This window comes from Lytechinus pictus, chromosome 13 (assembly GCF_037042905.1).
Source record: "Lytechinus pictus isolate F3 Inbred chromosome 13, Lp3.0, whole genome shotgun sequence".
Classification (NCBI taxonomy): Eukaryota; Metazoa; Echinodermata; class Echinoidea; order Temnopleuroida; family Toxopneustidae; genus Lytechinus; species Lytechinus pictus.
The window spans coordinates 5,252,276-5,396,454 of record NC_087257.1 but is presented as its reverse complement, the minus strand read 5'-3'; the positions used below and the strand labels follow the sequence as shown (position 1 = coordinate 5,396,454).

Genomic DNA, 144,179 nt, shown 5'->3' with positions numbered 1-144,179 from the left:
GGGGGAACATATCGTTTTGCCCCCCTCCCAATAATTCTGCATGTGCAACTAAAAATAAAATAAGATTGTAATGCTACACTGAAACCAGCAAGCGAGATTAAGATACCAACTCGATTTTGATCTAAAATCGTGCTCAAAATGTCTGCTTTTCAGATCGGAATATAAAATTTTTCAGCTCGCGCTTCGCGCTCGCATCATTTCTTTACCAAAACCCCATACTTTTCATGATTAAATAGGTGAATAGAATGTCCCGTTTTCAGTTCTATACCTCAAAAGAACTCCCGCTTCGATTTGCAATAATATTTTGTTGGATATATATCTTGTTCTTTATTAAAAGCGTCCATTAAATTGTCTTTTTGTCCAGATCGAAATATTAAAATTTTCAGCTGACGCTTTGCGCTCGCATCTATTGTTCTTCTAGATACCCATCTTAATCATTGGTACCAAAAGTGCTTAGAATATCAAGCTTTCACGTCAGAATATAAAGAAATTTTAGCTCGCTCTCTAGTGAGATACATGTATCTATGCTCCTCATGAGTTACTACAAGCAAACCTAAACAGGTACATTTTTCCTGTTTTCATGTCATACTAAAAATTTTCAGCTCGCGCTTTGCGCTCGCATTGTTGGTGAGGTTGAGATATGTGTCTCTTTCTCATGATTCATATATATATATATATATAATATAGGCCTATGTGTGGGGGTGTAGGGGTGTGTGGGTGAGTTTGTTCGTTTTATATGATCGAGCGTCTTTGGAACGTTGATTCATGATTTTGCCCCCCCCCCCCCAATCTGAAAAATGGATCGATGCCCCTGTGTATACATCATGCTCAATCAACAGATCACTATGTACATGTTCCAGATAATTTTTGTCATTTTTTCTTTCGTATGAGTTTAGAATAGGCTTACTTGTAACACAAATTGAATTTTAAAAAAAATTATATAAGTACAGTACACTACAACAATGAAGGAATTTCCAAGAACACCATTCATATCAATCACTCGAAAATGTCCTAACTTGTGATTTTAGTGGGGGTAATGTTGAAAGATCCCCATCCACAAGAACTTTTGTGTCATCATCCCCCCCAACCAAGAATACTGATCGACACCCATGGAAATGTATATACAGTTTAAGAACCTTAGCGATGAAGACAAATTTATATTTGATAATGAAAACATAATTGATAATTTTTGTAAGTTCTTCAAAGCGATTATAAATAAGAGGGGTGAGTTTTAACATCAAGTACATTTTTTCTTTTTAAATTTCATTCAAAATATCTAAAATCCACCAAAGCCACCATTACCAAAGATATATCTCTAACGTTATACATTTATTTACTTCCTGATTTGTATTCGATAATATTAGATAACTTATGTATATTGCATTATGCTACACCTTCTTTATGTTTAATTTCAATTCGTCATTTCTCTTTGTATATAGCCTAGATGTATATCTTTATAATAATTGGAAATCTATGTATTGATGTATTGCTGATTTATACCACATACATGTACAGTTATGAATGTTTTTGTTTATGTTATCATTGTAGGCCTATATATTTTAAAACAAAATATTCATGCCATATGAATGAAGTTTGTTAATAAATTCAAATTCAAAATTAATGTACGGAACCGTACATCATGTATAATTATTATAGGTCCATGATCATACCATGGAGGTAGACCAGTAACATAACATAACAAAAGTGTCAAACAATACACTGTAAACGCACCCTCACACACACCGTGGACCTATATGTTCAGCAAACACACACACACACACTGGACGACGGCGCCCCTGTCCAGCCTATCTATACCCTATGCCCACGGCCACACGATAGTACGCGTGCAAGAAGCTTGATTTCGCAATCGATCGCACGTGTGTTTTGTTTGTACACAAAGCTGACGCTAGGCGCGTGTGTTATTGTATCACACTGCACTGCTTAATAATTGCATCTCGAAATCTAAGCTGTTCACTCGTAAATCCAAGGAGATAGAGTGATATCTCCTTGGTAAAATCTAAGTACTTTTCATTCAGCACACATTTGCAATGTGGACTAAATTTAAACGAAGAAGAATATACGATGGCGACGAAGCGCGACATCTTTTCGAAGCTCTCTATTTTACAGAAGACGAAAATGCTGCAACAAGTGAAGAGGCCACCAGTTTACGGGCCGGAGTACGGCTTAGGCGGGGACGACTCCCAGGCCAGGCCCAGTCTGATTATTGAGTCGAGTTTTGGCGATTTGACATCAGCTACGGGTTTGAAGATTGCAACAAGCAACGACGTTGTTCGAGCAGATCCCGTTGGCGAAGAGAGAGGTAAGGCGCGCCTATTAAAGGCTAAGCCTAGTACTTAAGTTACTTAACCTAGCCTAAGCCTTTTAATATAGGCTTTATTTTTAGTTTATTTAGTACTACTTTACTGGGGATATACTAGACTAAACTAAAGTCTAGACCTTCTTTAGGCTATCCTCGAGGGACAGCCCGACCACCGGACAGCCCGACCCTGGACAGCCCGACCCGCTACCCTGGACAACTCGTCCCGGTCGAGTTGTCCAGGGTTGGCTCTGAATCGGACAACTCGACCACTTGAATTCTTCTTCAACATTTCATGAAATAATATTTCAAACTTTACTTCAAAAGTATTCCCCCGCATAATCCATGTTTCTACAATACATTCTCGACAAAAAATTTGACATTTCAGTGCATTTTGAGCTATTTTGAAAGAAAATAAAGCGAGTTCCCTTGCAACGAGATTACCGGTATCTTGATAAATTGATAATCCGATACCGCCGGCGAGCTGTGTTCAAGGTCTGCAAATTTGAGTTGATTTTTCCGTCACTTGACATATTTTAATGGTGAGGGTGTGCTAATTTGTATTTTCATATTCCATTTTCACATTTCTTCTACTTATTTAAAGTTATTGCATTTCACAAAACTGATACTTAATGCAAACTTTTTGAGATAGTTCACCTGGAAAGGACACCCGATGCGGTGCTTCGCCTCGCCGGCCAGCTGGGCGACCGGCTGTGCTGTGATTGTGACTGAGTGTGGCACTCGGCTCAACTAGCTATGCGAGGTCGAACTTACTTATTTTAGTAAAATTTTCCGTCTCTTGACATATTCCAATGGCGAGAGTGTGCTATTTTTGTATTTTCACACTTCTTCCACTTATTAAAAAGTTTTTTTTATGTCGCTAAGCTGATCATAGGACAATGACTGCGTGGTCGGAATGCGCTTCCCAAAACCATCCTTGACGCCCCTTTTATTTTGGAGGCCTTCAAGTTCAGGCCAGGGGGGTGCTTCCAACCAACATCTGATCTAAACCAATTATGGAAATAGATTTGAAAATGTTTCAGTATGTAAGTTATGAAGTTTACAATATGGAATAGTTTATTGAAAAAAGAAATATATTTTTTATTTCTACCGTAATTGAAAAACTTAACTTTTTTATAAAAATCTAAAACTTGCCTTTCGTTATCGAAAAACATGTGTCTCATATTTTACCTGTCAGTTTATACTGTCACAACTTTTTTTAATGCAACTTCCATTGAAAACAACGGGTCTTCAGGAGGATACCAGCACTTGGGCTGGTACCAACCACCTACACCCGGGATGAGGAGAAGAGGTTTCATACTCGACATGCGATGGCCTTTCCATTTCTTTCACGAGCAGAAATAATACTGAGTTCCAATGACTTGGGCATCAGAGCGGCAGTCCCTTGATCGATGAGGTAAATACAGCTTCTTAGATACAATAAATCAATTTTTGTGCACTTCATGCAGGCAAATCAAAGTTCAATTTTTTTTTTTTTCTTCAAATTCTTTAAAAGAAAAAAAGGACAATTTAACAATAAATTTACTTATTTTTTCTTTTATACATTGTTTCAATTGAACAAAAATTTAACTTATTTTTTCTTTTATACATTGTTTCAATTGAACAAAAATTTAACTTATTTTTTCTTATTTTATTAATAAAAATTCAAAATTTCTTCTTGAAAATGTGAGTAACCACTACATTTTTAGGTTTAGTAGAAGTAACATTCTAAATTAATTTTGGGTATGTAGAGGTTATGCTTAATTCATGTGGAACATTTATGTTATATACATCTTCTAGATGATACCAAGTATCGTTCAAGTGAGTTTGAAGGGGAAGTTCACCCTGACAAAAATTTTATTGTAAAAACAGCAGAAATAATTAAAAATATTGCCGAAGGTTTGAGGAAAATCCATCAAAGAATTGAAAAGTTATTAGAATTTCAATTATTTGATTTGTGATGTCATATGCGAGCAGCATTTCTACATAATGAATGGTAAAAAATCAATTGTCATTTTCTCAGAAAATGGTTTTACTATACCTTTTGTATATCAAAAGACAAAACATTTCACACCCAAACATGAAAAGAAAACAAAAATAAGTCATCAGGAACCATTAAAAAAAATTCAATTCATGCACTTTACATTACATAATATATTTGGCAGCTGCTCGTTTATGACGCCACGAATCCAAACTTAAATTGAATAACATTTTTAATCTTCCTCAAACATTCACCAATATTTTTTTATTATTTTTCTGCTATTTTTACAACAAACTTTTCTTCAGAGTGAACTTTCCCTTTAAGATTGAATTAGTTGCAATTAACTTAACTTTAATATATTTTAAAAATGTATTTGCTCCTAAATTAAAGGTTGAAATGGTTTGATTTGTTTCAGTAGCAAAAGAGGTGCAGAGCATCAAATAGTTGAAATTACTATATCGTCAATACTTTATTTTATTTCTATCTTTCCAGCTCTTTGAGACCACCTGAATTGCAAACTCTGTATGGCCAGTTTTTGTATGACAAAAAAAAGATGAGGGAGGGTTGAAAATCCCTCTAGCTAAGTTAGGGATCATTTAATTGCCATGGAAACCAAATATAATAATGTATAACAGGTTGTATATTCCTGATAGTGCAATTGTTAATGTTAATTTATATTGGCACTAATGTAATTTTAAGATTGTCCTTATTGTTAGCTTTACATAAACACCAAAAGCAGAGGATGTTGTTCCCAACTGGAATTGTGATGATAAATAAGACTATGCTATAGTCATATTTATCATCATAATAACATATTTGGTAATGTAATAATATTTGAAATTTTGAACCAGTATTTAATCTATGTGGGATATAATATATTTTATATACACTGAAGTTCAATATGTGTTACTATGTAATTTTACATCTGATCAAGTTTACCTTAATGTTACTTAATAAAACCCACTTAACTCCAAAAAAGTATTTTGAATATTTGGTTCTTTCACTATTGTGTATCCTTTTTCTCGCTGAATATTTACCTTTTAATGAGAGCTGTGGTGACAGGTTCCATGACATTTGCTCTGGCAACAATTGCTCCGCTGTAAATTCCACACCGTAATCTTATGAACAGCTTCAACCAGTAAGGCCTAAACCTAACCTAAAACTCTATTGCAACCCTAAAACCTCTATCTTAAGGGGCTTTCACAATTGCTTGTGCGATCGTTTGCGATTACTTGGTCACAATATATGTTGCACAGAATTGCAACAGTGAACGGTCGTAAGCAGTCGCACCACCAATTGCGAAAGGGACAAAATTAAGCCCGGGGCAATTGTCGCAGGAGCAAATGTTGTGTCACATGGTAATCAGATTGAGATAATTGGAGAGATGAAGAGGGGGGAGGATGGAGATGATGAAAGGTGGGATGGCCATGATAAGGAGTGATGGAGTTGATGAGAGGGGTGTGGATGATGAGAGGACGGATGGGGATGATGTTGGGAGGGATGGAGATGATAAGGTTTAGAGATGAGATGGTGAGGAGTGGTGGAGATGATGTGGAAGGGTTGACATGAGTTGGGGTGGAGATGAGAGGAGGGATTGAGATGAAACAGGGATGGAGATGCAAAAATGGTTGATGATTTTCTTAAACTTTGGTCTGCAGGACTATCCCCATAACATATTTATCTTGGTGCCCCCTACAAAAGTTCAAGGCCCCCAGTGCCCCCAAAGCTGAATAAACCCAGCTACGCCACTGATGAGATCGAGTCAAATTGCCTTCGGGATTGCATCATTTCCAAGAGGTTCTCAGTAATATTCCTGAGATGATGAAAAGGATGTTGGTGGCGATGATGTTTGTGATGATGATAATGACGAACATTGGTGATGACGGTGACGATGATGTTGGTGATGATGATGCTTGCTGATGATGGTGATTATAGTGGTGATACGATGATAATGATGACAATAATGATGGATGATGTTGTGATGATGATGGTGGCGATGATGGTGATGTGATGATGAAGATAATGGTGATGGTTATGATGGCGATTATGAGGGTGATGATAGTGGTGATGGCGATGATGATAAGGACTGGATGAGAATGATGCTGGTAGTGATGTTGGTGTGATGATGATGGTGGTGATGGCAATGATTGTGATATTGATGGTGGCGATGATGTTGAATGGTAATGTGATGATGGTGATTAAGATAATGATGGCAATGATAATAGCGATAGTGATTATGGTGATGATAAGTGATGATAATGATGGCGATGAATATAGCGATAGCGATGATAATTAAGATAATGGTGATGATAATGATGGCGATAGTGATTATAGAGATGGTGGTGATGGCACTGATTGTGACGATCGTGATGGTGGCGATGATAGAGATGATGTTGGTGGTGATGTTTCTAAAAGGGATGGTCCGGGCTGAAAATATTTATATCTTAATACATAGAGTAGAATTCACTGGATAACAAAATTATTGAAGTTTAAAGTTTAGCAATATTTTGTGAAAACAGTCATGAATATTCATTAGGTGGGCTGATGATGTCACATCCCACTTTCCGTTTTCTTATGTTATTACTTAAAATCATTTTTTCATTATTTCATTGTCTCCCTTATAATGTAATAAGTTGCAGCAATACATTTCTAGTTCTTGGAGGAAAAAAATTGAATAAACCTTACTTCATATAATAAAATACAAAAGAACAAGTGGGGATGTGACATCATCAGCCCACCTAATGAATATGCATGACGACTGTTTTCGCAAAATATTGCTAAACTTTAAACTTCAATAACTTTGTTATCCGATTTGATGGAATTTTCGGCATTTTGCTTTGTGAATTCTACTCTATTTATCAAGCTATAATTATTTTCAACTCGGACCATCCGTTTAAGATCATTCTTTCATTTCCATTCCTCCTCTCCATCCCCTCATCTCAATTCCTCTAATCTCCATCGCCTCCTCAACTCATCTCTATCCCTCTCATCTCCATCCTTCCTCTCATAATTTCCATCCCTCTCATCATCTGTTCCTCTCATCTCCGTCCTTTCATCTCCATGCCTCCTCTCATCATCTCTATCCCTCTCATCTCCATCCTTCCTTTCATCTCCATGTCTCCTGTCATCTCTATCCCTCTCATCTCCATGCCTCCTCTCATCTCTATCCCTCTCATCTCCATCCTTCCTCTCATAATTTTCATCCCTCTCTATTCCTCTCATCTCCATCCTTCCTCTCATAATTTCCATCCCTCTCATCTATTCCTCTCATCTCCATCCTTCCTTTCATCTCCATGCCTCCTCTCATCTCCATCCCCTCATCATCTCCATCCTTCCTCTCATCATCTCCAACCCACTTTTCATAACCATCCTTTTCATATCATCGTCTCCATCCCTCCAATTTCAACTTCATCTCTTCCAAAATGATCAGCACTTAAAGGTAAAATGTTCAGCAGAAAAAAAAATTCACAAGTAATAGAACCCAATATTCACAATACTTTTTTTTTTAGTAAAGTAGACTGTTTATTTTCTATGTAACAATATGATAAACTTGATCACAACTAAAATTAATAAGTAGCACATAATTTTCTGTTATATCTTACAAACAGTATAGCAACACATAACAAAACACGTTCTTGCTATGCTGTAAAAAAACACACATAAAGAAAATCAAATAGTGCACCATTCCTGGTATATTTGTTTACTATTTACATATTCACAAATTCATGTGTGCCCAGTCATATTTTTGCCTCTTAGTATAATTAGCAATTGCCAGTCCAACTTCAGACAAATAATTCCTGCTATACTTCCTTAAAGCCTGGTATATTTGTATATTATTTGTACATATCAACAAATTCATGTGTGCCCATATAGTTATATTTGTTATCGTAACTCCAATTGAGAACAATATCCTCTGCTTTGGGTGTCGATGTAACAATATGGACAATCTTAAAACTACAATAGTAACCATACAAATTAAGATGCATTAATTAATTGCCCCTTTGGTTTAAGAATATACAACATTTCAAAATGTATTGCCTATTTGATTACCATGACAACTAACTTAACCCTAACTTACGTGGATGGCTCTTTCAAGGACAAGTCCACCCCAGGAAAATGCTGACTTAAATAAATAGAGAAAAATCAAAATAGCATAGTGCTGAAAATTTCATCAAAATCGGATGTAAAATAAGAAAGTTATGACATTTTAAATTTTCGTTTATTTTTCACAAAACAGTGATATGCACAAATAGGTGAGTCAGTCGATGATGTCCATCACTCACTATTTCTTTTGTTTTTATTGTTGGAATTATACAATATTTCATTTTTTATAGATTTGACAATAAGGAAGGACCAACTTGACTGAACCATATTAGTATTAAACAATAATTCCACATGTTCAAGGAGGAATTAATTGTTGTATCACTTGACAATGAGAATTAGAATATTTCATATAATAAAATACAAAAGAAATAGTGTGTGGATAACGTCTCAGTCTCATCATTTGCATACCAGTCAGGATGTGCATATAACTGTTTTGTGAAATTAAGCAAAACTTTAAAATGTCATAACTTTCCTATTTAACATCTGATTTTAATGAAATTTTCAGTGTTATGCTTATTGGATTTTTCTCTTTTTATTCAAATCAACTTTTTGTTGGAGTGGACTTGTCTTTTCAGCACTTCCTTATAATTTTGTTTTATAAATAAAAACAAGCTAAGTACAGTTTGCAATCCATGTTGTCTCAACTAAGTCAAACAGTTGGAAAGATAAAATGAAGTATAAAATGAATTATTGACAAAATTAATATTTGAAGTTCTGCAGTCTGCACCTCTTCTGATAAAGCAAATCAGACCATTTTCAATCTTCACCTTGTCTTCAATTTAGAAGCAAATACATTTTTGAATATATCAAACTTAAGTTAATTTGCTAAACCCACTAGAACCATATATGGTATCTTCTGGAAAATTTACATTTATAACATAAAGGATCCACATGAATTAAGCATTACCATACCACCAAATTAATTTGAAATGTTACAACTTCTACTAAACCTAAAAATGTAGTGTTTTCAAGAAGAAGCAATTTTGAATTTTTATTAATACAATGTATATAAGAAAAAATAAGTAAAATTTTTGTTCAATTCAAACAATGTATAAAAGAAAAAAAAGTGAATTTATTGTTGAATTCAATTGCCCTTTCTTTCTTTTAAGGAATTTGAAGAAATAAAAATTGAACTTTGATATGCCTGCATGAAGTGCACAAAAATTGATTTATTGTATCTAAAAAGCTGTATACCTCATCGATCAAGGGACTGCCGCTCTGATGCCCAAGTCATTGGAACTCGGTATTATTTCTGCTCGTGAAAGAAATGGAAAGACCATCGCATGTCGAGTATGAAACCTCTTCTCATCCCGGGTGTAGGTGGTTGGTACCAGCCCAAGTGCTGGTATCCTCCAGAAGACCCGTTGTTTCCAATGGAAGTTGCATTAAAAAAAGTTGTGACAGTACAAACCGACAGGTAAAAAATGAGACACATGTTTTTCGATAACGAAAGGCAAGTTTTAGATTTTGATTAAAATTTTTTAAGTTTTTGAATTTCGGCAGAATGCATTTCTTTTTTCAATAAACTATTCCGTTTTGATATCAAAACTAAGTTTTTCAATTTTGATAATTATAATTACCCAATCTATGTCAGTTGTGCACCCCCATTCTGCTCCTCTAAAATTAGAAAACAATAAAAATTTGTAATACCGCGGTAGTTATTTAAAGGACAAGTCCACCCCAACAAAAACTTGATTTGAATAAAAAGAGAAAAATTCAACAAGCATAACACTGAAAATTTCATCAAAATCGGATGTAAAATAAGAAAGTTATGACATTTTCAAGTTTTGCTTCATTTCACAAAACAGTTATATGCACACCTCGGTCGGTATGCAAATGAGGGAACTGATGACATCACTCACTCACTATTTCTTTTGTATTTTATTATATGAAATATGAAATATTTTGATTTTCTCGTCATTGTCATGTGAAATGAAGTTTCATTCCTCCCTGAACGCGTGGAATTCCATTATTTTAACATTTTGTGCTTCAGGCAAGGAGGTCCTAATGGTCAAATTCGTAAAAATTGAAATATTGTATAATTCAAACAATAAAAAACAAAAGAAATAGTGAGTGAGTGACATCATCGACTCTCTCATTTGGATGTAACTGGCTCGTTCATATAACTATTTTGTTAAAAATAAGCGAAACTTTGAAATGTCATAACTTTCTTATTTTACATCCGATTTTGATGAAATTTTCAGCATTGTGCTAGTCTGATTTTTCTCTGTTGATTCAAATCAACATTTTTCTGAGGTGGACTTGACCTTTAAGAACAAAAATAAACAATAAAGAGTAAAAAAGACACTTTCCTACAAAAAATTGTAAACTTCATAACTTACATACTGACACATTTTCAAATCTATTTCCTTAATTTGTTTATATGTTGGTTGGAAGCACCCCCCTGGCCTGAAGGCCTCCAAAAAGGGGCGTCAGGGATGGTTTTGGGAAGCACATTCCGACCACGCATTCACTGTCCTATACTCCTATAATCAGCTTAGTGACATATAAAAAAAAAACTTTTTAATAAGTGGAAGAAGTGTGAAAATACAAAAATAGCACTCTCGCCATTGGAATATGTCAAGAGACGGAAAAATTTACTAAAATAAAATAAGTTTGACTAATTCGCATAGCTAGTTGAGCCGAGTGCCACACTCAGTCACAATCACAGCACAGCCGGTCGCCCAGCAGGCCTGCGAGGCGAAGCACCGCATCGGGTGTCCTTTCCAGGTGAACTATCTCAAAAGTTTGCATTAAGTATCAGTTTTGTGAAATGCAATAACTTTAAATAAGTAGAGGAAATGTGAAAATGGAATATGAAAATACAAAATAGCACACCCTCATCATTAAAATATGTCAAGTGACGGAAAAATCAACTCAAATTTGCAGAATTTGAACACAGCTCGCCGGCGGTATCGGATTATCAATTTATCAAGATACCGGTAATCTCGTTGCAAGGGAACTCGCTTTATTTTCTTTCAAAATAGCTCAAAATGCACTGAAATGTCAAATTTTTTGTCGAGAATGTATTGTAGAAACATGGATTATGCGGGGGAATACTTTTGAAGTAAAGTTTGAAATATTATTTCATGAAATGTTGAAGAAGAATTCAAGTGGTCGAGTTGTCCGATTCAGAGCCAACCCTGGACAACTCGACCGGGACGAGTTGTCCAGGGTAGCGGGTCGGGCTGTCCAGGGTCGGGCTGTCCGGTGGTCGGGCTGTCCGGACCCCCCTCGAGTCTAGTCTAGGCTACCTGCATCATTGTACATGTATGAATTGTAGTATAGAGCAATTGCTTTGGTCTCTGTTAAATTGGTTGTTCCGCCACCGAAGACTGTTTAGTGTTGGCTCGATCCACCTACCAATTACAGAGAAATTAAAAAAAATATTTAGTAACTCCTTGAGACAGACGGCACCCAGCTGTCTAGATCTACAATGTAGATGTAGCATGACTAGACCAAAAGATTTTGGTCTCTGTTATGTTGGTTGTTCCGCTGAACTCCGTTGGCTCCACTCACCAAATACAGAGACCGAAGTTGTACTTGTAGCTCGATCTGTACAGACTACAGGGACTCAATGGCCATATGTTACTTTACATGTAGGCCTATGTATTAAGTTCAGATCAACCTGGAAAGTGGGAGTTGCACGACAGCCGAAGTAAGTCACTGTTTTCCCCCCTTTTAACTTTTTTCCCGATTTGGTGCATTTCAGACCAAAACGGAATAATAATCTTTATTTTGGTACAGTTCATTTATATATTTTTATGAAATAAAGACAAAAATCAATGAGCCCCATCGGGGGAATTTTGCATTGTTAACCCCCTAATGGTGGCTGCACGATAGCGAGCCGTCTGTGTACGAGGAGAAATAAGATGAAAATAAAATTGTTAAAAAACTCCTCGAAACAGACGGCTGCCAGCTGTCTATAGCATGACTAGCTTATTTTCTCTCGTTCTTAGAAACAAATGCTTGATAATAACTAGGACTAAAAAGTCGATAGATAAATCTGAAGTGAACGAACGAGAAGTCTAAATACTTGTTATTTTTGGTGTAGGTGCATAGCCATAGGCATGGGCGTCAATCGGGGGGGACGTGTCCCCCCATGATTTTTTCAGGGGGGGGACACAATATCAAATGTCCCCCCCCCATGTTTTTGTCACAAAAGAAGTGTGACCATCTGGGGGGGGGGGGAATATGTGCATACCTTCTCAAAGAAATGAGAGTTGATTCCCCTTAAAAAATATAAAGAAAAAAAACAACTGTCATGTAACTTTTCGATGCAATTAACGGTGGGTAAATTCGCATTCAAAAGCAGCGCAGCTAGCCGTCTATGAGCCGTTCCTGTACGTACGACGCCGGGGTACACGCGAGCACCCACATGGAGACCCGCACGTGCGTGTGGGTTTTTTTTTTCATGTGGGTATGCACGGCATGACAGCATAGGCGGATCCAGGGGGGCGAGGGACCCGCCCCCCCCCCCCCCTATTGGCGGAGCAAAAAAAGGAAAAAAAGGGAAGGAAAGAAAAAAAGAGAAGAAGAAGGGAAAAGAGAGGAGAAAAAAAGAAAGGGAAACATATAAGGAGGAAGACGAGTGAATAAGATAAGGGGAAGACTTGGAAAGTAATAATAAAAAATCTTTCATGCCGGGATATAAAATTTTTGCTCGCGCTTCGCGCTCGCATCGCCTTTTAGGTGATTTACATATCTTGCTCAATATGGAGCTTAAATATCAAATCTTGAAGTCAATACACCAAACATATTTTAGCTCGAAAATTTAACTTTCATTATTTTGTTTGATTTGCAAATTTGATTTTTTTAAAGTGTTCTGTAAAAATATTTGTTTTATGGTCTGAATATTAACATTTTCTGCTTGCGCTGCGCGCTCGCAAAATTTGATTTGTTAGGTACCTATTATTTTCCTGTATTCCATAAAGTTATCAAAATATCCCTATTCAGGTCAGATTGTGAAAACGTATCAGCTAGCGCTGCATGCTCGCATTTTGATTGGTGAGTTATGTTTATCTCAATATTAATTCTAAAACAAACTACTTAAAATCCCCATTTGATCACATGCAGTTTATCAGAAATTTCGGCTCGCGATTTCCGCTCGCATTGATTGTTGAAATATATTAACTCATGCATCTTATTCATAATTACAAAAATTCTTTAAATGTCCAGTTTTCAGGCCATAATATTAAGAGATTTCGCGCTCTCATGCTTAGGAAGAGAAATAGGAAGATAGTCATCATTTTCATAATGTCCCGGTCCTATGTCAAAACTCAAAGTAATAATAATGAAACTTATCAGCTCTTTTTAACTGTGATCCATATCCACCTCACAATTTTCCCACAAAGTGCTTGAAAAACAGAGCTTAAATTGACCCTTTTCAGAGCGGAATATCACATATTTTTAGCTCGCGCTTTGCGCTCGCTTTATTGATTTTCATGATAAGAAATGTATATAAATTACCCTAATTCTACATGTTCTAGGTCGGAATCTGAAACACGCGTTTATTTAGATATGCAGCTTATTCTCTATTTAAATCATTATCCAGTTTCAGATCACAATATAAAAAATTGTCTGCTCGCGCTTTGCGCTCGCATTATTAATGTAGGAAAATTTCCAATTACTCATTTTCATGATTTACAAATCATGAATAGAGTGTCCAGAATTTTTTACGCTCGCGCTTCGCGCTCGCATCAATTGTTTAGTTATATACTTATCCTTTTCACGATTACAAAAAGTGCTTAGAATTTCCATTCTTGAGGTAGAAATGTCAAAATTTCCAGCTCGCGCTTCACGCTCGCATTATTTGGTTGTTAAAATATGTAACGTCATCATGGCTAACACGCAGCCGTTAACAGATCAGATCAAAGCGTATATTAAAAATAAATAAAATAATTTGTGCTCGCGCTTTGCGCTCGTATTATTAATGTAAGAAGCCGATTTCCAATTACTCATCATTTTCATGATTTACAAAATATGAATAGAGTGTCCAATTTTTAGGTTTGAATCTCGAATTTTTCAGCTCGCGCTTCGCGCTCGCATTAATTATTTAGTTATATACTTAATTACCTTTTTCATTCTTCAGGTAAAAATGTCAAAATTTTCAGCTCGCGCTTCGCATTATTTGATAGTTGAAATATGTAACGTCTTCATGGCTAACAAGCTGCCGGTAACAGATCCTTTTTTATCACATGAAAACGTATATTAAAAAATTCTGCTCGCGCTTCGCGCTCGCAATTATTTAGTTAGATACACATCTCGTTTAGGATCATAAACATTGCCCAAAATATTTGAATTTTAAAACAAAATACATAAAATAAACAAAAAGCTCACACTTTTTAAATAAGGCTTATGATATTATATATATAAATATATTACCCCTTCAAAGAAACAAACAAAAATTAACTTCGAGCGGCCGATCGGGGAAAATGTGGGTGAAAAAAAATTCCGGGCCCCCCCCCCCTATTGACGAAGGCTGGATCTGCCCCTGTGACATACGGTACATGTAGCGGTGGAGTATGACGAAAGTGTAATGGATTTGGAAAGTATACCTATAAAAGTGACATGCTTGCATGTTGCTATTGTGTCCCCCCCACGCTCAAGTTTGGATTGACGCCCATGGCCATAGGGAACTCTTTCAATTTTTTATTTCAAAAGTGATATTTTAAAGAATGAAAAAAATTGTCATGCAATTGATCTACATAGGATTTGAACAGAGAGAGGGCCTAAACTATACTGATTAAAAATTTCATCAAGGTTGGACGAGGAATAACAAAATTGTAATATAATATTATCAAGCTTTTCAGTATATTTTCATTTTTATAAACGGAGTTTTATACCGGTGAAACAGTTTTAGGCCTAGAGGGATCTATTTACTCTATGTTTTAATTCTATGACTATGTGTGTCGTAATGAATGAAATAGATTTGTGCAATGGAAAAGTCAAGCAATCAATGTAAAATTAGCAAATTTATCAAATAACATTCAAACAATTTTTTTAGATTATATCCGACCTTTACACCACAACCATTTTTGGGGCATGTAATCTATTAATGATATGAAATGGGGTCTAAAGACATTCCCCTTCGGGGAGATAAACCAAGCTGAAGATAAGCTTTACATGCTTTTCCTTTGTTTATCATATTTAAAAAGTTACACATTACATGTACAGGTTTTAATTACCTACCACATGCATGCAAAAGTGACTACATGGTTAGAATTACATTTACTACATCCCAGGTAAATGAGGTCATTATCGCCCTATATTAACTGGAATGAACCTACATGTATATAGCCTGAATATTTGCATACTTTTTGTCTCACCTGCATAGCAGAGTGAGACTATAGGCGCCGCTTTTCCGACGGCGACGGCGACGGCGGCGGCGGCGTCAACACCAAATCTTAACCTGAGGTTAAGTTTTTGAAATGACAGCATAACTTAGAAAGTATATGGACCTAGTTCATGAAACTTGGCCATAAGGTTAATCAAGTATTACTGAACATCCTGCCTGAGTTTCATGTCACATGACCAAGGTCAAAGGTCATTTAGGGTCAATGAACTTAGACCATGTTGGGGGAATCAACATCAAAATCTTAACCTAAGGTTAAGTTTTTGAAATGTCATCATAACTTAGAAAATATATGGACCTAGTTCATGAAACTTATACATAAGGTTAATCAAGTATCACTGAACATCTTGCATGAGTTTCACATCACATGACCAAGGTCAAAGGTCATTTAGGGTCAATGAACTTTGGCCGAATTGGGGGTATCTGTTGAATTACCATCATAACTTTGAAAGTTTATGGATCTGATTCATGAAACTTGGACATAATAGTAATCAAGTATTACTGAATATCCTGTGCAAGTTTCAGGTTACATGATCAAGGTCAAAGGTCATTTAGGGTCAATGAACTTTGGCCAAATTGGGGTATTTGTTGAATTACAGCCATAAATTTGAAAGTGTGTTGGTCTAGTTCATAAAACTTGGACATAATAGTAATCAAGTATCACTGCACATCCTGTGCGAGTTTCAGGTCACATGATCAAGGTCAAAGGTCATGTAAGGTCAAAGAACTTTGGCCACGTTGGGGGTATTTGTTGAATTGCCATCATATCTCTATAAGTGTATTGGTCTAGTTCATAAAACGTGGAAATAAGAGTAACCAAGTATCACTGAACATCTTGTGCGAGTTATAGTAGTTTTCAAAATCAGCACTGCTGCTATATTGAATCGCGTGATGCAGGTGAGACGGCCAGAGGCATTCCACTTGTATAAAATATACAGTTAAGCATAGTATTACAAGAAAGAAGGTTAGCCTAGGTCCTACCTACATTGTATGATGTAATTATCATTCTAATTTTCCTTTCTTAAAGGACAAGTCCACCCCAACAAAAAGTTGATTTGAATAAAAAGAGAAAAATCCAACAAGCATAACACTGAAAATTTCATCAAAATCGAATGTAAAATAAGAAAGTTATGACATTTTAAAGTTTCGCTTAATTTCACAAAACAGTTATATGCACATCCTGGCTAGTATGCAAATGAGGAGACTATGACGTCATCCACTCACTATTTCTTTTGTATTTTATTATATGAGATATGAAATATTCTAATTTTCTCCTCATTGTCAAGTGATACAACGATTAATTCCACCCTGAACATGTGGAATTAGCATTGTTTAATACTATATGGTTCAGTCAAGTTGGTCCTTATTACAAATCTTTAATAAAAATGAAATTTTGTATAATTCAAACAATAAAAAACAAAAGAAATAGTGAGTGATGGACATCATCGACTGACTCACCTAGTTGTGCGTATCACTGTTTTGTGAAAAATAAGCGAAACTTTAAAATGTCATAACTTTCTTATTTTACATCCGATTTTGATGAAATTTTCAGCACTATGCTAGTTTGATTTTTCTCTATTTATTCAAGTCAGCATTTTCCTGGGGTGGACTTGACCTTTAAAGGTAAATGCTAGTTTTGGTAACGATATCAAAATGAGTTCGTACAGAATCCAATGAAATGACCACCAAAGTGTCTGTTTGTATAAATAAAACGCATGTGCCAAAGGATTCTGGAAGAAATTGTGTAATTGCTGAGAAATCAGCAAATAAGCACAGGATTCGGGTAGAGCGTCGGGCCCGACGCTCAAAGCAATAATTATACACTGTCCCACGTGCGCTTATCTGTGTTGGGGAAGTTCAGTCATAACATTATTCAGCGTAGATTTCAAGATTTCACAAAGTTCAGTTTATGTAACTACCAGATCTAGATCCTCGATGATATACTGACAATTAAGCCTGGTTTTATAGACTTTCTCATGAAATCAGTGTTTACTGCAACTACTGGAATTTCTCTTTAAGTCTGGATTTTTAAAATCTTTTGCCAGGTGGAACTTGAAGTGTTCAGTGAAAGCAGTGTTGTTCAAAGAGAGAAGGTACATCCATGTACACTGCAAGATGAACTCCAAGCAAGTGAAGTTGAGCTTCAAGTAGGTATATTGAATATGTTATGAGTAATGTTTACAAATTCATATTCATATAAGATTGCCTCATGAAATGTGGCATCAAGGGCAAGCAAACTCAAACAAAAATTGATTTTAAAAAGACGGGGGGGGGGGGGGGGTGATATTAGGTAGGCCTAATGTTAACATGTTGGAGATATTATTGTTTTTATGGAAGCAATTCAATTGTTTTTATAAGGACTTAAGTGAAGTTGAAGGATTTAGATGATTTCTTTTCTCCTTTAAGCTTTTATTAAACAAAAGGTGCTGATGCAATTATTTGCATATTCTAGAGCCCTCTCTGATTTATTTTCTTTATGATGTTCCACCTCTTTAAAATTCTGCTAACATTTATTGTTGGACTTATCTCTAAATGAATGATGGGTGAAAGGTTTGATCTAAAATGATTGAATTTGTTGTTTTATTTTTTGTTCTTTAAACATGCCTACAGGTGGCTACTCCACAGAAGTAAATTTCCCTTTCAGAAAGTCAGATTGTTAGATTTCTGAAGTCGATATAAACTTTAATTCACCAGGTGAGTCTTTAAAAACTTTGTCTTGAAGATCGATACAAAGTACATTTGCGTATACATGCAGTATACGCAAATATATGTGTATGAATTGGTATCTCATTTTGGGAGCCTGCCAATTTCCTGAAGACTCTTGTAAACATGAGTTTCTCCCATTGGTACCCACCACTAGCTTCAGGGAAAAGCAGGGAAAAAATTAGTTGCCGGATTTTTTTTGAAAAAATTTAAAATTATATATTTAAAGGAAAGGTTATTGTATAAGAATTCAGAATAATAAAATTTCCATTTGCACTGTGACCTATATGGCCGTCATCTAGGATTTTTCAAAATGGCCGCCAAAAACAAAGTTTTCAACTATATCTCAGCTTCTGAGTAACCTAGAATCATGATTTTGACACCAAATTCACCTTTTATGAGGTCAAGAAATATATTCGTATAAAAATAATCAACTTTATTCAAGAAAGAAAATAATTTTCATGATATTTTCTGTCTTTTTCTACATATTTCCAGACTAGAATTCACATTAAAGTCCAAATTAAAAACAAACACTTAACATTGGTTAAGATTTCAAGTTGATACCCTGGCCGACAAGGCCAAAGTTCATTTACCCTAAGTGACCTATGACCTTATTATGTGACCTAACACTCGATAAATGATTAGTAAAAACATGTATTACACACTGGTTTAACATTTCCCTTACTAAAGGTATGTTCACATCACTTAATTTGCAACACTTCATTTGGCTTTTAATGGGAGTTTGAGTCTGGAAATACGTAGAAAAACACGTGGAATGAAATTGATTATTTTTATAGGCCTACCATGGATTCCTTGACCTATTAAAGAAACTGTGGTTTCGGTGCCGAAATCGTGATTCTATTTTACTCAGAAGCTGCGATATTGTTGAAAACACAGTTTTTGGTGGCCATTTTCTAAAAAACCAAGATGGCGGCCATATAGGTATCGGTGCAAATGGAAACATTGCTATTCTGATTTCTTATACAATAACCTGTCCAAAAATGTATAATTTTCATTTCCTAAAAAAATTGGTCAAAATTGCATAGTGAAACTGACTATATACAGTAAAAAAAAAATGCAACTTGGGAATTTGAAACTGTGCTCCTCGCTATCCTCTAGGCTTGTTCATGTGTGGAGTGTGGAGTTTGGATGATTTTTGAATGACAAGGAGAACTCAGATTAGGTACTAGGGGGCCGCTGAGTTTTCATCGCTCAGCAATAACTTTTGGGGCGACTTCCAGATTTTATGTCACCCCTGAAAGCATGATTTTAGGTGATTATGAGGGTGACTTCAAGCATTTCCAGGGTGAATTGGCCGCCGCCCCCGTGTATTTTTTCCCTGGGCCAGTGAATTGGTCTTCTTATTTTGGATATAGAAGTACAGTATTATTTAGAAGGGAAAAAAATATTGACGCTTGTATTAACTGTTGATATTATTATTGAGACTAAGTGTTTTATAACATTTGATTTTTTTATAGATAAAAATTTTGCCGGTGCAGGAACACCCTTAGCACCACACAGTTGCGTACCGTGGGTCACCAGCAAAAATTTTGAGTCACTTTATAATGAGCGCGCTTCGCGTCCTCAGTTGGCAGGTATATTGACCTAATACACACATTTTAAAGGACAAGTCCACCCCAACAAGAAGTTGATTTGAAAAAAAAGAGAAAAATCTAACAAGCAAAACATTGAAAATTTCATCGAAATCGGATGTAAAATAAGAAAGTTACAACATTTTAAAGTTTTGCTTAATTTCACAAAACAGTTATACGCACATCTTGGTCGGTATGCAAATTGGCAGACTGATGACGTCACCCACTCACTATTTCTTTTGTATTTTATTATATGAAATATGAAATATTCTAATTTTCTCCTCCTTGTCAAGTGAAACAAAGTTTTATTTCTCCCTGAACATGTGGAATTACCATTATTTTAACAGTTTATGGTTAAATTAAGTTGGTCCTTACTATCAAATGTGTAAAAATTGAAATATTGTATTATTCAAACAATAAAAAACAAAAGAAATAGTGAGTGATGGACATCATCGTCTCTCTCATTTGCATATCGCTGAGTTGTGCATTTAACTGTTTTGTGAAAAATAAGCTAACTTAAAAATGTCATAACTTTCTTATTTTACATCCGATTTCGATGAAATTTGCAGCGTTATGTTTGTTTGATTTTTCTCTATCGATTCAAATCAACAATTTTCTGGGGTGGACTTGACCTTTAAGGACAGTGCCGTATGTTTCTCACAGATCAAATGATGCGAGCGCGAAGCGCGAGCTGAAAATTTTTGATATTCAGATCTACAGTAGAAAGGGATATTATAAGCAAATTTTTGTTATGTTACGTACCTGTCTCACCATATTACGTACATTACGTAGATAGCTCACCATATTCATCTAATGCGAGTGCCAAATGCTTGCTGATTTTGTTAGAATTATATCTAAACACAGGAAGCACTTGTAGTCATTATAACCATGATTAACATACACATCTCACTATTGCAAGCGCGAAGCGCGAGCTGAAAATTTAGGAAATTCAGACCTGAAGAGGGGCATTCTAAGGCTTGTTTGTAGGAATGCACTAAGACCATACGTATTTCACTAATCAAATGATGCGAGTGCGAAGCGCGAGCTGAAATTTTTTGATATTCAAATCAGAAAAAGGGACATCTTAAGGAATATTTTTAAAGAATCCATTAAGAGTATACATATCTTACCATAGTCAACTAATGTGAATGCCAAGCACTTGCTGATTTGGTTAGAATTACATCTAAACACATGAAGCACTTTTGGTAGTCATTGTAATCATGATTATCACATGCATCTCACTATTTATCAAATATTGTGAGCGCGAACAGAAAATAAAGGAAATTCAGACCTGAAGAGGGGCATTCTAAGGCTTGTTTGTAGGAATTTACTAAGACCATATGTATTTCACTTACTAAATGATGTGAGTGCGAAGCGCGAGCTGAAATTTTTTTATATTCAAATCAGAAAAAGGGACATTTTAAGGACTGATTTTAGGAATTCATGAAGAGCAGATATCTCACCAATCCTTTAATGCGAATGTAAGCACGGACAGGAAATGTTTTATATTAAGACCTTAGAATGGGCCGATCACTTTCAGTAGTCATGAAAAAGAAGCATATGTCACTACATATTAAAATGATAATAGCTCGAAGTGCGAGGAAATGTATTTGGTGTATATTAACTTGATTTGACAACATCATGTCTCTCAAATATACTTGAAAACTATAGTATTCCGAAAAAAATATTTGATCTATTATATCTCGTTAAACAGACAATGCAAGCACACCAGGAACAATGAAGACATGAGCCCTGAGCAAATCATGTTTCATAAAGTTATGAAAAAAGTGTTTTTATGCAAAAACGTGATTATGTGTACAAAGTCAATGCAAATTGACATACATAAATGTATGATTATTTTTACTTTGGTTGGTTAAGATAGATTTATTTTATCGAAAAAAAACAATAATAAAAACAAAGGTTTGAAAAAACAAAGAAATACATAAGAATAAAAAAACCAATAAGATACATAATAAATTGATTATTTTTCTTCAATTTTGTTTAGATTATTGGTAGAAATGTAAAAAATTAGAATTCTACTAGCTTTATAAATTGAGTTAAAGGCAAGAACATACACAAAAACGCCTAATTAGGGCAAACTTCATACGTTTATTTGCATAATTAATTGATTTAAAAAATGTAAGCAATTTCGGAAAATTTTACTATACGGTCTTGTAGTTTACATCCGGCTCTAAGCACATGCAAATTTATGCGGCAATTGCGCAATCAACCGCCGAGATCTGAGGGGGGAGGCCAAATTGACCCTCCCCCCAGTATATGTTGGTCTGATAAAGCCCAGTTAAGATAAGGTTAAGGGTATTTATCTCACTGATTTTAACAGAGATAAAATATTTTGTTTTATCTGAGATGAAATGGATCTCAGAATACCACCCCGACCCCCCCCCCCCCAAGTAGTGAATCTTATTATGATGACATTTATTGAATTCACTCAATCTGAGTACACTTGCAATGTAGATTTTGCAAACATTGCATTGGAAATTTCATTATTACTAAGTTTCCATAATTTTTGTTGTATATTGCTTAATAACATGGATAGAATTATTAATAGTAATGTTCACTAAGGAATGCACCATTCAAAGAAAAATATCAAAAGAGTTCTTTCTTATATAGGTACTTTGAAATAGTTCTTCATGCAAAAAAAATAACATAGAGGCCACCCACAATATTGACAAATAAAATTAATTGCTGGCTTTTATTTATTCTGATGTATTACTTTGCTATTGCATTGATTACTTTTCCTTGTTTTTAGCTTATTTCGCGGCGTTGCATCCGTCGTCTGTCGTCCGTCCACAATTTCAAAATGCTTTGTCATTTCAAGTCCGATTTCAATTCTGTTTGCTTTATATGATAGCACTAGGTGGGGGATTCAAAACTTCTACACAGAATTTTAAAACTCATTAAATATGCTAATTTATGCGCATTTTTTTCAAAATTCACAAAAAATGCTTCTTTATTTATTGAAATTGATTTTTTGCTTCCACCTGGTAGAGCTTTATGAAGTTCACCAAACTTCAACACAGAATTTTGAAATTTTGACTAGAAAATTTTTTATGCTAATTCAAGCGAAATTTTTTAATGCATATTTTTCAAAATTCACATAAAATTAGGAGTGGGCTATAAATGGGTGATTTTTGGTTTTACTGTGGGAACAGTTTTTTTGTGTTCCTTTTACCTTATCTCAACATGAAATGACAATATTTTTTGTCTCGGGTCCGAGAAAAAAGTGTGCCGGGCCAAAATCCAAAATGGCCGCCAAAACCCCCCAAAATCACAGTTTTGGCCACAACTTTTTTATTTGGTGGTCAATTTCTCTGGTTTTGGTGTCTATTCATATGTTTTGGGGGGCAGGCAATTTGTTTTTCCTATAATTAGTACTTTTAAACCATTATTTGTAGAGTTAAAAGGTAATTATACCTAAATTTTCCCATTTTTGTAGCCTTTTTTCAGCCAAAAAGTGGGTTTTATCATCCTGGGGTTCTGGGATATTAGATGGTAGGAGGTCAACAATAGCAAGCAGCTTCATATAGCTATATTGCTTTTATTCCTCCACTTTGGGTTTTTAAGGATATTTGTGAAATATATCTCATCAAATAAAAGAAAATGTCATTTATCCATATGGGCTATACGGTGTACAATGCACTGTACATACTACACTGCATATATCCATGCATTGACCACCATGGCATATGTCGAGGCCTGTATATAAACTATAGTGTCATAGAAATGAGCTTCAAAGGTTTAGAATTAGATTGTGAATTTGATTCCTTGTCAGCTGATGTACATGATGAAACCAGCAACGTAAACTGCACTTAAATATCACATACATGTATATATCGTATAGGTACATCACATTTTTAGCCATATCTTCTTCATTAGGAGGCTTTTTTTTACCTGGTTCTGGTGTCTAACTGGCCTATAGATGTTTATGGGGTCAGGTAACTAGTATCATGGTAACGCTGATCAACAGCAAATCAGAATCAAAGATTGCATGCAAGTTACCATTAAGTTAAGTTAACATAATGGTAAATTTTTTATGCAATGGGGCCCAGTGTAAATTACCTCTCTCCGCCCCCTGAATAAGCATATTTGACAAAACATGTCCTCAATTTCTGAGACAAAACATATCTTCAATTTCTGAGGCATCTAATTCTAAACCTGAGAGCTCATTTCTATGACACTATAGTTTATACAAGCCTTGTTATCTGTCATGGTGGCCAATGCATTTATGCAGTGCAGTACATGTATGTAAGTACAGTACATTGTATACTGTATAGCCCCAATGGATAATTGACATTTTTTCTATTTAATAAGATATATTTCACAAATATCCGTAAAACCCAAAATGGAGGAATAAAAGCAATATAGCTATATGAAGCTACTTGCTATTGTTGACCTTATACCATCTAATATCCCAGAACCCCAGGATGATAAAACCCACTTTTTGGCTGAAAAATGGCTACAAAAATGGGAAAATTTAGGTATAATTACCTTTTAACTCTACAAATAATGGTTTAAAAGTACTAATCATAGGAAAAACAAATTGCCTGCCCCCCAAAACATATGAATATACACCAAAACCAGAGAAAATGACCACCAAATAAAAAAGTTGTGGCCAAAACTGTGATTTGGGGGGGTTTTGGCGGCCATTTTGTATTTTGGCCCGGCACACTTTTTTCTCGGACTCGAGACAAAAAATATTGTCATTTCCTGTTGAGATACATAACAAGGAATAAAAAAAAACTGTTGTCATATTGAAATTACAAAAAAAGTATTTTTTACCCATGTATAGCCCACTCCTAATAAAATGCTTCTTTATTTGTTGACTGATTTGATTTTTTTTCTTCTTCCATCTGGTATAGCTTCATGAGGTTCACCAAACTTCTACATAGAATTTTGAAATTTTGACTAGAAAATCTTTTATTCTAATTTATGCGAAATCTTTGCTAATTTATGCAAAATTTATTCATAAATCACAGAAAATGCCTCTTCATTTGTTGACCAATTTTGATTATTTTTTCTTCCATCTGGTTGAGCTGCATGAGGTTCACAAACTTCAACAAATAATTTTGACTAGAAAATTACTTATGCTAATTTATGCAAAATGTATTCATAATCACAAATAAATGCTTTATTAGTTGGTCAATTTTGATTTTTTTTTCCTCCATCTGGTGGAGCTACATGAGGGTCACCAAACTTCCACACAGAATTTTAAAATGTTGACTAGAAAATTATGCTAATTTGTGATATTTATGCAAAATTTATCAATAAATCACAAAAAATGCTTATTTCTCCTTCATTTGTCAATTTCAATTTTGTTTGCTTTATATGATAGCTCTAGGTGGGGGATACAAAATTAGAAACTCATTAAATATGCTGCATGTATTTCATGCATATTGAAAACTCACAATAAATGCTTCTTATTTATTTGTTAACCGATTTTGATTTTTTTTGTTCCATCTGAGAGCTACATGGGGTTCACCAAGGTTTTACACAGAATTAAGAAATTTTGACTAGAAAATTATTTTTGCTTATACAATTTTTTTTCATAAATCACAAAAAAGCTTCTCTCATTTATTCATCAATTTCAATTCTGTTTCCTCAATTTATGTCACCAATATAATTCACTACATTGTCAACTGGGCTGAAATTAAAAATTGTGTTCAATTTCTTTGTGAGTTGCCAGATGAGCTCCACATCATTGATGTGCTAGTATTGTATTAATTTACCTTTTTAAAGTCAATGATTAAGCCCATCAGTAGCTGAAGTAACCTTATTTTATGATTTGGCCCGATAACTTGTAATGTAACTACATGTACTACTACTTCTAGCATCATTAGTGTATGAAAAGTAGGAATGGATTTTTTTTTTTTTTTTTTAAGTGAATAGTCTTGTGTATCATGTGACAGAAACTCAGATTCATTAAGTTGTATGTGGTAATATAAAGAATGACCATGTGCCATCCATTGACCACCCATTAACAAAATGGATGTACCAAACAAACCCATATTGATGTTCTGAAAGTATTATTTAGACTGAGATATTTTGTCTCTAAATTATTTTGGAATTTGTTCTTCCTAAAATGCAAAACAAGAGTATTTTCCTAATTTTGAATTCCAGTAAATTTAAAACTTGATGAAACCTTTCATTGATACTTCTCTGCAATCAAGACAGGAAGTGCCTAATTACTGTGTCAAAGTTGCTCTAGGTTGATTTGAATGAGTTCTAATCCTCTTTTTGTCACCTTGTACAATAGTGTGAGGGTAAGCGTGCTTCAATAGACTTGCCAAATTTAATCCCTCTTTTGTCAAAAGTAAACATCTGTGGGAGTCAAAGTTCTTCTCTTGGTAATAAGGGTTATAACATCCAGTGGCGTAGCTAGGATTTTTTCCTGGGGGGCACTGGGGGGGTCCTTGCTTTTTCAGGGGGGGGGGACATTTTTTTCTGTGTGTGTGTATATACTATGTCACAAGGGCAGATCCGACTGGGGGTGGAGCCCGAAATTATCTTCACCTATATTTTCCCCGATCAGTCACTTCTATAAAACAACCTAAATATGAAATAATCTCATAAGCCCTATATAAAAAAAGTGCGAGCGCAAAGCGCGAGCGATTTTTTTTATCTTTCATTTATTTTGTCCTGAAAATTGAACATTCTGGGCACAGTTTAATCCTGAACAAGATGTGTATGTAACTAGATATAATTACTGCAAACGCGAAGCACGAGCAGAAATTTTTAATAAATGATCGGAAACAGACCTGTTAAGGACTGTTTACAGCTACCCACGAATATTGTACATATATCAATAATGGGAGCGTGAAGCGGCCTAAATAATTGACATTCTAAGCACTTTTTGTAATCATAAATGGGATAGGTACATGTATGTAACTAAACAATTTGGAAGAAAATTAAGATTTTAGACCTAAAAGCGGGACACTCTATTCATATTTTGTATATTATGAATAGGATATGGTTAATTGGGTATCATTGATAATTATTGATATTCTGATCTGAAACTGGATAAGCCTATTTTAAATAAAGAACATGCAGGCTATCTCAATAAACACGCGTGCGCATATTTTAGATTTAGACCTAGAATCTTGGCATTCTGAATACATTTTTATAATCATGAAGATCAATAATGCAAGCGCGAGCTGAAAACATTTGATATTACGATCTGAAGAGGGTCAATTTAAAAAACTATTTCAAGTACTGTGTAGGAAAACTGTGAAGTGGATGTGGATCACACTTTATAATGAAAGATTTGTTTATCTAACATGCGTAATGACAACGTGGAAGTTTTTGTTTTTAAGGCTTGACAACTAGAAATAAAAAAATAGGCCTACGTTTTGACAGTCACATCTGAAAATTGATATTTTGAGAACTTTATGGAATACACGAAGACAAGGAACTTGGCAATCAAATAATGCGACCACGCAGCGTGAGCTTAAAATGTTGATAATTATGTAGACCATATTAACGGACATTTTACAGAGTGTATTAAATTTGTTTAAAAAAAAAATAATAATGAAAGCTCGATGTCCGAGATGAAATATGTTTTGTATATTGACTTCAAAACTTGACATTTTAAGCTCCATATCAGCCTATTGAGCAAGATATGAATCTCATCGAACAGGAAATTCGAGCGTGAAGAGCGAGCGAAAATTTTATTTAGTAACATGAAAGATTTTTTGTTTTGCAAGTCTCACTCGTCTTCCTCCTCTTATTTTCCTCTTCTTTTTTCCTTCTGTCTTTCCCCTTCTCTTTTCTTTCTCTTTTTTTTTTTGCTCCGCCAATTTTTTCAGGGGGGGCAGCCGGGGTGGGGGGCATATGCCCCCCTGCCCCCCCCCCCCTGTAGCTACGCCACTGTTAACATCCAATACTCATGCATGAATTATATATCATTATGAAGCTAAGATTCCCCTATTTCTGTTGGCATATTCAACTGAAAATTAATTTCTGGTGACTTTTGTGGGGTAATGTAGCAATGTCAAAATCAATATTTCCCCAAATATTACCATTTCACTAAGCTACATAAATTTAAAGAGAGTTTAAGGATATTACTTAATTTCATACACTTATTTGTATGATTAAGTTACATTTCTCCATTTTATAGCACCTTCCAGAATACCAGGGGTGCTGCCTATGGAGAATAATAAATGAATCACCCCAAGGCAAATCTATCACCTCTGCTTCCCAGGGCCATGGCATCACCTAATGTTTTGTTGTTCAGTAGAGAGGTTTGAAGGCAAGCGGGTTAAGATCAGTGCAAATACAAATGGAAATCTATCCTGAAACTGTTTAAGGCAAGTTTTAAGAATGCTTAGTTGATAGGTTACCAAAACCTTGTTGATATCATGGATCTCTGAATGAATGATTAAGCCCACCAAACCATACAGTAGATCTGAAACTTAGGCAATAATTTTGTTAGACTTCTTGCAACAGTTCTGAGATCTACTGAAGTATTAATAAGTCATTTTAATTTGTATTTTATCTATTCAAGATCAACCCTCCCAATGAAGAAAACGTCTGATGGTTTATTTTGCTGACAGAGAGACAGAGTCTGACTCCTCTCATTGCTCTGAAGCTGTATCACGTACGTGTAGAAGGAACTTCAGCAAAAGTAAGCTATTTTTAAGTTAAAATTTTACATAATGATAATTTTATGTTACATTTTGCACTTTGTTTTACCTGTACAAACCACAATGTAACTTGTAAGATAATGATGATAATAGCAGGGCCCGCTGGGAGATCAGGTTTTGGAACTGCATGAGTGGCTACCTAGTTATTAAATGAGCTACTATGGGCTAAGGAACGAATGAGAGCATTTGTCGTTTGATAAATCAATTGGAATCTTAATTTGTAACTGTCAATCTAGATCTAACTGATTAGACTGACAAGAGTAATCTTGATTTGGTAGTCATTGCATTTTCATATGTCTGTTGTCACAACATTTGGGAAATTAATTTGAAACTATTTCCATGTCACAATATCACAATTAAAGGTCATTTCAGGTTAACTCGCATTAAACGGGGGGAGGCTGGGAGGGGGTCCCCAACAAATTTTTTCACTATGCAGCTGCGCGAATATTTTTTTTTTCCGCGCTGCTCCCTGACTTTTACTTTTAAATATTGCACATCTTTTGAAACCAAATTTGTGATGCCTGGGTATGCGGTTGAGAAATAACAACATTTTTTAAAGCACATGTACATGTACATGTAAGACCTGCAATTGCTCCAAAATGTGATTCTGTATACAATGCAAACTCTGTTTCTCAACCAAAAATCATAAATGTATGCACATTTTATTTTTGTTTATGTTTTGTGCTATTATTGATTGCGAAAGGGTCAGGGTTGGCTGATTTAAATCACGTTGATTTAAATCACTTCCATTGAAACGTGTACTAATTATTGAATTTTTTTTTATTTGTGGCTAATTTATTTTTAATCAAAATTGAAAGATTTTATCAACTTTATATCATCAAAACATGAATAAATACTTCATATCTACTCTCCAAACAATTGAAATCATGTCATTAAAAATCAGGATGATATTGCATTATAGCCTATAAAGTGGTGAACACTCGCCCCCTACTCCACTTGCACTATGATTTTAAAAAATCATTGATTTTAAATAACTTACATTGAAACATGTACAAATGATTGACATGTGGCAGTAATATTTTTTTTTACTCAAAACAGAAAGATTTTATCAACGTTATATCATCAAAACAAAATCCTTCATATCTACTCAAAACAATTGAAATCATATGTTTAAGACAGGTTGATCTTGCAATGTAGCCTATATCGGTTAACACTTTATACGCAGCTGTACACCCACAGCAATAATGGTACTCCAGAACAAAAAAAATATGTTTAAAAAAAGGAATTCAAAGAGTAAAAACTGAATTTATACTATCATAGGCCTGAATTTAGCCAAGGCCTGTTCATACTTTCTGTACAATTGTGCTCATTCAGCAGGTACACTGAGAAAGGTTCAATAATGCACAGAAAATTGAGTGCAATAATACACAAAATCTGCATTGTCCCTGGTTTTATCCCATTAGTACGTGTATTTAAAGCTGTAGAACCAGGTGTTCTTATTCCTAGCAAAACTGCTAAGAACTGCCAAATTAATATTTCAGGTTTATTGTACTAGAAACCTCCCACTTCCCCGATTGTACGAAAAGAAATAATTAAAATAAACTTGCAACTTTTTCCCAGTAAGTCACAGCTTTGCAAACAATGCTTTGAACAGTAAAAAATTCCAATTGTGGCTCAAATAACAAAGGATGTTTAACAAATAAAAAAAATTGTAGTTTTCTTTAACACATTATTTTCTGTTCTTGGCATGAAAATCGAGAATGTTTCTCTTTGGAGAATGTGAGTTTCTGAGTCATGGAATTCTTCCAAAGAAACTGATCCTCGTTTCATGTTTGAATAGGAATACGGTACTAACTTTGCTGTACCAAGACCCAAACCATTCAGTAGGAGCTAAATACCTTATACGAGAGGATGCAGAAAACAGCCACGTCATCATGTCTTTCAATACGGTACTCAATATAAATTCTATTTTGACTGGAGTTTATTATCATGAAACTGAATAGAACTTAATAATAATTTTAGTTTCAAAATGTATGATTTTGATTATGACTTCAGTGTAAGGGTTATATTTTTGGTGTTTCCACTCTGTTTGAGAAATTTTTGTAAAAAAGAAAAATCAAATAAATCTGATTTAGATAAAAAAAATCTGATTTAAATAAAATAAATCTGATTTTTTTAATCTAAAAAAAATTCTTAAAAAATCGCCAACCCTGGAAACAAATTCCAACAAATTTCATGTAAAATAATAATGATGATTTGAATAAAACAAAGACATACATACACTATATAAAAAAAATAAAAGGCATACAAATTAATTATGTTTTGGCATTTTTTTTTGGGGGGGGATATTTGTTAGAAATGAAGAATTTGATATTTTCACCAAAAATTAATATTTCACTATTTACATGTACATAAAGTGAGAGTTAACGAAAAGGCAAAAACCTTAAAGATTTACAGAAAATTTCATACTTATTTGCACAATTAATTACTAGTAATAAAAAATTAAAAAAAATAAAAATTTAAAAAAAGCTTAACTATACAACTGTCTTGTGGTTTACATATGGCTCGAGGTGCATGCAAATTTCTGTGGTGATCTTGCAATCAGCGGCCAAGATCTGAAGGGGGGGGGGATCATTCGACCCCCCAGTAATTCATGGTCTGAAATAACCTAGTTAAATTAGGGTTAAGAGATTTTTGTCTCACCTGCATAGCAGAGTGAGACTATAGGTGCCGCTTTTTCCGACGTCGGCGTCAACACCAAATCTTAACCGAAGGTTAAGTTTTTGAAATGACAGCATAACTTAAAAAGTATATGGACCTCGTTCATGAAACTTGGCCAAAAGGTGAATCAAGTATTACTGAACATCCTGGTACATTCATGCCCTGATGTTTTTGTTTTTGATGACTTTACAGAGCGAAATGCAGCCTGTCTGGAATTAGCGGCAATACTGAGGATGAAATGCTGCAGAAGTTATTGTCTTCATAAGATATTTGAAGAATAGATGCAAGCAAGGCCCGCAGAAGATTTCAGAACAATACTCTAGCAGATCAGAGGCTATGGATTTTGCAGTACCTTATTGAACATCACAACTTTGTAAACATGGGTGGAGACTCATCCTTGGGATTACTAGGACCCGCTTATGGAAGATGGAGTCAGGATTAGCAGGTAAATGGTTCAAGAGGTATCCTTTAACATGACTAGTACCATTCTTGTAAAATTAAATCATGATCAGGATCTGGTTCTGCTATAATCATTGGTGCAGGAGCTAAACCCAGCAAGCTTATAAAGGACAATTCTTTGGTTCACTTGATAGTCACAGATGTCTTTTCCCAAACATTACAATTATTCAAGCACAAATTCCATGTGAAAATGGGTCTCTGTGCTTATTTAGGAGATGGGGAAGGGGAGTCTGCTTGTTTTAATCTCAAACAAGTCTTTAACATATTGTTATATGTGCATGCTGGAGAGAAAGATACATGTAATGAAGAGGAGTGCTGATATGATAAGACAACTGCAGGAGGCTTGATTGTAGGGATAGAGTAAAGAAAGTCAAAATCCTCCTTACAATTAATATCAAATTTTTTCGACGAATACTGGTCTAAAAAATGGACTTAAAAGCATTAAAATTGGACATATATAAGACCTTGGATATCAAAATTTAGTACACCCAAAATTTCACCAGCAGAAATGTGGTTGTCACCTATCTCTTTACTCAGTCTTTCCATTGCTTGGCTTGGAATTTAGAACGTAGATAATTCACCCAAATAGAATTTCAAAGGGTAAAAAATTACCAAGTACATGTACAAGGGTTACCAAGTTCAAATATTTGGAGGCAGGATATGATTTAAGGATCAAAGGTAATCAGAATTAATTGATAACATTTTAAAGTGATCACAATTTTAAAGCGATAGCAATTGTTGTACATGTGACCAGTGTAAATTAAGCTCAGGGAACAATATGAAAATTTTCTATTGATAATAATATTGTAGAAGATACATGTTTATAGTTTCTTTTGCTTTAAATGTACCACCTCGGTATTCATTTAACCTCCAGAAGGATTGGTGACATCTCGTCCATCAAATCACCATCATAAAGGACTTTTTTGTCTGTGATGACGTCAATGGTGTGGCTTAGTAAATTTGTCGATAAGTTTGGAGAGAAACTGCCAACCAACAACAAAATCCATCTTCCATCATGCCTTACACGTGGAAATGTGTATTGGATTATGAAGGAGGAAGTAGAAGAGCAAGGAGGTTCTGTTTGTAGTCAGCAATACTTCTTCCGCAAATGGAGACATGAAATGTCTCATGTTACCATTCCAAAGGTAGGTGATTCTCATGAGTATTTGCACTGTATATTTACAAAACTATTATACCTTTAACCATAAAAAAAACTGGGCTATTTTGATACCTGAGAAGACTGGGGCGGGGCTGATTCAGCCCCTCCCCCCATATGATCTTGGCCATTGATCGCGATGAAAATCTGCACTCGCATTACACATGGCATAATCTACAAAATGGTAAAATCAATTTTCAAAAATATTACATTGCTAATTAATTATGCCAATGTATTATGCTAATTTATGCATTAAAAAAACCTTTCCTCTATCTAAATAAGGCCCTTTTTGTTAAAAATAATTCAATATCGCAATTATTATTTTTATATATATCATTATTTCTAGAATTCTGATTGATTTCTTTGTTTTTTATTGATTTTTTTTATGGAAATCATTGTTACTCTGACCATAGACAACATAATATTTATTATGTTTAATCAGTGAAAGGAGAAAAGGTAATACATTTATGAACTTAGGCTAAAAACACTATTTGCATCGGATTTGAACAAAAATTCATGTTTTGGGGCAATTTGGGGTCTGTATGCACTAACAAAATATTGGGTAATTTTGGAACCATGTATTCAGGGGTCGCAAGTTTATTCTCAAAAGTTGTGTGAGACTTTAAAATGAAAATTTAGTCAATGGCGCAGTCAGACAATTTCGCACGGTAGATATATCACAAAAAATGTTGAGGGGAAATCTGAATCATAGGGTTAATTATAAAACCAGAGATTTTGCATTTTGTTGAAAAATTTGAAATAACTTCCTATTTCTATCACATTTCATGAAGCTGTTTTGAAACTAAGTAGATTTGATATACTTGACTATGTATTCCCCAACATAAACACAGGTCTTTAGGTGATCTACAATAATATAGCATACTTTGCTGGCTTTAGCAGTGCAGCTGCTACAATGGTATAGCACCCAACTATGATGATGTTTACTACTATTCCTTGAAAAATTTAGAAAATATAAATCGTGTAATTCTCACTTTATTTGTTCATTCCAGGTGAACCGGTTTTCGAAATGGGACATATGCACCAAACTGAAACCTTGCCTAGAGAAGACAACTGGCAGAGAAGAGAGACAAACTTTACTGCAAGAAAGAGAGTCACACCTTTTCCAGCAAAAGTAAGTTTCAATGAAATATTTGAATAATTTGATAGTGTATATGTACATGTATTTAGATTTAATTATCACAGTCTTCCAGGATAAGTATCATTTATATGTCATGGATGTCAGCCCGAAAGACTAGCCTCCACAATTATCAATCTTTATTCACTTGCCATCTTTCTTCCCTCTTCTTTTGTTTAAATGTGGTATTTTCAAAGTATATGCAGAGATACAATGTTGAGGGCTTGAGGCAATTTAAATTCACATTTCAGTGGTACGCGAGAGTTGCAGGGATAAGAACACTCAACACCACATGTAATCCTGGATGTCCATCATGTAATCTAACAGAATGTATTATAGAATTTGCAATTACTTCCTATTTCTATCAGAAATTTCATGAAGCTTTTTTATTTTACTAAGTAGAGACAACCGCGTAGCCAGGATTTCATTTTGGAGGGGGCGGTAAATGCACGCAAAGCGTGCCAACACTTACAAAGCGCGAAGCGCGCTCCCTAGGGGGTGGGTGCAGGAGGGGGAGTTTCCCCCTCCCGTGCGAAGCTTTCGGTGTTTCTTAAATTAAAATGAAAAGGAGCCGTCTCTCTTGTCTCTAGTACCTATATCAGCTCCAATTAAGTTGACTATATTTTGATTTTCAACCTTGTTTTTAAAAGTGATTGTGAACGCACAAAAAGGGATAAAATGGAGGAAATTACAATAATATTTACCCAGCGCGAAAGCTAAAGCGTTTTATCAAGTTTTTTCTAAAGAAAAGGGTCCTGAGATAAGGGTATTCCCTAAGTTATACTGAATGCTTCCCTTGGAAAGATCAGATATGATTACAAACAATTTAGCGGCAGTGCATATCTTTAACTCGCAAAACAAGAAGGGTATATGCCGGGAGGAGAGCAATAAAACTCTGAAATTTTAAAGGGCGGACGTTTCATCAAATGCAGATATCTCTACCCCATCGGCTCTAATTCAATCGATTTTCTAAGATTATTGAACTTCATTACAAGGAAAATAGTGCGCAAAAAGTTGAAACTTCTGTGATTTATTGAAATTATGTAAAAAAGGATGATGTATAATTTATTTGATTTATCCTTAATCGCTTAATTTTGAATGATAAAGAAACTTAAGTGTCATTCAAAATTTCAAACTGAGGGCGCAAAACAGTACAGGAGATGAATGTGCAGGGAAATTTTAATAGAATTTGATTTTTTTATTAAATACAAATTTTATACCTTCCTCTTTTATAATTAGGATCCTGTTTGCCCCCAAATTATGGTTGTTTAGTAATGAGCTGAAAAGCAGGAGAAGTTGCCTATATATGGAGGTGACGGCAGAAATTGATATAAAGATTTTACCCGCCCGGAGTCGACCCGACCAGAAGTTGCGCGATCAATTTGAAAAAAAAAAGATAACTTCATATACTTCGGCCTAACCTTACTCTTATTCCATGCCCTAATGTATACATTTAACTTTAACTGGCAAGATACACATAGCTGAGGTCGAAAAACAGGGTTAGAGAAAGGGTTAGGGAAACAAAGGAGAACGGCAAATATTGTAATTTAACTGCGTGCAGCGCGGAAACAAAATTCATATATATAAATTTAGAGCAAGAGTGAAGAAGTTTCTCTTCTGAGAAAAAAATGAAGAATAAAAAGAAAAACCCACAAAGCTACCTTTCTTCCCTTTCCTCCCTTCGCTTTTCCTTTTCTCCTCTCTTTTTTTTTTCTTTTTGGGGACGTTTGGGGGGGGGGGCGACCGCCCCCCCCCCGCCCCCCCTGGCTACGCGCCTGAGTAGAGAATGATTATCTTCTTTTCTAATTTCGAAAACAAATACAGTTTGGAAGCAACATTGCATAGAGAACCATGTGATCTATGTATTAGTATTGTGCAGGATAAACAGAAAAAAGTCATACGGTCACAGTGAAAGCAACTTTCCTTTCTTTCCAGTCATTGTTGTAGCTAGAAAATTGGTACTGTAAACAGCGAAGGGTATATTAACAGGCAAAGAGTAATTAGCTGAAAATTGATATTAAATTTTTTTTTCTGATGTCTGTTTTTTAATTTATTGTGTTTTCAACTTTTTGTTTTGCATTTTCGATGGACATCATCTGCAACTTTATTCAGAATATAAAGAAAATATTATCACTTGATTTTAATCATTAAATGTAGAAATGGTGATATATTTATGAATTTGGCATTACATCACAATTTGCATTGGATCTGTAGAGGAAATTTTTTGGAGCAGTTTTGGGCCTGATGCACACTTTACAAATGTGTACTGACTGAGGGGTCGCAAATTTGGTTTCGACAGTTTTGCGAGACTTGAAAAAAAGTCTTAGAATGAGTCAGCACCAGCTTTTCATGTTACAGATATGATGTAAAATTGTCTGGAAAGTCCCCCCCCCCCTTTTAGGATTAAGTTTTTGCATTTTCAATACACAAAAAGTGTACATTCTTATTCCATGAATTTTAGAAAAACAAATAGTTATCAAGTATCACTGAAAATATGACATGAATTTCAGGTCAATATTTTTCTCAATATTGGGCTATTCTTTTACAATGTTCCATTTAATTATGTTTATTATCTTAACCCTATTTCGCCTGGGCTAATTTAGAATGGCATAGCCCGGGGAGACGTACCTGTTGTTTTTGCTTTCCCCCTTCAAACCTCGGATGTTCATTCCGCTTGATCGCGACAAAAATTTTCATGCACACACCCAAGACGTAATCTCCACAATTCGATTGTCAATTGTACTAAACTTATTCAAATTTATGTTTAATCAATTAAATATGTTACCGTAATTTATACATTAAATCATAAGTTGGCTGTGAATCTTTAAAAATACCCCCAAAACTGCTAGATTTTGATCTGGACAGTCTAGACAGGATTATTATGAAATGTTTTAAAAATGTCAATTTTTAAAACTTATGTTTTTCATTGTTTTTCGTTGGAAATCAACGGCAAATTTTTTCAGTCATAACTAACATGAATTCTATTGCTTTTAATCAGTAAAAATAAAAATCATGATACATTTATGAATTTTAGCTGCATGCAGAATTTGCATTTGATTTGTACATGAAATCAAAATTTTAAGCAAATTTTGTTCTTACATGCACTTAATGTTTACGTAACATCGGAATTTGGTCTTAAAAGTTGCATGAGGCTTAATAAAGGAAATAAGTCATGAAACGTCGCAGCACAATATTTTCTTGTTACAGATTTATCATGAAAGATGTTGAGAGGGCAAAAACAGCCCCCCCTGGCTGGATAGGGTTAAGCTCTGAACAGATATTTAATTTATCATTTCGCAGAACAATGTGTATCCCGGGAAAGTGTTATAAAATAATCTACCATAATTTTATTTGTTATATTCTTTTTCTTATCATTTTCAATGCAGGTAAAGGTAGGATTTTTAATGAAGGGCCACGCACACGAGGACATTGACCAGCTATTCACCCGGGTTTCAACATGCATAACAACGGCAAAACATACCAACACTTTCATCTCTGCTTCATCATATCCCACTCTCTTATCGAAAACCAAATACCACATCGGAAAGACTCAACGCCGTCAACAATGTGAGAGACTGGCTCAAACCTTGCCTGAACAAGATGTCACTGCACAGCTTTCCACATCAATTTAGAATCACAAAACACAATGGAAAAGCTGTGAACATTACACACCAAGAAGTGGAGCAACAGCAGTGAATGGCAGGCTACAACTGGATGGGATAACATCATCACACATCACCCTCCAGGCCAACCATCCATTGTCCCTAAAGTACATGATGCTATTACACTTACCAACCTCCAACGGGATATGCCAAAGTATGCCCCTACTTTAGTATTGAAGAAAGACAGGAATGGGAGAATCTGCTAGCTAGCATGGAGGAAGGTGGTAAGTACAGTAGATCATCTTCATGTCTTTGTATTGGCTTTGTTTGTAAGAGGGAGGGCAAGGTTGCTGAAATGGCCGATAAATTTTTTAATTTGATGTGGCTTCCATTATGAACTTCAATAGTCCTAGGTATATGAGGAAGTAATTTTCCGCATTAATTTTGTTGACAGGTGTTGCAAAAGCTTTTTAAAAAGTATTGATGGACAAAATTTACAAAGAAGAAGAATTTCCTGTGGAAATAATAAAAAGTTTGTCACTCAATACTGGCATCTCCTTTATACGTACACCCTTAAAATTAAAAGTATTAAAAGGATGAAAGCATTTATTTATTCACATGTCTAAACAGGTTCATAGGATCAAAGATATAATGACTGTTTTGCATCTTAGTCCTGTTGTATGAAAATAGTAATTATTATATCCTACATAAATTAAATCCTGTATGCTGATTGGTTTAAATAGCATCATGTGACCAAACATATTCTCATTATTTTGCGGTGATGTCGAAAATGAAAGCCCATGGAAGAAAATGTGCTATTCCGTTATCACTGACGTCACTCGCAAGCACTAATACGCGCACTGAGCGCGTAGCTAAGCACTTCAGGAAAAGCAGGTCAGTCACTGAGTCAGCAGGGCTGGTTTGGTTCAGAAAAAAAAAAAAAGGATGCGCAAGAACTAGATTATCAAGATCTATTGCTCTAACATATTAAAGTAGGATATAAAAAACAAATATACCAGGCCATTATTTGGAAAACTATAGAGGGAATTATTCATCCTCGGTTGTACTGGCAAAATCATTATTTTTCCCTCGGGGCTTCGCCCCTCGGGGAAAAATAGTAATGCCAGTCCAACCTCGTATGAATAATTCCCGCTATACTCACTCAAAGCCTGGTATATTTTATACTATAATAAGGTATGATTAATATCAATAGGGGATAAGGGTTGGAACTTCCAATCATTTATGCAAGCACTTATAGTTTGAAATTTGGGTCGGATTTATCTTACCACTTGTGCATATACTTCTTTTCATTCTATTGGGGATTTTTTTTAGGAATAGAAGACTCTGGTAAATGGCCACTGGTGGATATATTGATGGATAAAGAGTATCAGAATACACCACAAAGACATCTTGATCCAACTTCGGAATTCTCAAATGATGTACAGTAACCTATTCAAGCGGTAAGTAAATGTGTAAAAGTAGCCAAATTAATCCTGCCAGTACCCGCTTTCCTCACTTGGGTTGATTGCAGCACAATGTGGTTCAATTTCTTGCTGAAGAAAGTTAACCCATAGCTGGGATTCCAAACACTCAGAATTAATTACTTGTGCCCCATAATATGTTCATGTGCACTATAACACTGTTAACTTGTATTGCCTTTGTAATAAATATTTAGATTTTTCTCATTGCAATATTTCAGGTCCATCTAGGAACTAAGCAGAAAAGGCCTCAACAGAAGAGTTCAGTAATGAGTGGCCGCGAGTGAGCAAAGTGTTGGAAATGACTTGAGACAGTGTGAAGCTGCATTGGTACTCAGGATCAGAAACGTCCACGTGGATATCACCTACCACATCAGTTCAAGGACAGGTCAGCTGTACACAGGAGAAGTCTCTCTTCAAGAAGTCATTTCTTTCCCCTACAGTCTCACTAAAACAAACAAATTACCATAGGATATCCAGTGTCACTTGAAGGAAAAACGTGAAGAATACTTTGCATATTAGGTCTGTATGAACATACACTGTATTCATACCAATTTGGAATGAGTTTGTTTGTCCAGGAATCAAAAGCTGTATGTCTATATGGAAGCCACTTGAATTATGTATTTTTGTGATATTACAATGTACCTATATGTTTCCACATTGGATATGGTGCCCGGGGGGGCCACTTACATTGACGAGTGGATACCATGCGCGACCAAAAAATTATGTAAAAAGGATGTCTTATTCAAGATTGGGCACGTTACGTACGTAACAAGGGTGTCAAAAACACAAAAATAATGGAAAAAGGGTATCTATTTCGCTAGGAAAGTTACGTGTTTAGGGTCAAATTTGCGGGAATGATGAAACAAAATTAAAATGTTTTATAAAGGATGTCCTCTTTGCCCCAACACTACGTGTTTAGAGTCCGATTTGCGCGAGGTGTGGAAGGTGGGGCCGTGCACCAAATGGTGTGTAAAGGTAAAACCGACGACCGACGGACCCGTGACATAACATATAGCTGTACTTGTTTAGGGGTTCATTTCAGGGAATACTTGCCAAGAGTGTTGATTTGTTACCAATACTTGTTAAGGGTAGGGTTTCAGACGCCAATACTTGTTAAGGGGTGCATTTTCGGAATATGGAAAATACTTGTTTAGGGTGCTTTTCGAGACCCCATGGTCGCGCATGGTATCCACTCGTCAATGGAAGTGGCCCCCCTGGGATATGGTGATAATTTCCAGGGTTTATCTTCACATAATTTTGATCACCTACATGTATCTACATTTAGAAGAGATAAATGCACAATGATTGATAGAGAGTTGGTACCTGAAGTAGGTAATGAATTGAGTTCCACTGCCAATGGAAAGTTTACCCTCTCAGTGCTCAAGAGGTAAGCTCCTTACCATGGAACTCATTATGCAACATTTGCGTATACTGAACAGGCACAAATAACGATTTTCTGTAATGGCACATGTCAGTTGTCTCTCAAACAACAATTTTAAGTCAGACTATGTGAGAAAGAAATTATACATCAACTGGAACCATCTGAAGACCTTTCATTGATTGCATAGTGCAATATAGTTGAATGAGTTTTATTGTCTTGCCTGCCTAGCTGAGTGAGACAATAGGGGTCACTTTTCCGACAGCGGCAGTGTCGTCAACATTGAAATCTTAACCAAGTGGTAATTCCATAAAATATGTAGTCCGATGTGGGACTTTCATGAAATTTTCTGTCTCTGATTTCTGGTTCTCTTGACAGTCTGTAATGTTCTATAACGTCCATGATTCGGTCAGTTTATGAAGTTGAAGTAAGAATTTAGAAAAATGGGGGTCGGATGTACAAAAAGGCTTATCATTTTATGGAATTTCCCCAAGGTTAAGTTTTTGTCTCGCCTGCATAGCAGAGTGAGACTATAGGCGCCGCTTTTTCGACGGTGGGCGTCGTCAACATTGAAATCTTAACCAAGGTTAAGTTTTTCAAATGTCATCATAACTTAGAAAGTATATGGGCCTAGTTCATGAAACTTGAACAAGGGTAATCAAGTATGACTAAACATCCTGCTTGAGTTTCAGGTCACATGACCAAGGTCAAAGGTCATTTAGGGTCAATGAACTTATACCATGTTGGGGGAATCAATATCGAAATTTTAACCAAGGTCCAGTTTTTGTCTCACCTGCATAGCAGAGTGAGACTATAGGCGCCGCTTTTCCGACGGCGACGGCGGCGGCGTCAACACCAAATCTTAACCTGAGGTTAAGTTTTTGAAATGACAGCATAACTTAGAAAGTATATGGACCTAGTTCATGAAACTTGGCCATAAGGTTAATCAAGTATTACTGAACATCCTGCCTGAGTTTCATGTCACATGACCAAGGTCAAAGGTCATTTAGGGTCAATGAACTTAGACCATGTTGGGGGAATCAACATCAAAATCTTAACCTAAGGTTAAGTTTTTGAAATGTCATCATAACTTAGAAAATATATGGACCTAGTTCATGAAACTTATACATAAGGTTAATCAAGTATCACTGAACATCCTGCATGAGTTTCACATCACATGACCAAGGTCAAAGGTCATTTAGGGTCAATGAACTTTGGCCGAATTGGGAGTATCTGTTGAATTACCATCATAACTTTGAAAGTTAATGGATCTGATTCATGAAACTTGGACATAATAGTAATCAAGTATTACTGAACATCCTGTGCAAGTTTCAGGTCACATGATCAAGGTCAAAGGTCATTTAGGGTCAATGAACTTTGGCCAAATTGGGGTATTTGTTGAATTACAGCCATAAATTTGAAAGTGTGTTGGTCTAGTTCATAAAACTTGGACATAATAGTAATCAAGTATCACTGAACATCCTGTGCGAGTTTCAGGTCACATGATCAAGGTCAAAGGTCATGTAAGGTCAAAGAACTTTGGCCACGTTGGGGGTATTTGTTGAATTGCCATCATATCTCTATAAGTGTATTGGTCTAGTTCATAAAACGTGGAAATAAGAGTAACCAAGTATCACTGAACATCTTGTGCGAGTTATAGTAGTTTTCAAAATAAGCACTGCTGCTATATTGAATCGCGTGATGCAGGTGAGACGGCCAGAGGCATTCCACTTGTTTGAAATGTTGTCATAACTTTGAAAGTATATGGACCTAGTTCATAAAACTTAGACATAAGGGTAATAGTGTATCACTAAAGATCCTGCTTGAGTTTCAGGTCACATGATTAAGGTCAAAGGTCACTTAGGGTCAAACTATGGCCATGTTGGGGTTATTTGAGGAATTATCATCATAACTTTAAAACTTTATGGATCTAGTTCATGAAACTTGGACATAAGAGCAACCATGTGTCCCTGAATATCATGTGTGAGTTTAGGTCACATGACTAATGTCAAAGGTCACTTAGGGTCAACGAACTTTGGCCATATTGGGGGTATAGGAGGAATTGTCAACATCCTAAGAATACTGGGGGGGGGCTGAATCAATTCAGCCCCCCCCCAGTATTCTTAGGATGATGACAATTCCTCCTATACCTCGACATTTTTCACGATAAATCCGCCGCTCGAAATTTTTTGACCACGTCGTTCACTGACTTTTTACTTTCAAGTCTCGCGCAATTTTTGAGACCAAAATTGTGACCCCCGGGTACGCGGTTCGGAAATTACGCAACATTTCATAAGTGCATGCAGACCCAAAATTACTCAAAAACGTGAATTTGTGTGCAAATCCAATGCAAATAATGTTTTTAGCCAAAATTCATAAAATGTATCATTATTTTGCCTTTTACTGCTTAAAATCAATTAATTTTATCTTGCTTATGGTCAAAATAAAGTCCTCGACAATTTCCATTGAAAAAACAATAGAAAACAAAAAGTCAAAAAACAAGGAAATACATAAGAAATTTAGAAAACAATAGAATACATAAGAAAATAAATGTGATGTTGAAATTTTGGAAAAATAAATTTGATCAGATGCCTATCTTGAGTCTGTGAAACAAAAATTAGAATTTTAGGGGCATTATTTTATTAATTAGAGCAAACTTATGATTTTACACATAAATTAGCATAATTAATGAGCAATGAGATTTTTCGCAAAATTTGATATTATAGTTTTGTAGATAATGCCATGGGTAAGGGGCGTGCCAATTTTCGTTGTGATCGTGCGATCGACGGCCGAGATCATAAGGAGGGGCTGAATCAGCCCCCCCCCCCCCCCCCCCGAGTCTTCTTAGGCGTCGAAATAGCCCAGTCTATTTAGGGTTAAAAGTCTATGGATCTAGTTCATGAAACTTTTACATAAGAGCAGCAATGTATCCCTGAATACCCTGTGTGCGTTTTAGGAACATGGCCAAGATCAAAGGTCATTTAAAGGTCAATGAACTCTGGCCATGTTGGGAGTATGTGTTGAATTGGCATCATAACTTAGGAAGTTTATGGATCTAGCTCATGAAACATCGACAGAAGGGTAATCAAATATGAATGATTGTTTTGCACATGTCTTAGGTTACATGATCATGGTCAAATGTCATTTTGGGTCAATGGACATAGTATTTTATTTTCGTATATACGTATTAGTGTTTTCTTCTGTGAATAATTATTCATTAGCTGTTTTCAAAGGAAGCACTGCTGCTATATCGAATTGCGTAATGCAGGCGAGACTGCCAGAGGGGTTCCACTTGTTGAAATGTCATCATAACTTACAAAGTGTATAGACCCAGTTCATGAAACTTATGAGGGAAATCAATTATTACTGAGCATCCTGCCTGAGTTTCAGGTCACATGACCAGGGTCAAAGGTCATTTAGGGTCAATGAACTAAGACCATGTTGGGAGAATGAATATCTAAATCTTAGCCTCGAGTATATATATTTATTTCTGTTTTTCATTGTTGTTGATGTAGTAGTTAATGTAATGGTGTAGCTTTGAAATTAAGATAAATTTATCCTCGTGTGGCCTTGAAATTAAGATAAATTTATCCTCGTGTAGCTTTGAAATTAGGATAAATTTATCCTCATGTAGCCTTGAAATTAGGATAAATTTATCCTCATGCATCCTTGAAATTAAGATAAATTTATCCTCGTGTAGCTTTGAAATTAAGATAAATTTATCCTCGTGTAGCCATGAAATTAGGATAAATTTATCCTCGTGTAACTTTGAAATTAAGATAAATTTATCCTCGTGTAGCCTTGAAATTAAGATAAATTTATCCTCGTGTAGCTTTGAAATTAGGATAAATTTATCCTCATGTAGCCTTGAAATTAGGATAAATTTATCCTCGTGTAGCCTTGAAATTAGGATAAATTTATCCTCGTGTAGCTTTGAAATTAAGATAAATTTATCCTCATGTAGCCTTGAAATTAGGATAAATTTATCCTCGTGTAGCCTTGAAATTAGGATAAATTTATCCTCGTGTAGCTTTGAAATTAAGATAAATTTATCCTCATGTAGCCTTGAAATTAGGATAAATTTATCCTCATGAAGCCTTGAAATTAAGATAAATTTATCCTCGTGTAGCCATCAAATTAGGATAAATTTATCCTCGTGTAGCTTTGAAATTAAGATAAATTTATCCTCATGTAGCTTTGAAATTAAGATAAATTTATCCTCATGTAGCCTTGAAATTAGGATTAATGTATCCTCATGTAGCCTTGAAGTTAGGATAAATTTATCCTCATGTAGTCTTGAAATTAGGATAAATTTATCCTTGTGTAGCTTTGAAATTAAGATAAATTTATCCTCATGTAGCTTTGAAATTAAGATAAATTTATCCTCATGTAGCCTTGAAATTAGGATAAATTTATCCTCGTGTAGCTTTGAAATTAGGATAAATTTATCCTCGTGTAGCCTTGAAATTAGGATAAATTTATCCTCATGTAGCCTTGAAATTAGGATAAATTTATCCTCATGAAGCCTTGAAATTAAGATAAATTTATCCTCGTGTAGCCATGAAATTAGGATAAATGTATCCTCGTGTAGATTTGAAATTAAGATAAATTTATCCTCATGTAGCTTTGAAATTAGGATAAATTTATCCTCGTGTATTCTTGAAATTAGGATGAATTTATCCTCATGAAGCCTTGAAATTAAGATAAATTTATCCTCGTGTATCCTTGAAATTAAGATAAATTTATCCTCATGTAGCTTTGAAATTAAGATAAATTTATCCTCGTGTAGCTTTGAAATTAAGATAAATTTATCCTCATGTAGCCTTGAAATTAAGATAAATTTATCCTTGTGTAGCCATGAAATTAGGATAAATTTATCCTCGTGTAGCTTTGAAATTAAGATAAATTTATCCTCGTGTAGCCTTGAAATTAAGATAAATTTATCCTCATGTAGCTTTGAAATAAGGATAAATTTATCCTCATGTAGCCTTGAAATTAGGATAAATTTATCCTCTTGTAGCCTTGAAATTAGGATAAATTTATCCTTGTGTAGCTTTGAAATTAAGATAAATTTATCCTCATGTAGCTTTGAAATTAAGATAAATTTATCCTCATGTAGCCTTGAAATTAGGATAAATTTATCCTCGTGTAGCCTTGAAATTAGGATAAATTTATCCTCGTGCAGCTTTGAAATTAAGATAAATTTATCCTCATGTAGCCTTGAAATTAAGATGAATTTATCCTCATGTAGCCATGAAATTAGGATAAATTTATCCTCGTGTAGCTTTGAAAATAAGATAAATTTATCCTCGTGTAGCCTTGAAATTAAGATAAATTTATCCTTGTGTAGCTTTGAAATTAGGATAAATTTATCCTCATGTAGCCTTGAAATTAGGATAAATTTATCCTCTTGTAGCCTTGAAATTAGGATAAATTTATCCTCTTGTAGCCTTGAAATTAGGATAAATTTATCCTTGTGTAGCTTTGTAATTAAGATAAATTTATCCTCATGTAGCTTTGAAATTAAGATAAATTAACCCTAATGTAGCCTTGAAATTAGGATAAATTTTATCCTCGTGTAGCCTTGAAATTAGGATAAATTTATCCTCGTGCAGCTTTGAAATTAAGATAAATTTATCCTCATGTAGCCTTGAAATTAAGATAAATTTATCCTCGTGTAGCCATGAAATTAGGATAAATTTATCCTCTTGTAGCCTTGAAATTAGGATAAATTTATCCTCATGTAGCCCTGAAATTAGGATAAATTTATCCTCATGTAGCTTTGAAATTAGGATAAATTTATCCTCATGTAGCCTTGAAATTAGGATAAATTTATCCTCGTGTAGCTTTGAAATTAAGATAAATTTATCCTCATGTAGCTTTGAAGTTAGGATAAATTTATCCTCATGTAGCCTTGAAATTAAGATAAATTTATCCTCATGTAGCCTTGAAGTTAGGATAAATTTATCCTCATGTAGACTGAAATTAAGATAAATTTATCCTCGTGTAGCCTTGAAATTAGGATAAATTTATCCTCGTGTAGCCTTGAAATTAGGATAAATTTATCCTCATGTAGCCTTGAAATTAAGATAAATTTATCCTCGTGTAGCTTTGAAATTAAGATAAATTTATCCTCGCGTAGCCTTGAAATTAGGATAAATTTATCCTCGTGAAGCTTTGAAATTAAGATAAATTTATCCTCGTGTAGCTTTGAAATGAAGATAAATTTATCCTCATGTAGCTTTGAAATTAGGATAAATTTATCCTCGTGTATTCTTGAAATTAGGATGAATTTATCCTCATGAAGCCTTGAAATTAAGATAAATTTATCCTCGTGTATCCTTGAAATTAAGATAAATTCATCCTCATGTAGCTTTGAAATTAAGATAAATTTATCCTCATGTAGCCTTGAAATTAGGATAAATTTATCCACGTGTAGCCTTGAAATTAGGATAAATTTATCCTCGTGTAGCCTTGAAATTAGGATAAATTTATGCTCGTGTAGCTTTGAAATTAAGATAAATTTATCCTCATGTAGCTTTGAAATTAAGATAAATTTATCCTTGCGTAGCATTGAAATTAGGATAAATTTATCCTCATGTAGCCTTGAAATTAAGATAAATTTATCCTGCTGTAGTATTAACAGGATGAACTAATCCTTATAATTGTAATAGATTTGTATGATATATTTATTTGATCTGTTATTCCTATTAAATGGTTGTATTAATTGAAATGCTGTTCCCGTTTGTTTCTTTTATTGTTAGAGACTTGCAAACATACATTGAATTGCCAATAGTCATTAAAGTCATTAGAGTGATTGGAGAGAATGTGTAGAAAAGAGAACAAGTGATACAAGTGGTTGTTAAGTGCAAAAATGTGAAATAAATATTATGGAATGAATATGATGAACATTTGAAGAAAAATGAACAAAGATTCATTCATTTTGAAAAGATTTACTGTTCACGGTCATCTGATCCTGGCATTCTAAACGTATGTTTTTTTGCTATCGTTCTTTAGAGTTAGCTATGTTTAAAGTATGAAAATTGTTTGTCAAAATTGCAGTCAGATGTCAAATTTATTCTTGTCATCAAAGCATTATTATCTTGATCATGATCATTATCATTTACTGTCATTATCATCATTAGTCATGATTACAACACATTACCAATACATAATGCTATTTTTCATAACTGATGTATTCTGTGTTTGAAAATTCTTGATAATGGTGACAATTACAATTGATGACACTGCTAGTACACTTACTACTGCTGCTGCTAATGTTACTGGTGACTGGTAGTATTGACCATTAGTGTCATTAAATATAAAAAACAATTGAAACATTTATAATTACTTATTTAAAACAAATGAAAGTACAAAATACAAAATGCCTAGAAAAGGCCTTGAAAATGCCTTGAAATTCCAAGGCTCAAAATCCTCAAGGCCAAGGCTTGAATGTTCAAGGCCAAGGCTTTGAAAAAGTAGGCATTAAGGCGCCTCAAGGCCAAGGCCTGTTACAACCGATAATGTCGCAGCGACGCATAATGTCGCAATTGCGACATTATGCGTTGATTGTGACATTACGCTTTGGATGATTTTGGCATAATGTCACAGTCAACGCATAATGTCGTAGCTTAAATTACTAACGCATAACGTCGCAAGTCTTAACGCATAGTGTCGCATCGGTATTTTATTCAGGATTCGATATAAGATATGTTTTCACTCAGTAATTTGTTCAAGCTCTGTCATTTGAACATTTTAGTAAGTGTGTTTCGTGGGACAGGCGCGAAAACAGGGGGGGGGGGGCATTATTGAATTCATTATGATGAAAAGTGGTCACTTTTTAAAGAATTAATATTTTATCGTTGTTCATGACATTTTAGAAAGAAATTATATTTCGTATTGTAACTCGGAATGTACCGTATGGCAATAATTTTATAAGCGATAGGTCCTATACCAATTTCCTCCGGGGGAGAGGGGAGCACGTGATAAATTAAAAACGCGTTGGTAAGTAGCGTGAGGGGCAGAATTAATGCCCATCCCCGGAAAAAGTGAAAACCTTTCTTTCTTACTGAAGAGTTTCACAAAATTTAATAAAATGTGCACGAAATCATTAAATATCACTTAAGATTCGTCTTTCACACTCCTCCTCACAGAATAAAATATGCGTATGTATTTCTTAAAAAAAAACCGGGCATTACAATGTTTTACATGCATTGAAAACCTATTTTCGTTTCTCTTTTAAATAACAAGAGCCCCCGAGCAGTGGCGGCACCATGATCTTAAAACTGGTGGGTACGTGGCAAAGGAAAAGAGGGGGGGGGGGACAAAATTTATTTAGCATGTTTCACAAAATGGAGTGTGAAGCGCGAGCTTAGTGACTAGGGCGCTGGATCCAACTAGTGGGTCCCTGCTGGAGTCCAGGGGCAGAGCACGCATACATACGTGTTTCTAATACAGTATATATATATACAGCGGGATTTCGCCAAAAGGGGGTGAGGCGCAGAATGTTTTCATTCATGTTTTCCCGATCGTCCGCCGCAAGCCATTTCTTGCTGTTGGTTTATAGATCGAGAGAGTAGTCCCAACTAAAGACTGAAGTCTTAAGTACACTTAATTAGCTTTATTCTTACAAACAAGATAGGCTATCTCACATTGCCTAAATAGATAATGAGAGCGCGAAGCGCGAGCTCAACTTTTTGGATATTTGATGCATTTAGACCAAAGCAATGAACATTCTGAGCAGTTTTTGGCAGTATAAGATATGCGAGCGAGAATCGCGCGCTAAATTTGTTAAATATTGATCGCACATTCCGAGTAACTAACAATGCAAAATATAATTTCTTTATTAAAATGTCAAAAACAACATTGAAATGTAATTAAAGTTAGATTTAATTTTCAGTTAGATGACTTTACTCTCTTGTAAAATAAGTTAAATTGCATGTATAGCGATATGCACAGATGATTGGTGGTATGCGTATACTTGCGTTTCACTATAGTCCACACATTAAAATTTTTCAAAGTCCACCCCCTTCTCCTGACAATGATTTCGATACTGACCCCCTCCCCTGCATCCACACCTGCCCCACCAAACACGCTCTTAAAAAACGTTCAGATGACAGAGCTTGCACAAATAATCAGTGAAAAAATATTTATGTCTTATATTTAACTCGAGTGCTGAAGCGAATACCGCTGCGACATTATGCGTTAAGACTTGCGACGTTATGCGTTAGTAGAAAAGCTACGACATTATGCGTTGACTGCGACATTATGCGTTGGACGCTTTTGGCATAATGTCGCAATCTGCGACATTATGCGTTGGTGTGACATTATGCGTTGCTGCGACATTATCGGTTGTAACAAGGCCGAGCATCAAGGCACTACAACACTGATTAGTACTAGGCATTTGACAGGTCCAGATTTGAGGTAAAGTTAATGCGCTAGCCTAAGCGAGCCCTAGCCTAGCACATGTCTTGCCATTAATGGCAGCTAGTTTGATAAGTGTTTAAGAATTGGATATATATATATATATATATATATATAGATCTAAGCCTGTAAGGCCTATGTAATATGTAAGGGTACCGGGAATTTGACGATGCTAATAACTCATACTGAGCCATAGAGATATATACTAATAGACAAATGAACGTGAATGCTTATGACCGGCACTGGTCGAGGCGAAGTCCACGCGCATGCGTACTCTTAAACCGAAGACGCAAGTCATGAATATTCATATGTTGGTCCAGAACTCGGTGGGAAAAATAATTTCGCATCCGGGAACCACATATGATTATATAAAAATCATACACATATGATTATATAAAAACAAGTATGAGGTCGCATAAGTTGGGTATACATGCAAAAAGGGTGGCGGATGAACAATTTTCCTCACGGTGCCATGGATTAATTATTGTTGCTACATCACATATAGGCCTATGCTAAATATATTACTACAAATTAGATCAATACAATATCAGGAAAAGAAACAATAGCACATTTTGTGTTGGTATCCCATATTAAAAGACTCCCTTCCAACTTCTGCATTATTACTATTATACAATTCTTTCATGTTGTCACATCTTAATTATTGTGTTGTTGTTTGGGGCAATTGCAGTCGAACGAAATTAGACAAATTATTTAAATTGCAGAAAAAAGCCCTTCGCATCATATGACTGTATGGGATGTCATTATCAAGCCCATTCTGCCCCACTGTTTCGAAAAATAAAGTCTCTTAATATTTATGATTTGTATTATTTTTCTATTGCATTAATTGGTTTCTTTTATTTCCAGAATAAACTACCTCTTAATATCCATAAAATGTTTACCCTTAATCACCGGATACATAATCACAATACTCGTTTTAAAGATTCATTCCACCTATGGCCAGTTAAAACTAATAACGTAATGAAATGTGTAAGACATAATTTCCCTGTAATTTCGAACTCCACCCCTAGGAATGTAATTGAAAGCAAGTCTGTTAGGTCATTCAAAAAAAGATTGAAGCAGTTCCTATATCTTAAATATGTATATTTTTGTCGTGTTTTTTTTCAATGTATTTTTTTCTTGTTTATATATCATTTTTAATTCTTTATCTTATTGTGTCTCAATATACCATGTAATGTTATTAATGTTTTGGGAACTGCGCTTACACAATACCACTTGGCTTTATTTATGCAGTTCCCCATTTCATTTTCATTTTTACTCTTGCTTGTAAATATATTGTTTCCCATACCTTGCTTTATAATTGTTTTTATCGAGAATGAAATAAATGCAAATTGAATTGAATTGAATTAAGTTTGAAGTAACAGGGGTGATGGTGGAGCCGGGTGGATGCGGTACTTGCTGAGAATGTTAATTGTACTTGATATGTAATACTGTCAGCCTCGTTTTTCTATATAGGCAGTTCAAAAGCAGGGAACAACTAAATGTTATAAAAATTTGACAAATTTTGAAGACATGCAGGAATGAAAAAGACATGACGTCCCTTACAAAAATGTCCTGTGGTAATACCATATAATTACCATAGGACTTTACCACACAATTACCACATATATTGTTGTGTGGTAATGCTATGTCTTAATGTCCTGTGGTATTGTGTGGTAATGTGTGGTAATGTCGTGTGGTATTGTCCTGTGGTAAATTGGAACATTTACCACACAACATTACCACAGGAATACCACATGAATGGATTAATATACGGTAACATTTACCACACAAGGGATTAATTTATGGTAACAATTTTTACCACATACCGGTTACCACACACCAGTTACCACATGCCTTACCACACACCATTTACCACATAGATTACCACACACCATTTACCACATAGATTACCACACGACAGTTACCACACCATTTACCACACACCAGTTACCACATGCATTACCACACACCATTTACCACACAAATTACCTCACATTTTACCACACACCAGTTACCACACGCGTTACCACACATCATTTACCACACGAATTGCCTCACATTTTACCACACGCCTTACCACACAAATTACGTCACATTTTACCACACACCGGTTACCACATGCATTACTACACACGATTTACCACACGCGTTACCACATACACTACCACACACCAGTTACGTAACTGGTGTGTGGTAATGCATGTGGTAACTGGTGTGTGGTAAAATATGAGGTAATTCGTGTGGTAAATGGTGTGTAGTAAACACTCACCAGTTACCACATGCATTACAATTACCACACACGTTACCACACATATTGTACATACTACACATAATACCATGCATCAGAGTCATTACCCAAAATGTTTGTGGTAACTAGTGTGATGGTATGTGTGATAACTGATGCATGATAATGTATGTAGCAACTGGTGTGTTGTAATGTGTGTGGTAACTGGTTAGATACATCACAGATCATGGGTATGAATTTGGTAGCAGTAGAATGTGTTCATGACCCTATGGACTTTTATAAGATTAAGAAAATACAACACCTTCAATGAACAAATAACAAATGATTTTACAAGTGATATAGAAAGTACTGGTATTTAGCTCATAGATTCATCAATTTACAATACTGGTTTACATTTGCTATTGACAAAAAATGTATAACAGCTGCTTTACTGTACAAACAGTGTAACATAACAGTAACTATCAAAGAAATTACAGTGCATATAAATACTTAAAAAAAATACATTTCTTCTAAATACTTAAAAAAGTTACCTCAAAGGCTATCAGGCTTTTCAGCAAACCAAATTAACGACCATTGTAGTTTTTTTTTGCAGGTTACACATACAGAATGGACTGATTACTCTTTGTTTTATGCTTAAAGACAAAAATGATTAAACTCTTAATCGTTTTTAAGAAAATGAACAAAACATAAGGATGTGTCTACAATAGTTAATATCATATAAGTAGCTGCGTCAAAGTGCACTGTACTCAAAATTGCGTATAACAAAATGCATAATTATCCCAAGTTTACTTCAAGGCCGAAGGGCAAGTAGAAATAGACGAGAGATGATAATATGTATTTGGAGTCCACTCAGTTTAGAATAGTGTTCAAAGGAACGAATAATTTGATCAATTTACGCACCAAAAATGAAAACTAGGACAATACCCTGGCATGTAATATCTGAATTAAAGGAAAATAACACCAAAAACATAATACCACATGATCCCATTGATAAATACAGGACAATCAAAATGAATCCACTCATACCCTAATCCAATTACAGAGTACCACCTTTTCAAAGTTGGCCTCTTACAGTGTGGTTTGAAGTTTCTGGATGGAGGTCGCCATTTTCGCGGGGTTAGTTAGAAAATTATTACATCAGCGACGAACTACATCTCTAAACGTTTAGGCATTATATATTCTATTTTATCAATAACAAATCAAATGTACAGATAAAACTCATAAAAATATTAGTTAAAATTTGTTTAATATATGGTAGGTTCAAAATACAATTTGATGAGTTTTAATGATAAGGTTTACACCCCAATTTCCGCTGCCAATTTGTAAATCGTAGATTAGGGTGTAATTTTTATCATTAAAACTCATCAAGTCGTAATTCGAACCTATCATATAATATTAAACAAATTTTAATTAATATTTTATGAGTTTTATCTCTACATTTGATTTATTATCAATGAAATAGAATATATAATGCTCAAACGTTTAGAGATGTAGTTTGTCGCTGACGGAATAATCTCCATCCATAGACTTCGAACCAGAAGATGCCAACTTTGAAAAGGTGGTACTCCATACTGGGAAATCGGATTAGGGGTATATGAGTGGATTCATTTTCATTGTCCTGTATTTATCAATGGTATCATGTGGTATTATATTTTGGGTTTTATTTTCCTTTAAGATATTGTACTGGTTTATATCATGGCATTACAAAGTTCATCTGTAGTGCACACTGTGTCAAGTGCACAAACCTATTCAGGGTTCTCACAGAAATTTGAAGACAGAATTCCATGACCTCTCCATGACTAAATTGCTGCTTTCCATGACTTAATTCCTTTCTGGCACAGTTTACAAAATCAGACATGTTATGATCATGAACACCAATTATAATAGTAGAGTGCAATCACAGAGTATGAGAGTTGCGAGACATAAAAAACTAGAAAGCTGTCATAGCCAAGAGGTAAATGCAATTCCGTGACTTTTCACATATCCCTGACTTTCCATGACCAATTTTTTCCAGGATTTTCCATGACTGTGGGAACCCTGTAATAATACTGCATTGACAGCTATCATTTTAAAAGTTAATTTCAATTTCCTTCAAACATTTTATTCATCTCTTTTTGGTTGGTCCTTGAATATATTGGCAGGTCGTCTATAAAAGCATGTACATCGTTAAAAAAAGGCTTTTGGCAGGAACTTTTGGCAAGTAGTCTACAGTATCAATGCATGTAAATTTGGGTGAAAGAATCATACATGTACATTAATTCTTAAGAAAAGTTTGTGGTTGTATTACACTATCATTTAGAGGTATTAAAAAGACAGCAGTTGCAGCAAACAATTATTTCATGAGAAATTGTCAAAATATTGTACATAATCTCTAGATCTAGCTGGTACATTAATGTAAACTTGTATCTTTGTAAAATCACTAATTATGAAGTTAAAATCAATTATTCTGATGATCACTAACACAGAAAAGCATATGTGGGACAGGACAGTGTATTACATTGTATGATTGATTTGAAAAATGCCTGACATTTGATAGAATTACATGCTTATTTTGCTCATTTCTCAGCAATTACACATTTTCTTCCCGAGCTATAATTCTGGCACATATCTTTTATATTTTGCTGGTAATTCTATTGGATTCTGTTCGAACTCATTTTAAGATTGTTACTTCAACTGGTAATTTATCTTTAAAGGTGTACTTGTATATGATACGGGCTCAACATAATCTAAAATAAAGTAATTTTTACCATGCAAAATAGTGAAAATTTTATCAAAATCAGATAAAATTAATAAAATATTTACAAAAATATTGGTCATCAACACATGCAAGTAGATACATGTAAGTTTATGATATCATGCCCACATTTTTATTGTTTTCATGTTACCAGATAAAATAATAATTTACTTCATGTGTGTAACCCATGTAGCAAAAGAACTTCCAGCAATAATCAATACAGGTAAGTCACATCAATACAGTTTACAATCCGATTTGTTTCATTCTTTGTAAACAAAATTAAATGCACAATTTTATATACAAAAAAATAAGTTGGGGATACGTGTACACGTACAATGTACGTCAGTATGACATCATCAGCTTGCTACTTGCATATGCTTAGAGCTCTTTCACCAAAATAATGCAGAGGTTAGAATGTCATACATTACTTTATTATCCCTTGTCTAATTTGGATGAATTTTTCACTTTTGTTAAAAAGTAATAAAAGGCAATATCCATGGTTACCCTTATGCTTGACCTCAATGCGTGTTCGCTTTTACACAACACATTATTTTGCGAGATACAAAGCGCTTTGAGATGCCATCCATGAGATTTAAAAAAAATCAAATTACCAGGCAGTGACAGTATTGTTGGAAGTACAGAGCAAAGATCAGGAATATGGTAGGTCTTCTCAAATTGTATTTGGACTGATCCACTTGAGGTTGTTGACAACTGGAGGAGAGGAAGGAGCTAATTCCATGGCCTTGGAGCAGTAGTGGAGAAAGTTGCATCACCAGTAGCTAATTTGTAGGTGCGTAATGATCACAAAAATAAAAAGGCAAGTGCGCCTAGAATGAAAATGACGCACAAGGGATTCCTTAGAATACATGTAATCTGTCATTGACTTTGAAAATCAGGAGACGGACACTGATGTTCATGTATATCCTTTCCTTGACTTGCAGCCAGCGAAGTTGGCGTATGGCAAATGGCACAATAGATGCAGCATTCTGTACTATCTGCAGTCAGTCCAGATCGCCCTAATTCAAGCACGAAGAGCATTACAATAGTCCAGTGTAGATTGCGCTAAACCATGGACTGCTTTGTGGCAAGTAGAAATGTAAAAGGCACTTCCAATTGGCCTTTATTCTTCCAATCTGTTTGATGTTATACTGGTAGGGAGCAGGTTCCAATAGCACTATGAAAGGAGTTACGAAACCAGATGAATGGGTGCAGATTCAGGACACCTTCCATTTCAACTTAAGGCATCTGCAAAAATAACAGAAGAAGATCAACATAAAGCCTTTCCTGCATTAACTATTTAATATTCATTAAAAACTACATGGTTTCAATATCAATTTCCAAACTTTTTTAAAAATGATTAAAAAACAATGTGGGGTTTGTTACATATTTATACTTCAAATATTAACATGTAAAGTCAAGTCGGGGAGGGGGGCTTGATGCCGTGAAGATCTGCTGCACCTCCAAACCATCTCTGTATAGGGAAGGACATTTTAAAGAAATTTTTTTAATATTTATATTAATCAAACATGATTTTAATTCATGCTTTTTTTAAATGTGTTTTAAATGGTTATGGGATAATTCCATCAGTTTGAATAAGAAATTACAAGTTGCCAATTTCACATAACGAAGATCAATTCTGATGTGATAATAAATGCATGTTAGGTGTTGATGTTTCACTTATGCCTATCTATTACGTTTGAATTGACAACAGCATGAACCTTGTAAGAGCATTAATTATTAGACAAGCTTTGTATCAGAGTGGTTACAAAATCAAAATTATTCAACTGCATCTCATGTTCATGCACATGTAAATAATCAAAATAACACAATAATTATTAAAAAAATACCTTCCAAAAAGGATAAATTTGTACACACCATTATATCTGAATGAATATTGTTCTTTTAGTCCACCTATAATGATACAGCTGATGAGAGTTTGAATGATGGTATCAAGATGGTGCTTCTACCAGGGCTGCAAAAGAGAGAAAAAAATAAAATGTTAACCTCAATCATGCCAAGAAATTGCAAAATCTACAAGTACATGTCCCAGCCATGGCACATGCACAGTAGGTAAGACGTAAAATATATGGTGAAGTAAGCCTAAGGGTCTTACAAGTAATTCTTTGCATGTGCCACTCATTAATGTACATGCAATTTCAATGTTCAATTTTTACATGGAACTGTGACAGCAGTGTCAGTGTGAGGAACATATTAATGCAAAGAGTATTCAGCAACTGTCTGCAGCTTACTTTATGTCACTTCATTTTTTTCTTTTTACCAATAATAATATGAATCTTTTAAAGTGCATAGCTTTCGGAATGGGCAGGAACCCTTTCAAATATGGCTGGCAAAATGAGGCATTTAGAAAACTCTGTAGGATTTTTCAGACCTGTAAGTTATGGTCTAACTTTCAGATTTGAGAATTCTAGATCTAATCATCATCTTGATTTTTAACTTCCACAAATTAAAGACAATCTGTATAAAAGCTTTAAATATACAATAGTAATAGGCCCTAAATGTGGTTAAGTTTAGGCCTTACATTATTTTTATTTTATTTTACTATCGGTAGGCCTATGAATATATTATTATTCTTATACTTTATCTTTAGCAGTTTTAGAACACATTAAATTGAATAGATATTTGACAAAAAAATCTAACAAATTTTGAGGTAAAATTAGTTTTCTGGAATCGCCAGATCGACCGTTGTGAAACTCTATTAGCGCCAAATTACACTCTAAACTTGTCATTAGAACGTCCAAACCGATACACGTCAGCCTAGAATCTAGTACTAGCACAATCAGCTATGCATTTGCACCAATTCCCTCTGTATTTTCTTGCATGTGGACGTCTCTCGACTTAAAGGTCATGTCATTGTGTTATATAGCTTGGGAATTGCAAGCAAGTGATCCTTTGAAAGGTTTACCTGCTTAAAATTAACATTTCTTAAGCCTTAATTTTGTATATTTAGATTACAAAGGCTTGCAAATTGGAAAAATTAAATGTTTGCCCAAAAATTATTGTGGGAAAGGTGGATTTTTTAAGGGAAATCCATCTTTGTGTACCAAGTTCTACAGGCAACAGACTTGTCTAGGCTCCGTGAATGAAAATACCCCTAGTACAATGTAAAAATGATAAAAATATCATCACAGAGTCCCCTAAGTACAGTTAGGACCATTGACAGATAAGGTGCCCCAAGATTGCGCTCATCCGAATCTGCGCGATTCTGATAATGGAAGATACGCAACGACTCCAAACAAAAAATAATCTTTACACCTGAAAGAGCCTACATGTACTGTACTTACATTGTCTTACCTACATGTACTGCCCGATGCCTCCTGACATGTAGAGCAACAACAAAGGACCTCCACTCCTGGCGGCCAGTGGTTCTGGACCGTCTTCTGGAAACTCCCCCGGGCTAGGTCATATTCACCGACTTCATCTCCTCCTCAAATGTGATGCCAGGACAGGTAGTTTTGGGTCTCCCTCTCTTTCTCCTGAAATGTCATAAACAGATCTATTCATAAAAAAATCTGACTTAAAATGGTGGGAATTAAAATAATGAATTTAGGGCATTGGCAAGAGTTCCATATGCACCCCCACTAAAATTGAAAATAAAAATATGAAGGTTCAGAATAATATATCGAGCACAATATAGAACATATATGATGGGGGAGTGGATAGTACTAGGAGTGGAAATACATACTAAAATATGGCTTTATTCCGTCAAATTTCGAGCATGTATGGATGTATCTAGTGTGTGTAATTGTCTATAGACATCGGTTTATTTACTCAAGGGTCTGTGAGTCAAGTCTAGACGAACTATTGGCTGATAATCGTTAAAATACCCCTTCCGGCATCAGCACTTCTCGCTAGCATAGCAGGACAGGTCTTGACTGCAAATAAAACGAGGTGATCTCAAGTCCCAACTAAGGTGCCAACACAAGGGTAAAAAAAATATAGAAAAATCTGAAGTGAACGAACTGGAATGGAATTAAGTCTCAACAATCTTATTTTTTGTCATGTTGGTGGGGGGTACATTGGAATTGCATATGGAACTCTTTCCAGGGCATTTCATGTGACGTCCTCAAAATGCAGCCTCTGTGACTGTGCTTTCTTATCGAAATCTTCGCATCATGTGTAATAGGTCTGTGTAAAGTGAATAGGTGCGCAGACATCGGCCACTATTAGTATTACCCAGTTGTTGTGTGTACGGACAGGTCGTGTGTCCGGACGATCAATTTTAGAAAGTCATTTGGAAAAAATTACAAGCAAAGTTCCATCAATTTTTAGTACAAAATATGAGGAAATATTACAAAGAACAAAATAGAAGATGATAACAAGTATTGAATTCATATTTTTAGTGTAATCCAAAGATAAAAAGAAGGCTTCAAAAAGATAAACTATCCGGACACCCGACCCCCATCCTAGTACCAGTATGGTTGGAACTACATGTACCCCTTATCGACCACCTAATCTTCTAAGCATCATATCTGCGAAAATATTCATTGATTTTACCCAGTTTTCGTCTCATTTGTGCAGAAAATTGAGCAGATCAGATTCCCATGTTTCGCTCGGCGACTCCGATTCAACCCGTGTATATATCGATGAACAACAAATACGACGATTTTACATTTGCTCATTTGCACCCGTCTTTTGAAACCGACCACCCGCCGTACACCAAGTTTACGGCCGATTCTAGTCACGGTGGCGAAATATTTTTATTCTTCCAAATCAATTCTACGATGTCAACATGCTTAATAATCGTCTCACTACTTCCACTGCGAGCTCCGGCACATGATTCGACGATTGACGACGGATATTTGTTCTAAAGCCATTTCCTATCGGATTTCTTGGTTTTTCAGCGGGGTTTGGGTATGGTCAATACAATTTTGATTAATTCTACTAAAATTTTACTCTTTGTTCCATTTTTTTGTCGTAAAATTGATTCTTACCGTTTCTATGGACACTGCGCCTACTCTCCCGCGCGTATCGTTTGTAATACGCAATAATTTTAACGCGCGCAAGGTGGTCGGTTTCAAAAGAGGTGGTCGATATGTGGTAGTCTCACCATATGGTATACCCAGTTGTTGTGGGTCTGGACAGGTTGTGTGTCCGGACGATCAATTTTACTTTTTTTAGAAAGTCATTTGGAAAAAATTACAAGCGAAGTTTCATCAATTTTTAGTACAAAATGTTAGGAAATATTATAAAGAACAAACAAGAAAATGATTACAACTGTTGAATTTATATTTTGTGTGTAATCCAAAGACAAAAAAGAAGGCTTCAAAAATATAAAGTGTCCGGACACCCGACCCCCATCCTACCACTAACTTAATAATTTTGTTCAATCAAAATGTAAGTAAATGACCATGACTGGCCGAGATATTCTCCCAAGAAAATCAATTATTTCTCTTAATTTTTTATGAGACTTTTTGCACACTTACTCATAAGAATACAAGGAACATCATCAATTGAAAGATTTTGGGTACTGTAAAATAACAGGAAATTCACGTTAAATCTAAACTCAAATCGTTTAGGTGTGCTGTGTGCAGACTTGAGACCACCAGCCAGTGGTCCACATCACAGCAGCGAGCAGGCGCTCGGGGCCGGGCGAGCGCCCGGTTAGACAGGATGGGATTGCCAGTGTCATGTCATTTTCATTGACGAAATCTTTAGCTAGTTGCAAGCCGGGGCATTTAACAAACTACGAAAAGAAAATCATAGAAAATGGTTATCTAACTTACTGTTTAGCCTACTGCAAATGTCTTCGAAGTCGTTGTCCATATCTATCCCGTATTCTTTAAGTAGTTGAATAATTATTATTAACGGCCTTCTTCGTCACACTTCTCGATCGAGCTCAATTAACTGCAACGCATGCAACGCAAACGGAATTCTTTTCAAATGTTGGCGGTAAGTGCGCATGCGCAAGCCTGTCGCCGCCCACCCCCCCCCCCCCGGCGAATCAATTTTTAATTTTGATAGGGGGTGAGCTGAGGGGGTCTAAGTTATGGGTTTGATTACTTTTTTGTGTGGTATTTCTGATTTTCAACAGAAGGGCAATAACACACAAATACCACATATTTGAATTGACATTACTACACAATGGGCTAATGTGGTTACATGCTAATTCCATGTGGTAATTTTGATTTACCACAGCAGTATAACAATACCACACAAATACCACATATTTGAATTGACATTACCACACAATGGCATCATGTCAGTGGCGTAACAGGCGGGGGGGCTGGGGGGCAAGGTGCCCCCCTGGCGAATTTCACCGGGAAAATAAAAAAAACGGGAAAAAGAAAAAAAGGGAGGGAGAAAGAAAGGGAAAGGGGGGGGGGGAAAGGGGAAAAGGAAAAGTGAAAAGAAAACGATTTTCTTTTAGTGGAAAAGGAAAAAAAGCGGGAAAAGGCACGAAAGAAGAACATTTGACAAAGAACAAATCATTCCGAATTAGGCTTATGTGATGCAATAGCATGATGGGAAATAAATTAAAAGATGACAATGGCAAACAATAGAAAGAAACTGAGGTAGAATGGAATTAGTCAAAAGCTAGATTAGAAAACAAAGAAAAGGGACAATAATAAAATAATAATAACACGACCGGGCTGCCGAGGATTGACAATAAAGAGCGGGAACAATTTAAAGATGGGCTGCATACAGCGCAACATTGTGCTATAAGCTTGTTAAATTTTAAGCAAATCATAATTAAGCTACCGGGCTTTGCCCCGGACCCCATCTATATAACCATATAAATTGGCGCTATATAATGCCCGCCGTTCAATCACTGGCGTACAGGCGCGGGGGAGGGGGGGGGGGGTCTTGGTTCCACACCCAAGAGGAAATAAAAGAAATTATAGGACAGTATAATGAAATGAATGGAAACAATGAAATGTGTTATTTGCTGAATATAATGGAAAAAATCCATCAAATAATTAGAATTTAATTTCAATAGGCAATTTTTTTCCAGCTCGCTTTGCACGCTGGCGACTTTTAACAAAATTTAATTAAATTCAATTCACTTTATTGACATCCATTAAAAAGGTACAATATACAATATCATATGAACAATAAAAACAATACATAAACAAATCAATATAATGAAAAATAAAAAGAGTAGAACCAACATGCAGTGGATGTAGAATGTAAATTTTCCCTCATTGCTATCTTTTGCCCCCTCAAATATATTTGGTTCATTACGCAACTGGGTTGAATAAATGTGTTGTGTGAAAACTATATTCTGTATATACCCGCGATTTGATTAAAATAGGTTTAAATGGCTCTGATATCAAGAAGTTCCAGGGGCCCCGTCCCGGATCCCAACCGCACAGCACTGCCGTATATGAGTATGGAAGGGTTGGGCCATTGGCCCCCAAAAGTTCTACAAACGAGAACAAAAAAAGGAGAAATGAAAGGCATGAAAATGTGATTTTTTTTTCTCGCTCGCTTCGCTCGCTCAGGACTTGTATAAAGCAGCTTTTTGGCAAGTGTGTCATACTGCGCCCCTCGTTATTTTTACTCTTCACGCTTCTGCCGCAAAGATTCCTGTTCATAACATGGCGTACAGACCATAAAAAAAGGAATGGAAAGAGAGAAGAGTGAAATATATCTTGTCAAAATCTATCACAAAATTGGATTTTTGTATTAAAAATGTCAAAATTTTTGCTCGCTCGCTTCGCTCGCTCGCATAAAAAAAGACAATTTCTGCCCGATACGCAATATCTGACCCCCTCAAAATAGTCGCTTCATTCATGGACCTATCACAATAGGTCCATGCTTCATTACACCATTAAGCCTGTTCATACCATGATATGACCGGGAATTAAATGTTTGGCTCTTGCCCCCCCTGGCCACCGACCCCTGTTACGCCACTGCATCATGTGGTATTGCATTCATGAGGTAAGTTTGATTTACCGCAGAGCATAACACCACAAAAATACCACATATTTGAATTTACATTACCACACAATGGCATCGTGAGGTAAATGCATTCATGTGGTAATTTTGATTTACCACAACAGTATAACAATACCACACAAATACCACATATTTGAATTTACATTACCACACAATGGCATCGTGAGGTAAATGCATTCATGAGGTAATTTTGATTTACCACAGAAGTATTCAATACCACACAAATACCACATATTTGAATTTACATTACCACACAATGGCATCATGAGGTAACATGCATTCCTGTGGTAATTTTGATTTACCACAGAAATATAACAATACCACACAAATACCACATATTTGAATTTACATTACCACACAATGGCATCATGAGGTAACATGCATTCATGTGGTAATTTTGATTTACCACAGAAGTACCACATAGACAACAAGTTACCACAGCTACCAGCTGACGTTACCACACAAGGATATGGAAAATTACCACAGATGTTCATGTGGTAACCATGTGGTAACCTACATTCATGTGGTAATTCGTGTGGTAAAGCCGGGTACCACACAGATATACCACACGACATTTTCGTAAGGGGTATGTCAGCTGATGCAACCTAAGTTAGTAAACTGGAAAAATTTTAATTTAATTTTTTAATTTGTAAACTTATTATGTATAAAATTGTGTATCATTGCAACAAACATTTCTCCTCATGATGTAGGCCCTAGTCATTTTGACAAACATATCAGAAACGGTGACAGACATTTTGGGAGCAAAAATGTTAAATTAAATATTGTTAATTATATACATACAATAACAGATAATTTGTCACAGATTTGATTATTGATGTTAAAAGATTAAAACTGCAAAATACTATTCAATGCTGCATTAATTGTTGACACCGTTATGTGCAGCAGGTCCAATTTGAGAAAAAGCACATTTCAAAATTCAGTGACGTCTATGTAATAATTAGCTGTTGATAAGTCATTTTAAGGAAAAATAAAGGTATTTCAGGGGAGACTTAAAACTTTTTCATTTTTACAAAATGGTAATACCTATAACATAGAAAAAAAAAACAATTTTACCCTGTTCGCGAAATTTGACAACCTTATGACATGCGACCATGAGCGTTTGTACGCGCCAGGATCCATCATTAAAAGATGCTCATGGCGCAATAAAGAAAAGAAGAAGAAATATAATTACTTAAAATCTTGAGTGACTGAGTAACCGGGCTTTCAGAAAGTCTTTTGAAATATTGCGGAATATAGGCCTAGGCCTGGCTACGTAATTATGGAGCACCGGGATATGCAGCAGAACTGCAGTCTCATTTTCCCGCCAAACAGGTTGACAAGTGGATCCGATCAACTTACCCCAGTCATGCTCTGGGGTAAGTGTAATGTAATATGTCAAAAAGCACATTAAAATAAAAGAAACATTCTTTTTATTCTTTAAATGTATTCTTTAACAACCAGAACGGGAAGAAATATTTCAAAACTTAATTTAAAAGAAAAATTTAATTAAAAAAAATATATATATTTCAAAAACTTACTTATACTTATAGCTTACTGGGTTATGGAAGTCGTAAGGATTATAATTTTGAGTACCAAAGGTATATATAATTCCTGCGGAAAGGACTGGGATGGGGATCAATATTATATTGGCTTGTTGATCTGAAGTGGAGGGATCAGTTGAGAGAGCGAGCCGGTAATATATCGAGGCGAAAAGCGCGCGTAAGAGACTTCCGGTTTTAAGCACAGTTGGGCTTATTCCATTGTACAAGAGGGACAATATGACACCAATGACAAAATCTAAATTTTGAACAAATCATATCATGAAAATAACAATTGTTGATTGAAGTTATTATAATTTATATATCGTGAATTATTGGTACTGAAAATTTCAAAGTAAGAAAGAAATATCAACATCAATATGTATCTATTAATTGTACCCTACAAAAAAGAAATATTGCCGTAAAAGTTCAGAGGTCAAACCATTTTATAAACACGATGAACGGGGAAACGCGCGAAAGATCTGACGGTGAGCCTGCAACCAAAATACGCAAAATGTCTACAATAATATCAGTAAGTTAATATGTCTTTGTGTGAAATGTACTTTTGTGACCATTTTGTCAGGTTTCTAAGGCGATTCTGGTCCAACTTATATTGATCCGAACTAAATTCTAGTTACGCTAGGCAGCCTGCTCGGAAAACAAGACCACATGATTTCGAAAGGCGCGATCGCGATCCTCTGGCTCTGCCTCTGTACACAACACAAACAGCCGTAGGCGTAGCCATTTATGGATGGACAATGCAACCAATGAATGGGAAATGGCAAATGCATTGCCATGGCATTGGCAATGCCAATGGCAAGTCGTGATTATTGTTACCCGTTCTTGCGTGCTACTTGATGTAGGCCATGCCATGTGCGTGTGTGTGTGTGTATTTGAGTTTTGTCAGACGTGTATCAATCAGATATGATTATTTACGTCTGGGACCGACCTTTAACGTCGCCATCCGAAAGACGTGACCAGGGCTCGAACCCCTGCATCAATTTGTAACTTCCCCACAGGCCACAGCTTGGATTACAGGCGCACGCCACAACGCCCAGTTTGCTTAGAGTTAGACTTGATGTCTTTTTTAAAAGTCTGGTAGTGTAGGGACAGTGATTTTCCGCGATCGCGGAAAACGGACGGAATTCACGGAAAGGGCCTTTTGAAACGGAAAGTGGCATTTCAAACGGAAAATCACAGAAAACGTATTTTCCCTCAAAATACACAGAATAGCAACAGAAATTACTGCAAAATCACAACAAAATGAGAATATTAAATGGCCACAAAACCCCAGAAAACACGATCTCACTTCGCTACTAAATACTATCATGACAATTCACACATCGTGACTGCACTCGACATCAGCACACTCGATTGTACCCCGCACCCGTACCCGGCCGGCCGGCCGGGTTGGGCTTCACATGCAGTACACATATCGTTTGAAGATGTAACAGCACGATATCGTGGTCTTAAAATCCAAGATGGCGGATTGGCAAAAGCCGTTGACTGATGATAACGATGTCAAAACAAAACCCAAATTATCGATGAAATATAATTTCACCATGAAATAATGTGAAATGTGAGGATGAATGCATGCTAAATGGGTTTGTAAAAATATTTTATGCACCCGCATAGATCCGATTAGAATGGATTCTATTGTGTTGTTGGTACAGTAGCAGATACGAATTTTGACCAGTGCGAGTGTACATGTTGCGATTTTGCTATTCAATGTGTAAACGGAATTGTCACTTTTCCGTGTGTTCAAAGTCTATGGGGAAACGGAATTTCCGTTTTCTGACATGCTGAAACGGAATTTGAGATTTTCTGAAACGGAAAAGGCAATTTTTTTAAACGGAAAATCACTGTCCCTAGTAGTGGTACTAAAACTTAAAGTTACTACTGAGTACTGGTAGTGGTAGTGGACGTTGAATATCAAAGCCAAAGGACAAGCACCCCCTCCTATCTTCTAATTCTAGATATATCCCTCTTTTCCCTCCTTGGGACTAACCCCAAATTGTCACCCCAAATGCAATCTATAATAGCATCTTCTTTGGCTTGCTTCATCACAAAAGACACAAGCACCAATGCCAACTTCTAAGTTCTAGCACCAGTATCTAAGCAAATAGTAGTACCTAGCAGCTCATCAACCTTGTGACAAACACACTGAGACTGAGAGTACACCGAGGAGATCATTTGGGTATGGAAACGACCCACAACGAACAACAACAAGTGGTACTGTGGTAGGCCTAACTTAAAATAGTTAGGCCTAGATTGATATGATTATGATGATGATACTGTAAGTGTAACTGTAGTACTACTAGTAGTAGTACTACGATACGTTGGGCTAGACCGAAAGCTTTTTTTGTCTGTTCCTCGGTGTGTACTTCACTAAAATTGAGCTTGCGCTTGTGAATGTTTTCGATATACGATCGAATGGAGTCAGATGCAGTCACGGTGTTTGGATTGTCATGATTATACTTTATAGGCATGAATGGTATAGGGAAGTGAGATTGTGTTTTGTGGCTAGTACTATAGTATACAAATAGCGAATAGGCATAAGTGCGATGGTGCGAGATTTCGCATGAGGTGAAAGAAAGATGCTCTATTCAACGAGGCGTGAGCCGAGTTGAATAGAGCTAATCTTTCTTTCACCGAATGCGAAATCTCGCACCATTGCACGAATAAGAATATTCGCTATTTGTGTTGTACAACGCCTCGGAATATAGCGAAAATATGAAAAAACAAAGAGTTTATCCCTATAGTAATCTATGAAAAGGGAGCAAAAATACTGAAAGCAGACAGCAAAATCCCACAAGCATATGACCTTGGGCAGCCTTGCGCATTTAGCAAGCTGGCTTATACGCGTATTGTTCATTTTTACCGAGCGCAATGAATTAAATCGTATTGTGACGTCACCTCCTAAAGCCGTGCAACGGTACATTTTGGATGGTACGTCTTTTGTGCAACGGTACGAATGTTTGACATTCAGCCTCCCATTTGCTGCGTACAACAAGCTAAGTAGGCGTTGTACAATAGTAGACATGGACATGGTCATGTCTCATGATGGTAGACCCTATTCATATTTTGTTGAGATTTTGCAGTGTTGCTGTTCTTTTCATTTTGAGGAAAAATATGTTTTCTGTGAATTCTGTTAAATTGCGGAGAATCACTGTCATGACTCGTGTCTCTATAATACTTATATAGCAGATATTATTATCGACGAGTGAAAGGTTAAATGGATTTCGCTAAGTGTAAAAAAACAAGCGATTATCGACAAGACTAGCGATAAAGAGGTTATTGATTACAGCCCTGGCCTTGTGCATGCATGGCAATTAAACCAAGAGTCTGAATTGTAATTGGTGAAACAGTCTTTTCTATTTTGATTTTTGATATTTTGCAGATACCTGATGAGTATGAGGGCTACAGCCTCAACACATTTTGCGTCCCAAGGCATTATGAACAGGACCTGGAAAGGATTCTTGTTCCCCAGGGGGTCATCGCTGATAGGTAGGTTTAGTGAGCTCTATAGTTCCAGTTTCGTAAAGGACAAGTCCACCCGAACAAAAAGTTGATTTGAATAAAAAGAGAAAAATCCAACAAGCAGAACACAGTCGTCAAAATCAGATTAAAATAAAGTAGTCTAATGACACTTTTTAAAGTTTCTCTATTTCACAAATTCTTGTTCCCCAGGGGGTCATCGCTGATAGGTAGGTTTAATGTGCTCTATAGTCCAAGTTACTTAAAGGACAAGTCCACCCCATCAAAAAGTTTATTTGAATAAAAAGGGAAGAATCCAACAAGCATAAACATTAAAAAGTTTCATCAAAATCAGATTAAAATAAAGTAATGACATTTTTTCAAGTTTTTCTTTAATTCACAAATCAGTGTTATGCACACGTTGGTCAATATTCAAATGAGGGAATAGATGACATCACCCACTCGGGCCACTCTGCATATGAAGGCAAGAGTTCCATATGCACCCCCCACTAAAATTGAAAATAAAGACATGGAGAAGGTTCAGAATAATATATCTAGCCATAATATAGAACATATGTGATGGGGAGTGCAAATACATATAAAAAATATGGCTTTACTCCGTCAAATTTTGAGCAGGATTTAGTGCGTGTAATTGTCCATAGACATCGGTTTATTTAGTCAGTAAAGGGTCTGTGAGTCTAGACTAGTCGAACTATCGGCTGATAATCGTTAAAATACCCCTTCCGGTATCAGCGCTTCTCGCTAGCATAGCGGGAAGAGGTCTTGACTGCAGGTAAAACAAGGTGAGTTCGAGTCCCAACTAAGGTAAGCAACAGTAAAAAAATGATAGAAAAATCTGAGGTGAACGAACCGGAAGTCTCAACAATCTTGTTATTTTTGGTGGGGGGGTGCCTATGGAACTCTTTCCCATATGAACTTCATGTTGAATGCGGGTCATTGTTATGATGGTCTTTTTCCAGACTTATTTCATTATATATTGATTTTACTTTATATCTCACCAGGACAGAAAGGCTTGCCAGGGATATCTGGGATGACATGGGGGAATCCTCGTCTCTCGTCGTCCTCTGCGTCTTGAAAGGAGGCTACAAGTTCTGCTCCGACCTTCTCAATTACGTGCAAGCCCTCAACCAGAACGCTGGACGTTCTGTGCAGCTGCGTGTTGACTTCATCCGCCTCAAGAGTTACGAGGTAAGTAATGACTCTACCCCCTTCCTTCTAAGGGTAAAAGAATGAATTTGCATTCAACACTTGTTTCATGAAAAAGTCTTTAAAATCAAGGTTAATTTTCACCGCTATTATCATAGATCTGAATCATGAATTATTTCAATGGGAAAGTCTTTTAAATAAAAATTGTCAAAATATTATCACACATTCAGATCTGGTACATTAGTGTAAATTTATCTTTGTAAATTCGTGAAATCTTAGCTCAAAATCGATAATTCTAATGATCAATAACACAGGAATGCATGTGTGGGACAGTGTATTAATATTGCTCGGAAAAATACCAGACATTTGCTGGAATGCCTCGTTTATTTTGCTGTTTTCTCAGCAATTAGACTTTTCCTTCCATAGCCATTTGGCACATATTGGCGAATGCCAGTGACGTTCTAATAAATTCAATTCAATTCATATTTTTCATTTTTACATACCTGTACAAAAACTTTGGTGGTCATTTTATTGGATTCTGTTCAAACTCATTTTGAGATCGTTAACCACAACTGGCATTTCTCTCTTAGACCACGGTACAATATTTTGTGATTTTGATGGAATAAAAATGAGTAATGCTGGCTGCTCTTTTATAAAAACGCTTTGTAAAAATGATACTAATGAGGCTGATTCGGGATTTTTCCTTCCTGTTTATCTTTTTCCTTTTTTTTTTCATCTAGAATGACAAGTCAACCGGACAGATCCATGTTGTTGGAGGAGACAACCTTGAAAATCTTGAGGGAAAGAACATCCTCATTGTTGAGGTATGAAAGGGGGTGGGGCATTTCTGTGCTTGTACATGCAAGATTGAACTTTAATTTCTTAATTGTTTCATATCAAGTTCAATTGATAGTGTTATCTACATACTCCAGAGTAAGTGTGTTAAAACAGTTATTAGAATTTTGGCGCAATATATATTAAATCTTGCAAGAAACGACTGCCTGTCATTTTAAAATAAAAAAACCAATGATGCCTGCACATGAATCATGTACCACATGGTTTGCGGATTTTGACTAGGGAGTCAGCATTTGAGGCCGTTACATGACATGCCTATCATATAATATTTTACCATTGTGACTCATTTTGTTTCATTAAAACCTAGTCATTAATTGCAGCTGTAAAGTTTGTGGTCCTTGCATGTCTTCTATTGTAAGTGATCAGACAAAGAGCATGATGTAGACCTATAGTAGCATCTTACATTCACAACGTTATGATGTTAATGATCAGTCTACTCTTCCTTTTTTTTTTTTTGTAAATCTTCTACCCTTAAAAGTGTCCCAAAAAATATTTGACCATTAAAAAGCTGAGCTGTAAGGTCCCAATTATTTCCTGTGTCTGTGGTATGTTAAAAAAGGAGAAAGAAACAAAAGGATCGACAAATTTTCACCAGAATATCCTCTTTTTTTTATGATAGTGCTTGTACAGTAAATCAAGTTCAAATGATATGAAGCATCATTTGAATTATTCCTGGCAGGGATATGATTTTTAAGTCACCGATATCTGGGATATCTTGAAAGTACACAAATTGATTATTTGATTTTCTCTGTGTTCATACTGGCCAACTGTCCCTTTTTACATGGACAGTCCCTATTTCTTTTCTTTTTTTAAACTTTGTCCATAAGGTTACATAGAAAATTAGCTATGTTCAAATTCAAATTCAAATTCAAATTTATTTATTTCACTTCCATCAATTGTACATACATGAATTGTATACCATATATAAACATAAATATTTGTATACGTTGCAAAAAAAGAAAATAATGATACATATGTTGTGAAAAAAAAAAAAACACTTAGACAATTTGGGCAACACATTGTAGGTTTTAAATAAGTATACTATTTTTCAATAGAAATTAAATTAAGATGGAAATGGAGGGACCCACTAAAAAGCAATGCTTGTACAATGTGGGCCCCTCAAAAAATAGATAACACAACAAATAACAAAGTATAAATACAGATAATCAAATGAGAAAAAAATATTTTTATCGTTCAATAATTCTTTGTCCCTGTTTATGGACTTGCAATGTTAACAGGGTTGTGTCTATTTGTTATTCATAAAGACACTGGGCTGTACAGTGACCATTTTATACATGTACCTGACATTATTTTAGTTTGACAAATGAAGATTAAAGAGATGCTCCGGGCTGAAAATATTTATATCAAAATAAATAGAGTAAAATTCACAGAGCAAAATGATGTAAATTTGATCAATATCGGGTAACAAATAACAAAGTTATTGAAAGATTTGCATTATTCCGGTGAAACAGTTCGAGGCATGTCTTCATGAATATTCATTAGGTGGGCTGATGATGTCACATCCCCACTTTCCTTTTTTTTTATGTTATTACTTGAAATCGTAATTGTTTCATTTAATCATACATGTGTAAATGGTGTGTCGCCATCATTATGAAATAAGTTGCAGCAAGAAACAACCAATGCACTTACTCAGTTATCAATCCAATTGTTTAAGTTCTTGGGAGAAAATTTTTTAATAAACCCAATTTCCTGATAATAAAACACAAAGAACAAGTAGGGATATGATATCATCAGCCCACCTAATGAATTTTCATGAAGACATGCCTAGAACTGTTTCACCGGAATAATGCAAATCTTAAAAATTCAATAACTTTGTTGTTTGTTATCCGATTTTGATCAAATTTTCAGCATCTTCCTCTGTAAATTTTACTCTATTCATTGAGATATAAACATCTTTAGCCTGGAGCATCTCTTTGATGTCAAGTTTTTCTGCTATAGTCACATGACCTCTCTCTTCCTTTCTAGGACATCATCGACACAGGTCACACCATGCAGAGGTTACTAAAGGTCGTTGGAGGTCACAATCCCAAGACAGTTAAAGTGTGCAGTCTATTAGTGAAGAGGACACCTAGGAGTATAGGCTATCGACCTGATTGTAAGTAAAAATCAAATTTCTCCGTTTTCACAGGAATCACTGATTCCTCTGTAACTTGGTATTTGCAGTTTGTGCTGCATATGCTTTAACCCTTATCTAACTCGACAAATTTCGTCACTTCGCCGTTGCGCGGAATTTTTTGACTGCACCGCTCACTGACTTTTGACTTTCAAGTCTTACGCATCTTTTGTGACCAAGTTTTCACTCTCGGGTACAAGGTTCCGAAATTACGCAACATTTTGTAAGCGCATGTCAGACCCAAAATTGCTTTAAAACGTGAATCCTTGTACAAAGTCAATGCAAATTGTGTTTTTCAACCAAAATTCATAAATGTATGATTATTTTTTTAATTTTGTTGAAACAGATTTATTTTATGCTTTTTATGATCGCAAAAGGATCTCCGACAAAGTTCATCGGGGGGGGGGGTCAAATTGATCCCCCCCCCCTATATCCTGGTCTGAAATAGCCCAGTTAAGATAGAGTTAAAAGAAAACTATTATAAAAATGTATTGTGATTAAGTGGGAAAGAATTGGGTGTTCTGTTTTTAAACCATGAGAATAGAAGAAAATAGTGGCTCATTTTGCGGATAGTCACATGAACTAGACACAAAATTATGGGGATGGGACTACTCACAAATGTAATTGCTCTAATGGTGTGTTAGAAAATTGCACTGCTTGACTGGTGGCAATTTTTTTTTCAACGATTCAAATCCATTCCAATGCAATTTTTTAATTTATGATTTTTATGTCTTGTTTTTTAGATTGCGGATTTGAGATACCTGACAAGTTTGTGGTTGGCTATGCTCTGGATTACAATGAGTATTTCCGTGATTTAGGAGTAAGTATGAGATCCCTTGAATTCCCCTTCTACACGAGCCATATATATATATTTGTTCATTCAATTATGTATTCATCTATGTATTTATTTACTTTGTGTTCTTAAAAGTAGGGTGCCTCCATCAGTAACCGGTAGTTATTGGAGGCCCTACATCATAAATACAAATATTGCAAACATGAAAAATGAAGGAAAAAAATGAAGTTAAAACCAGGGTTGAGCTCAATTACAAGGTAATTGATCAATTACATAATTAATTACATTTTTTGAGTAATTGTAATTGTATTTGAAATATTGAAAGGGAAAGTAATTGTAATTGTAATTGAACGAAATGTAATTGACTTCAATTACTTTAAAATAAACTTGTTTAATTCATAATTTAATTTCATGACCTTTTTCATGTCAACTGCTTCAGCATCAAAGAGTGTAATAGGCAAAATTCATGCTCTTTAGCATAAACCTTCATCTTGTCAGTTTTTGTAACTTAGAATGATTTTGAAATTGGGAGGTCCGACGTACAGAATACAAATTGATTTCATTCATGACTTTTATAGAAAGTAATTGAAATTGTAATTGACAAAAGTATTCAGTAATTGTAATTGAAACAAATGAAATTTAATTGAAAAGTAATTGTAAGTGAACATTTCTTCAATTAAGTTATTGTAATTGAAGAAAGTAATTGAGCCAAACCCTGGTTAAAACAAACATTTTTCAGCTAATGACAAGTAGAAATAAATCAACACAAAAACATTTGCGTAATAAGTGTCCCTGGCTGTGATGGCATTAGTTAGAATTCAATTTGTAAGTGTAACCAGCGCACGACACTGGCACTGGTCCTACTGTCCCAGACCAGTAAAGATTGCTGTCGGGCCAGTGACTTTTCAGAAATAGCCAGATTTACTGGTCCGACATGACCAGTAAGAAATGTATCAAGCTGATACAAATGATATTTTCTTGTCTTTTGTAAATTATAAAAATTACTCTCATGAATTATGTTGTGTGTACACGTACTGTTTGTTTGTATGTTGTGGGGGGGGGGGCAATAAAAGCAATAAATGACATCAAAATAAAACTTTTTTATGGTTTTATGGTCTTTAATATGCTTTTATTTATTTTCGGGGACCAGTAAAATATGGAAAAATTGGGTATCTACTGTTCTTGTATTTATCCACGTTGGTCATTGCCCTTTAAGAATAATTAACACACAGTATATATTGTTATGTATTTTCAATTGTCTGTATTTCTAATAGTGTATCTAATTGTGCTTTTTTTTTATTGTCAATAATCCAACTGAGATGGTTGCAATGAATTAACAAATAAATTAGACACTAAGGTCTGTACTACCACGCTGGGTTTAATGGTACCTTGTGTCTAAAGTTTTCTAAATTTTTTGGCTTAAATTCTATATTACAATGGCTATAATAGTGTAATGTATTTTGATGAAATTTGGCTTGATAAAGTAAAATACTCAATAGATGTGATCCGGGCTCCGTAACACAAAGCTTAGCAATGATCTTAATAGAACATTTTTATACGATTGATTCCATTGGCTACAATGTACAATCAATCATAGAAATGAAGCGTACGATTAATCGCTAACATTTGTGTTACAGGACCTTGGAAACAAGTTTAAGCATTTGGCCTAGCCGTGTAAAATTCTAGGGAAAGTACAATTCTTTTGATTGAATACCAACTCTGGCCTGTCAAACTCATATTCTTTCTCTTCTTTCCCTACAGCATATCTGCATCATCAATGAAGAAGGAAAGAAGAAATACGCCATCTGAGATGGAGGAGGATGTGTGCTTGGCGAGAGGCTGGAGACTCGTGACATCATTATATGTTTATTCTACTGTGTAGAAATCTACATGTAGGGCATTTCACAACAGAGATTTACTGAAATTGCACTTCACTTTCTGTTTGTGTGTAATTGCATTGGCTTCTTGTGAACATAGGTACTTGTGCGTTCCTGTGGACACACAGGTTCTTATATACCTTTGTTATTTGGGTTCGCATTTACACATTTTTTAATGTGTAGTAGGTTCATTTGTACATGTTTTATTTATATTAAAACATGTGCTTCTGTAAATTTTCCGTAAAAGATACATAAAAAAGGTTATAAAGGAGACAGCAAGAAAAGCAGAAGACCATGAAAATCTGCCAACTGGCTACACTTGTCTATTCTAATGTACATAAGTTTTTATGTATAATGGGTTGTTACATAAGTTATGCACATGGGTTACTGGTGTTTATGGGTGGTTATGCATAAGGTTCTTATTTATAATAGGGTTTCATTTTCATGCATTGGATACTACTCGTTGCCTATAACTTAAGGACCAACCTAGGATGTCACTTTACAGAAAACTTTTAGATCTCAAACGTTGGTCCTCGGCGGAAGTATAATTTTAATTTGCTTTCATGCTCAGTTTCTTAAGGCATAGGGAAAACTTACTTTGTCCTGGAGATGACTTTGTCAAAGCTGTCGACAGAAGCATGAACAACCCACCATTTATTGAAGTGCAATTTCAGTTGGTCAAAAGGGGCTTTTGCAAGAAAATATTTGCAATCAATTGCAAATTCATGCTGCAATTTTACAATTGATTGATTGATCAATCTTAGCTTGAGCAAATCGGACTAAATACAGGTTTGGGAAGCAGATCAGGGCCCCGTCTTACAAAGAGCTACGATTGATCCAATCAATCGTATGTCTATGGAAATCCATCAGTTGCATAATTTTTTCAAAATGTCCTTTGTAAACAAGGGTGAACCACCAAACTGTCAAGAAAACGAATTTATGTAATTTACGTCATATCTAGAAAACACTTTGAACATTCATGCATTTTAGATGTTGACATTGCCAGCCGTCCATAATTGTGATTGATCGGATCGATCGCAACTCTTTGTAAGACGGGCCCCTGGAATCTATTGGAAATTTGCAGTTGATAGGAAGATATATGATTGATCTTGGATCCCAAATTGATTTGCGATTGATTGTTAGGTTTCTTGCAATGCCCCAACTGTTGTTGTGAAACACCTTTCTAAATATGTAACCCCATGTACAGCCCACGCAGGACCCACCCTTGGCTGCCATCTTTAATCATGATTTCTGAACTTGTCTTGAGTGGCCATCGTGTAATTCTAAGTTCAGTGTTATACCTTATGGTGTTGGTGTTTGACCAATAACTTGTCTTTGATAACCATTTGGGTAATATCAAGTTCAGTGTTGACCTTTTGGTGTTCGTGTTGGACTAATTGCTACATCAGCATCACACCAAACTTGGGACAAATTTGGCTCGTCGTTGAGCAATGGATACTGTGTTATGTATCATTCTTGAACACTCGCAAAATAGGTATTACTATTAGGGAAGGCAATATGGTTCTTCTAACATCGACACCACACTTGAAATCACTCAATATAGTTAAGATCTCCACTTGATGCCATATATTAACAGGTTTAGGAATCTGTGATCTGTAGTATGAAGATCCAGAAATTACACTGCAAGAACTCCGGTGTTGATTTACCACCAGCCTCAAATCTATATATGTCCACAATGGAAAAGTATTGAAGCAACACCCCCGTTTGGAATCAAACCGATACTGTTTTAATATTACCTGGTTTTATATAAACACATATCTGGTGTCTGACCAAAACCAAACTGGCATTGTCTAACCCTTCTCTGGTGTGGACATATATAGATTCCGGGCTGGTAGTATATCAACACCAGTTTTTGCAGTGTATACCCTTAAAAATTCAGTACTGATGCCAATTTCTGGCCTATATTAGTTTACAACATGGATTCAAGTTTTTCGAGATCATTAAGAATCTGACTTGGCACCTGAGGTCGGGTCACCAGTAAAGCTTGCACACTGCAAAAACTCTGTTGTTGATTTACCATCAGCCCGGAATATATATATGTCCACACCAGAGAAGTGTTAAGCAACTCCAGTTGGGTTTTGGTCTAACATTATAGGTGTTTATATAACACCAATTACTATTAATTAGTATTAAGACAGCATTGGTTTGATTCCAAACTGGTGTTAAATCAACACCAGAGTTTTTGCAGTGCAGTCATGCATAACATATGAACAGCTAAATGAAACACCACTGCACTATTTAACTTATTGACTTCTTAATTTTGTGATCCCATGAGCTTTCTACAGGGATCACCCAGTTCTAGTATGTAATGGGTTAACCGGCACTGCAAAAACTCGGGTGTTGATTTAACACCAGCCCAGAATCTGTATATGTCCACACCAGAAAAGCATTGAAACAACACCAGTTTGGAATCAAACCCTTGCTGTTTTAACACTAATTGGTGTTGAACAAACACCTATCTGGTGTTAGACCAAAACCAAACTGGTGTAGTTTAACACTTCTCTGGTGTGAACATATATAGATTCCAGGCTGGTGTTAAATCAACACCGGTGTTTTTGCAATGTGTTGACTACTAAATTCCGTAATATCCGTAGGCTTTGTATAGGGATTACCTGGCTCAGGTAGGCAATGGGTTAACCTGTTGACTACTGAATTCTGTGATTCCCACAGGTTATGTGCAGGGATCACATGGTTCCAGTTGGAAATGGGTTAACTTGTTGACTTAATAAATGTTGTAATCCCATAAGTTTGGTACAGGGACCCTGTGTTTTGGGTTGGCAAGAGGGTTATGACTTTGCCTCAAGGTCATTCCCAGCATTTTCATTTGGTCATTATAGACAGGTTGGTTATAAGCTCTATTGTACAGTGTGAAGGTCAAAAATATTACCCATCATGCAGCTGTGCCCATTCCCTTTCCTAGCCAGATTCATCCTTTTGTATAGTAACCTGGGGCCCGTTGCAGAAAGAGTTTCAATCAATCGCAACTCTAAACATCATGCGCAACTTGATTTTCAACCAATCAACAGCGCGCATTTGGGACTTGCGATTGATTTTTTGACTTGCGTTTAAACGCAACTCTTTCTGCAACGGACCCCAGATGGCAGTGTTATCATGGGGAGTGTTTTCACAAAGACTAGTGTGACTTGAGTTGCACTTAAATTCCCAGTTGCATGCATCACCACATTGATCCGAGGATCTATTTTGCTACTGCATGTAAATCGATGACTCTGCGCAATAAATATCATTGTGCATGTCAGTACTAAGCACGTAAGTCGCACTTCGCTCTTTGTGAGAAAAAAAATGGGGACTCTTTCACAAAGCTTAAATGTGGTCAACTTAAAGCTTTTGTAACAATGCAAATGGTATTGCATAAACCAGTAATCTCTCTGATGTGCAGACTATACTAGTAGTATGCAATCCCTGATCGCGATCTGACCAATGCGGTGATGTCTTGTACAGGGGCCGCGGAAGCGGGGGGGGCTGGGGGGGCTTCAGCCCCCCCACTTTTTTCAAACACCGTGTACAAAAACGTAAAAATTACCATATGATTGTGTTTTTTTGTATGGTCAGCCCCCCCACTTTGAAAACCGTTCCGCGGCCCCTGTTGTATACCATGTGCATCTTGGAAATCGGTTCAACTTAAAAAGTCACAGTTGGGTCTGTGAAAACGCCCCCTGAATGAATGCCCATCTTGTTCAGCAGCTTCTCTATGTTGTCATAGAAACAGGAGTTTGTGTGTGTAATGTTTCTATACATAATTCTCTGTTAAAGTGAATAGACCAAAATCACTGTCACCCTTGTTGCGACCTTTGATCCCAGTCACCCTCATTGCGACCTTTGACCCTAGTCACCCTACATCCATTTTAGGGAAAAGGATTCCTAAAGGGCAGTTAGGGATACACTAGTAGTGTAATCCAATTATAAACTGTATAGATATCAGCAGGGATGCAGTTGAGGCTAGCCTCTCGGCCACATTTTGCCGGCCTCATGACTCGGAACTACAGGCCTCGACTACATCCTTGCCTATCGTACCTGATAAAATTGTATCTCTCAAAATTGATTGAAGGTCTTGGTGAATCACCTCCAATACCTTTTCGTTTCAAACGCAACTTTCAGAATCAGATGCAAGTCCCGAATGCTTGCATCTGATCATTTGAAAATTGTCTCTTTTTTCCCCCTGAATAAACGTACTAATGATTAAAATGTCTTGTTTTCTGAATCAAGATTGATTTGTGCATGCTCGGTTTAGTGCAAACCATTTTCAAATGAGTCGAGACTTTTTTCTTTAGAATGTTTTGGAGGAGACATTTCTTTTTCTTTGTGTTCAGATTTATGTGCTGCATGCTAATTTTCATTTTGCCTAAAATGTATTTTTTGGACAAAAAAATCATTTTCTTTATTCTTCATTATGATATTTTTCAAAAATTGGACACTGTTTTGTGTTATTCTATTTGGAGAAAGAAAAAAAATTGATTTCCCCTGTTACATTTAGTTGCCTTTGTTCAGAAATTAATATGCCTGGGAGAAGTCAAGGTTTTTTTAAGATATTTATTTATTTTTTGCAAGTATACGCTTGGAAAAGCTAAAAGACCCTACGATATTTCAACAATTTGAATTTCGAAGGAATCTGTTAAGGGATTTCATGTGTAAATTGTCCATTCCATAAAATTCAGTGTATTGTCTTACGGATTTCATAGGCCATCACATGGATATAAATATTGATGTGCAAGGTTCATTTTGGTTTTAGGACCTGATGATTTTCATCAGTCAGCAATAAATTCAGTGTTAGATTCATTAAGGCTACCATACCAACTTCCAGCAGAGTATACAAATATATATTGTAGTCTTCATATCCTACCTCCATATCGTTTTATCATAAACCTGATATGCTTTTTCCAGTCATCATTTTGTTTTTCCTGGAATGTACTATTGATCTATGCGATGTAAATCATGAAGATAAACTTGTGTACATGTGTAGCATATTAAGAAAATTGTGGCAAAAAGCTATTAAAAATATTGACGAGGAAACTTCAAAACAATTGTTAATTTTTTCTATAGTTTGTTATTTATAATGGTGGTGATGTGGAAGAGGATTGCAATGCTCATGGCCATTATGAGCATGATGGTATGATGATCGTAATGTTATTGGAGATTATGGTGATGATGATGATTATAATCGTGATGCTGAAGATGGTGATATTTGTAATGATGATGATCACGGTGATGATTGTAATGATGATGGTCAAATGATGATTAAATGATGATGGTGACGACGATGAGGACGATGATAATGGTGATGATGGTGACGATTGTGATGGTGGTGGTGATTATGAAGAAATGATGGTGATGATTATGACAATGGTGATGATGATGATGAAGATGATTATGATGATGATGCTGACGATGACGAAGATAATGATGTTTATGGTGGTGACAATGATAAATATGATAATGATGTTGACAAAGACGGTGATGGTTATCAAGACAATGGTGATAATATTGATTATAATGATGTTTATGGCGATGATGGATACAAATAAAATTGGAATCGTAATTTACCTCCTAAATTGGAAACATATTCCAATTCAGGAATTTATAACTTTCGTTTCTTGAAATGGTAAATTATTTTAAAACAGTTTTCTTTTAACTATGAAACGATAGTAACTTGAGTTAACAGAAAGCAATTTTGTTAACATGTTGAGGAAATAGTGCATGTTTGTTCAGTTTATGTATCTGTTTTGGGATAGTAAGGTTTATGTGTGTGTGTGAGGGTGTGTGTGAGAGAGGGTTGCGCGCGTGTGTGTGAGGGTCTGTGTGAGGGAGGGTGTGTGTGTTAGTGTGTGTGTGTTTTTTTTTTTCATTTTGGGGGAAGGGAGTGATTTTTCTCTTAAATCATAATTGTATTATTGATCGAATCATCAAAGTAGAGAACAAAAAACAGGGAAAACACAAACGGAAGATAAAAAGAAAGGGTAGGGAGATTGATAGGATGGTGGATGGATGGATAGATGAATAGACAGATAGATAGATAGATAAATAGAAAGTAAATTTAGAAAAGGAAAATGAGAAGATTATGAAAACAAGATAGTGATGATAAATTTGAACGAAAAAAAATAAAGAAAAAGTAAAAGAAATTTAAACATGAAAAACAGGAAAGAAAGATTAAGTAGTGCAAAAGAAGAGTGAATGAAAATGAAGGAAGGAAAACCAGGAATACAGTGGAGAAAAAGAGAGGTAGAAAGAAAGGAAGAGGAATAGTACGACAGCCGAGATCCAGAGGAGGGATGCATGAGCCGAAGACGAGGGGAGGGGTAGTCCAGATTGGACCTTGGTGTATTGGAGTTCTAAGAGGGCACATGACTCCCAATCTCTATGTGCCAATCCCCTCGTGGACTAGGGGAGGGATAGCTAGGCAGTTTCAAACAAGCAGCATTTTCCGATCGAGTTAGTGAACAAGAAAATGGTTTCCCCCCCCCCCCCCCGCCCCCCTCACTCAATGTTATTTAGGGGTCGTTCCCTCCCTTTGAAAGCACCCCCCCTATCGAAGGTCTGCCAAAATTTCTGAACCCCCCTTTCGAGGGCTGATCGCGTGCTTTTTCTGCATTGGAGACCCCCCTAAGTCCGGAACGCTGCTCAATGTATACCCCCTATCTGTCAGATGAGGTGAGCTCTAATTCCAACAAAAGGTCCGTATTTTACTTTTTCAAAATGAAATAATCCTGAATGAGCTTCCAAAACTATCAGGAAATTGATCAATTTGTCTATGTTTTTCAAGATATTTTATAACCCCCTTTTAAAATTTCTCAGGGGTCCAAAGAGAGCGATAAAAAAACACCCCCTTTTTTAAGATATCTCCAGGTGAAAATACAAAAACACCCCCCTTTTTTACAATTCGCGGGCCGGACTTGTCCCGCGAAAAAGTACCCCTTTACCGGACATTTTGGGAACACGCATGCGGTCCTTCCGACCCCGGAGTGGGGGGGGGGCGGGGGTTCCCCTAACCAATGAATCATTTTGAATCGTATGAGTTTCATTGGATTCATAACAATGAATTCATACGATAAAGCTTAGAATTAAACATGAAATTAATATTGATCTCGATATATAGGCATAATCGTTGCTTCATTTTCTGTCAATTTTCGTTATGATCTGTATAGGGCACACTCACCAACACAAATTGCATTGAACAATGAAAGTCCTATAGGTGCCATGAGCCTAATTACATCAGGAGGGCAAAAGATATTCGTTCGACCCAACCCATTCGAATTTTTTAAATTTGATATTGCTGATTGACAAAAGTGTACGAATATGATTCAAAATCTAACACTGATTCTAGAAATGGTAACTACTGAACTTCCTTTGCCCAAATTGGGAAGATATATCAATGATTTGGAACTATTTTTTGACTGGCGGAAGAATTGGGGCTATTTTACTGTTTCAGTTGATGAATTTGATCCCATCATAGTTATCTTCATAAATGGCGATTTATTTTTAAAATGAGCTTGCTACGATACCCTTCTCTGGTCAGATATGGAATGTCATATATATAACTGATCCTATCCAAAGGTAGTAAACATTCGACCCTCTAATTTCACATTTATTTTTTATGAATTTTTCTTAAGTGCCATTTTAACACACATGTTTTACGCGCGTGAGACCTATATGAAAACAGATCCCTTTTATGGCAGTACGCTGAGTAATAATATGAAATTGTGTATGGCACAGGTGATCCTTGTATTTCATTCCCACGATTTGGGTTTGTCCTTCAAACATAATGGCCATCGATCGATCGGCCAGCAACCTGCTTCTACACGCCCAATCATTCGCGCATTAAATTGTTTTTTTTTTATATACTAATTATACATGTCCTAAACGTGTAACAATTACCGTGAAAGAGCACTGCGCCTACAAGGAAATTCAGCAGATAATTTCAGAATAATACACAGCTTCAACAATGTAAGTTGATTTAACTTTTTTGCATATTATTTCAATTCAAGATGATGATTCACGGGGTAATCAGATTATGTATATTAAGTTGATAAAGAGGCTTTAATAGGATAAATTATAATTTGAAAACATATTTTCGGCATTATTCCTAAGTGTTTTTTTAATTCCAGTTTATCGTGATTTAGCCGTGAACCAGAATAGGCTGGTGGATATGTAATAAATGGCATGTTAAAATCCCCGGCACTGGTTCAAATTTTTTTCTGACTCATGATTTTCATAACAGATCGAGCATGCGATATTAAAACACATAGGCCCGTATTCTGAAGTCAGGTTAATAAAGTTGTGGTTTATGTATGGAAAGCCAATTGTTACATAAATCACTAACTTTTTTTTTTTTTTTTTTTTTTTCAAATTCATTTATTTCACATCTGTAAAAAACATACAAGATACAATATATCGAGATCAATCAAAATGATTCCATAGTAAAGGAGTAAAGGAGTAATGAATATTGTAAAATGACAAATTAACAAACAAAATACATAGGGTAATGAATGCGATGTGGGGGAATAGCAAAAGCCAAATAGACCTATCCAGGCTACTCCCTGGTTAACATTCATTACCGAAAAAAGACCATCCTGCAATCAATTGATTAGATTGCAAGAAACACACATTTCAAAATAAACGAAATCAACAAACTAATGAAAAATTTGAAGAAAAAAAATAACAACTACATTACAAAAAATATGTTTAAAAAAACATACACAAAAAAGCAAGCAAGCTTATTCACTGAGAACATGGTGAAGTATACATATTTAGAAGGTAAGACTTACATCTTACTTTAAATGAATTTAGCGAAGGACTTTCTTTTATTTTAGGGGGCAAACTGTTCCATATGAGTGGTCCACTATAACTTATGACTGTTCTTGAGAAAGAAAAGCGGTAAAAAGGAATGTATAAATTATCAGAATTTCTCGTATTATATTTGTTTACACTGCGATTTGTTTTAAAATAACTGTTGAATGTGTCAGGCAACTGATTCTTGTAGTATGAAAACATAAAAATTGCAGTGTGAAGGGTATGTATATCATAAATTTTTAGAATCTTTAATTTACGGAATAATTGATGAGAGTGAGCTAAATATGGGGAATTTGTTATTATTCTTATTGCCCGTTTTTGTAAGCGAAATAATTGTAGCATTAAATAATTTGCACAGTCCCCCCATACGATATTGCAATAGCTGAGATGCGTGAGTATCATTGTATTGTATAATTGAACACGAATATGCAATGGTAAGTCACCTTTGATTCTATTAAGTACACCAATGGTTTGAGAAATCTTCATAGAAATATTATTTACATGTTGTTTCCAACTCATGCTATCGTCAATTGTGACACCTAGGAATTTCGTATATTGCACTTTCTGAATTTCAAAATCATTTAAATATAATTTTATGGAGTTTTCTTCAATTTTCTTATTTTTAGGCTTAAAAATCATAAAAGATGTCTTCTTAGTGTTAATTTGTAGTCTGTTGGCTTGGAACCACATGTGAACTTTTTCCATTTCAGAATTTAAAATATTATTTAATTGAATGGGATCCTTACCAGATAAAAATAAACTTGTATCGTCTGCAAATAAGGTAGTAGTTAAAATATTACTTACATGTTGCAGGTCATTGATGTACAATATAAAAAGAAGAGGGCCTAGGTTAGACCCCTGGGGTACCCCTACTCTAATGTCCTGAAAGTCTGAATGAATTTTGTTGATGCATACACATTGTTTTCGATTTCTTAAGTAACTGATTAACCACTTCAATACTGTCCCTCTAAACCCGTATGATGATAGCTTATCAATTAAAATATTATGGTCTATACAATCGAATGCTTTAGATAAGTCTAAAAATACACCAATCGTTATTGCTTTGTTTTCATATTCCTTAGCTATTTTTTCAGTTAAATCAATTAATGCATGAGCAGTGTTGTATCCCTTTCTGTAACCGAATTGCTTGTTATATAATATGTTGTGTTTTGAAATAAATGCTATCAATTTGTCATATACTATTTTTTCAAAAACCTTGCTGAAAACTGATAAAATTGATATGGGTCGGTAGTTAGTTACTAGTGTTTTATTACCATTCTTAAAGATAGGAGTTACTTTAGCAAGTTTTAAAGAGTTCGGAAACACACCATTTTCAAGAGACATATTAATGATTTTACATAAAGGGGAAACTATTGCATGAATTGAATATTTAACTACCTTAGGACTAATATCATCGTAACCCGCGCTTTTGTTCGCATCCAATTTCAAAATGACATCATATATATTTCTTTCTGTTACTGGCGTAAAGTACATAGAATGACAAATACTGTGTTTCATAAACCTTTTAAAGTTATTTTCTTGAGATAGATTTCTAGTACTCTCATGTATTTTAGAACCAATACTACTAAAAAAATCATTAAATACACTTACAATTTCTTGCTGATTATCGGTCACTTCTCCATTATTTTCAATACTATAATCAACATCTCTATTCTTATTTTTTGTTAAAATGTTATTTATTATTTTCCATGTCGCTCTAGAATTGTGTTTTACATTTTCAAATTTATGATGATAGAATTCACGCTTCTTTTTACGAATGAAGCTATGGACCATGTTTCTGTAACTTTTATATACATTCTCTCTATAGGAAGTTGGGTTCTTTAAAAATTTCTTATATAAAAAGTATTTTCGTTTGCACATTTTCTTGATATCCGTATTAAACCATGACCTTTCTGTAGATGTCTTTTTTATTTTAACATTTGTTATTGGAAAACTTTCATTATATAGTTTTTTGTAAATGTCTAAAAATATATCATAAACTTTATCAACGTTTTCTGTATTGTTTAAACATGTCCAATCAACACACTGTAATTTTCTACAAAATGTAATCATATTTTTTTCACAGAAGTCTCTTATAGGGTAATGGGTCTTTGAATTATTAGAGATTAAAGGACCTTCAATTATGACGAAAGGGGTTAGGTGATCACTGACATCTGTTGTAATGATACCAGCTTCTACGACACTTTCAGGTTGGTTATAAAATATATTATCTAATATTGTTGCCGAGTTACTTGTTATCCTTGTGGGTTTATTAATTAATGGAAAATATGAAAAGGTAGAAAAAATATTAACAAAATCATGATTACATGACATTAAATCTAGGTCCATCAAATTAACATTAAAATCCCCCATGATAATACATTGTTTTTTCTCACTTGAGATTTTGCTTAAAGGTATTTGAACTGTTTCTAAAAAATCTTTTAATGATTGGCTAGGAGGTCTATAGATGACTGAAACTATGAAACATATTGATCTTATGTGGATTTCAATAAATAAACTCTCTATACAATTTTGGAAAATGTCTAAATCCGGTCTCCTTTTAAATTTAAGATTTTTATTTACATATATTCCAACTCCACCTCCACGCTTGTTATCACGGTTACTAGTAATAAAAGAAAAGTCTGGTATATTATAATATTGTTCCTCATTATCTCTAAGCCATGTTTCAGATATACCAAATACTGTAATATAATTCTTAAAGCAATTAATACATTCTGAGAACCTGCTAAAATTACGTCTCAAGCTTCGACAGTTAAAATGAAGCATTGTTAAAGTATCTTTAGTATTGTAATTATTCATTAAGTTCGAAAAATCGTTTGGGGTGTAATACTTATTATCGGCACGGATCATTCTATTATCCAAACCATCAATATTATCCATAGCACAAGTCATAATAATTTTCTTGATGCCTTCTGATATTATACATATAACAAATTAAATCATATAATAAGCTTGCGTTGACAAGACGAACAATTAAACTTGGAAAAATTAAACAAAATGCAACAATAAGGGGGAAATAAAAAAGTAAAAATACATAATTCATGTTAACAAATACTTTTGAAACAGGGCGGTATACACTTGAATCTCAGTGATATTCGTGAATAACATCAACTGACAAAATAGGAAAAAAATATATATATACATGTTCATGGACACAGAATACTATCCATTCCTAGCCATACACCAGTCGTTGTCTTTGTAAGTGATCAGATAAGCACTTTCAGAACAAATATGTGCAATATATAATTATTTTCAATACAACGTATTATCGTAAAACATTTCATATACATATAAAAAAATTAATATATATATGAGTATTGGTGTTGTGATTGTTCAAGCAATACACTATTTTAATGAACAGTATAAGTGTGTATGTTGCAAAAAATGATATGTGTTTGTGTTATGTGTTTCATTCAATTATTATCATTAAAAAAAATGAACAAGTATTCATTATGTAATGTTAGAATTCATATTCTTATATCAGAACTTGGTCTTTAGACAGATGTCTGTAAAATCTATCAATATTTGTGTTGTAGTTGTTAAATGAGTGTATATTGTTTTAGTAACCTGTCAGTTACGAATGGTGTGTAAAGTAATATTGCATTCATAAAATTGTTGAAAGTGTAAAAGTTTTGTGTTGGATGTGTAAATGTATGAATTAATACAAAAAAAACCCAAAGAAATGGCCTTTAGAAATATATATTAGGGGGAAAAAAATAAAAAATGTGTGTATATCGGTGTTGTGATGGTACAATCAATGTACTATTATAATAAACAGTAAGATATTACGATTGTAAATGTGTGTTTGTGTAATATGTGTTTCATCCATTTATTCATAAGTCATTAATAAATGTATACGTATTTAATGTATAATATATAAATTCATTATCATATACCAAACACAATTTTCCTTTTTTTGTACAACACATTTTATACTTGTGTTATAAAAATATATACTGTACAATTTAACTAATCAGAAACAAAAAAGACCCTGCCATGTTGTGACTCAAGAAACTCCCTCCAACCGAGTAGAAATTCAACACATCAACATGTGCCATTGAAGAATAAGACACGTACATTATGCTTCAGCCACGGACATGCAGTCACAGAATATCGTCCTAATTCAGGTGGAGCATTGAGCCATGAAAGGCAAAACCCTTGGAAGTTAATCTGTTTGTGATGCAATATAAAATATATTGGGGTCGATTTATTACATCAATCGTTATTTTGACAAATTAAGCTAGAAAAGTATATAATAACAATTCTTTTTTTTTTTTCCCTTTTTTAATACCATATATATGTTTCAGGTAATTGCATAACGAGCATTAATTTAGTTGTTATTGTATAAAGGAAAAAAAAATCGCTTCCATAGTATATTATTATTCTGAATTATACGAGTGTACATGTAACCATAAAAATACATTGTACATACATATGGGTTTAATTGAAACGATTCCACTACGCACCAAATTCAATGACTTTGTCCACCACAATTACGACAATATTACGATAATGAATTAATTTCATTGATTTTTTTTATATTATGATTACTAGCATTCTGAAGTCCAGTACATTGTTCATAGTTCGGCATTTTCAGAGTTTTTCTAAGTCACTGATAGATGTAATTCTTTTTCGAATCGTTTTCCCATTGGTCGCCGTCAGTAATACAATGATTTTTCCATCTGTACTCCATGCTGCGATTACTTTCTCCTTCTTGCGCGCTTCTTCATTTGCTCTCCATAATAAGTTTCTATTCTTGGCGGTTAAGTCTTCTTCTATTCCGGTATGGGTGCCGCGAAGTAGTTTGCGTTTTTGGAGGACGGCTTGTTTCGTGCGATATGAAGTAAACTTCACGATGATTGGTCGTGGCGAAGGGGCTTTCCCGGGTTCCCTCTGGGTTCGCGGGGGTCCAATTCGATGCGATCGATCTATTTCTTCCTGACCAATCTGTAAACCAAGTTTATCCTGGGCAAGATTGGTCATCATTTCATCAGTATTTTCATTAATCTTCTCAGGAATTCCGGGGGAATTCCGTATACTCGTACACATGTTCTTCGTGAATATTGTTCAGCAGAGTTCATATCCCGTTGTAGTATTTCTATTGATTCTAGGCTCTGTTCATACTTTGCTTGAAGGGATGTTAGCGTGCGGTCTTGAGACTTGAGTCTGGATTCCAAATCCATGACTTTGCTATCTACTTTTTCTAGACGATCACATAATTTTTGCATCTCTTCTTTTATAGCATCATTGAGTGATGACTGAAAAAAATCCTTGAACTCTTGACTATTGAAATAGTCTCTCACTTCTTCATTTATGTGATCAATGATTTCCGGATAATCACTTGAGTGACCTGCATTAACATCTCTCTTTCCTTTTGAGCGGGTCATGATGCTTGTAAACCCAGATAATAGTGGGTAGGTAAGTACAGCCAGCGAACAATGGATTATCTTCCAGTAAGTAGGTAAGATTAGGCATGAAGACAACAATATTGGTGGGGTATTATTGTTGGATATACAATGTATATCTCAGTCTCGAACAGTATATATGTACCCCTTTGTAACCTCAGCTCAATTCTCCAGTATGCAGAAGCTAGATGATCAGATTATTCTCCCACCACGCAAGAAACAGTAAGTGGGACCAGAGCAGACCCTGGTATAGAAGGTAGTACATATATGTTCACTCAGTGACCTCCAGAAATATCAGTAATTGAATAGATTCAAGTGTACATACCAATATTTGCTTCTCTATGTAGTAAGTACAACATATTGACAAAGTCACAAATTCCTTATTTTCTCAGAAAGTCACATAAAATAACCAAAAGATGAGAATGAAATGAGAACACTACACGCTGACACAAGCAAGATCCGAGATATATGATTATTTCAGCTCAATTGGCTCTCAAATCATTCGTAATTGTCTAGGAAGTATAAAAAGAAGATTGTCTTCACCATGGATGAATCAGAAAAGAGCACAGTAAACATAGTTACGAAACATACAACTTAATGAAAATTTTGACACTTTTGGCTTCCCATAATGTTAGCATACCATTTTGAAATCATGAGTCATATTGCTATTAGCCTACTTCGTGGTTTCGAGGAAAATAAGGAAATTATCTTCTATATCGAATTTCAGCTTTGTGAAAGTGCCCTTAATGTAGGCCCTAATTAAAGGGAATTTCCCCTTGGTACTAAAATGATAGCTGTGAAAGCATGCAGTGGAAGAAACAGAGTTTTGAAAGTTTGAAAGAAATCGGACAAGAAAGAATAAATTTATGGCTGTTTAAAAATGTAAATCCCTTTTCGGAGAAGACGTCGTTCATAACAAAAATGGTCTGATCAAAATAATCTGGAATAGGCTTAATTTCTGATCGTAAATCAAAGGAAACCGAATTTACTGCATTTCCATAACTTGTTCTCTTCGCATATCACGTGTCGTAACGGATTTAATGGAGCCTTTTTAATCTAAGCATTTTGGTGTTAAAATATTGAACACCACTCGGTTTTCTGAGAGGACCAAACACTCGGGTGTTGAACGTACGCCATGCATGGTCGATGGTGTTTGTACGTAATACGAAATAGTGTTATGATAACACACATAATGTGTTAAATAACGCCAAAGGATGAACACCAGTGGTGCTGAGCTAATACCATGGCTCGTATTCTAAATCCGGTTAAACTCTATTTGCAGTGTTGGATATAATCATGATATATTATGGAGGGCATGGACGGGGATGTTGATTAAGACAAGAGTTGGATACCATATTGCAAATCATTGCCGTACGCAGGGGTAAGGGTCAGTTGCCCCCCCCCCCCCTCCGTCTTCATAAATCGTGAAAATATTTTACTGAAATTTTTCATAAAATTCACCAAAAAGTGTGCACGAAATCATTCAATTTCCCGTAGTAAATACAAATGTGCCCTCAAGACAGGCTCAGGGCCTCGCTCACTCGCTTTTGAGTAACTTTAAACCTTTGTGTCTTGCCACCCCCCCCCCCCCCGTAAAGCATAATGTGTACGGCCATGATGCTAATATACATATTAGGCCTATATGTGACAGCATTTAACATATTTAACAAGTGTATGTTAAAAGCACATTGATCCGTCTGTAAAAACTAAGATGAAAGGGGGTATCACTATAGTAGGTCCTAATTTGATTCCTGTTCTGATTTTTTTAAATATATATCAGAAAAATGAAGGGAGCCCGGAGTGTTCTGCTCCTGTTGCTTGGATTGATTTCAGCTTGGTCACCGACAGTTCGTTCCATGGAGAGTAATGAAATGACCGCACATGTACGCACCGGACCGGGATATTTAGGTATTGATGGGATTTGTGTGTGAGGGAATGTGTGTAGGCCAGCTAGATGTGTGTGGGAGGAGGTTGCGACGTGCGCGTGTGTGTTAGCGGGTGGGTGTGGGAAAGTGCAAATGTCGTTGGTGTGTGATTATGTGGGAGATGGTGTGAGATTGCAGGTGTGTGCGCAATAAACTAGACATTTCTAACTGATTTTATGCGTATGTGGTTCTCATTGACAAATGGAAAAATATCAGCTTATGAATCTAACCGTGAACTTGTTTAGTAACTCCTGCAGCCTGTTGCATAAAACTTTTTACCTGAGAAAACTCCGGTAAAAACCGAAAACTAAGGTTAGTCTGATTTCTGCCATTGACTTTAGCACAGGGCAAAAACTCAGGTAAAAATACCTGAGTTTTCTCAGGTAAAAAGTTTTATGCAACAGGCCCAGGAATGTTTTGTACTGAATACATCAACTATTTTGAGGGGTGGGGCCGAACGTTGTTAATGTATGTGTAGTAACTCTTCTGCACAAAGGTTTGTTGAACAGAATACCCCGGAGCCACTGAACTTCTTTACACAGTAAAAATGCTGTTTAAAGTTTTATACACCGCTGTTTACTAAATGAACCTCAAAGTAGTTCAGTTTGCACAGCCACACTCTTAAAATGTTAGGCAACTTACTGTCCACACAACAATTGATTAAATTATATCCAACTCTGTGTAAATTTCACTCAGAGCACACAATTGGTTATAAAACTACCCAGAATTGGATAAAGTTGTAACCAATTGGTGTGTGGACAATATGCCAAACATTTTCAACAGTGCACGTTCAATCTTTTTTTATTGATAATTTAATATTGAATAATAAACTATGATGTTTAAGATTTAAACACTTGTTTAAACCGAGACAACTACAGTACGACTCATGTGGACAACATTGTGTGAAAATCATGAAATTTTTATTATATGTTAACTCATTTAATACAATTTCGTTCATATCATTTTTTGTAAACTTTTGAACGCGTGACTCCGAAAACTCAACGATTTTCACAAACTCGATGAAAGGGAGTTTTTTGGGACTAAAAGCCTACAGTTCGAGCTTTTCATGGAGGTGTTAAGTCACAAATTACATTTGAACAATTATACCACATTATATTTTTCTTTTAAATTTGGTCCAGTCGCATTAATTAAAATCTAAAAATGCCTATTACGCGCATTCGCCCATAAACACACACAGCGTTGACACACATCACTAAATATTTTTTTTTCAAATACAACTGTAGTTTCGGATTAAAGAGGAATTATTGAGCTTGTCCGTAAGTTCACACTCACCCAATGTAATGATTTTTTTTTCATCAATATCATGGATCATTTCAGGGGAATATAATATCTTTAATGTGCATTTTATATTTTCCTTTGAACAAAACATACCTTCTAGGAAAAAGATATTTTAGAAACAGTTATTCTTCTAAAATCTACAACTACAAATACTTGGATGCAACATTGATATTTTAACAGGTTTCACTGATATTGATATGTTTATAGTTGCAAAATTGTATCTTAACTAGTCTAATATTTTCTGAAGCGTATATAGCAGATATGTCATAATTAGGGAAATAAAGTACCCCTCTTTTTCGTTAATCAAAAGTGAATATAAAGAAACATTTTTCAATGGGTTTGCTTCCAAATAAGTATTGATGATTTCTTGAAATTCATATTCACTTTTTGTGTCAATTCTTTATCTTTGAAAATACCACCAGTTCGACTGGATTCGTTGCCTCGGTACGGTGTGAGGCAGCCGGAGACGCCCTCCGCCCACCCTATCTATATCAAGAGGAGCCTTATCTATAGCAAAGAGGGGGCGTCGTACCAGACAGGCGCGATCCAGGAGGCGGCCCAAGAAGGCCTTCAACACCAGGGGCCATTCGGAAAGAGGATCCAGAAGAGAAGTATCTAAAGACATGACGGTAGAGGGTGATTTTGAGAAGGGTCTTTCTTGGACAAAGTGAACGAACCATTCCAGTCAGGCGAAGAGAAAAAATGAAAACAACAAATAGTTTAGCGTGATGAACATTTTTGAAAATAGTTATAACGTCTTTTTCTTTTCCTCTTTCATGGACCTATAGTAAAGAATTTCGAATGTTCTATCTTGAAAGAAAACATACGGACACTATATGAGGCGCAGCTGTTGGCATACATTTTATTATAAACATTCACCCAAATAGTAAATAAAAAATAGCGCAATGTTTAAGCCCGTTGCTCTAATTTGTTGAAACTTTAAAATAATTGTTATTTTTTGTATTCTTTTAGACTCTTTCAAACATCTTGTTTCAATGTTTTAATAATAGTTGTTAGAGCCAGTGATGGGCTTAAACAACGTGCTTAAAATTTTAAAAAGCGTTTTTAAACAATGCAAACTGATCTTCAAAAGAATTGTCAGCATTAATCTGTAAATCATAATTATTGTAGAATGACCGTCTTTGAATGGTGGTCATTGTAATTTTTCATCCAAACATTACAATTTTACTGGAGAGGGTTCATTGCATTGGCTACGGCTCGAATGCTACGTATACACGCGCTACCAAAATCACGACAGATTCAAACTGGTGATGAATTATTTAAACATAGTTTGCAAAGTGTCCTTACATTATTTCCTTCAGCAAGAAACTGATCCACAGTGTGCTGCACTCAACCCAGGTGAGGTAAATGGAAGTCAGTAATTCCTTAAAAAGCTGTGTGCGCTATGAACGCCTAGCTTAGCCGGGTAATGTAGGAGCGCCTTGAGCACCTAATAAGGTGGATATGTGCGCAATATAAATACCTTATATTATTATTATTATTATTATTATTATCATTATTATTTTTTTTTTAATTATTATTATCATTATTATTCAGCTCGTAATAACCATCGCTCAAAAAGATTCGATTTCTGATGAAAGCACTATCGTTTTTAACTAGTTGGTAGATATTGTTAAGAGAAGACAACGACATCGTTGATGGTCTCTTTCTTATCTTTTTTTTCACGCAATATATATATATTCCTCCCCGACATTATGCATTAAACAAGAAAGAAAAAAGTTAACATTCCTATACATAACGCGACCTGTTTTGATGGAGTAGCAAAATTAAGAAAATAAACATTCTCCCTATCTTTTATTAGACTATAATTTAAAAATATGGGAAGGGGTACATATTCATTTTATGGTATGCACATGGAGATAATTATGACTAGAAAGAGAGTTTGATGAATGGTACCGTTGCCGGTTTGGAGATTAATGTATATAAGCCTGTATCGATTAAAATCAATAGAATATTAAACATCTCATAAAAAATGAATTGTAAACGATTTGTAAAGGTTCAATAATATGTCTAATATTAAATCATCATAATATTCTGATGTTACAAAAGTTTAGTGACTTTACATTAGTTTTCATTGACTGATTGTTTAATTGGAATTTGTACTACCCCATCCTCCACGTATCCCCACCCCACCATCACTACCACCAATCAGGTCCAGTGTCTTCTTTCTCACCTGTTCCGGTTCAGTTTACTTATTTCAATCATACAAAATAATGTTGCAAAAGTAAAAGAAAAATCATCTTAAATTCAGGAAATAAACGAAGAAAAGAAAATTGAATAAAATGTGCATATCATCTGAATATGAATATTTCCGCAACACAATTTTGAAAGATTACATGAATACGCATTTTACACATTTACAAATACATGATGTACTTTCTGTTAAGCACAATTAAACCTGAAATACAGATCTGCAAAATACAAAAATAAATTTAAATACAAATGCAAACACACAAACAAATTCAGTTACAAACACATTATTTGGACTTACAAATACAGTACTCATTCAACAATTACCCACTTACACACGCGCCACACTCTACATTATACGTGCATTAACAACCTAAAATGTCAGACTTGACAACTTGTCGGATGAAATGTGTTGATGATTATTATTATTGGTGGAGTCTGATCTACAAGCCAAATCCAGAAAAAAAAAGTAAGACCTACTGGACTGGAGAAGGGTTTCGGGTTCGCTTCCGAAATATTTTCCTAGGTTTGCCCCTCGTGATGAACATGATGGATGACAGCAGACACCCTCAATTTGATTTTCTGTAGACTTGCCCACGACCGTGTATCGAACGATGTTTTGAAAGAGAAAATAGCCTTGTCATCGCTTCTTCGAATTTTTTTACGATGCAGGTCTACCATCGGTGCCGGAAGAAATTTCTTCGAAGAAATGATGTGACTAGATCCGTCTTCGTGCTTGACCTGAACAGCCACCTCGATATTCCGGTTGTGCGGGACATATTGAGATGAACATCCAATCCTTTCAAACACTGCACCAATGCCTTCATAATAACAGACGTTGCGGATTTCTTGGTCAGCAACTAGATGAATGCTGATCATTAGTCCATACAATTGGTCTTGGTTTTCATCGCATCGAGGAAACGGTTTTACATCTATAAGCCATTTCTCCGAGTCATGGACTTTGTAATGATTCATAGTGCCCTCTTTTGTACCGTTAACTAAGATCTTTTGGAGAGTGCTTTTCCTTGATTTCATAGGGGAACTCAAGTGCACCTCCACAAAACCTTCTTCGTCGTAAATCTGTCCTGCACATTCAAACTTGCCAAAGACCTTTTCTGGTGGTGTCAGATAAAGCCGAGGAGCAGGTGTAGATTGTATGAGCTCTTCGACAAATCCTTCTCGATAGAGGGAATGCTGCTCAAGAGCGTCTGCATGAAATGCTGGACTGACGTTTTCTATCCTCCCTATGATGTCAGTCGACGCGACTGCTTTTAGCTGCAGAGCTGTCATGAAAGGAAAATGGATAGACTCTACGACGGTCTTGAAGGTCTCATCGTCTGGGCAAGCAGATAACCAAGGTATCAGCTTCTCAAACAGAGAGAATTCGTCTTTGACGACTAGACTTTGGTCTTTGCAATTCAGTAATTCAACGATCAATGACGAGTCGAAGGCCTTCAGCTGCTCTGCAGTTACAAGCTCGAGATTTGTGCGGACAACATTGATACACGATTTCACCGTGTGCCCCATCTTATACTTCATAGCCTGCGTGAGTACCGAGATTGCCGAGGATACATCTATTTCCAGCGCTCCGTTATAGCTGTCACAGAGCTTACCCAGTTCTTCAACTTTATATTTGTTGCTTAACTGCAGAAGAGGCAGAATGGTATCATCTGTGACGCTTACCTCTCCAGTATACATGAACTTTAAAAAGGTATCGAACACCCTGCAGCAATCTGGCTCCTCATCCAGTCGGTACGTCTGTAAGCCATCATTTGCATAACCACCGGAAGCCCGGAATCCATCTGGAATCTTGACGATGTCTCTAAGAACACTGCTCCATGAAGAAAGAATGAGGCGATGGGCATGGAAAGAAGAAGATCCAACTAGTAGGGTTATGTCGCTGTAGGTAGGTTGGTTGAAAAAGCACCCAAGGTCAGGCTCGGCTTTTTCTACGTGTAGCCCTAGGTTTGCTGAAAGACCCGACTGCTTCAAACGGCTTGCTTCCTGCAAGATAAAACCACGAGAATTATTGAATAGCTATTATTGACGTCATTGCCTTCCATGCGTTGGTGATCTGCAGCCGGTGCATCTCTAACAACTCTGTTTACGTGTATTTATATAGACTCTGACGGAGGGCGCTGTGAGATTATGACGTCATATGCATAAGGACTATTGTGACCTTAGAAGAAAATGCATTATTCCTGATTCGAATGCTACTCCCAGTTTTTCGAAAATACCTTTTATTTTCATTGTTATTGGAATAGAAATTATAGATGTAAAAAAGAAAATGATCTGTCCCGAATTCGCGTAATACTGTGTATTGTATTTTATATAATCCATAGACAAGTGTGTATATAAAATCCATGGGGGAAATGGCAAGAACAGTTTTTGAAATTAATTTGCTCTGAAATACAAATCCCATCGGAGAACAATATTTTCGCAATTTGATTAGTTCTGATTGTACTGAATCATTGAACCAAGAAAATAATCAATCGTATATTGTTCTCTTTGGAGTGGAGGGACATGATGTCCCCGAATAATTATTCGAGGCAACATCCGTTCCATTTTACAAGAAAAAGTCCCCTATCAAATCTTTTTAAAGCTATTTTCTCTCAAAAGGGTTAATATGTTGTTGCCCTTCTTTGCCATATTTCGTTTCAGATATCTATTGTGTAGGTAACCTGCAATAAGCCTTTGGAGCAGTTCATCATTTAACCACTTTTAGACACTCCTCTACTGATTCTTCGCTTGCATCATGAAACAGCAGGAGTCAATGGAATATTTTGCATTGATTCCTACTTGTGAGGCATGGTAATTGGGGAAGCCTTGGAAGCTACCACCATTGAACCAGACTTGGATCCACCAACTGAGGACAATATGGAATTGCGTAGCGCCGTGTTATCCTCACCAACCGAGGACGGTAAGCAAGGGCGGATGTCGGTTCATCTTCACAGACTTCGATCTTTCCTCTCTTACAGGGCCCTGTCCTGGGAGCATTCCATCGGACACCAGACCAACAAGAAACTCTAAGGGAGGTACTAATAAGAATTTGGAGGGGTCATTCCCAGAGATGAATATGACCTCGCGAATTTCACGGAAATAGAACAGACATCAATATGGGAGATACTGCGTCAATCAAAGAATGAGGTGCTCACGACAGGGGCAATACAACCGTCGGCATGGGCATTTCCTTCTTCCCTAGTTCGAAAACGGGAAAGAGGAGTTGATTTTATTTGGTGCATTGATTGTAGTCATTTAAATGATGTCACCCCCCCCCCAAAAAAAAAAAAAAAAAAACGTCTGCCCCATGCCATGAATGATGGAATGCTTGGATACCGTTTCTGGGAAGATATGTTTGTCCAAACTGGATGCCAGTAGTAGAAGAAGAAGTCGTAAAGGTAGTCGCAGGTTTGCATGGTGGTACATGAACAATCGCGAAGGTGCTTTACGCTACACCATGTGTGAAGTCCTAGAGGGACAGAGATTAGAGAATAGTGAATAGAAATGGGAAAGGCGAGAAAGTGGAGGTTTGAATGTCGAGTATTCTTTTCGAAATGAGTGTAATGTAGTCCTTAAAAGGACTATAAACCAGAAGGAGTGGAAGGCTAATTAGTATGCAGGCTTGAGTGGAAGGCTTGAGTAGCTGAGAGAAGGCTGCTTGAGTCGACGAAATAATTCTAAGTAGTTAGCAGGAGAGTAGACTCGACGTTTCCGGCAGGTTGACAATCCACTATTCTTCAGTCCTTCCAGGAATTTAAACATTATGGTGTACCGTAACCACTTCCGCGATCGAAGAAGAAGGTGAAAAAGGAGGAGAAGAAGAAGATGGATAAGAAGGATACTGCATTTGTTATTGTGGAAACAGTGGTACCATTCTGGTTCTAGCTGTTGCCTATGGATGTTTTCTTCATGATTACCTCAATTTGCAGTGCTTCATTTTCTGTATCTAGCCCTTCTTCTTGATCATCGCTTGGTCTGCATACCATAGCATCGTCGATCCTGTTTAATTGTTCCTGCATAATAGCTGCTCGGAGTATATCCGCGGCAGAAAGGTATTGTTCTTCTTCATCATCGAAACACCACATTTTGCGTCTTCTTTCCAAAAGTTGATAAAAAGATAAAAATAGAAAATTATACATGTGAGGCATTGATTTAAACATGTAACCCAGCATTATGAATTTTTCGAAATTTTCAATTAAAAGGTTTAAAGGAGCACTGCCTGCAGATAATAATAGATCTGAATAGATAAACTGAAATCAGTCGAATAAAAAACTGAAAATTCAATCGCAAGTGGCCAAGGAATAACAAAGTTGTGATATTCTTTTTTTTTTAATTTGGCCTCTTTCCGGTGAAACAGCTCTTTGCTATCAGCCGCCAGAAGATGTTCTCTTCCCAGCGATTAACATTTCTTTTAAAACTAAAAATTATCCGTCCAATATCATATAGGATTCACTTAAACAGTTTAAATGTATTGATGTGCATTTTCCCGGAGATATCGGTGATTAAAATTTTAAAATCAGACAGTGGGATTCATTATAATCATTGGAATAAATTTATGGTCAAGACTGTTTCAAATTTGATTATTTCAATATATGTCACGTGCTTTTGATTTCGTTCTAAGGCAAAGAGATTCGTTAACGGTCTTACAAATCAACGAATGTACTGTTTTATTATTCATTTAGGGCAATGAAATTCAGGAATTGAGCACTCAATTTAATCAAAATGACCGATAAGATTGCATGAGCAACCAATTTCATTTTTGAGAGTTCAAATTAATGATGTGTAATTCGTTTGTTTTGCTTGGCATCTGTATCTGGTATGTAAATGTATAAACAAATTTATAACATAATTATAATCGTTATGCGTTGTGGCTAAGTTAGATATTTATTTAGCTCAAATTTGAATGTAATTATTATTCAAATTTTGTTACAAGGGAGACAGACATACATACAAACATGTATGAAAATATGAAATAATTTTATTTCACGTAATAAAAAAAGATAAGTTGGGACATCACCAGCCCATGACGGCATGCATATAACTGTTTCAACAAACAGTTTTATTTCAAATAACTTCGTTATTGGGTATCATATTTTTATGAAAATTTGAACATTTTGCTCAGTGGATTTTACTCTATTCATTTAAACGTAATCGTTTCCACCCCGAGTACCGTAAAAGCGTCTGTGTTTCAGACGAGACACGAGGAGCATTTCCATGTTTCAAGATCGAGACATTTCTTTGATGTTCGACAATGATTATCACCACCATCATCATCATCTACGGCGGCAGCACGGCGAGTTGAAAACAGAGCCGTCTTAACTTTTTTTTGTACCAGCTTGTGAATAAAATGGGTTTTCGACTCGCCGTAAAGTAAATGTGACTGAGGTGTGGCGTATCTAGGATAAACAGCGCCCGGGGCTAGTGCTAGAATCGTACCCCTTTCAAAATGTATGATATTGTTATATAACTACACCTAGAAATCCCACGATAATTCAAAATAGTAACATACTATCGATGCGAGTGCGAATATTTATTTTCAATATTAAAACGTTAAGACTGGATTTTCTAAGTTGGATTTTTGCCATCATAGACAAGATTCTGCGTCTTTATTCCTTTGCCTTTTCTTTTCATATTATATGCGCCCCTTCCCTTTCATTTTGCGCCCCTCTGACAGTGGCGCCCGGGGCACGTTCCCCTCTTGCCCCTCCCTAGATACGCCACTATTATCTGCATCATTATCACCATCATCACCTTCATCAAAATCACCGGTATCATTATCATCATCTGCATACATTCGTAATTCCGAAGCTTCGTTATTCCGAAGGTTGGGATATTCCGAAGGTTCGTTATTCCGAAGGTTCGTATTTCCGAAGTTCGTAATTCCGAAGGTTCGTTAATCCGAATCTAAATGATTAACTAACCTTATTTCGTTTTCGGACCAATGAACCTTCGGAACAACGAGCCTTATTTCGTTTTCGGATTAGCGAACCTTATTTCGTTTTCGGATTATCGAACCTTCGGAATAACGCCACAAATGATCGGATTAACGAACCCTTTTACGTTTTCGGATTAACGAACATCGAGGTATATGCAATTTGCTTGTTTCGGAATTACGAACCTTCGGAATAAAGAACCTTCGCAATTACGAACCTTCGGAAATACGAAGTGTAACCATCATCATCACCATTATTACCGCCATACAGCAAAAAACTGTGGCGTTAACCGGTGTACATAGAGGACCACACCAGTTATTTTACACCGGTGTTAATTGGTGGTTTTAGTTTTACACCTATAGGTGTTATTACAACACCTATGATTGTTACATTTACACTCTTTGGTGTTACGTTCAATCTCTAGGGTGTTATTTTAACATCTCAGGGTGTGGTCCTCTATTGATACCAATTGATGTCAGTTTTAACACCACAGTTTTTACAGCGCACCATCTTCTTCATGTCACTAATTATAATAATGCCCCTCGGATATGTTGAAAAAAAATATGGAAAGGTCAATTTTACACTCAAATATTTGAGTCAGCGGATATCATAAGTGGCTGAGGTGACCGCCCTTTTATTTTGTCAAGTCGTGAAAACGAGAAAGAAAAGAAATGGAAATAGAACAAACAATTAAATGGAAGAAGTGAGAGGATTCTTATTCCATGATACAATAATCATTATTTTATAAACATGTGATTTTACTGTTATTAGTCGTCCTTTCTCCTTGAAACGCAGCGCGCGTAACAGCTGCACTGCTAATGCCAGGGTAATTATGCTGCATATACTGTAGAGCGCTTAGAGACTTCTGACAAAGTAAGTGTTAAGCGCTATATAAGCAAGTATAATTATTTCTCTTAATTGAATTGCCCTGGCGGCGGCTCTGCTAATCAAAAAGTGGTTATATAAAAGTTTTCAAATTAGGGATGCTTGGCGCAAACTACCCAAAATTGTTTGAACGCTAGTAGCTGAAAAATCAACATATTTATATATTTTTTTTGGGGGGATCATTTTATAAGTGATGTTGAACTATGCTGAGCATTCCTGGTTCTCTTTGCGCTAGCAAACGAAGTTCGGATGACAGCATTCTTCATTTTCAATTTGAAACAATGCATGGGTTTCATGTTGTACATTAAAAAAAAAAATCAGATGTCAGTGAACCCACTGGAACGCATTCGAAAGATATATATGACTATAGCACTTCAATTCAATTCAATTCAATGAAACATTCATTTCTTCTGATTTGCTTTACATCAATTTTCAGAACATTAAAACTTAAGCAAGTGGCGCCTCAGGTTGCACTGTGTGAGAGCTCTCCAGCTTTTCAATGATTTTTGCTATTTTTGTTTATCATGAAGATACATCTTAATACCAGTACTATTATCTAGTGAAATCTCACTTATGCATGACTCAATTAACTAACTGTTTCTCATTTATATGTGAATAATTTTTTTAAGTGTATATACAATCTTCAAATGTAAATAACATTCAATGTAAACTTTGCACAATTAGTCTTCGGACTACAGCATTGTATTCTGTTTTATATCTAATAAACCGAATTGAATTGAATGAATTGAATATACAAATCAATTAATAATATCATTATATAATACAAATACAAAATCGATGTAATATACAGTATGTAAATTATATAATAATAATAATACATAAGATTTATATAGCGCTCTTTCCATCTTGATTAGATGCTCAAGGCGCTTTAGAGCAGAACAACAAAACTATTTACATATAACACATGTCTGAACAATAAGTCAATGTCTATCAAAAAACACTTCTGTACAGGTATGTTTTCAGGTTGCCCTTGAAGGTGGTCACTGAAGTCTTGGTTTTCAAACTGTGTGGAAGAGAATAGGCACTGCATGAGCAAAGGCCCGCTCCCCGCATGATTTCTTAGCAACTGGAATTTGTAAGAGATTAGATGATGAGGATCGTAAATTTCTTGAGGGTTGGTAATGATGCATCAAAGACCTATTGTAACTGGGGGAAGTTCCATTGACTAGATGAAAAATAAAAAGAAGGATTTTAAAGACTATGCGTTCCTTCAGGGGCAACCAGTGAAGAGTTTTCAATATTGGGGTGATGTGGCTGCGTTTGCTAAATAGAGTTACAATACGCGCAGCTGCATTTTGCAACCTTTGCAATTTTCCAAGTTGAGAATCTGGTAAGTTGTAAAGGAGTCTATTACCAAAATCGAATCGTGAAGAAATGAGTGAATGTACCTGTTTCTCTGTTGCTGAGCGAGTGAGATATTGTCTTATGAAACCAATATTGCGCAATTAATAACGTACTGGTCTGCAAATGTTTGTAATCTGGTTGGACATGGACATGTGAGAATCAAAGATAACTCCAAGATTGCGACATGTTTTTGACGAGGGGATGTCATTGCCTGAGAAAGAAATGGAATCAATGTTGAATTTGTTAAGTTGAAACTTTGAGCAAAAAACTAAAAACTCACATTTACTATGGTTCAAAAGTAACGAGTTTAACTTCAACCAAGTGTCAATGTTCATTATGCATATTTCAAGATTACACAGGGCTTGTGTGGCACTAGTTTGATTGGGTGAAAACGATACAAAAATCTTAATATCATCTGCATACAAGTGATAGTGAACAGAGTGACGTTTAAAAATATCTTGAAGCCCTGTCAAATAAATGGAAAACAAAGTGGGCCCTCCAACAGAGCCCTGGGGGACGCCGCAGACCAGTGGCCTAGATGAAGAGGTAACACCATTTATGAGGACTGACTGTCCTCATAACGGAGTGTGTATTTCGAAACATATTTAGTATACTAGTATTCAAAATCATCAAGATCAGGAATCATAAAAATGTGCACATTTTATATACAAACTAAATAGGCTGTTCACAAAAATTATCATTATCCTAAACTAGACTAATAAATGACCAACAGTCACATGGCAATACATCGTGGAAGAGTGAGTAAAGTGCGATATCAGATAAAACACAAAATGCTATATACCATATTTTTAAGTATTAAAGAGACATTTACAATTCTTAAGAAATTGTATTCATTTGGTATATTATGAAACATAATTGGGATTAGGGTTAATTGTGTCACAATTTGTGGACACTTTTTCGACGGGCACCTTATTCTCACCACTTACTGGTTATTCTTGCCAATCCATATCAAGAGTTTGAATTTCGGAATTTCATAATGACCCATGTAAGGAATTTAGAGTAATAAGCACGGCAAATGATGTGGGATTCTCGACAAGATTTCCTGACAATGGTAAATGCTACTATCCTTCCAACAACTTCTATAGTGAGGACACAAACAGGGTATGTGAGAAAGTGACGAACATGTACTTATTATCAGTATCCATTAGTAATCTTCTGCTTTCTTGCTACTAAAGAAATATTTGCCAATCGATAAAAATGGAATTACTTAAAGAAGCTTAATCAGAAAAAAAAGTTCCAAATCATTTATTTCACGACATTCAGATAAATGTAGGTATTAGCTAGAATTTAAATAGGAATCACTGATCCCTTACATATTATATTCCTGACTTACAATGAAGAGTTAGCGAGAATACTCGCTGAAAATATTTACATTCTAATTTTTAGTGCGAGTGTCAACTGAATAGATTTGATTGAAACCGTATTATGAGCACAAGGTGACGTTATTCTGATATCCTTGATTGAATATTGAAAATACATAACTTTAACTACTTTCTATCGATATCTCTTGTAAAAAAAATAATGCAAAGCTAGAGTCTCTTCAACTTGTCCATAAAAAATATCTAAATTGGGGGATATTGAAAAAACCAACAAATTCAAGAAAAAACCCAAAGCACGGACTATGGGGTAATCGCATCCTCAATAACAGCTGTAACGTAGAATCTCCATGTCGCAGATTGAGAAGTCGAGTTAGGAAGTATGAATTGTGTGTTTCTTATAGACGCGCTTGAGTATGAGTAGGAGTATGCCGAATGGTAATGTGATGGTTGGACACCAGCTGCTTGCACTGGAGGAAGACATTTCGAAAACAAGAAAGAGTCGCCTCCATCACAGTCATCTGCACGTACTCCCAAATGAACTCTTTTACTTGAGTTCACATCAGCTCCAATTTCAACATTTACTCTTCTTGGTGAGTATGGAATCCGGGTGATGTTAATGAAAAGCGTAAAAGATTCCTTTTTGAAGATTTGATGTTGTCCTATCCGCTTGCCATTCCAAGAAACGAATTTTTCACGTGTAAGCCCACCACCAATCCGTACTTCAATTGCCGCTTTGTTTGGTTGATCGCTCGAGTACCCATCGAAGCTGGACGCATCGTTTGAATCCAGGTACAGTCTGGGCCATGGAAAGTTTTCTGGAAGATCCTCATGATTTTCCTCGTTATACAATGCCTGGTGCTGCCAAGATTCTCGGAGTAATTCTGGCATCATTACCTGTGCTCGGCAGAACGAGGGAGTCTCTCTGACTTTCCTTAGTTGTAGGGCATTCATATAGGGGAACCGAATGAGCTTCATGATACTGAGCAATGTTTCTCCGCTTTGACACTGGTCTAACCAAGGCTCAATCTTCTTGTAGAGAGTGTACTCATCATCAACCATCAAGTTTGGCCCACTGTCGAGAAGACTTCTAAGGTGCCCGCTTTCTAGACTTAGGAGTTGATCTGATGTCAGAACGCTAAAGTTGCATCGCAGACCTTTGAGGCATAGTTCTACCGTTTCTGACATTCCAAATACCGCCGCCGAATGAATGAAGTTGACAACTTCCGAGACATCGTTTTGGATTTCCCGGATAAATTCATCACATAGCTCTCTAAGCTCTTTCACCAAGTACTTGTCGGCGAGGAGAGCCAAAGGCAGGACATTGTCTTTTGTCAGGTTTGCAGATGCTGTGTAAAGAAACTTGATAAAATCCCCAAAGTGTTCTTCGCAATATTCTTCCTCGACGAGATCCTGACATTTTGGGCGCGGCTGTCCATTTTTGTCAGTGCGAAACTCGTCAACATTCGGTTGCCAAGATGAATTACAAAACATTGTCTTGAACACATCGCTCCATGCACAGAGAACAAGGCGGTGGGCGTGGAACCTTCGTGTTCCTAAGACCAGGGTGACGTCACTGTAACGTTGATTACCATACAGGGTTCCTGTCGCTCTGCATAATCCATCTTCGCTGATACGCACTTGACGGAGAAGGTTTTCTTGAGCGTTCTGAGTAAGGAGGAGAAATTCATAGAGAAGAATAATTTCAAAACAATTCAAATATAATAATTCGTGTCCATCTTTCCAAAACATCGATTCTTTTTGCCACAAGTACGGGTGTATAGACTACTCTTTCTTCGTAATTTTTCTACAGGAAATGTGCCAAATGTCCTGAGTAAACAAAGGAGAACACACCAAACTGTCAAGAAATCAATGAATTTATGGATATACATGTACATTCATATCTATTAAAAAAGATAATTAAGCAAACATGCATTTTATATGTTGACTTGGCTGACTTTCCACAGTTGAGATTGATTGGATCAATCGCAAGTCTTTGTAAGACGGGCCCCTGGTTTACCACTACTGATCTTATAGTTAATGTGTTTTTTTTTTTGGAGAAAATACATGCATATTAATTTTTCAAGAGCGGCAATATTGTGATTGTTTATTATTTATAACCCCATTTTCCTAAGTTTCCTCCTAAGATTTTCCTAAGATTCCAGAGATATATGACTCATATCGTGTAGATTGTTAACCCCTTAATGTTATTGAGGTTATGTGCGTGCGGAAGTGTGCGGATGTAATAACACATTTTATGTCAAAAAATCGTCTGCTTCTTATTGATTTTGCTGCTCCAAATCTAAAGGACGTTGATTGAAAAGTATTTTCTGACACAGGGCATCAGCCAACAAAACCAAATCTAGGGAAGCTCTCCTTTTTAAATAATCATATACGCCTTGGTAGACGCTGCTGTACAAAAAATTGTGTTCTAAAGATGCACATAATCACTTGGCGGCGGAACTCATTCGATTAACGAAAGGATCGCGTTGAGTGTTCATCTCTAATAGGTCCATGCATAAATCATCTAACCTGGAATTTGGGGGTACATATTTCGGTCCTTCTATAATGATACGTTTTTAACATACTACATGAGCACAAAACCCGTTACGATACTCATTATCAAATATCTATCCTGCTTTTTCTTGAGTTTGAAAGTTAAAAGAAAGTTAAACAAGATAGTCCCATTTGATAGATCTAATGCAATGAATTATTGAGCCAAAAATTATAAAGGGATATCAATTTAAGCTTACAAGGGGAATTTCATCCTGACAAAAGGTTTGCTGTAAGAGCACCAGAAATTAAATTTAAAATATTGGTGAAATTTTGAGTAAAATCCATCAAAAATTAATAAAGTAACTAGAATTCAATGTTTATGCTTTTGTTTATATAAAATACTGTAATTACTTTTTTTCAATCAATTGTTTGTTGTATTGTGATTCATGAAGCTTTATAAATTGACCTTTACACCATGTGCTGCTGGTCGTTTGTAACCTACATGTATATACCTAAGAATAAATAAATAATAATTATAATAATGATTTCTGACGTCATATACGAGCAGCTGCCCCATATGTCATGTGCTATAAAAATGAATGAATGATTTGTTTTTTAATGAATATTTACGACTAAAAAAAAAAATTTTTAGGAACGGTTGTGAAATTATTTAATGATATACTGAAGGTTTAATAGAATATTTTTTCATGTTTTGAAAAGATGTCGGTTTATTTATTTTTTTTAAACACGATATGCATGTATGGAGAAGCTGTTAGCATATGACATTACAAATCAAAACATCAAAATGTAATATTTTCTTGAATCTTTCATAGATTTTCCTCTAACCTTTACCAATTTTTCCACTATTTTTCCTGCCATTTTTTCCAAATAAAATTTTGGCCAGTGTGACCTCTCACTTTACGCTGTCTTAAAAGATGGATATTGATCACGCAAAAAAAAGCACACACAATCAGAAAAGGGTGATAAATTAGATGTTAATAATTACCGCCCTATTTCTTTGTTATCTACATTGTCGAAAATACTTGAAAAGATTATTTATAAAAGAACTGTAAATTTTTTCAAATCAAATAATATTCTTTCAAATTCCCAATTTGGATTTAGGGAAAAGCATAGCACCACACATGCTTTATTGAGTTTCATTGAAAAAGCGGCACATTCAATCGATAAATCTTCTCATTTAATTGGTTTGTTCTTGGACTACTCCAAGGCCTTCGACACCATTAATCATGATATTTTACTTAACAAATTACATCATTATGGAGTACGTGGGAAGGCCTTGGAGTGGTTCAGGAGCTACCTCTTGAATAGGAAGCAATATGTCTTTTTAAACGGTTGCAATTCTCAAATGAAAAAAAATAATTGTGGAGTTCCCCAGGGTAGTATTTTAGGCCCGATTTTGTTTATAGTTTATATTAATGATTTTTGTAGATCATCAGACGTTCTTTCTTTCATTCTCTTTGCGGACGACTCTAACTTATTTTTTTCACATAAAAATCCTCTTCACCTTGCTAATATAATCAACTCTGAACTAGAAAATGTTACCGAATGGATAAGAGCAAATAAATTGTCACTAAATCTTCAAAAAAACAAAATACATGTTGTTTAGCAACTCCATAAATACACTTCCTGTTGGTATTATTTTGGATGGAACTCCCTTGGAAAATGTATCCCATATTAAGTTTCTTGGAATAACAGTCGATAATAAGCTCTCATGGAAATTTCACATAGATAACATATGTAAAACTATTTCACGCAACATTGGTATAATTAACAAGCTTAAATTTTGTTTACCATTATCGTTCCTGCTTACATTATATTCACCCCTTATATTGCCTTATTTAAATTATGGAATTTTAGCGTGGGGTAACACACAACAAACACTCTTAGACAAATTACTCCTATTACAAAAGAAGTCTCTACGTATTATATGTCACACGGCATATTTGTCTCATACTGACCCATTATTTTTTTAACATAAAATATTGAAAATTAAGGACTTATATTTTTTTAATCTCGGTCAGTTTATGTATAACTATAACAACAACAACCTCCCAAATGTATTCAATTCAATGTTTCCAAAAAATCAATCCATTCACAACTATCCAACAAGGCGATTGGGTGAATTTCATTTACCACTTTTAAGAACTTTGCGGGCTCAGAACACATTTATATATGATGGACCGAAGTTATGGAACTCACTTCATAATGATATAACAAATACAAAATCTTTGAACTCTTAAAAGACTAAATTTAAATTATCTCTATTAAAACCTTATAATATACTCCCAAATCAAGTTTAATTCATCATTTATGTCAAGTCATCGTTATTACTTAAAACTACAATTAAAACATAAAATAATTATTATCCTTTTTTTATTTAAAAAAAATAATAATAAAATCTGACACAAGTCCTTCTCAGATGTGCTCATTATTGTGTATATCCTCTCCTCTATTTTCTCCTCTCCTGTCCGCTTATCCGCCTTCCTACCGGTTATTTGTTTAACGGCATCAATCACATTTTTCGTGCATTATATTCTTTCCAGGTTATTTTATATATTTTTTCTTCTTTTATACACATCATTGAATCCAGTTTGCTTGAGTCCACGACGGCATGTGTTCTATCTACGTACAGCAGCTCCCATCCGTCTTCTCAGGGCATTATCCCTTTTTTCCCTCTTTTTCTGGGGGGTGGGAAGGGTAGATATTTTTAGGACGGGTTGTTTCGTCCTTCACCAAACTGTATATTTTTTATTACTTTGTATTTATTTTGTAAGTATTTCCCTCTCATTTATTCATTCTTTTCTCATTTGATTATCTGTATTTATACTTTGTTATTTTGTTATTTGTTGTGTTATCTATTTCTTGAGGGGCCCACATTGTACAAGCATTGCTTTTTAGTGGGTCCCTCCATTTCCATCTTAATTTAATTTCTATTGAAAAATAGTATATATATTTTTAAACCTACAATGTGTTGCCCAAATCGTCTAAGTTTTTTTTCACAACATATGTATTATTAATTTTGTTTGCAACGGATACAAATATTTATGTTTATATATGGTATACAATTTGTTTTTGTTTGATGGAAGTGAAATAAATGAATTTGAATTTGAATTTGAATTAGAATTGTACGGCATTTTGGACATTTTTATTGAAAATTTGCCCCCCCCCCCCGTCTGTGACCCCAGTGTAGCTACAATACATTACTTCATCCCAAATCCTACAGTCAAATAGTAGATTCAAGACAATGACCCCCAGTCAAAACACGCTAAATGACACATACTGTTTGAAGGGTGAAGGCCGATAGTTACCTGAAAATTCTCCCTATCTTTTCGAAATTTCTGTTCTTCTGCGGCCTGTTCAAGTCGATGCTGAAGGACGAATTTTTCGTAAATTTCAGAGTATTCGTCGTCATCAACTTCAACACTCTCCTCATCGCTGTCAGAATACATCTTCGACTGCGCCGCGATGTCTTATCCTCTGTGCGTGTGTATCAGATCAAAAAATCCCAAGCAAAAACCATCAATTTATGTTCAAGTTCGTGTCTATCATGGTGATAAGGCCTAAAACCCTGGGCCTATAGCAGATATACCACGTGAAATAGCTGGGGTTCTCGAACGGACTATAGCTTGGTTACATTCATGCATAGGTCTGCACTGCTTTGGCCTGGATTTCGCAAATTATCCACCTCCGAGAATGTTCATAAAGCAAGGCCAAAAATTCAATGGTAAATTATTTTTATAATAAACCTTGTGAAACCATGAAACAAGATTCTTTTAAAAGATTCGGCATCATGGTCCAAGATCATTCATCTTGTGGCAAGTATATATTTTGTATGTTTCTTTTGCGCCGTAATCTCTGATCATCAGCTTATATTGTAAATATTCAGAGTGCGAAGTAAATTATTTACACGTAGATGAATAGGACATTGCATGTGATCAGTAATTGCTGTTTTATACACTCAAGCACTCTAAGAATTTATATATTTTTGCACAAGGTAAGATTCAGATTTATACAGCAAAATACAATCAAAGTGACCAAACGTAGTCAAATATCACACAGTACGCCTCAATCGTGATAATACATATGAATTAAAAGATATATAAAAATAGGAGCTTGGGCAACTGACCAAGGTGACTTTGGCTGGTAAAATCAAGAATGGAGGGTCTTACTAACCGCTCAAGGAAATCTATCCTTGTATGGGCGGCAAGCCACTGATCGAGCTACATGCGATAGAGAGTCATGTGACAGAATGGCTCGGACTAAAGTTTGTAAGTTCAATTAACAATGTTATTTGCACGCTTACTGTGATACAATAATTGCATTGAGTCACATTTATAGGTGATGTAAAATAGGCATTATGCACATGCAATTTGATAATAAACTGAACAACGTTGTATAATCTTTATCATTTACTTCTCGACATAGCAACTGCAATGTCAACAACAATTAGCACACAAGTCGGCGTGCACGCATCCGTCCTTCTCAAATTACTTATCACATCCAAATAAATTCTGAGCAATCCGATATTAAATGTATATATATATATAGGAATGTGAGAAATTATACATATACAACAGCTTTGGCAACTCTTTTATTAAAATATTTTCTGAAAGAAATGAATAAAGAGAACAAGGTTCCCCAGAGCTATATAATATATATATATTTACCTTTGTAAATCGTATACAATCAGAAATCAAGGGACATTGAATTGCCAGGACTTCCAAGTTTAGATACTCTTGCTGATGTATTGTCAAATATACTCTGAACATGTACCGCAAGCCCAAGATCCAGATCATGAATAGGCAGTAGCCTGCATTGGTCATGAAGTCAATTGTGAATTAATGATTGCGCAATGCTTACTGGGGAATACCACAGCATGGGGAAACCCGGAACTATTAAAGGGGAAGTTCAACATGAAGGAGGGTTCGTTGTTAAAACAAAATATTACAGAAAATATTTTTGAAGAGTTGAGGGAAATGCATCAAAGATTAAGAAGGTATTAGAATTTCAAGTTTTTGATTTGCGACACCATAACTTATACGAGCAGATACCCCATTTGTTATGTAATATAATATAAAGTGTAACTTTTTATTTATACGCATTGTATTTGCATGTAATGTATTCTGTTTTTACTTTATTATGTTACATACATTGAATTGCTATGATGTTGAGTTATTTGTTACAATGCCTTTGGAAAGCACTTTTGCATAACTGAACATGCAGTATAAAATAAGGAAAACCAATAAAAAACGAATAAATAAATAAATGCGTAAATTTAATTTTTAATGGTTTATGATGACATTTTTTTAACTTTAAGGAGTGAGGGTGAAATATTTTGACTGTTGATACACTGAAGGTACAACATCGGCCATATTCATTTTTTTTTCAGTAATGACATTTCAATGACTTTACACTACATGACAATATGGGGAAGCTGCTTGCATAAATATGACGTCACAAATCAAAATATTAAAAGTATAATAACACTTGAATTTTTGATGGATTTTCCTCAAAAACTGATATTTTTAATTACTTTTCTGTAGTTTTTTTTTATAATTTTTTTTGTCAGGGTAAACTTCCCTTGTAAATGGAAATTCAATCTTGTTCTTAAAAAATCAGAAGAGCAGATAAGTGATAGTTTGATCAGATTTTGACCCCTCAAAGGGAAGTTCACCCTGAAAAAAAACCCATTATGACAGACCTCTCGCTTTAATACTTCGAGTAGAATTACCTGTATAGGCCCTACAGGGGTCGCTCCCATGTACTTTGAGGGGCGGGGTGGAAGGGGGCCTCAATACGAAGTCATATTTTCTCAAAATGATCAATGGATGTATTACAATTCAACATAATTATCCGTCTATAAAAACACGGACGAGTTGCTTCTTGTTAAGTGGGGAATACCAGTGGGGAAAACCCAGCTGGGATTTCCAATGTCAGATGAATATTCATCCGCCTTCGACTGATTTAGGTACCTGATCAGCTGCATGACTCGGATTCCACATGCCTACAGTATAAAGCAGTACTAATCAAATGAAATGTAAAATTGACTCAAACTAGTAAAATATGTTAACAAATTATGATGAAATAGTTTAATAGTTTATCATCTTGACGAATTACATTATATCTTGCTTGATAATAACAAAGTCATTAATGCTGATGACTGAAAATAGCAGTCTAAATACAATGATAACTAGTGTTACTATTCCTGCTAATAATGCTAATAAAAAATAGTAACAATTAATATGTTATTATTATATATTAATAATATAATGATAATAATGATAACAATAATAACAAGATAATGATAAAACTAATGATGATGACGAAATAATATCTTCATTTTATACACCTTCTATACTGTGTAAAAATTACATTTCACCCGTTCTCTATTGGCCTTAATTTTTTATTCTTGTCAAGTTGTTACTTCCCCCTTCATTAATGCGTCATTACATGGTTGTAAAGAAGGCCAATTTGCGTATATTCATATGCCTTATTGTTATAAGCATCTATAGTATAAATTAAGTATGGAGAAAGCCTTCACCCTTCAAATTTTCACTTAGTTCGCCTAAAGAAGAAGCTGAAATAACAGCGGCTGGCCTGGCTTCGCAATGGGACACATTTTTATCAAGGACATGATTTTCCCAGTTATTCTACGACTACCATTCATTCATCACGTTCATACCATGGACCTACTTCATACGCATAACATCAAGAGCAGTGCATTTTGGTTCCAAAGTCGCTGTTGAAAAGGACATGGCTGAAACAACGGATCATAAGGTAAGCTGTGTTTTGGGCCAAACCTGAATTTGAATACGAATCATTTCGGGTAGTTACATACAGTTGGTGTTGAAGTTCTATCAGAAATCTCGATTAAGATAAGACAGAAAGTTAAGAGCATGATATATTTTCAGAACGAGTGTAAGAGTATGGAATGAGGATCCTTGGCCCAAACATGCAACTGAGAGGCTTAACAGTAGATTCATTAACTCTTTTTCTAAAAGCTCTGCTTTCTCGCCAACTTTAGCGTGGTATTTTGGGCGCCACCGGTCACTGCGTTCGCATCAAGCTCCCGGGGGGTGGGGCACTTACATTGACGTGTGGATACCATGCATGCGCGACCAAACAAACACGTAAAAAGGACGTCTTTTTCAAGATAGGGCATGTTACGTACGTAATGTAATAAGGGTGTCAAAACAATAAAATAATGAAAAAAGGGTATATATTTCGCTAGGAAAGCTACGTGTTTAGGGTCAAATTTGCGAGGGTAAAAAGACTAAAATGTTATATGAAGGATGTACTTTTTGCCCCAACAGTGACTACGTGTTTAGAGTCTGATTTGAGCGAGGTGTGGAGGTGGGCCGTACTAAACCTGACGTAGGTAACGGTAAAACCGACATCCTTGACATTTAACAATTAAAATATCGATGTATTTGTTGGTTCAATTCAGGGAATACTTGCCAAGGGTTCGTTATGTTCCCAATACTTGTTAAGGGTAGGGTTTCACACGCCAATACTTGTAAAGGGGTGCATTTTCAGAATATGGAAAATAATTGTTTAGGGTTTTTTCGGGACCCCATGGTCGCGTATGGTATCCACTCGTCAATGTAAGTGCCCCCCCCCCCCTCCCCCGATGAAGCTGCTAATCGCCAGTAATCTCATACAATCTATTTTTATAAAGACTCACTTAGAAAATGTAACAAAAACAGTTATCACTAAGAAAACAATGATGCCCCCATTTCTGCGTACCCTTTAATTTTTCATATTTCTGGGGATTCGGAGAGGAAAACTGCACTTTATAAAGCAATGAATGATGTAGAATGTTTTGTAGAGGCTAGGAATACAGGTAAACACAGTCGTCAGATATGCGCCAGCAGTTTGAAAAGTAAAGATAGATCCACTTCCGGTTGTCTCTGGCAGATATGTAAACCATCAAAGAAACATGAAGCTTGTACATTATGCAACCTTCAATCAATTGGCGATAAATTTATTCGTTTGTCCTTCTTTTTGCTAAAGAGAGAAAAATTTATCTTAAAAAATATTACACCGAAAGACAAAATACACTAATTATTGGCTCTTTAACTGTGAAAAAACAGAAAACCATTCCAACCTTGTAAAATTTTACGGGAAAATTAAGCTTCGTTTCTAAACTTTGTTACACTCGAAATTAAATATTTTGAGCTTTTAATTCCATTGTGTTATAACAGTCAACGATATGCTGATGCCATTATTCGCCTTCTGTTGAACATAATATATTTTAACTATATTTCTAAGCTTTAATGCATTCATCTACGATTTCAGCTGTAATTATCAAAAGTAGTTTTTGTGCTAAGTTGTACGTTTTCTTATTATTACACGATCATTTGAAAATTATTTGATGAAATATTAATGCTAATTTGAACATGATTGTTTTCTCCAATAGCCACTCTATGGGTGACTTGTGCATGAATGCCATTGTCATTTCTAGATCAATAAGAAACGTGCAATACGAGTTATTACTAATGCCAATTGTTTAGCACATACTCAACCTTTATTTAAAAAATTGAAAATACTGAATATTTATGATATAAATAAATTACAACTATCATCTTTTATGTTTTCTTACTCTAAAAAATTGCTCCCAGAATATTTTTATGAATACTTTGAATATAACATAAATAAATATTGCACAAGAAATGCCAATAAAATGTATGTACCTTTTTACCATTATAATTGTTCAAGGACAACTGTCAGTTTTAAAGGCCCACAGTCTTGGAATCTCTTGCCAGATGACCTCAAAAAAAGTCAAACTATTCGTTCTTTTAGGAGAAAATATAAATTGTATTTACTTAAGTTTGAATATGAATAATTTTTAATTTATTGCCTTTTATGTTGTTTTATGTTGTTAGCTTTGTGTTTGTAATGTGTTATTTTGTATTATTATTTGAAGTGGGGTAAATCCGGGGATTTACCTTGACAGGCCAATGGCCTTTTGTTTATCCCCCACATCCTCCTCACTTCATCTTTACCATTTCTTTTATAATGTTATGTATAATGTATGTTGTATATTGTATTGATTTGTAAACTTGATCTTTTGATGTTTTTAAAGAGATGTGAATAAAATTGAATTGAATAACGAACGCAAAAGCAATGGAGCGCGGTTTGATGACGTCACGCATAAAAACATTTGCCTGTTCTATATGCGTGGATATTTTTTGGTCACCGCAATGTGTTTTATCATCAATACAATTCGATAATGTTGACTTATGCATATCCAAAACATTTTGTCTGACATGGGGAAGAATGTTCAATTGCCTGTGGCTACGTGGATTCCAGTCAATAATCTTTACTTATAATGCATATCAAATATGATTTTATTTTATAGGGGAAGGGTATTGAATTGCCTGTTGCTATGGATTCAAGTCGAGACTCTGAAGACGGTAAACGGGTCTACTCATGTCGCAGCGCCCTGTCTAAGAAACTCCTTCCATTCTTCATCAATGAAGAGCTTACTGACATCCACATCAAGGTTGGCGGGAGGAAATTCGCTGCTCATCGAGTCGTGTTGGGTTCCTGGAGCGATGAACTGAGAAGCCTTCTTGAGACTGCTTCCTCTGATAACATCATAGAGCTCGCTTCGAGTGCCACTGACAAGGAGATCGCAGTCTTTGAGATGGTCTTAAATTTCCTCTACACAGGAGAGGTGAGTTTCTCATCGACTAACGTGAGAATGGTCATGAGTCTGGCCAAACAACTAGGACTCAAGAAGTTGAGCGAGATGGCCCAGGAGTGGGTAGGAGAAATGATCAACCAAGGGAGCATGGTTGGTGCCATTACATGGTTGAGAGATGCGGCAGAATGCGACTACCTTTCTGTGAAGAACGATTGCCTGCGTACCCTCTCTCTGTATTTCCAGTACATCCCGGAGTCATCATGGTTAGGGCTTACCCTCGAAGAACTTTGTAGTATCCTAGAAAGGGACGATCTTGTTGCGGATAATGAATTAGAAATAATCGCACGAGTTGATGACTGGCTAAAGGCTAAAGGCAGCATAGAAGGCAATAAGGATCTTTATCTCAAAATAGTGCCTAAAATCAGATTTTCTTTCGTTAAAGTATCCGAGCTTTCGAATATCCAAGAGACGTCAGCTATCGTTAAATTCGCATCTGAATACTGCCCGGCGACATTGTCCGAGTCATACAAGTACAGAGCCCTTTCATACGAAGCTGGAGTGCGCGGTCAGTATGACGCCGGCAGTAATACTGGCAATCCTCGAGCGGGTTATGATTCCCTCAAGAAACCCGACCTTCAACCACGACTTTATCTAAATTTCATGCCACCGGGTCTTACTACCCGTCTCTATGGAAGATCGCAACGTCAAAATGATGGCTTTAGAGAAGTCAGCGTTGATCAATACAGAACAGAGATGACGTGCGCTGTCAGAGACGAAACTGGAGCTTGGTCACTGGAATCTGAATCCCGTTACTTCAAGTTTGTGCTCAAATTCGAAACTACCAATATCGGAGACTCTGAAGCATGGGCCGTGAAATACGAGATCGATTCAACTGATTCGCCACGATCTGATTCAAGATACCGAATGGTTCTTGTGACAAGGCCTCATGACAAAGACTCGGACTTCTACCTTCCCGAAAACCCCATAGTAATGACAAAGGAAGGCTCCTTGAACAACTCAAGGGCGCAGAATCCTTCTGCTACATTCAGCGTTACCACTCCTCCCGTCTTTGCTGGTAGGAAGCCGAGAAGAGTAGAAGTTGCCGCTATTGTATACATGATAAGATGAAGCGAGACCTAGACACAGGAGTAGACACAGGCTCCATCGTGGATAGTGCTAAAGCTTTACATCACCTTCCATACGTACCATATTTGCAATTAATCGTTTATCATGAGACTGAAGTTTTAGGTGTGTTGCCTTTGTTTCTACAAGGCAAGATAAACTACCTACATATACATGTAATAGATTGATAATGCAGGCGCAAAGCGCGAGATAACTTTTAAAAATTAGACATTTTGGAGGGCTCTTGTCTTTTTCAGTGTTATTCCCTTTGTTGTACCCTCTTTTTAAATTTTAATTCTCATTTATTTTCTATTTTCTCTACTTATTTTACATCATAAACCGGGAGAAAGAATACTACCAAATACATGAAAAATGAACGGATATTCAAAAGTATCATAAATTGAACGAGGCACATCCCCATGAACTTCGTTCCGGCAGGGGTAAATGTAAAAAAGATAATGTCATGTGTTAAAACGTGACAATTAAAATGTTATTGTATTTCATCACATATTTTTATTTTCTTTCTCTATCCATGATCTGTTTCAATCAATGAAAATAAACAAGAAAATTCAGAGGAACAAGTTGATGGTCATCATGCGCATATTATTGATATTACTATCATGATCATGAATATTATGTATACTCCCTCCTTTTAATAATCAAACTTGTCATGTGATTCGTCATAAATATTATGATGTTCGACCATAATTTATTAAGGGGTGATAACACACGCCATAGTAGTAAAAATGAAACATTATATTGACACTCGTATATATATGAATTCACCCAATAGTATCGGTTTTTTTTTTCTTAAGAAACAGAAGGAATTAGAATATAGTTTAGCAACGAAGAAAAATAAGGACCCCATTCATTTTAAAAAATAGAGACAGGATTTGTGATGCTAAATCTTTAGAATTAAATATTTTAAAGTTTATCCTGCATGCCCGACTTGTTTGGATTTTTTTCAAATTATCGTATACAATTAATACCTTACCGTGCTGTGCTGAATTACTATTACTTTGAGCTATGAATGTGTTTAATTTAGAGTTGCTAATGTATTTTTAGGGTTTTTTTTATCCTGTTCTCTTTTAACTTGTTTCCCTATTTTCCCATGCAATTGTTTATGTTGTACTATTGTATTCAATTTTATGCAAATTTACATATCATGATTATTGTTGATACAACGTTAAGGAATATTCTTAGACATGTCAGTCGGCTGTTCATATGCTAGTTATTCTTGGGGTGTTGCAGGAAAATATTTGCGGTCGATTGGGGAAAGAATTCAGATGCATATTTAGAAATGATAGATCAATTTTAACTGAAGCAAATCAATTTATATTTGTTGATGGAAGAACAAGATCCTCAATCTGTTGCAAATATTCAATGAAATGCATGACTTTCGATTGATTTGGGGACCTACATGTTACATAGTCTTGCAATCAATTACAACAGCCCATTAAAATCGTGTGTAACCTCACCACGAACTTTATGAAAACAACAATGACATAATTGCATTTCTATTGATGTCCTAAAGCATGTTCACCCATTGTGTCATTAATTACTTCAATACTGACATTGATGAGTAAGTATTTGTGTATTATTTTGTATTTAGAGGTCCTGTAGTCATATTCAACTTATGAAAATACAGCTATTTTCTATTTCATTCGTCTTTTAAAAATGATGAAAATCAATTATTTCGAAAATCTGCTTTTGAATAGCATTGCATTGTCAGTTTTTGATAATGAATATCTGAGAAGTTATTTTGTTTTATTTTCTAGCTCATTTACTATTAATTCATTCTGAATTGACCCGTTTTTAAGTTTCCAAGCCAATTTCATTTTAGTTTTGTCACACTTATTCATTTTTTTTGTCAGTAGCCTAGGAATATTTACATTTGTTTCGAAGAAAGCCCTTTTTATTTCTTTTCTGCACTGTAAAAAAAGCTGTTTAAGACTTTTAACGCGTGGTTTAAGCCCGTCAATCTAACAAGAAGGTTTTAGACTTTTAAACAATTTTCTAAACTTTTTACACTGTTTAATTTTGTTAAACTACTTGTTTGAAACTTTAAACAACTTAAAATAAGTTTTACACAAAGTCATTCTAAATGTAATTTTTACATTGTGATTTGTTATGTTAATAACTTGTAAAACTAAAATTAGCTATATCTTTAATTTTACCTAGTGTATCTGGTTGCAAAATATCAATCTGAAAATATCGATGTCAGCTATGGTGTAGTATAGGGTGATGCATCGCTCTGACGAAACTTAAAATTGTTGTCTCATAACTTTCTTAACATTTTCGCAAATGAAGGATTTCTTTTTCATTATTTCTATCTACATAATTTTAATGCACTGTAAATATCTTTACAAGTATATATGATCATAAAGATTTATTTCTAATTAATTTGATTATGCTGTTATATTTTCAATATATATACATGTATAAACAACCTCGTACAAAATTAAACGCTATTGTGAAAAAAATAAGGGAATGATAAGATAGAGGAAAGTAGATGTGGAGGGAGAAATGTAGGAGAGGAATAAAGACTGAAATAAAACAGAATAGAATGAATATAAATAAAGAGATATGAATGAGAGGAAGGAGACAAGAAAATGAGGAAAAGATTGCAATGAACTTAAAAGTGCCACTCAAATGTTCAAATAATCATCTTGTTATGTCTACATCCATTCGAAAAAATTACCAGATGGTGAGATATCGGATCTCGACATGTCTATATCCCATGGGAGAGATGATCAGATGACCAGATCTAGAATCTCGCCATGTCTACATCCCATGGGAGAAATGATCAGATGACATGATTCCGTGTCTCGTCATGTCTACATCCCATGACAGAGATGATCAGATGACCAGATCTTGGATCTCGCCAGGTCTGTATCCTCTGGGAGAGATGATCAGATGACAAGATCTTGGATCCGTGATCATGATCATCAGACCATCTCTTCTCAAAGATGTAGACATGGCGACATCCAAGATCTCATCATCTGATCGTCTCTCCTATGGGATGAAGTCTAGGTGGCACTTTCAAGCTTCCAGAGATTACCCTTCTTATTCGTCATGTGTTCATCGTTTCGTGGCTGAATATAAGGTGTGAAATGGGGATGCAATGGGAAACGTAGATGATGAAAATGGAAGTTAAACAACTGGAGCACCTCTGACAGTCTCGCCTGCATTACGCGATTCAATATAGCAGCAGTGCTTACTTTGAAATCAGCTATTGAAAAATCAATCACAAAAAATACAATTCATAATTTATAATACGTTCATTGATCCTAAATGAAATCTGACCTAAGACGTTTGCAAGATGATCGGTGATATTTGATTACCTCTATGTCCTCATTTCATGAACTATATCCATAAACTTTCAAAGTTACGATGGTAATTCAACATATCCCCCCAACATCGCCAAGGTTTGTTGACCCTAATAATAATAATAATAATATAGGGTATTTATATTGCGCTTTGACCCTGATCATGTTACCTAAAACTCTAATAGAATCTTCAGTAATACTTCATTACCCCTAAGTACAAGTTTTATGAACTAGGTCTATATACTTTTTAAGTTGTGATTACATTTCAAAAATTTAACCTTTGGTTAAGATTTTGATGTTAATTCCCCTAACTTGGTCTAAGTTCATTGACCCTTTATGAATTTTGACCTTGGTCATGTGATCTGAAACTCATACAGGATGATCAGTAATACTTGATTAACGTTATGTCCAAGTTTCATGAACTAGGTTAATATACTTTCTAAGTTATGATGACATTTCAAAAACTTAACCTTGGGTTAAGATTCTATGTTGACACCGCGGCCGTCGGAAAATCGGCGCCTAGTCTCGCTCTGCTATCATGGCTATGCAGACGAGACGATAAAAATGAGTGAATCCGAAAACGAATAGCGAAAGACAAAATAAGTTCTGAGGGAATAGGCGAGAGAGAAAGGAGTGGTGAACGGCAATAGACTGATTAGGACTGTTCGTCGCAAGGTTAGAGGTGAGTCGATCGGACGGAGTTATTCAGCTGGATGAGGCCGATGAAATCGATTCAAAAAGTAATTGCATGAAGAACACCGCCATGCCAGAGACCCTCTGACAATGCTTAAAAGTGAAGGGATCAGGACACCTTATCAGCCAAGACTGCTTCTTCATCTGATGTCAGCCATGTCTCACAACAGGCGCGGATCCAGGATTTCGTAGGGAGGGGGCCCAAATTCGACCTGATTTTGGCGCCCCTGTGTACTTTTCTGAAAAAAGTGCGGCCCCTCCCTCCCCAGGCAATCATAAGTGCCTTAAATGCATGTTAAATTATCTTATTTCATAGGCACATGAAGAAGAGGCAATTGAATAATGGTTTTATAATGATGTGTTCATGAATAAATGTAATATCACTTTTTTTAAAGAATCAATGCGAGCGCGGAGCGCGAGCGATTTCTATTTTAATCTTTTGATGCTTTCAATCTCGTTTAACTTCTCATCAGAGTAGGCCCTGCTAGAATTATGTGAGCGAGAGCCAGGCGCGGATCCAGGATTTCTTAGGGGGCCCTAATTTAAAGTTAAGTAATAATCGTGCCAAAATATTGACTCCCATTACCGAATGGGTAATGTCTAGTTACTTTACACAGAAACATCTCTTACATTGTATAGGCATACTTCGTTCTTCTGGGTACTCCCATTTTTTTCTTTTCTACTTTTTGTTTCAGGGCTTGAAAAATCTTACGGGGATGACGCCCCTATATCGCCGCGTATGAACACTGGTTGTGCAATAACTAAATTGCATATTCTGCATGAAAGAAAATTAATGTTTTATTTTGGGTAATATATTCCTGAAAAGATATTCATGCTTTTTATTATAGAGTTGAGGTAGACTCAGTAGTAAGCACTCAGCATTTACTAATTGGGAGTGCACTGCCTACTTAGATCTGTAAGTGTTTGGATGTATTATATATTTTTTTGTTATTCGCTTGAAATCCATTCAAAACAGTGAGTTGTCTTGTCAATCCTATTCAACAAACATTGGCTCTTCCGCTCTTGCAACAATCATATCAAGTATCAAAAGGTTATGTATCTTATAATCTTGCTCAAATTGTATATACTCCAAATAGATTTTTTAAAAGAAACAGAATGCGTGTAAACGGTGTAAATAAAACACATATAAGATACTAAAGATAAATATGCTGTAAAAATATACTTTATTGGCAATGTCTATATAAATATAAATGCTCTTACGTTCACATCATTTTGGACGATAAGTTCTTATCTCTCTCTTTCATACAATACAAGTGAAACATGAATTCCAAGGTCCCATGCATCTTGTATACATCAATCAGTGGCGTACCGTGGGTCACGGCATTGGGGGCACCAGCAAACATTTTGAGTCACTTAAGGAGTACGCGAAGCGCGCTCAGTTGTCAGGTATACTATTAGAGCTATTTTAAGGACATGCAGTGCCATTAAACGGATATGTACCTCACTGATTAGATAATGCGAGCGCGAAGCGCGAGCTGAAAATTTTTGATATTCAGAGCTAAAAAGGGACATTATAAGCAAATTTTTTGTAATCATGATACGTAACTGTCTCGCTAAACAAACAATGCGAGCGCGAAGCGCGAGCTAAAATTTTTGTATATATTGACCCTAAGCTGGGAAATTTTAATGGCTATATTTTAGAATCTATTAAGAGTATAAATATCTCACCATAGTCATCGAATGCTAGTGCCATCCTTTGCTGATTTTGTTAGAATTACATCTAAGCACATTCATAAAGCACCTTTTGTAGCTATTGTAATCATGATTGTCATACGCATCTCACTAATCAAATGCTGCGAGCGCGAAGCGCGAACTGAAAATTTAGGAAATTCAGACCTGAAGAGGGGCATTTTAAGGCTTGTTTGTAGGAGTTCCTTAAGACCGTACGTATTTCACTAACCAAATGATGCGGGCGCGAAACGTGAGTTGAAATTTTGTTATATATTGACCCCAAACATGGATATTTTAAGGACTATGTTTTTTAGGAATCCATTAAGAGTATACATATCATAGTCATCTAATGCGAGTGCCACGCGCTTGCTGATTTTGTTAGAATTACATCTAAACACGTGAAGCAATTTTTGAAGTCATTGTAATCATGATTATCATACGCATCTCACTAATCAAATGCTGCGAGCGCGAAGCGCGAGCTGAAAATTTTGGATATTCAGATCTGAAAAATTGACATTTTAGGGACCGATTTTAGGAGTTCATGAAGAGCAGAAATCCCACCAATCGACTAATGCAAACTTTAGCACGGACAGGAAATGTTTTATATGAAGACCTTAAAAAAAGGGCAATCACTTTAAGTAGTCATGAAAAAGAAGTATATGTCACTACATAAAACATTAATAACTCGAATTACGAGGAAATATATTTGTTGTATCTTGATTTGAAAACGGGAGGTTCGAACATCAATTCGGCGCTCCCCCCCCCCCCCTAGTTTGAGTATCGATTTAGCGCCCCCTAGCTCGAAAATCGATTCGGCCCCCCCCCCCCCCAGTTCGAGTATCAATTTGGCGCCCCCAGTTCGAACATCATTTTAACATCCCTTCGAACATCATTTCGGCGCCCTCCTAGTTCGAATGTCAATTCGGCGCCCCTACATGTAGGTCGATCATCAATTCGGCCCCCAGTTCGAACATCATTTTGGCATCCCTTCGAACTCAATGGGCCTTCCCTAGTTCGAATATCATTTCGCCCCCCCCCCCCCTAGCTCGAGTATCAAATTGGCGCCCCCCTAGTTCGAACATCAATTCGGCGCCCCCAAGTTTGAGTATCGATTTGGCGCCCCCCCCCCCCCAGTTCGAGTATCAATTTGGCGCCCCAGTTCGAACATCATTCTAACATCCCTTCGAACATCATTTCGCCCCCCGCCCTCCTAGCTCGAGTATCAATTTGGCGCCCCTTAGTTCGAACATGAATTTGGCGCCCCTACGTCGAACATCAATTCCCCCCCCCCCCCGTTCGAACATCAATTCGACCCCCTGTTCGAACATCATATTGACATTCCTTCGAACATCATTTCGGCGCCTTTTTGGTTCGAACATCATTTTCTTTCCTCCTCTTCCTCTTTTTTTCTTCTCGTCCTTCCCCCTCTTCCTCTATCCTTTTTTTTTTGTTTCCTCCCTTTCTTTCTCTCTTTTCTTCTCTTCTTTCTTCCCTCTTCCTCTTTCTTTCCCCTCTCCTTCTCCTTTTTCTTATTTTCTTTCCCCTCTCCTTTTTTCTTCTCTTCTTTCCTCCCTCTTCTCCTCTCTCCTTTTCTTTTCCCCTCTCCTTTTTTTTCCCCCTCTTCCTCTTTTTCTTCCCCCTCTCCCTCCCCCTCACTTTTCTTCTCTTCCTCTTTTTTTCTCCTTTTCTTTCCTCTTTTTCCTCTCTCCTTTTTTCGCCTTTCCCTCTCTTTTTCCTTCTCTTTCTTTCTCCTTTTCCTCTCCCTTTTCCTTCCCTTCCTTCCCCCTCTTCCCTTTTTCTTCTTTTCTTTCCCCTTTTACTCTCTCTTTTTCTCCTCTTCTTCCTTCCCCCTTTTCCTCTCTTTTTCCCCTCTTCTTTTCCCCTTTTTCTCTCTTCTCTTCTTTCCTCCTTCCTCTCTTTTTTTTCTCCTTTTTCTTTCCCCCTCTCCCCTCTCTCCTTTCCTCTTTTCTCTCCCCCTTTTCCTCTCTCTTTTTTCTTCCCTTCTTCCCCCTCTTCCTTTCTTCTTTTTATTCTTTTCTCTCCCCTCTTCCCCTCTTTTTCCTCTTTCTTTCCCTCTTTTTTTTTAGTCGAAGGGCCCCTTGCCCCCCCCCCCCCCCCCATGGATCCGCGCCTGTCTCACTATCACAGAAAAAAGTCTAATTTGTGATCTACAACAAATCAATCTACACTGTAATTTGTGATCTAACGACATACTGACGTACTTGTGCTTTCCCTTGGGGTTAGCAGTGTAATCAATGGACAACGTCAGAAAACGAATCAATCGTGTATAAAGACACTATATATTTTTTTTTATTTGTCATCAGATGTATTTACTACATTAGAATCAATAAAAGAAACAACATGTATTGGTTCCACATTCCACATGCCTTTGATTCCCTTGTACTGTTTTTCTGTTATTTTGATCTTACTACTCTTTTCTAGTAATATCAAATTAATGTCAAAATCTATCTTGAATTCTGTAAATGGGAAGCTTTCGTTCCGCGACGTACGGAGGGTTCAAAAACAGAGGAAATGTATTGCTAAATCCCCTTCATGACAACGAATAACCAAACAGTCTTTGTCGAAAATTGGGGAATCAACAGATCATTTTCGTTCGTGACAAAGGACGTAAATATTTGCATTTTTTTATCAGCTCCGGAACTTAGGGTAAAACTGTTCCGGCTCACCAATTGCCAAGAGACCTCCCAGGTGTTCATTGTCATTTTCAATTTACTATATTCTTGAAACTCTCCAAGAGAAAAAAAAATCACTATTTTTTTAAAAGAAGACCAGTCACTTTTTCTGAGGAAGTGCTATCGACCCCATGTATGGAGAATGAATAAGTACATAATAAATAGATAAAAAATAAATGATGTTTTCCTTCTTGATGCTTCTCGCTTTATATTTTAAGATGGTTTAAGATAACCATCAGAATCAAGATTCTCTTCAGAGGAAAATGGTCTTGTGAGACAATGCATTATCTCCTGGTAACCATCTCCATTATCACCATCGTGAACATCATCACCATTACCAATTTCTATTTGTCCTCCTTGAGAGCGAACATCCGCGGCTGCCTGCATCGGAATACGGTTTTCCGTAATCAAAACTCGTCTTCCCCGGACATACTGCAAGCATATAACCATAAGAATGATGACTAATATGGTTATGGCAACTCCTGAGGCAACACCAACGATGATGATAATATTTGTATTCCTCTGAACTTGGTGTCCATCATGTTTTATACTGGTGACGCCTTGGTGAGGATCCTTGGTGGAAATACGGTTGGTGTTACCATCCATTGCAGGCGATAATTTGGGCTGTGTTGTCACATCTGAAAAGTAAATAAATAATACCCGATACTTCGAAGATTATCCCCTAAAATTGCTGATGTCATAAAACTTACGACTCTGTACTCTCATATGAATTATCATATTTGTTCTCAATCTGTTCTCGATTGAATTCTTGGTTGAATCCCTTGCTAAAATGAATTAGTAAAAAAATGACTAGATGAAATAAAGGGTCAGATGGGGCAACTGTTACTTTAGTCATATTTGAGTATTACTAAATCGAATTTGACCAGAAGACTTGAAATGGTAATAAAAATACGACTAGACTTGACTCAATTTAACTAGCTTATTTTTAAAGCGCATATCGGTTTGAGATGTTTTTTTTTTTAACGGAGTCAGATTATGTTTTCCAAAGGATTTGTCTTCTTCCTTTTTTGAACGTGCACATGCGTTGGCATAAATGATATTTTGTTCATATTTGATGCGAAATAAAAAGAAAAATATAGATAGGCTTTCTTGCTCAAGGGCATGCAGTTCCAGGAATTGAACCCTGGGAATTAGACTTCCATGGAGTAATCGGACGCCTTTTACTCTGACTAGGCCTCTATAGGCAAAAGGAATAGGGGCAATCGGGACACCCACTTTCCTTCCGCGAAATCTTGCAAAAAACCGAAATAAAATAAAGGCGTTTATAATATGCAATCATTCTACTCAAGAAATCAATTACTAAAAAATCAGATTTTGGTAAATCTTTATGCTCTTGAAACTTTAAAACTTTCTTAGCTATATTGGGTCTATAAAAAAGAACTCAAGCGACGCTGTGTTACAACCGTTTGCGAATTGGGCTTACGACAAATTTCCAAACGCTATCACTGTTTGCTGATAACTCGCAAGTTTGTTATGCTCCGAGTGCAACTTTTAAAAACTACAAGATGTTTCACCATATATCATGTATATTCAGATACTCCTCTACTATTTACCCGTATAAACTTGAATGTAGCCGCTTCCACCGCATGGTAAAAATTCTATGGCATTTTGCAAGCATGGTATACCACATAAAGAATTACATTTTCTCTTCTCAGAATGAATATCTGCGCAGAGGAAGTTTCCGCAATAACAAAGATGACCAAATTCCAAAGCAGCAAAGTGGTAAGTTTCGTTTTTGCAAGATGTCGTGCACTCGTCGATGCTCGTTATGTTGAGTGAAGTATCCTTCTGGAAGCAATCGTCCTCAAAACACCCGACAAACTGCAGATCTGAATCAAAGATAAGGGTTAAGAAAGATTAATATATGAACGCCCTGAAGAATATAGATATGAATTCACACAGAAAGTGACGTATACGAAATAGTGGATAATAAAGAGCGTCAGATAGAAATGGTCTTCGATAAAGCAATGCCTCATTAAGGTAACCAAAAGGTAATGATAACAATTGCAACAGGTACATTGACAATGAATTTACTTGAAATGATTAATTATTCAGGGATGGCACAGACTAATTTAAATGGGGGAACAAGGCCACCTAAATTTCGATCCTTTCCCTCCGCTTCCCCCTTCTTTCCATTCATTTCCCTCAATCCCCCTCCCCTCTATTATAGGGCAATCTCTGTTTGCCCTGTAATTCAGGGAAAAGGGCGATCATTGAATGTTATTACATGCGAAAGGACCAGGAGGCACTCATCTTTTATAACCCATGAAGTAATTCACATCAAATTCGGAATCTTCATATCTACAGTAAACATCATAGTTCAGCATATTGTTCACTATTTTACTACATTTTATCTGAAAATACTTGCCGAAATGGCGACCCCGGAGGCAAGGCCGCATCTAGACTTGTACGCCAATCAAAAATCGAAACAGGCCTATAGTCCTACCTGGCCAAATTTGATCACTTTAACCTAACAGTCCATATTGAGCCCTATAATAGCCTCCTTTGAAGTGTCCTTTCGTTCCTTTCTCAATGAGCACAACAGTATAAGAGTGAAATTCCCTGTTTCATGATAAATTATCATCACCCAAAAGTGATTTATAAAATAAGAAAATATATAATTACCTACTGATCTCCATCTTGTATTGTTACTGTCTGTACAAATGATATCTGTATTGTTCGTAGAATTGCCAGAATTTGCAATCACGAATTCCCATAGTAGAGGAAGTATCATCAGTACTTTGTACGCCATGTTGAAATAAGACAAGAGACTGATCTTCACGCAATGTCATTTGTGTAAACTAAAAACTGATTAATGACCGTTCAGAATCGAGTGCAATATTCGTAGCTATGATATCATCATTCATCATTTCAATTTCCAATCATTACTTTCAATCCTACTTTTAATAGCATACTCCGAGTTCTATGGTGTGAATCCAGTTAGCAATTAGGGGATAGGGGTGTGTATAGAGCCAGGTGCCTTTGAACTCTTCAAGAAGTAACAATTAAGTGTGTCCGAGCAAAATGGAGGTGTATTGTTGATGCGGATCTTTATTGATAATATATTTATAATGAATATTTATGAGTGCAATGCAATGGACATAATACTTCATTCGGTGAAAGATGAATGATCCATTTATAAATCTCGATGCAAAGTATGTTCATGTGCAGTGCGAGCCCGGTCTGTTGATTGCTGCGTACAACATGCGCGCTGCAAACACGAGTGGTGCCTTGGGGTGACTGCAGCAGTCTCGGTGCGCGCGTGCAATGGACAAAATCGTATTGACCCAAAATCGCACGATGAATGGATTCAAAATTGCACGGTTGATGACGTCATTGTAAAATGGGCTGAATGATCGATATCGAACAACCAATCAAATAACAAGATCTATCTAGGTGTAATACAAACAATCCTAACCTCAAAATCATGATTGGTCTTTCATCCTACAGAAACATGGTTAAGTTGACACCATCTTATACACACAATATAAGGCGTTAGCAGCATTGGCACCACAGCACAGAACTAGGACCTCACAAGTTACATAATAATTGTTTTTCTTTCAGATAGGGATCAGGGAATTGTTGCAGAAAAGAAAAACTTTTGCCATAATTTTAATTGTGTAAATGTCAATGGCATAATCTTCTTTGCTATTAATAATTTGATAGAGTTTTTTAATTGCAAAGCTTTCATGCAACAGTCCCTAGGATAAAGTTGTATCAACGGTGAACAGTCTTCCTCGAAAGATGTATCTTTTGGTGTCCGTTTCCGTTTTACACCCTGGCGAAGGCATTTTCCGCAAAAATAGCCACAAAGCGACTAGTGAAGAGTCTACACACGTCGCTGGTTGCAGCGTGCGACACAGGCGAGGGGCGAGCCCCACACCACCGCATGCAATCTGCACAGTTACTGATCAGAGCATAGAGTTCCTCGGCACTTCATGTACAGAGAGCAGTCATATGAGTGAAATCCGAACATGCTTTTGCAGTTACGTTTTTTTTTATAAAAATTTATGAAAAAGTTTTTTTTCTTCTAATGAATAGAATGACAGACAAAATAAAAATAAACAGATACATATAATAGAAAGAAAATTGAAGTTTGATGGATTGATACACTTAGATGCCGAAAGATAGATATAGAAGACTGATAAATAGATAGATAGATAGATAGATAGATAAATAGATAGATAGATAGAAGTAGAGAGAGAGAGAGAGAAAGACAGAGAGATGGATAGATAGATGGGGGGAGAGAACTTGAGAGATGGAGAGATGTTATAGATAGATAGATAGATAGATAGATAGATAGATAGATAGATAGATAGATAGATAGATAGATATATGGACGGATAAAGAGAAATAGAGAGAGAGAAAAAAAGACAGACAGAATGACAGACAAAATAAAAATAAACAGATACATATAATAGAAAGAAAATTGAAGTTTGATGGATTGATACACTTAGATGCCGAAAGATAGATATAGAAGACTGATAAATAGATAGATAGATAGATAGATAGATAGATAGATAAATAGATAGATAGATAGAAGTAGAGAGAGAGAGAGAGAAAGACAGAGAGATGGATAGATAGATGGGGGGAGAGAACTTGAGAGATGGAGAGATGTTATAGATAGATAGATAGATAGATAGATAGATAGATAGATAGATAGATAGATAGATAGATAGATAGATAGATAGATAGATATATGGACGGATAAAGAGAAATAGAGAGAGAGAAAAAAAGACAGACAGATGGATAATGATAGAGAGAGAAAGAGAGAGAGAGAGATAGAGAATCTGAGAGATAGATAGATAAAGAATGAGAGAGACAGAGAAGATAGACAAATTAACAGATAAATAGAAACTGTAGTTACATAGATAGCTAGATAAATAGATAGATAGAAGATAAATAGAGAGAAATAGAGAAAGACAGACAGATGGATAGATAGATAGAGGGGAGAGAGAGAGATAGAGAATTTGAGCGATAGGTACATGTTAGATAGATAGATAGATAGATAGATAGATAGATAGATAGATAGATAGATAGATAGATAAAGAATGAGAGAGACAGAGAAGATAGATAGATACTGTAGTTACATAGATAGATAAATAGATAAAAGATAGATAGACAGATAGATGGGGGAGAGAACTTGAGAGATGGAGAGTTATTATATATAGATAGATATATACAGTATATATGGACGGAAAAAGAGAAATAGAGAAAGAGAGAAAAAAAAGACAGACAGATGGATAGATAGATAGATAGAGGGAGAGAGAGATAGAGAATTTGAAAGATAGATAGATATATAGATAGATAGATAAATAGATAGATATATAGATCGATAGATATATAGATAGATAGATAGATAGATAGATAGATAGATAGATAGATAGATAGATAGATAGATAGATAAAGAATGAGAGAGACAGAGAAGATAGACAAATTAACAGATAGATAGATACTGTAGTTACATAGATAGATAGATAAATATATAGATAGAAGATAGATAGATAGAAGGAAATAGAGAAAGACAGACAGATGGATAGATAGATAGAGAGAGGGAGAGAGAGAGAGATAGAGAATTTGAGAGATACGGTAGATGTTAGATGGATAGATAGATAAAGAATGGGAGAGACAGAGAAGATATACAAATTAACAGATAGATAGATACTGTAGTTACATAGATAGATAAATAGATAGAAGATAGATAGATAGATAGATAGATAGATGGGGGAGAGAACTTGAGAGAGGGAGAGATGTTATAGATAGATAGATATATATGGACGGAAAAAGAGAAATAGAAAAAGAGAGAAAACAAGACAGATGGATAGATAGATAGATAGATAGATAGATAGATAGATAGATAGATAGATAGATAGATAGATAGATAGATAGATAGATATATAGATAGATAGAGGGAGAGAGATAGAGAGAGATAGATAGATAAAGAATGAGAGAGACAGAGAAGATTAACAGATAGATAGATACTGTAGTTACATAGATAGATAAAGATAGAATTTGAGAGATAGATAAATAAATAGATAGAAGATAGATAGAGAGAGAAAGACATAAAGATGGATAGATAGATAGAGAGAGGGGGAGAGAGAGATAGAGAATTTGAGAGATAGACTGTTAGATAGATAAAGAATGAGAGACAGATAAGAGTGACAAATTAACAGATCGATAGATACTGCAGTTACATTTAGATAGAGAGATAGATAGAAGATAGATATATAGATTGATAGAGAGAGAGAGAGAACTAGAGAAAGACAGATGGATAGATAGAGAGAGAGAGACAGAGAAGATTAATAGATAGATACTGTAGTTCTGTCTCTCTCTCTCCCTTTTTTATCCTATTTATCTCTTTCTCTGTCTTTTTTGCTCTCTTGCTTCTTTCTCCTTTTCTATAGTTTTCCTTTCATCAATGCATCAAACTCCCACTTGCTTCATTCACTTTGGACAGCGTTGTAATGTAAATCAGTATTGCAAATCATAAATGTTATATTTTTGTATTTCTCCCTTTCATTTGGTGTCTGACCAGTATTCATTATTGATGCTTACCTTTTTTTTTCCACGTATATCTTGTTTACTTATGTAACTTAGGATTAGATATGATGCCCTTCTTTCAGATTCTGTTTGACCTTTCTTTTCTCTCTTTCTGTCTTTCTCCCTCCTTCTCTCTCTATCTCCCTGTTGCTCTTTCCCACTCTCTCGTCTATCATGATCGCCAACTTGTTACTTTTTTTTTTTTTTTGTTACACATAATTCTTATATTTGTAATCTGCAATTTATTGTTTACTTGTGGGTCTTTCTTTTTTTCCTCCTTCATTCCTTTTTCCCCTCTTTCCTTTATTTTTTGCTACATCTCCCTCTCTATTCTCACCTTTCCACATGCTTAATTTTGCCATTCTTGCTCCCCTTTCTTGCTCCTCACGTGCTTTTTTTATATATATATATAAATTTAATCTGTCTTATTACATGCATCTGCTCATTCTATTTCTTTTTATACTATTATTGCATTTTAAACATAATGTATATTTTTTTCTTCTTTAATGGTCACTGCATGTTATGTATTTATTTATTTCTTTGTTATGTATTTTAAAAAATGTAAACTTACATTGTTAGTCTTTTGACTTTTTGATGAGTATTGTTTAATAAAACCGAATTGAAATTGAATATGATTTTTTCTAAAAGTGGCGACCTTCTTCGCCCAATTTTACCTCACACCCACATACACCCCCCCCCCTTTCACTCCCTCCTCTCTCTCCCCCTCTCTCTCTCTCTCTCTCTCTCTCTCTCTCTCTCTCTCTCTCTCTCTCACACCCACACCCCAAAAAGCACAAAAAAGTGTCCTCTTAACTTAAGATAAACGCTTAAAAGCATAAAGAAAAATAAGATTGGAGGTATTATACCCGTGTATAATTTACGGCCCCGTAACGGCCGGCCCGACCTCCACAGGCCTACTCGCAGTGGCACCTCATTCTGTTGGTTCACATGTACGCAAATCACACTACCGCACATGCGCGCCCATCAAAGACAATCTCCTGCACGCCATCAACGGCCGAGTACAGGAACATTACCATAAGCGCTCAGGTAGGCCGTAAGACAAAGACATACTACTAGCCCGATTTCGACACGGCGGGAAAAAATGAGAAACAGCTCATACTTTCTGACAGTTTTTCCCGGAGTTTTTCACTCAAAAAAGTTTGTTCCCGACTTTTCTACAAAGTAACAGCTTAGTTTTAGGTTTAGGATCATCGTGTCCATGTTTAATGAGATACGCAGCTTATTCTTATTTAAAACGTGCTTAAATTATCGAGTTTCAGATCAGAATATTAAAAAAATGTAGGAAGATGCCTAATCATCCATCTTTTTCATGATTTACGAAACATGAATAGAGTGTCCCAATTTAAGGTCTGAAATCCTCATTTTCCGCTCAAGCCTCGCGCTCGCGTGAACTATTCAATCAGTTTTTACTATCCTGTTTAAGATTACAAATAGTGCTAACAATGTCCTTTTTTTAAGGTCGGAATGTCAAAAAAAAGGTTAGCTCATGCTTCACGCTCGCATTATTTCTCTTCTTAAATCAGGACATATTGATGTCAAAACAATTGTCATAACAATATGCAGAAACAACATAAACAACTTTTGTATTTACATGTAGATCTGCCCACTATAAAAAAAAAAAAAACGAAAGAAAATGCCATAAACATCAAGCCTACAGTGTTTTGTATGCATGTAGATTTTACGATAATTTACCCATTTTCCATAATGGACGCGTCCGTATCGTAGTTTCGTTAGCTGGCGTGCGCATTGGACCGGAGAGCTCATGAATAATTCATGAAGCGGGCGGCGTACGTCGGTGACCCGCGGAACCCGGTCATTTTGAGCAAATGCGAATTTCCACCCCAAACTTTTCCATATGAATGGATAAAAACGAGAAAGTTATGGCAATTTTACTTTTTGCAACTTTTCAATAGAGGGCACTATTTCTAAAGCTAATTGTCACTGATGTGTACAAAACTAATGAATTAGAAAACATTTTACCAAAAGCAAACCGTGAAAATATCAGACCAAAATGAATAAAAACAAGGAAGTTATGGCCATTTTACTATTTTCCACTTTTCAATAGAGGGCGCTTTTTATTAAGGTAATGGTCACTGATGCCTATAAAAACGTTTGAATTATGGGGGATGATACCCTTAGCAAACCCTCAAAGTCATCCACTGAAGTCCTCATTCATGCATTTATTAGCTCACTTCTTGACAGTTGCAATAGCCTGCTCCTTGGAATTCCAGAAAAGGATATTTCTAAGCTGCAGAGAATTCAAAACTCTGCAGCCCGTCTAGTTTCCCTCACAAAAAAACATGACCATGTAACCCCTACTCTTAAACAATTGCACTGGCTCCCCATTAAATTCCGTATACAATTCAAAATTCTACTCCTAACATTCAAATCTCTTCATGGACATGCTCCAAAATATCTCTCCGAATTAATCCAGGCATATACTCCCAGTAGATCCCTTCGCTCTGCAAATCAAAATTTCTTAACAGTCAAAAAAGCAAAAACTAAACTTTTTGGTGATAGGTCCTTTTCAAGCTCTGCCCCACGTCTTTGGAACACTCTTCCAGCTTCCCTCCGTTGTATCCCAAATATCACTTCATTTCATTCTAATTTAAAGACATACCTCATGAAGAAAGCATTTTCAACATAGCTCCATTTACAGTGTCCTTTTTCCTCTCTTAGTTATATGATTTCTAATTTCACTTTTGTTAATATATTTTGTATGTTCTACATTGTAAAGCGCTTTGATATGATTTCATGAAAAGCGCTATATAAGTTTAAGTTATTATTATTATTATTATTAAAATATGAGACCAAAATGATTAAAAACAAGGAACTTATGGCCATTGTAATATTTCTTTAGTTTGCAATAGAGGGCGCTATTTCTAAATGTAATGGTCACTGATGCGTAAAAAGCATATGGATGAGGTATGATATCAAAGGCTAGCCCTAAAAATATAAGACCGAAATGAATGATAACAACAAAGTTATTGTCATTTTACTATTTGTTGACTTTGCAATATTTCTAAACTTAATGGTCACTGATGCGTAAAAATGTCTTTAATTGTGAAAAATGATACCATCAGTAAACCATGAAAATATGAGACGGAAATGACTAAAAACAAGGGAGTTATGGCCATTTTACGATTTTCCTACTTTGCATTCCAATGAATATGAAGTTTTTGGACGTAGACTATTTTGGATTTGAATTTAGGGCAAGAAGATTTTTATAGTAGTTTTTATATGAAAGAGCAACTCTTAAACAATCTACAGCAATTTGTTAGAAGTCTGTAGCATACAGGATAAGGGAGTTAGGACGGGATTAGGAATGACATGCAAATGGACTTGAAATTTACAAAATAGCGCCTGGATGGTCATGCATGAGTGATTTTGGAAAATGAAATAAAAGGTGCACAACTAGGGATGCTGGACAACATGTCTACCAAGTTTGGATGAATTTGGATGAGGGACGGAGCCTGGGCAGAGCTAACAAGAACCACGTGACAAACAAATGGGATTTTGTGGAAGAAGAAGACAGAAGAAGAATACGGAACAACAACAACAGAGCATTGTCGCCTGTAGGCGATGAATGCAATGAATTGAATTGAAATGAATAATTATTCAGAGGTAACACAGACTAATTTCAATGGCGGAACTGTACAAGGCCACCTAAATGTCCCTTTCCCTCTGCTTCCCCCTTCCTTCCATCTATTTCCCCCAACACTCCCCCCCCCCCCCTCATGTAGTGCGATCTCTGTTTGCCCTATTATGAAAAGTTCAAGTAGGACTTCTTCAGGGAAAAGTGCGATCATCGAATTTTATTAGATACAAAAGGACCAACCAAGAGGCACCCATTTTTTTATTTCCCATAAAGTAACATCAAATTCGGAATCTCCATATCTACAGTAAACATCATAGTTCAGCATATTCTTCACCAATCTACTACATTTCATCTGAAAATACTTTCAAAGTCTCCAAATTGACGACCCCGGAGGCACGGCCGCATCTTGAAACAGCCCTATAGTCCTATCTGGGCCAAATTTGATAGTTTTAAACAAACAGTCCATATTGAGCCCTATAGTTGCCTCCTTTGAAGTGTTCTTTCTTTCCATTCTCAATGAGCACAACAGTATAAGAGTGAAATTTCTTGTTTCATGAGAAAATATCATCACCCAAAAGTGATTTATAAAATTAGAAAATATAAAATTACCTACTGCTCTCCATCTTGTATTGTTACTGTCTGTACAAATGATATATGTATTGTCCGTAGAATTGCCAGCATTTGCAATCTCGAATTCCCACAGTAGAGGAAGTATCAACAGGACTTTATACGCCATGTTGAAATAAGACAAGAGACTGATCTTCACGCAATGTCATTTGTGTAAACTAAAAACTGATTAATGACCGTTCAGAATCGAGTGCAATATTCGTAGCTATGATATCATCATTCATCATTTTAATTTCCAATCATTACTTTCAATCCTACTTTTAATAGCATACTCCGAGTTCTATGGTGTGAATCCAGTTAGCAATTAGGGGATAGGGGTGTGTATAGAGCCAGGTGCCTTTGAACTCTTCAAGAAGTAACAATTAAGTGTGTGTAATTACTCAGATGTCCGAGCAAAATGTGTATTGTTGATGCGGATCTTTATTGATAATATATAAATAATGAAGGTTAATGAGTGCAATGCAATGGACATAATACTTCATTCGGTGAAAGATGAATGATCCAATGGATCATTTCATTTTTCACCTCATGAATAATTATGTCCATTGCACGAATGAAACATTCATTATTTGGTTTACATGTATATGACACCTAAAATTTATAAATTTCGATGCAAAGTATGTTCATGTGCAGTGCGAGCCCGGTCTGTTGATTGTTGCGTACAACATGCGCGCTGCAAACACGAGTGGTGCCTTGGGGTGACTGCATCAGTCTCGGTGCGCGCATGCAATGGACAAATTCGTATTGACCCAAAATCGCACGATGAATGGATTCAAAATTGCACGGTTGATGACGTCATTGTAAAATGGGCTGAATGATCGATATCGAACAACCAATCAAATAACAAGATCTATCTAGGTGTAATACAAACAATCCTAACCTCAAAATCATGATTGGTCTTTCATCCTACAGAAACATGGTTAAGTTGACACCATCTTATACACACAATATAAGGCGTTAGCAGCATTGGCACCACAGCACAGAACTAGGACCTCACAAGTTACTTAATAATTGTTTTTCTTTCAGATAGGGATCAGGGAATTGTTGCAGAAAAGAAAAACTTTTGCCATAATTTTAATTGTGTTAATGTCAATGGCATAATCTTCTTTGCTATTGATAATTTGATAGAGTTTTTTAATTGCAAAGCTTTCATGCAACAGTCCCTAGGATAAAGTTGTATCAACGGTGAACAGTCTTCCTCGAAATATGTATCTTTTGGTGTCCCCCAAGGTTCGGTCATCGGTTAAACTCTATTTCTTCTCTTCATTGACATTAACAATTGACATCCGAGACATTTCTTAGGCTCAATCATCGGCTATTTTATGATGATAAAGACGTATATCCATGGATATCGTATCAGACGAAGTGTATTGTGTTCTTTAGGAACTTTAATACAGCTGTCATCGTGGTCTGCCGCGTAACAAATTAATTTTAATGTCAAGAAATTTGCTGTCCACCACTCCTCGATCTGTAATCATTATCTGATGTTGTACCGAGGGCCAACGACTACGTCAAGGCAGGCGTGGGATCCAGGGTGGGATGACCGCGTCTTGGCCCCCGACCCCGACCCTTTTTATTTCTCTTTTCTTTGCTTGTAAGACATGTTGTTCCGAATGCTTCCAAGTGTAAAGCCATGCAGCTCTCATTTCTTCGCCAACCACCACCACCAATTATACTTGACATCAACTCTAATACACTAGAAGTTGTTTCATCCCTGAAGCTTCTTGGGATTTCGCTTAAGAATGATCTCAAACGGGATGAACGGGTGAGTCGTCTGATCTCCAATGCCTCTAGAAGACTTTACATCCTGACCAAGCTTCGGAGAAATGGTGTGAACGCCAAAGATCTTGCCATCATATACAAGATGTATAATCGACCGACGCTTGAATTCGCAGCTCCTGTTTGGACATCTGGCATCACACGTGACCACTCTGCCTGCATTGAGCGTGTTCAGAGAAGAGCTCTTAGGATTATCTTATACCCGAACATTAAGCCGTATGATCAATTGCTCTCAGAATTCAATGTAACCTCTCTAGAAGAGAGACGCTCTACCCTTTCACTTAAATTTGCTCAATCTCTTCTCAAATCTAAGGTGCATCGACATCTCCTTCCTGCAGATAGAGGTAGAGACTGTGGTCGTACTCTGAGGAATGCATCTGCACTATCCCTTCCCAGGATGAAAACTGACATATATCGGAATTCCCCCATCCCTTATTTCATTCGAACTTTAAACAGTCAGTGAATTTACTGTGTGCAATTTATTCAGTTACATTGTTATTCCTGCTAGCCTATTGAATGCATGTATGGTTAATCTCAGACTATATCTGCATGCATAAATTATTTTTATCTCATTTGATGTGCAATCTTCCTTTGTGATGTTTTCTTTCTCTCTCCTCTCTCTCACTTTTTCTCCTCTCTTTTCCCTTGTTCCCTTGATCTCTTCCCCTTTTTTCACTTTTCTACAACTTCTCTTTTCTGATTTCATCAAACTATTATCTGCTACATTTATATAAATCTTCAGATAGCTCTATTTACACAGGTGCTTGTCAGTTTGCTCATCCCGGGATGATGATGATTTTGATTTTAATGTTTGCACAAATGTATTCAAAATGTAATTTTTTAAAACAGTTATCTCTCACATGTATTGTATAAGTTTTATGATTGCATTTTAACATTTTCATGTACCTGTTGTGCAATATTCCCTACTGGATGTGATGTACTTTTTCTATTCCTGTCTCTCTCTCTCCCTTTTTTATCCTATTTATCTCTTTCTCTGTCTTTTTTGCTCTCTTGCTTCTTTCTCCTTTTCTATAGTTTTCCTTTCATCAATGCATCAAACTCCCACTTGCTTCATTCACTTTGGACAGCGTTGTAATGTAAATCAGTATTGCAAATCATTAATGATATATTTTTGTATTTCTCCCTTTCATTTGGTGTCTGACCAGTATTCATTATTGATGCTTACCTTTTTTTTCCACGTATATCTTGTTTACTTATGTAACTTAGGATTAGATATGATGCCCTTCTTTCAGATTCTGTCTGACCTTTCTTTTCTCTCTTTCTGTCTTTCTCCCTCCTTATCTCTTTATCTCCCTGTTGCTCTTTCCCACTCTTTCGTCTATCATGATCGCCAACTTGTTACTTTTTTTTTTTTTTTTTTACACATAATTCTTATATTTGTAATCTGCAATTTATTGTTTACATGTGGGTTTTTCTTTTTTTCCTCCTTCATTCCTTTTCCCCTCTTTCCTTTATTTTTTGCTACATCTCCCTCTTTATTCTCACCTTTCCACATGCTTACTTTTGCCATTCTTGCTCCCCTTTCTTGCTCCTCACGTGCTTTTTTTATATATATATAAATTTAATCTGTCTTATTACATGCATTTGCTCATTCTATTTCTTTTTATACTATTATTGCATTTTAAACATAATGTATATTTTTTTCTTCTTTAATGGTCACTGCATGTTATGTATTTATTTATTTCTTTGTTATGTATTTAACAAAAAATGTAAACTTACATTGTAGTCTTTTGACTTTTTGATGAGTATTGTTTAATAAAACCGAATTGAAATTGAATATGATTTCTTCTAAAAGTGGCGACCTTCTTCGCCCAATTTTACCTCACACCCACATACACCCCCCCCCCCTTTCACTCCCTCCTCTCTCTCTCTCTCTCTCTCTCTCTCACACCCACACCCCAAAAAGCACAAAAAAAGTGTCCTCTTAACTTAAGATAAACGCTTAAAAGCGTAAAGAAAAATAAGATTGGAGGTATTATACCCGTGTATAATTTACGGCCCCGTAACGGCCGGTGTAGCGGCGGATTCGGTTCCACCGGCGGATACCGTATCCGCCGGCAGATATCGTTCTAAATGGCCGATATTGTTTTTAATCGGAACCATATCCGCCGGGTTTGCGCGGCTTGAAGTTTGCAGATTTGGGTCCTCGGCGGATTTGGTTCTATTGACTATGCGTGTAATTCAGACAACCTCGGCAGCGCGCGCATGCGCGGCTCTGGCAAAGTCGATCGCAATTGGGGGGGGGGGGATTTTTGTCCGCCTTTAGTGAATTTTTATTCAGGGGCGGATCCATACAGCGTTCGACATAGGGCTCGATGGGGGTGAGGATTAATAGGAGAAATAATGTCTCGATATTTCATGTATTACATAGACCTGGCACATACGCCAAAACTTTGCTATTTATTATTATCAGATTTTGATGAAATTTTCATCATTTTGTTTTTGTGAATTTGTATACTATTTTCAGTCCGCAGTATGCATCGATCTCTTTAACTGTGCTTTTTCACACCAATGTTAGTGTCAGTTTGCCAGACTGTTTGGCGAAAATGTGCACCCCCATACAGTGCGTATAAAAAAAAAACGGGACAGTTTTGAAAAGTCTATAAAAAATTGTTTCAAATTATGATATCTATATTTTGATGTTAATAGATGCTCTGAAATCTTATCTTTGAAATGCCAATTTAAAAAAAATTGTTCGTGCTTGAGCGAACACGGGACGTTTTTGCCGGGGGTTCAAAGAGAGGCTTGCGCCAAAATGGCAGAAATTAGAAATTTGATGATCAGACTTTTTGCTAATCAGTAGGCTTCCTTTTTACCTTTTCATTATCTTCGCCATGATTTTCGAATTATGCTGTCAAATTTTATTTACAAATGTATTTATATACTTGAATTATTTTGTTTTTTCATTAAAACTTCTTTAACCTTTGAATTTTCCTTCATAAGTAAGAAAAGAAGACTTTTGTCAACCCAAAGGAAGAAGATTTGCGTTATTAATCATGTTAATTGGGAGAACTTGTAGTTATTCAAATCGTATTTTATTAGGTGATCAGAAAAAAATTACGTTATGGTATCTTTATAATAGAAAAACATGAATCTTATTTTCAAGGGGTCATTGATTCCTTGACCAAGTTTAATTAAGTGCTTGACAGGGCAAACAGGAAAGGATTCATGTCTTTCAATGGCAATGTATTGAGTAAATTTTGAAGGAGCTAGATATGGCATATCGGATAAAATGTATTTAAATAGTTGTGAGCGAGCAAGCAAAAAATTTCACTTTTTTTAATATCCAATTCTGTGATAGATTTTGACAAAATATTTAGAAAATAAATCAAATTTCACTTTCTATCTTTCCTTGTATTCCATTTCCACTTTTTTATTGGGGGGGGGGTAACGCCCCGAGCCCCCACCCATCTGTATGCCACTGTTCAAAAGCACCATAACCTTTGTAGCACACAATGGAAGGATTAAAAAAATACACGCTTTCCCTTAATTCGGTGTTTAAAATTTTGTTTTTGCTTATAGAATGAATATTGAAAGCTAAAAGATAACATATTAAAAAGAAACAACAGAACAATTCAGGCAAATAAACAGATTCGAAAATGAATTTTAACAGCATAATTCGAAAATTATGTCAAAGATAATTAAAAGGTTAAAAGGAAGTCTGCTAAATAGCAAGAAGTCCGATCATCATATTTATCATGTTATGCCATTTTGGCGCAAGATTCCTTTTTAACCCCAAACAAAAACATTCCGTGTTCGCTCAAGCATGAACAAAACAATTTTTTTAATGGCATTTGAAAGATAAGACCGCACATATTAACACCAATATATAGATGTCATAATTTGAAACAAAAATTTTATAGACTTTTCAAATCTGTCCCGTTTATTTCGATACGCACTGTATAGGCATATTGGTTTTTTGAAACTACAAATGTTTAGAAAAATTTCAACAAATTAAAACTTCACATTTCCAAATAAATGATGCAAATAAGTGTGTGAAAATATGTTTTGCTGTTAACTCATATTATTGCTTGTAAAATGCTAATTTTGGGTGAAAACATAAATTTGACATTTTTAACAAAAATCAAAAAAAAAAAAGAATGTCAAAACATGATTTATTTCTTATGTAGTTTATTGTAGGCCAATTTTTAATTTATCATGTATTTTTTTTTAATTCTTTTTTTCTTCAATATTTTTGTTAAGGAATCTGAACCAGAAGTTCACCCTGACAAAAGTTAGATACGCCACGTATCGTATGCTCCTTAATTTACCTCTCAGTCATCTAATTTTAAGATCAATATGGGATCTTTAGTGAAATATAATTTCTCCTTTATATCTTTTGTTTCTCTTACTATACCCCCTTCTGGTTTTTCATCTCTTTATTTTTTGCCTTTCTTTCTGTCCCTGCTCATTTCGCCCCTTTTGCCTCTTCTCCAGTTTCCTAACATTTCTGGCACATTATGAATATATCTGGGGCGTATACGCGTGGGTGATATAGCACCAAAAAGGGAGAAATAGAAAGAGGAGGGAAGGGAGAAAAAAAATATACGAGAAAATGTGGAGGAAATAATAATAATACATAGGAATTTCGCAAATCAAGAATTTCATTTACAGTGATCATTATCTATACTTCCCTTTAGAAAACTTATTACAAAATCATGCCATTGTTTGCCTTTATTTAATACTCTGTATCAATCATAATTAATTGTGATAAGAAGGATTTAATAGGTATAAAATAAATTAAAAATTCATGTTTTTTATTACAAGACGTTTTTTTTGTAAACAGTGCACACCTATATAGTTACCACTAATGCATATGGCATTTCCATTTATTTGAAAGCAAGAGAAAAGAGCGTTGCAGATTAAATGCCTTCCAGGCTCACGGGCATAGGTGCCGCGGCCGGGGATCGAACCCCAGACTTTCTATGTATAGCCAGGCCGCCTAGACCACTCGGCCACGGCAACTCCACGTATGTGAGTAAAGGATATCGCGATAGCGCAAGAACGATATCTTCCGAAGAGAGTGGCCTTTTTTGGTACTGAATCCGCCGGAGTAGAACACGATCCGCCGGCGGATTTGGTGCCTAGAACAGTATCTGCCAGGCGCAGGATCCGCCGGTACACCGGCCCGACCTCCACAGGCCTACTCGCAGTGGCACCTCACTCTGTTGGTTCACATGTACGCAAATCACACTACCGCACCTGCGCGCCCATCAAAGACAATCTCCTGCACGCCATCAACGGCCGAGTACCGGTAGCTCTGCACAGGAACATTACCATATGCGCTCAGGTAGGCCGTAAGACAAAGACATACTATTAGCCCGATTTCGACACGGCGGGAAAAAAGGAGAAACAGCTCATACTTTCTGACAGTTTTTCCCGGAGTTTTTCACTCAAAAAAGTTTGTTCCCGACTTTTCTACAAAGTAACAGCTTAGTTTTAGGTTTAGGATCATCATGTCCATGTTTAATGAGATACGCAGCTTATTCTTATTTAAAACGTGCTTAAATTATCGAGTTTCAGATCAGAATATTAAAAAAATGTAGGAAGATGCCTAATCATCCATCTTTTTCATGATTTACGAAACATGAATAGAGTGTCCCAATTTAAGGTCTGAAATCCTCATTTTCCGCTCAAGCCTCGCGCTCGCGTGAACTATTCAATCAGTTTTTACTATCCTGTTTAAGATTACAAATAGTGCTAACAATGTCCTTTTTTTAAGGTCGGAATGTCAAAAAAAAGGTTAGCTCATGCTTCACGCTCGCATTATTTATCTTCTTAAATCAGGACATATTGATGTCAAACATCAATTTTGCTGATTTGTTGACCCTGTATAAATATTTTTGATAATTAAAATGAATAAATTTAATTGTTGAAATTCATCGTCTTCATGGCTAACTGCAAAC

The 144,179-nt window shown here is 35.7% G+C and overlaps 5 protein-coding genes and 1 long non-coding RNA gene across 8 annotated transcripts; 3 read left to right on the top strand and 3 right to left on the bottom strand.

The window, feature by feature from the left end:
• The first annotated feature begins 28,585 nt into the window (after positions 1–28,585).
• LOC135156392 (uncharacterized) lies at positions 28,586–43,170 on the top strand. Of its 2 annotated transcripts, none has more exons than XM_064108762.1 (7): positions 28,586–28,692; positions 31,586–31,838; positions 32,730–32,997; positions 34,019–34,140; positions 37,530–38,029; positions 39,078–39,205; positions 39,445–43,170. In XM_064108762.1, the coding sequence occupies exons 3-5, from the start codon at positions 32,785–32,787 to the stop codon at positions 37,531–37,533; spliced, it is 339 nt and encodes a 112-aa protein (XP_063964832.1). In that variant the 5' UTR covers positions 28,586–28,692; positions 31,586–31,838; positions 32,730–32,784; the 3' UTR covers positions 37,534–38,029; positions 39,078–39,205; positions 39,445–43,170. The 2 variants fall into 2 exon arrangements, with proteins under 2 accessions (XP_063964832.1, XP_063964831.1); XM_064108761.1 differs by having other exon boundaries at positions 32,727–32,997.
• Positions 43,171–52,520: 9,350 nt separating this feature from the next.
• Positions 52,521–60,877, bottom strand: LOC129276806 (uncharacterized). Its single transcript, XR_008586136.2, has 4 exons — positions 60,751–60,877; positions 58,309–58,500; positions 56,882–56,978; positions 52,521–56,251 (listed from the first exon to the last, which is right to left on the bottom strand). It is a non-coding gene; the product is annotated as an uncharacterized LOC129276806 (long non-coding RNA).
• Positions 60,878–64,887: 4,010 nt separating this feature from the next.
• On the top strand, positions 64,888–79,827 carry LOC129274906 (hypoxanthine-guanine phosphoribosyltransferase-like). Its single transcript, XM_054911645.2, has 7 exons — positions 64,888–64,996; positions 67,865–67,971; positions 68,964–69,150; positions 69,849–69,932; positions 71,950–72,079; positions 72,841–72,917; positions 74,652–79,827. Exons 1-7 carry the CDS (start codon positions 64,922–64,924, stop codon positions 74,697–74,699), a joined length of 708 nt encoding a protein of 235 aa, XP_054767620.1. The 5' UTR covers positions 64,888–64,921; the 3' UTR covers positions 74,700–79,827.
• A 12,032-nt stretch (positions 79,828–91,859) lies between these two features.
• Positions 91,860–98,550, bottom strand: LOC129274816 (uncharacterized). The gene is made up of 2 exons (XM_054911561.2): positions 98,369–98,550; positions 91,860–96,455 (listed from the first exon to the last, which is right to left on the bottom strand). The coding sequence occupies exons 1-2, from the start codon at positions 98,534–98,536 to the stop codon at positions 94,974–94,976; spliced, it is 1,650 nt and encodes a 549-aa protein (XP_054767536.2). The 5' UTR covers positions 98,537–98,550; the 3' UTR covers positions 91,860–94,973.
• A 2,425-nt stretch (positions 98,551–100,975) lies between these two features.
• LOC129274811 (uncharacterized) lies at positions 100,976–111,296 on the bottom strand. 2 transcript variants are annotated; one of them, XM_064108815.1, is made up of 3 exons: positions 111,156–111,243; positions 109,797–109,965; positions 100,976–105,639 (listed from the first exon to the last, which is right to left on the bottom strand). In XM_064108815.1, exons 2-3 carry the CDS (start codon positions 109,935–109,937, stop codon positions 104,275–104,277), a joined length of 1,506 nt encoding a protein of 501 aa, XP_063964885.1. In that variant the 5' UTR covers positions 109,938–109,965; positions 111,156–111,243; the 3' UTR covers positions 100,976–104,274. The 2 variants fall into 2 exon arrangements, with proteins under 2 accessions (XP_063964885.1, XP_063964886.1); XM_064108816.1 differs by lacking the exon at positions 109,797–109,965 and having other exon boundaries at positions 111,156–111,296.
• A 1,887-nt stretch (positions 111,297–113,183) lies between these two features.
• On the top strand, positions 113,184–119,660 carry LOC129274379 (actin-binding protein IPP-like). Its single transcript, XM_054911197.2, has 2 exons — positions 113,184–113,265; positions 115,850–119,660. Exons 1-2 carry the CDS (start codon positions 113,242–113,244, stop codon positions 117,263–117,265), a joined length of 1,440 nt encoding a protein of 479 aa, XP_054767172.2. The 5' UTR covers positions 113,184–113,241; the 3' UTR covers positions 117,266–119,660.
• The last annotated feature ends 24,519 nt before the right edge of the window (positions 119,661–144,179 follow it).

Coding starts and splice junctions, on each gene's coding strand:
- LOC135156392 (XM_064108762.1), top strand. CDS start 32,785: ATGACGTCAATGGTGTGGCTTAGTAAATTTGTCGATAAGTTTGGAGAG. Junction 32,998..34,018: donor CTCATGTTACCATTCCAAAG/GTAGGTGATTCT, acceptor TGTTCATTCCAG/GTGAACCGGTTTTCGAAATG.
- LOC129274906 (XM_054911645.2), top strand. CDS start 64,922: ATGAACGGGGAAACGCGCGAAAGATCTGACGGTGAGCCTGCAACCAAA. Junction 72,080..72,840: donor TATAGGCTATCGACCTGATT/GTAAGTAAAAAT, acceptor CTTGTTTTTTAG/ATTGCGGATTTGAGATACCT. Junction 72,918..74,651: donor AGTATTTCCGTGATTTAGGA/GTAAGTATGAGA, acceptor CTTTCCCTACAG/CATATCTGCATCATCAATGA.
- LOC129274816 (XM_054911561.2), bottom strand. CDS start 98,536: ATGTGGTGTTTCGATGATGAAGAAGAACAATACCTTTCTGCCGCGGAT. Junction 96,456..98,368: donor ATGAAGCACTGCAAATTGAG/GTAATCATGAAG, acceptor TTTATCTTGCAG/GAAGCAAGCCGTTTGAAGCA.
- LOC129274811 (XM_064108815.1), bottom strand. CDS start 109,937: ATGTATTCTGACAGCGATGAGGAGAGTGTTGAAGTTGATGACGACGAA. Junction 105,640..109,796: donor AAGATAGGGAGAATTTTCAG/GTAACTATCGGC, acceptor CTCCTTACTCAG/AACGCTCAAGAAAACCTTCT.
- LOC129274379 (XM_054911197.2), top strand. CDS start 113,242: ATGGCTGAAACAACGGATCATAAG. Junction 113,266..115,849: donor CTGAAACAACGGATCATAAG/GTAAGCTGTGTT, acceptor TTTATTTTATAG/GGGAAGGGTATTGAATTGCC.